Source organism: Muntiacus reevesi, chromosome 6 (assembly GCF_963930625.1).
Source record: "Muntiacus reevesi chromosome 6, mMunRee1.1, whole genome shotgun sequence".
NCBI classification, from domain to species: domain Eukaryota; kingdom Metazoa; phylum Chordata; class Mammalia; order Artiodactyla; family Cervidae; genus Muntiacus; species Muntiacus reevesi.
Genome location: NC_089254.1, coordinates 89,006,813 through 89,150,991, shown reverse-complemented (window position 1 = coordinate 89,150,991; position 144,179 = coordinate 89,006,813). Strand labels below are relative to the sequence as shown.

The 144,179-nt window shown below is 43.1% G+C and overlaps 3 protein-coding genes across 4 annotated transcripts; all 3 read right to left on the bottom strand.

Moving 5' to 3' along the window:
- Positions 1-6,269: 6,269 nt before the first annotated feature.
- On the bottom strand, positions 6,270-12,854 carry CPA1 (carboxypeptidase A1). The gene is made up of 10 exons (XM_065938907.1): positions 12,790-12,854; positions 12,265-12,346; positions 11,550-11,783; positions 11,204-11,305; positions 10,367-10,468; positions 10,052-10,162; positions 9,381-9,471; positions 8,657-8,856; positions 8,059-8,143; positions 6,270-6,457 (listed from the first exon to the last, which is right to left on the bottom strand). The coding sequence occupies exons 1-10, from the start codon at positions 12,852-12,854 to the stop codon at positions 6,270-6,272; spliced, it is 1,260 nt and encodes a 419-aa protein (XP_065794979.1).
- Positions 12,855-23,684: 10,830 nt separating this feature from the next.
- Positions 23,685-44,262, bottom strand: LOC136170481 (carboxypeptidase A5). Of its 2 annotated transcripts, XM_065938688.1 has the most exons (11): positions 44,114-44,262; positions 42,915-42,996; positions 41,792-41,926; positions 31,300-31,398; positions 30,623-30,724; positions 29,311-29,412; positions 28,855-28,965; positions 28,333-28,423; positions 24,869-25,068; positions 24,522-24,606; positions 23,818-24,005 (listed from the first exon to the last, which is right to left on the bottom strand). In XM_065938688.1, the coding sequence occupies exons 1-11, from the start codon at positions 44,227-44,229 to the stop codon at positions 23,818-23,820; spliced, it is 1,311 nt and encodes a 436-aa protein (XP_065794760.1). In that variant the 5' UTR covers positions 44,230-44,262. The 2 variants fall into 2 exon arrangements, with proteins under 2 accessions (XP_065794758.1, XP_065794760.1); XM_065938686.1 differs by lacking the exon at positions 24,522-24,606 and having other exon boundaries at positions 23,685-24,005.
- Positions 44,263-72,895: 28,633 nt separating this feature from the next.
- LOC136170340 (carboxypeptidase A4-like) lies at positions 72,896-120,097 on the bottom strand. The gene is made up of 11 exons (XM_065938492.1): positions 120,038-120,097; positions 118,058-118,111; positions 117,034-117,168; positions 87,783-87,881; positions 84,081-84,182; positions 82,161-82,265; positions 81,286-81,396; positions 80,052-80,142; positions 78,451-78,650; positions 77,259-77,343; positions 72,896-73,080 (listed from the first exon to the last, which is right to left on the bottom strand). Exons 1-11 carry the CDS (start codon positions 120,095-120,097, stop codon positions 72,896-72,898), a joined length of 1,227 nt encoding a protein of 408 aa, XP_065794564.1.
- Positions 120,098-144,179: the final 24,082 nt, after the last annotated feature.

The window sequence follows — 144,179 nt, the reverse complement described above, 5'->3', positions numbered from 1 at the left end:
CATTAGTTGCTGAGGGATTTTTCCTGTGGTGCTATTGAGATTATACAAAAATTCATAAGATTTTAGGCTACTCACCAAGAACACAGAGCAAAACAAAACCTTCTTTTCTCTAATTCCCTTGTGGAATATAAGTGAAATCAGAGTCCTGGGCTAGAAAGAAATATGTAGGCAATTTTTCTTGTGTTGGTTTTGGTTTCTGTCATGTTATATATTCGTTGTAGATTCTGTCTTTTATGTTCTCTGACTTTTTTAGGGGGGATAATTAATTTCTGTCCACCTGGATTTAAATCCATGACTCCCTTCCTGTTCTATCCGGAAGATAATCATTAAGAACCTTTCTTTCTCCAGTTTTAAAATACTCCCAGTATCTATAATGTGCTTTTATTTTTTCACAGTTCTTTCAAAGTTGTATCTCCCATGATATTCTCCTTTTTCTTTTTTTAAGAAACATCAGAAATGTGCATTTTACATCAGTTTATGTGAGCATGATGATATGCTTATCTTCTATTCAATTATTTTTTTTGATTAAAATTAATATGTTTTTCCTATAAAAACAATAAATAGGACACATTGTGCTTCCCAAGTGTTCAAAACACATTTGGGTAGTAGTACTTCCCTAAAATTGCAGTAATTATTGAAATTGCTGTTGCCGTGTCCTTAAATTGGCACGCAGGTCAGTTATAACATAAAATGTGTAATGGTGGCAATTTGTCAGCACTGAATTCTGACAAAACGGGATTCAGCGCATGATTTTATGTGTTTACAGAACTCTACTGCCTCTTTCCCCCTGCCACCCCGTCCCCTTACGGCCTCACTCTCTGATGCTGACCCTCTTTGTTCCGAATGCAGACTTAGATTCTCTTCACATGCGTAACATCCTGAGGCACTTGGTGAAATGTATGGCAACAGAGGTCACTTACTAGACACTATGGACTGATTGACTACGTTTTAAAAAATTATTTTGACTATAAGCTCCTAGAAGGTAAAACTCACCAACGATGTGACAGTGACCCTTAATAAGGGTACGTGAATAAATAAACTAAAGAAATCCATCAAGACTGAAGTCTGGGATGTAAAGCCTGCTGTGGCAGTCACTCAGCACTGGTCTGCCATTCCAGAGACCCAGAAAGTTTGTCATCCCTTGCCCCCTTGGACGTCCTACTTTCGTAAGCGAGGCATTCATAACTCTGAGAGTTTTAGATTACCCCCTGCAATTTTAGATTACCCGGGAAGCTGTAAGGACCTTTATTATTACTCTGGCTGTCTGCAGTCTGCCTGTTCCATGGTCCCCTCAGGCTCAGAGTGGCCTTCAGAATTAATCAGCTGCGGGTTATACACCATCTTCCCATCTGAGAGCAGGTTTTACTTTCTCTTTTGTTTCAAATCTTAAAGATTTCCAGTATTAATGCTAGTAAACATTTATGGGGCACTTGCTGTGTGTTAGGTAGTATTCTTAGAGTCTTCAGTTTATGTTTTGACTCATTTGACCATCCCAACATCCCTACAAGGTAGGCGCCCCCATTTTCAGGTGAAGAGACTGAGGGTCGAGAGGAAATTAAGCAACTCGCCCTTGAGTCACCGAGCTGGAAGGTTGAGAAAAGCACTCTGCTCTGGGCTTCCCACTCTGGGTGGGCCCAGCATGCTCTCCCTGGCCATGCCTCCAGTTCACCAACAAAAATGTGACTTTCCCTTGGCTGTTGGCCTCCCTTGCTTCCTCGTTACCCAAGATTCCACTGAAACCCTTCATCCTCTACCTACACGAAGGGCAGTGGGAGTTCATGGACAGAAGCATCTGCTCCTGGGACCATGAATTTCCCCATTCCACTGTTGTCTGTGTCTGGTGACCTATCTTGAAGACAGGGTTTCTGAGATCTGTTTTGGTTCTCTGCGTGTCCCTAATGAGGTATCACTTAGGGAATGGCAGTTACAAGCTTTTCAACAGATTATAGGGGGAAAGTAGGCTGTTTTTCTGATGGTTAACGCTCCAGTAAAACCATATTGATATGATTTGTGTCCGATCTTCTCTTTCCTTTGTGGCTATGTTTCTGACATAGGCTGAAACATAAATTGTGTGAATTGGCTCATGGTCACAGGCCTAGGCTTCATGGGAGGAAGCAGCAGCAAACCTCTGCACCTCAGTCCGTGTGTGAGCAGAGCTGTCATTCCACTGCACTCCTCTAAAAAATGTGGCTGAGCACACCACTGTGGTTAAACAGAAGACTTTTAACTTTCTTCTTTTGGCATGAAACATTTGGCCGTCTTTGTCTCTGGGGTTGGTAGATGATGCTCACAGTTTGAGTTGCCAAATGGATCCTGAAAGCTTTGGGGAGAACTCATTACCCTTTGACAGTTTTTTCAGATTTGACGGGTGTTCTGTGCTTCTTTCTCAGAGCTCTTCCTTCATCTGGCCAGTTTGAATGTTTTGGTTGGTCATATCAGTTTCCTGTAAGGAGCATCTGGGTCTTAGTGTGTTCACAGAATGATGTTTCTGACTTTAGAGTCCTTAGAGCAAGAATCCGTCTGCATCTTCAAATCCACCTAGTCCCACATGTCCTTGCAAAACAATCGCTGAGATGATGAACAGCCCTGCACTGGATGAGGGACTGGTGAGGTCATATCTGGATTGTATTCAGTGACATTTCAATTTTAATTTCAGGCCAAAGCTAGACATACATATCTTGGTGTTAATTCAAAAGACCACCCAAAGGATTCTCATGGACTACCAATGGCTTCACGGCCCACACTGAGAACCATGGATAAGGGTCTAAGAATGGAGTAAATGAGTTCATTTTAAAATAAAGACTTTTGAAAAGTCCTGGAGAATAGGCAGTAGCCTAATCAGTTCCCCAGATTGCTGCAGGAACTGAGTGTGGGCAGCAAGCACTCCTGGGATTTGTCACCCACGCTACCTCTGGCCTCAGCAAGATGTTGGTACCCTGCCCTTGGTAGGACACTTACTGCCAGCTCCATCTGGAATATAAACTTTTCCAAAAGTAAGACAATTACCTTGTTCAGGGAGACAGCAGAAGAAATGAGTTTCGACAAATTATGAAAAAGAATCTGGGCACAAATTAAGATGATCATTTAGATGTTTGATTTTGATATTAAGTTGATACTAGATAATGTTACCCACAGGTGATCTGATGTGTTTGTAGTAGCTTCTTTCATTGCAAGAAACTCAGAAAAGTGTAAAGAGGAAAAACCATCACCTAGGGTAACCACAATTATTACTATTGGAGAATATCTACTTCTAGGCATAGTGGGTATGTTTTTCAAACAAAAATGAGATTCATATTCCATATACTATTTTATAGCCTGCTTTTTAAAAAACTTCATGGAAATACAAATCATATGCCATAAAATTCGCCCATTTGAAGGATACAGTTCAGTGGATTTTAGTAAATTTACAGGGTTGAGCAAGCATTACCACAATCCTATTTTAGAATATTTCCATCATGTGACCAGCTTCTTTCACTCAGTATATTGTGACCATTTTTCCATATCAACCACAGACTACAACGGCTTCCCAATATTCCATTGTGTAAACATGTAATACCCATATTAATACTGGTATCTATCTAGGTTCTTTTCCATTTTATTTAAATTTTTATTATTGCAATGCTATACATGTGTTTATTTGAACTTCTCAGAGAATTTTTATAAAATAAATTCCTCCAAGTGGACTTACTGAGTCAAAGCAGCAATATGTTGAGATTTTTTATTTATATCACCAAATTCCCCTCTGGGAAGGTGGTATAAATTTATCCTCCCACCAGCAGTATATGACAGGTCTTATTTCTTCATACTCTTGATAATACTGAATTGTCAGTCTTTTTATTCTTTATCTGATGGGAAAAAAATAATATATTTTTCTTTAATGTACAAAAAAAAAATTGCCCAGAGAATCAGTATCTTTCATTTATCAACTTTTTGTATTTCTTCTTTGGGGAAAAAAATCTTCTATTTTTCTTTTGAAATGTTAAGTCTTTTTTTTTTAACCCCTTTTACTTATAAAGGCTCTTTTCCTCTCAGGGTTATTAATACTTTTTCATATATGCTGTATTGGTTTCTAAAATTATCATTTCTCTTTTAGTGTTGTTTTATTTAGAAAATAAAAACTTTTAATCCATAGATTTATGAAAATATGTATCTGCAAAGTATAAAGTTAAAAATATTTTAAAAATTAATTTCCATGTCTCCATTTGAGAAGCACTTATTAAGTGCAGGATGCGTGTCATGTACTTGGCCAACCATGAGAAACTGAGTGTTGAGCAGAACAGCCTGGCTCCTGCCCCCATGGCATTTTCATTCTGGTGCTACGCTTCTTGTCTTTTCAGCTTTCTTAATGCTTTGACTTGTTCAGAGCATTACTTTCTAAACTGCAGATCAGGGGAATTCAAAATAACTTGCAAGCTTACAAAATACAGACTATAAAAATGAAAAGTTTTCTAGTAAATGTGGAGAGCATTTGTTCAACAAATATTTATTGGGTATCTGTATGTCAAGTACTTCTGAGGGTTTTGCAGACTTGAATACCAAACCAAGTAGCCTCTGCTATCAGGGAATACAGTTTATTTTAGATTAAGCAAGTCTACCCTTGATCCCTAAGTAATCCAGTTTTAATAAGAGGATACACTATCTTGCTAACTTAATATTTTTTCATTTATTAGTCTGTATTAAGCAGTAAGATCAGTTTTTTTTTTCTTGTCCTTTTTTTTTTTTTTTGCTGAGCCATCACAGTGGGTTTCAGCTTATCTACATAAATTGAAGGGAAATGCTTCCCAAAAGATAACCTGAAGGAAGGGTTATAAAATCTTTAGATCATCTTTCTGTAAAGGCTGAAACACCATTTCACCTTGCCTTATAAACTTATATATGTGTAAGTTTATGTGTACTCTATGTATAGTCAGCCTCATCCATTTTATTTTTCAGAATGTTTGGTAGCAAAAACATATTAAAATAAAAAATTAATGGAGTATAATATATAAAAAATTTTAATCCCTATTTTGTATACCTGAAACTAATATATATATAGTAAATAAACTATACCTCAATTTTAGAATATCAAAGATTATTTTTAAAATTCCAAGATGAAAATTTCCTAATGGGCCCTTAAAAAAAAGCATTTGAACTTCAGGCTATTGTGTGTGAAAAAGACACAAATTTTTAAGTCACTGGAGTTGGAAGCATTGTGGTACTTTGGCTGATACAGGGAAAGGCTGCCATCCTTACCCCAGCTCCCCTATTTGGGGAGCTACCAAGCCATCACCCCACCCCAACTTCCCAGTAACTTCTTAGGACTGACTCCCTACTCAACAGTCACACCTTAAGAGATCTGGAAGAAACGAATATAGATTCTTGCTTTGAAAAAAAGTTGAGATATATGCTATGTGTTTTGTGGTGCTAGCCACTAGGGTGATATCACAGACACTAGAATCACCAAGCCAAAGGAGGGAAGCCAAATTCTATGAGCTGAGGAGGTGATGTATCAAGAGGAGAGTCTCAGGTTTGAGAAATTCTGCAAATGATAAGGCGCGGCAGTAGGTGGGAGAGGGGAGGGAGTGCAGACAGGCCAGTACCAGGAGACGCTAGAAAGCGTGTGGCAGTGAGAAGTAAACTACTTCTGTCTCTAAAGGCAAAGTCTCTGTGATAAACTTCAATTAATAAAAATGCCCTGGGATTGGTGTTTATTCTTTATCTTTAAATAATCCCATTTAATGCAATTGTTTTCTTCCAATTTAGTTCAGGAGTGGGAGACCATATTTTGCTGTAGAGAAAGCTTTGCCTGACTGTGACATCCATCTGGGAAAGCAGTGACCACCAGGATTATTCTATTTCATACTCAGGGTTATTGCTTTTGTAGATGAATGGATCCAACTAGCTAGACTATTGTACAAGCTGAATTCCTTACCACGGCGGGGTGCTGGGCATTTGGTTAGCAGCTGTGGCTGCTGCTTGCTCTTAAGGTATGAACAAATCACCCCACTGACGAGCTGAGCTCAGGGTGGTCTCATTATAACAGATGCCACTTGGATACAACTTCACAGGACCTTGGAATGCAGGGAAGTTTAAGGGTCATCTAGTCCAACCACCCACACGTTTCCACTGAGATCTGCAGGAACTAAATTACTTCTGCCCCAGCTTGAAAAGGCAGACATGCCACATGCATCCCCACACGAGAGTCCATTCTGTTCCATGTACTCTCAGACTTTATTTGGTTTCCTAGGTGGGGCTGAAGAGGAGGAGGAAGAGAGTGCTGGAAGGCTGGGTCAGTAAGCGTTATTCAACGTATGCTCCATGATGGTCAGAAGCCCCAGCCACGTCTCCTGGGCTGTGGGGATGATCTGGGAGGCTGGCAGCAGGAAACCATAGCGTCCTGTGTCCCGGAGTTCAAAGGTGAAGGAGTACTTGATGCCTTGGTTGTAGGCCCAGTCAATGCTGCTTCCACTGGCTTGGTCTGGGGCAGGAGTAGAACCAGCAGAACAAAGTCACTCACTTGAAAATATTTGCAAGGGCCAAGCTAATGGTCCCAAGCCAAGAGCTTCATACAGTGTTGATGGAGTCAGCCTCTGCTACCTTCCCGCTCTTGATCAAGCAGCCTGGCTTTCTCCCAAGAAGCTCCCCTGAAAGACTGCAGTCCAAGAGGCCCAGAGAGGCAGACCAGCAACGGTTCTCCCCTCACTAGGCATGCAAGGAAGCTCCCATGATTTGGAAAGCCGCCTCCGTCTAACAGCGGCTTGGGTCAAGCCCCCGCATATACCAGAGTTGCCCACTTGGGTAACCAGGATCGTCCCCCAGGGTCCTGCTCTGCAGGGGGAAAGTGCGAGGGGCCAGAGTCATAGCAGAAGCCCTCGGCTGTCTTTGGCAGACAGCTCTGCAGCAGATAGACAAAGCTCCCAAGGAACTGCTGGGGAGGAGGAGGAGGCTCCAGATCAGAATTGAACTCCACAACACTGAACAAAGCAAAAACCTTTTCATTCAGGGTTGAAACAGTCTCCAAACAAACTCCAAACAGTCCAAAAGCAAGGCCAGCCAGAGGTGAGATTGTGACCCCACTCGCCCCCCCAGAACTGGGCACTCAGGGCAGGAAGTCAGGAGTGGGTCCCTGTGTCCTGCTTCTTCGCGACTCTGCCCCGAAGAGTGAGCCCCACGCTTGCTGTATCCCCTCAGGGCCCTACAGAATCTCCTCCATCCCCCGCCACCTGTCTCTGCTGCAGCCAATGAGTCTCTGTGCTCTTCCGGCTGTTCCCAAAGCACACCAAGCCAGAGCACATGGGAGGGACTTTGTTCTAGAAGATTCCTCTGCCTAGAACCTCGTCCCCAAACAGCCTCTTGGCTCCACCCCTCAGTTCCTTCAACACTCGCCCACATTTTGCTCTCACTGAGGCTCATGCTTCAGTGCCACTTCCACCCCCATTACTCGAGTCCCCTCACCCTGTCCTGGGAGTTCTTTTTCTCCTTAGCATTGATCACTTAACACACCACATCATGTCCTTAATCATGTTTATTGTCTAGAATAAATTGTCTGTCCCCAGCTAGAATAGGAGTCTGCTTATTCTACTCCCAACTGTACCCAAGCACACAAAACAAGCCCTAGTATATCGTAGGTGTACAATAAACATTTGACTTAATTCCATTTGATGCACTGCATGGATAAGCATGCTGAGAAAAGATGGGATATATTCTATAATAGAAGGGCATTGGAGGAGGAGTATTTTTTAAGTTTAATTTCTTGGGGGATCTACAATACAAAGGCCAGCAGAACTCTCCATCTGCTCCATGCATGAAGCTGGATTTAACCCCAAGATGAGGGGACAAGAATTCTCAGAGGAACTGAAGTCTTTGTCTGAAGGTATCAAGGAAGGCAGACTTCACGTCAGGAAAGGGCCTGCTGCACACCAAGCCAATAGTAGTCAGTCATGGCCGGGGCCGTGCTCCTCGTCCATGCTCCCACACTGGGGTACCCCTGGCTACTTCCTCTGGGAAAGACACTCCCGTAGGCAGGAAAAATCAACTGAGCTTCCTCCCGGGACCACCCATGAGACCGTGCACACTTACAAATTGTTGTGATGATGCTGCCATACTTGTAGCTGGTCCCATACAGAGAACTCAGGGCTTCAACAGCAGACTTAGCCACCTGATTCTGGAGAAAACGCCAAGCAAGACGACTTATCATGGCCAGCAACCCCAGATCCCCCATAACCACTGGGCCGGGGTATCCTGGGGGCTGGCAGGGTGACTCAGGAGCACACGCCCTGCAGAAGCCCACCCCCAGCAGACAGAATGGAGCCCGCTGGGCCTTGCGGGGTCAGTCTCAGGAACCCAGAAGCCCTATGATTCTGAGCTTGTGGGCTGTCTGGCTGGTACTTCACAACCCTTTGGCCATTCTGCAGCTCCAAGTGTGAACTTGTGGTAATTGCTCAAAATCCAGCCCTGCCCCTTGTTCTATCGTGTGATGGGAGTGACTGAAGCACTCTGTGCCTCGGCTTCCCAGGCGGAGAGTCTAATCGGCCTTGCTGGTCTTCCCAAGCCATCAGGGGTCCATGGGAAAAAGGGGTGCTAGGCACAGTGCAGGCCCTCATGCCTTAAGCAGGTTTGATGGGCCCACCCAAAGCTGCCTTTGGGATGCGAGGGCAAGCAGGGATCAGGTACATACCAGCTCATTCTTGTCAGGGATTGATTGTGTTGTGTAGCCATAGGGATAGAGGAGGAGCTGGGAGTAGCTGTGGATGGAGAGGAAGGCCTTGAAGTTCCCATGGTCTTTCACAAAGTCCACGATGGACTTGACCTCCACTTCGGAATTGGCAGACTTGCCATGGTAAGTCTCCGAGCAGGGGTTGCTGCTGGCTCCTGACTCTGCAGGAGGGGAGAGAGGATAGCTGGCATTCCTTACACCCGAGTAGATGGTTTCCAGGGGCTTCTGGTCTTTGCATGAGGTGAGATGTACAAGGCCTCGCCCCCACCCCGGATAAGGAAAGGGCAGAGGCCTTTTATAACCTGGGGGTCCTGGGCCTCCCTCCCCAGCCAAACTTGGACAGAGCTGACGAACACACCCAGAGAGGTAAGAAGGGTCCTCATGTGAGACCGCTCCCTGCAGTGCAGTGACCACGGAGGGAAGGGGCTGAAGTTACGCTAGAAAACCCCTGGATGGGTTTCAGACCTCAGTTCCATGGGGAGGGACTTTCCTTTTACTGGCAAAGAACAAGTGGGTCTCAGAGGCCACCTTCCTCCCTGAGTACCTTGGAGGAGGGGCCAGCATTCCCCACGTGCCCCCATTGCAGGGGCAGGAGTGTGGTGGGGACACTAGGACAAAGGATGGTAAGAAACCATTCTGGGGCGGGGGGTCCCATCCCTGCTCCCCAAACCACACTGGGCCTTACTCCCAAAGCCGGCGTCCCAGTTGCGGTTGGCGTCCGCCCCAACACAGGAGGAGCCCGACGTGACAGATCGAGTCTTGCGCCACAATCGATTCTGAGAGGAAAATGATTAGCCACCCCACCAGGGGCCAAAATCAACACAGAGCCTGGGTGTGGACACAGTAGGGGATCAGAAACCATTTCAACTGGTTTTCAGGGAGGAAGATCTGCAAAGGAGGCTCTTGGCTGAAGGAAAATGGAGGAGATGATAGATGGCACTTGGCAGAGAGCTCGCTGGCGGAAAGTGAAGGCATGTGGCATTCCCCCAGCCCCATACATAGCTGATTGGTAGCAAGCTGTCCCACAGAAATAAAATAGAACCAGGAAATAATGTCTGGGGAGTATGTCTCCACTGGGGACAGTTCTGTCCCCCATAAGCTGGAGATGTTTTCAGTTGTCTCATCTGGGGGCTTTAGGAGGTCAGAATGCTGTTTACGCAGGACATCTCCTGATACACCAAGAATTATCTGCCCAAACTGTCAGGAATGCCAAGGTCAAGAACCCCTAGTCAAGGAGAAAAGGTCTGCTTGTCCCTCCCTCAACTTCTGGGGGCTGAGATGAGGGGAGAGCAGCATGTGGGGCTCAGAGGACAGAGGCTCGCCCCGCTTCCCCCAAGAACAGGAGAAGGCCTATACCTGGCTGTGGGTGAAGACAAAACCATCAGGGTTGGTGACAATCTCCAAGAATATGTCCATGCTGTCAAGAATGGCGGTGAAAGTCGGGTCCTGGCCATAGTCGTCTGTGAACTGGGGTCAGGGGAGGGCGGTGTTAGGGAGCAGTGGGGCAGAGCAGGCCAGGCCAGGCATCTGTTACGCTGGACCGATGGATGCCTGCCGTCAACCTCCCTCTGTGGTCATTGCTTCTGGATGGGAGGCAGGGGCCAGGGCTTCTGTTGGCCTTGGATACCAATGTACTACCAGGTGAGAGCACCCTCACCTCCCCAGGCTCACCTTCTTTGCAAACCAGACCCCAGTGGCCTGGGTGATCCACTCCCTGGAATGGATGCCTAAGTCGATCCAGATGGCTGGACGGTTGCTTCCCCCAGTGCTGAACTGGATGAGAAGAGCAGGAAATGGTTCAGCTGGGGCCCCTGGAAACGGAGTGCACCCTAAGCTGTCTGGTCTCTGTACCCCAGGTTGAAGCTCCGTCTGAGGGGCCTTCACTCAGGTGGGAGGCGGAGGTGGGTCTGGACAGGGATCCTGCAGAGCCTAGCTTCCTGCCCTCAGCTAAAGTGACAGTGAAGTCACTCAGTCATGTCCAACTCTTTGCAACCCCATGGACTGTAGCTCGCCAGGCTCCTCGGTCCATGGAATTCTCCAGGCCAGTATACTGGAGTGGGTGGCCATTTCTTTTCCCAGGGCATCATCCCGACCCAAGGATCAGACCCAGGTCTCCCACATTGCAGGTGGATTCTTTACCGTCTGAGCCACCAGGGAAGCCCAAGAATACTGGAGTGGGTAGCATGGGGCAGACATGACTCGGCCAGACTTCCGGGCCCCACTGTGTTCCCAGGTTCACACATAGTTCTGTCGAAGGTCACGTGCAAAACATTTTATCTGGACTACCCAACTCTGGGATACTTTGCACAATGTGACACTTGACTGGGAACAGGGGAGACACCTAAAAGTTTAAACTGTGTGTACAGGTATGTGTACACCTGTGCTACACATGGGGTCTGTGGAACAGTGTGTTTTCTGTCACCCTGAGCTCACCGCTGGGAGCCCTATGCACAGATGTGGGCATCCATTCTTGCAGAAGTGCCCCATGCGCTGGCAGGCACCCATTACCTTCAGCACATAGATGGGACGGCCTTCATAGCTGCTGCCAATCTGGAGCTTGCTGACAAGCTGTGGGTGCTCGGCCACCAGCAGGTCCATGAAGTCATAGATCTGAAGGAGCAGAGGAGGGAAGGCTGCCTTCGTGGCTTCCGAAGGGAACCTGGATGCCTCCCTTAGCAGCTCCTGAGCGAGCCTGCTGTGAGCCCTGAATGTGGAGGAGCTGCAATCCAGAGACTCCAGGCAGCGTGGAGACCGGGCAGAGGCCACACACGTCCAGGCTGGCCCTGGAACGATCTGCCAGTCTGGCCAAGAGCTTGGTGCTTGTGGGGAGCAGCGCCCTCCCGGGGTCCCTCACCTCGTCCAGGGTGTGGTAGGTGGCGTAGTTAAATGTGTTGGTGCTGCGGGCCCGGCTCTGGGAGGCGAACATCTGCTCCTGCTCCTCGTCTAGCAGCGACTGCACGTCCTCGATCATGATCCTGTATCTGATGCCATGGGCTTCCAGGAAGACTTTAACAGCCTGGAGGCTGGGGAAGGGCACTCGGACGTCGATGGGAGAGCCTGGCTGGGCAGGGCCCCTCCAGAAGTCCAACTAGGGAAGACAAGAGCCGCTGTCACTGCAGGCTGGGGAAGGGCACCCATGGGAGGGGTGCTGGCGCCAGAACTTCCCATATAACTGTGGATAGGGCATGAATATAAGGGGAAGAGGATGAAGGGAACCCCTGGGCACCGCACAAAGTCCAGTGTGGTCAGGCAAATGGCCCAGGAAGCAGAGTGGAGGGGCTTGGGGGCAGCAAGAGAGACAAAAACTTGGGGGAGAGACAAGAACTAGGTGTTGGGACAGGAGGAGGGTCGGGGAGGCCCTTTTGCTCAGATGCTCAAAGGCAGCTAGATTCTGGAATTGGGAGGTTTATATCACATCCTAACAGGGATCAGACCTATGGCTCATTCCTGGGTGGCTGGGGAGAGAGAGACCAGGTCCCGGGTGGGCCCAGGTGGGTGGAGGTCCGGGGCAAGCCCGTCTGCCCTCAGAGGTACTCTGGGGCCTCGGGGCTGCTCCCGCATCCTCTGACCTGCAGGTGCTCCAGGTCTTCCAACTCCTTCACCGTCTGCACCTCGGCCTCATCGGCGGCAGAGATTCGGAGCACCTGGTGCCTGGGCAGAGCGGGAGGGGAGGCTGAGGGCCTGAGCAGCTCCTACTGGCCATGCACGCTCCCCAGGCGGGAGGAGGGGGGCTGGGCTAAGCAGGGGATGCACAGGGGATCCTAGCAATGGGAGTCCTGGGCTCCCTGGAACCTTCAGACACTGCTGCCGTCACCGCCCCAGCTTAGACTCTTTCTCTCGCCAAAGACCCCCAGGCCTTCTCCTGCCTCCTCGTTTGAAAATTCCCCCTCAGGGCTCAGATTCTCCAGAGCTCACAAGGCTGTCCTAAGAGACTGGACCCTTTCTCAGTCCTGGTCCCCGGTCAGCCTGCCTTCAGGGATGTGCTAATTTGCTGCCCTCTGGGCATCTTCCCATGTATCTCCCCCAGGCGCTGGCTGGCAGATGAGTGCTCCCCCATCTCTCCTCTGAGCACCCCCTCCTCTCCATGTTCTTACCCCACAAAATCCTCTTTGCCGAGGGCAGCCCCCAGCAGCACAGTCAAAATCAGCAGCCCCTGCATGCTGCAGTCAGTTGGGAAGGTCAGCTGGCGCGGAGAAGGTCCTGGGGCCTTTTAAACTTTCCCAGGACAGAGGTCTGCTGGCTGAGCCCAAGAGTAGTCCTTCCGTTGCACCTGGGCCTTCTCCCACGGACAGTGGGGAGGGGAGTTCTGGGCTCTGACACCGGCCCACCCTTCATGATAAAGTGGCAGGGAACAGGGCAGCTGGAGAGATAAGCCAGGCCTCAACCTCTGCCATGAGGGCCCAGCCTGGGCCTGAGGGTCAGCTAGGGCTTGCGGCTTCCCAGCTGGAAGCCTGCTTGCCCACAGACCCTCCAGTCCTATGTACTGATCCGGCCATGGAGAAGAAGCCAGGACCCTGGAGCCTGGCTGCACCAGCTGGGGCCTCGTGCAGGGTGTCCCCTTCTCCCACGTTCCTGAACGCCAGCTCGTTTGTTCCCACGAGAGAGCAAGCTGGGAGCCAGACTTGCTGGCTCCTCAACCACCCTGGTTTCGTCTAGGGTCACCTGACCTGCAGGGCCCAGCCCTGGGAAGGAAGCTTCCCAGCCCCACTCCCACCAGTCTCGGCGGCCTTGTGGGAATCGGGCCACGGCACGGGAGCAGAAGTTCCCCTCCCTCCCTGCTGCTCTAGGGCTTTGGGAATCAAGGCTTGCCCTCGGTGGGAGCCGTAATCAGATGTCCTCTGAGCAGAAAGTGTGATGGTGGGAACCAGAACCAGACCCCTGTGGGGACTGCACAGCGTACAGGATGCTGACCTCACTGAAGAGACATCTATCACAAATCCACCCTAATCCACAGGGGTCAAGCGGTTCCCTCGCGGTATCTGGGGGCCCTGCTCTGTGTCAGGGCCTCAGGCTCGGGCGCTGATGAAACGGCCAAGGCGGCCCTTTCTGGTTTCCATCTGTTCCTTCTGCCTCTCCAGCCTACCCTCTACCTGGCCAGATGTCCTAGGCCAAGGCAGAGTGACCCATTATGTTTACTGACATCTTTCCCGAGCATAACTCCAGGAAGGTGATAAAACGCTGAATCCATCCTCAACAGATGTTGAGCCTCCATGAAGACTGTTCCTTTCTATACTCTGGCAGCCTTGCCTGCCCTCCACACCCCAGGCAAATCTTGCCTCCTTCCTGAAGCTTCCTCTGGCTTCTCTCTCACCTCTCTGTCCCACCTCTGAATGAATGCTCATCTCTTTGCTCATTCATCCTCTGGGCCTGGTCCTCCACTCCACCCTGACATAATGCCCGAGATAGATGGGCCCCTGATCTCATGGAACTTGGTCTGATGGGGCACATGAAAGTAACCAACTCACTTGTGTTCTCTCAAGTTTTCCAAGATGCTGTCGGTCACCGAGACAGAATTAAACATGCATGACATTCATGGGGAGACACACCCATGAGAGATAAAGGGGAAGGGGAGAAGAGGCTTCAGTTCGCTGCAGGACTGACACCTGGGAGGGGAGCAGGGAGAAGGCAGATTGGGGGCGGGGGGAATTCAGGCAGCAGCACAGTTCTGAGGACACTTCAGCCAGGTCGATGCAGAACCTTGGAGCCAACACGGCAGCTCAGGGAATCCTACCTCCAACAGGAACGCTGGTACTAGTGCCGTGCTGTGCTCCGTCACCAGCTAACAGCCCAGGAGATGAGCAGCCTTGTCACACCATAGCAATGGGACCATCGGGCCACTAGGCTCCCCAGTGACTTGTTAGGATGCTGACAGACTTCTAGTGAGAAAGACAGAAATAGCCAGCCAACGTGTTGGTTCTCCAATAGGTCTCCAAGAAGCTGTCATCAAGATAAGATGAAACATGCAAGACACTCCTTGGGCCACTCCCCTTGCTGTAGGAGACCTGAGCATCGCATTTTCCATAATGAAAGGCACCAGTAGGGCTGTGGACTCAGAACTATGGACCCAGCCAAGAGTGTCCAGCAAAGACTTCACCAAGAGAGTAAAATCTGACCTGGGTCCTAATGACTGGATCTTGCCAGGTAGGGCAGGGAAGTGATGTTTATCACACTGTTTGGTGCTTGAACACAAACACACATTTATTTCTCCTTAATCATTCCCAAAGTGTTATTTATGTCTCCCAGTGAGACTATACACTTCCTGAGACCAGGAACCATGTCTCACCCATCCCTCATAGTCCCCCTCATCTCTTAAGTGTCCTACGGGGCTCTCGAGGTGTTCTAATCTGGCCCCCACCCCCAGAAAAGGTTTTGTAGAGCCTTTCTTGAGTTTGCATTATGAAAACAGTATTTCTCTTTCTAAGTCAAAAGCAGCCCTATAGTTTTTAATGTTTCATGCACACTACCCATGTTGAAGAGGGTGCTGGCTAATTCTTGGTCTTTTGTGAATTCCTTTCAGAAAAGACAAGCCTGTTGGAAAAGGGGGAGCAGTAAGGGAGGGTGCCATAAGTTGAAATTAGGGTCAGCACTGAGCAGCAAGCTGAGAGCACAGTGGCAGAGGAATGTGGGTCTCAGGTAGAAGTTAAGCCTAATTTCTGGGGTCCCTCCAAATGCTGAACATTGCCTTTTGGTAAAGACCAATTTGCTAGACTGGAACCTGGGGCAGAGGGTCATGGCTCTGCCTTTCTACCCATGGGCATGTTTCACATCAGTCCAGAGTAAAGGCAAGGATGAGGGCCATTGGGCTGAAAGCTGGGGGAACAGGCAGAGCACCAAGAGCCGGTAGCATGAGAAAGAAAACAGGCTGGCATCCAGATTCAAGGACAAGTCACTGGGTAAGTGCCTGAGGGTAAACAGCCGGGGAGCTGCTGCCACCACATCAACCAGCATTCAGTGCCCTCCCTCCTTCCTGCTGGCTGAGTTGACCGAGCAAACCCAGGTTGTACACGGGTGTCACCCCTCAGGAAAGTCACCCCATTCCCAGCTTAGGGGTAAATTCTAAAACTGAAAGTGAGATGAAAGTGAAAGTCGCTCAGTTGTGTCCGACTCTTTGCAACCCCATGGACTGTGTCCATGGAATTCTCCAGGCCAGAATACTGGAGTGGGCAGCCTTTCCCTTCTCCAGGGAATCTTCCCAACCCAGGGATCAAACCCAGGTCTCCTACATTGCAGGCAGATTCTTTACCAGCTGAGCCCAAATTCTAAGGAAGGGAAGCCCAAATTCTAAGGTTGGTCTAAGACAGTCTTCAAAGAATCTCATTCTATTTTGCAAGTGATTGGTTAGAGGTAGGCATGTGACCCAGTTTTGTCAATGAGATGTGAGGGGAGACCAACAAGGAAACTTCTAGAAAATATTTCCCCACTCTTGAGAAGGAGATGCCTTTCTCTGGACGTTGTCCAGTCTGTTGCCCCACCTTTAGATTGTATAATATGAAAGAATATACATTTTCTTTTTATTAATTGGGATTTCTGTTGTTGTAAAAAGCATTCTTTTTTTTTAAAGCAGTAAAGAATTACAAACGTTAATGACATCAACTGAAGAATTTCAAACCATGTTGAGAATCTATATTTTAAAGTTTAAATCTAGTTAATATAGTGTAACTCTAACATAATCCTCTAAAGATTGGAGTATTTGTGATGTCAGATGGGCAGAACAATCACTTAGGAAGCATCTAGTAATATTGCTACAATTACTTTACATAAATGTAAAAAGCATTCTAACTGATGCACTTACTGAGGTAAGCATACAGGTATTTTTAAAGTACCTGTATTGTCAGAAGAGAGCCTTTATGTGAAATGGAGAAAGACACCCCTCCCTCTCGGACAGACATCATCCCTTGTCCTAAGCAGAATACCTTTGTGCAGTGCACAAGCTGGACAACTATCCATGGCAGCCATGTTGCCAGAAAATGCCCAAGCATGATCAACAGGAGCTCTAAGACAATGCTTAGAGATCCCCACAGCAAAACCTAGAAAATGGGTTGCTAAAGCAGCATAAGGATGCGCAGTCCCCCATATCTACATTAGAATCCAAGGGGGACAGTGGCAAGGGAGATCTTGGAAGGGAAGTTAAATGGGTGCAGTCAGAGTGGCTAGATGCAGTAAGTGAATGAGATGTCAGTTGTCCCCCTTTGGCAGGTGTGTTTAAGGCTGTACGTGCTACATACAGTGTGCGCGTGGGAAGAAACATCTATGGGAATATGGGGCAGCCACGTGGTGGACTGTAAAGGTCAGCACTCTTATTTGCCCCACCCAGTATCCTCCTCCTTCTGAAAACAGCACCTCCATTTTCCCTTAAGGTCCACCCTTCCCAACTCTGAGGTCATGTGACTCGGTGGACGGAGCCACCCTGCCCCCACCCCAGCTTTAGGGATGAGACAACAAATTCTACTTTTTTCCCACAAGCTTTTTCAGGTTGGTTTTCTGTCACATGTGATGGAAAAATGTATCTAGCTATAAAATAAATAATTAATAAAAACCCACTGTATAGCACAGGGAACTTTACCAATACTCTGCAATGGTCTGTACTGGAAAAGAGTCTAAAAAGAGTGGATATATATATATATATATATATATATATATATATATATATATATAAGCTGATTTTATATACATATATATATATATATATATATATATATATATATATATATATATGAACTGATTCACTTTCTGTGCACCTGAAACTAACACAACATTGTAAATCAACTATAGTCCAATAAATTTTGGTTTTAAAAAAGAACCCACCTAACACAGACACTAACTTCAGAAGAGAGAAAAATGGAACAGCAACGCCTTGTACAGTGATTGCCACAAACCCAGCATATGATCTAGGGCAGGTCCCTGCACATCCCTGGACCTCAGTTTCTTCATCTATGAAATGAGGGAGTTGGTCAAAATGATTTCCACAGTCCCTTACAGCTGTGACGCTTTTTGATTCTAGAACATTTATAGTTTTACCCTGGGCAGGGTGGAGAGAGGTTTGCCAGGTCTGTGGGAGGTCAGAATAGAGACAGAGAGGCCCTGGAGTTCTCAGTGGTAAGTGCTCCCAGGGCAGGGTAGGCTGAAAGGGACCACATCCTGCTACGGTTGTATGAGGGAGGGCGGTCTTGGTGGGGGCATGGAAGACAAGGGAGAGGTCCATCAGCAGCCCTCCTTGAGTTCTGTTTTCATAACTGAGTGCCCAGTAGAGACTACTTGTTTGCTTTCAAATTGTGGAGCTGTCACTTTAACGGAGCTAGCAGTGTTCATCCTCAGAATGGAGGCAGAAATTTTCTTTGGAAGAAGAGTCACCTGCAGAAAGAAGCACTCCAGTGGGTCTTTAGGAAAAATCAGGAAAAAAAAGTCAAAATCAGAGCCCAAATCTCAGAACAGAGATACAGAAGAGACACTGAGGAAGGGTATCCCATGTACACAAGGAAAAATGTTTCTGATTGAGCCTGGGAGAGGAGCTGGGGAGCACTTGGGGGTGCATTCCTATCCTTGGGGGGCTGCCCTAACAAAATAGGAACAGGCAGAGGAAACCACCTCTGAACCACCAACTCCAGTGGCAGCAATCTCCAGCATCCAGTTTATGTATTTTATTTTCTACATTGCATTTCCCTTCTGTGTTCCCAAGAAAATTTTGTGAGATGTTATCCCTGGTCTTAACTCTGTTTTGGGGAATTGAGGGAGGTGGGCTGATGGGTAAGGAGGTGAGGTGCAGATGGAGAATCACAGAACTTGGTGAAGCTAGTTAGGACAGAGCAAGAGGCCGAGTGCAGACCCTGGGGAGAGGTTAGTAACGGACAAACCAAATGAACAGATTTGCAACCGTGTCATCATTCCCAAGGATGGCCCCGAATCCTGGAGGATGGACCCTCCAAAGGCAAACAGGCTGGAGTTGTTATTCAGGACACACTCCCCACCAGCAAGAGGAACATGGCCTCGCCAGTTTGTCAAGCACTGACAGGTCCCACGTCAACTGGTTTCTCCCTCAGTTTGTATTAAGTGGCTGCCTGGGCCTTTTTATTTTTCTAAGGAAGCTTTTTAAATTTTTACTTTATCTTTCAGTAAAGTCATTTTCTCTCTGACCCTGTCGGGGGCAAGCAGAGGTGAGAGGGAGGAGAATGGGGGAAGTGGACAGCACCTCACTGGACTCCCAGGACCCCAGCCATTAGCCCATCACCCTCGGCCCCTGCTGCCTGCCCTGCCCTCACACAGGACTCTTTCACATTCCAAACTGCCTGCCTAGTTTGTTTTTCTAAGAAAGCAATAACCACAGCACATTCACTGTGGTTCTTTATAGCTTTCCATATGTATAATCGCTCTTTCTCCCTTCAGTTTTTCCAATGTTTTTTTTCTTTCAAATAAATGCTCATAAATTTTTCTGGTGAAAAGGATGAAAAAACATACCAAAAAAGGAAAGTCTGTTGGGAGAAAAAAACAAGCAGAATGCAGGGGAGAAAAAAGTCTTGTTTAGTATTATATACCTAAGAAATGGAGCGGGGGGGGAGTTCAAGTTTTATGAAAAAGAGATTATTCTGTAATAGCTCCCAAACTTGCATGTCTAAGTTTTGAGCTTTTACTTGATAAACCTAAACTGCCCCCCCACCCTGCCATCACACCCCTGGGCTTGCTAGAAGAGACCCCTCAGTCCCAGGGGGACAATCCCTGGCTTCTCTCAGCCACTAAGTTTATGTGGGGCCTTGCGTAAGTCGGATGATCCAAAGGCCTCCAATCTTTATAACTGCAAAGTGTTGGATTAGAAACTTTCAAAGGACTCCTTAAGCTGGAAAGTTCTATGGCTTTATGATTAAGTCAGAAACTTGATGAGCTAGAGCAAAGGAATGGATTCAGAGGCCCTTGAAAATCCTCTGCCCTCTCAGAGAAGCTGCAGCAGAGTCTGCAGCTGCCTTTCCAATATCTATACTCCCCTTCCTCCTTGCCAGCAGAACTCCAAATTTGCGGGGAGGGTCAGCAATGTGACCAGCTAGAAAGCAACTTTCCAGCCTCTCTTGCAGGTGGGTATGGCCACCTGACTGTCCCAGCCAATAAGACGTACATTTAAGTCCATGGATGGTCAGCTCAGCCCCTTACCCTTCCTGTCTGGAATTCAGTCCTACGATGGCGACAGACTAGCGGTCAAGAGGATAGCAGAGTGGCAAAACAGAACAGGCCACAGGGGTCTGGGTCCCCAGTGCATCAAGGAGTCACTGAACTAGCGCTGGACTGCCTACCTCAGATGACTTGTTGAGAGAAACAAGACTTTCATCTGGTTAAGCCACAGTAAGACGGGTTTGGAGAAGGAAATGGCAACCCACTCCAGTACTCTTGCCTAGAGAATTCTGTGGACAGAAGAGCCTGGTGGGCTGCTGTCCATGGGATCACACAGGGTTGGACATGACTGAAGCAACTTAGCATGCATGCATGCATTGAAGAAGGAAATGGCAGCCCACTCCAGTATTCTTGCCTGGAGAATCCCAGGGACAGAGGAGCCTGGTGGGCTGCCATCTATGGGGTCGCACAGAGTCAGACACGACTGGAGCAACTTAGCAGCAGCAGCAGCAAGATGGGTTTCTGTCACCTATGCTAAACCTACGCTAGGCTGAAGAAAAGAAACACCCCTTCAATACTGAGTACCTACTGTGTGCCTGACAGGAGCCGAGCCAGAGGGAATAACCCAGACATGGTCAGTCCCTTCATAGGCTCTCAAATAGCAGTAGACAGAACCACAGATAAAGAAGTCAATTAGTATCACTGCTGTCAAAGAAACGAATCAGTTCGGTTCAGTCCCTCAGTCGTGTCCGACTCTTTGCAACCCCATGAACTGCAGCACGCCAGGCCTCCCTGTCCATCACCAACTCCCAGAGTTTACACAAAGAAATAAATATGGCTTGAGAAAAGGAAATAATAGATCTACATCCAGTGGGTGCTCTGAGAAGGACTAGTGAGGAAATTATACCGAAGGGGAAATCTTAAGGAGTGGGACACATGAAGGAAGCAGAGGAGGAAACAATATTCCAGACAAGGAGGAGCAACACGTGCAAGGCTTCTAGCTGGGAAGGAGCTGAAGGAACTGAGAGAAAACTGGTGAGGCTGGGGCTGATGAACGAGGCATTAAAACAAAGCTGAGGCATGGCTGGCCACCTCATAGGGCCTGGCAGGGCCAGCCATGCAATACCTTGGGTGGGTTTTAAGTCACTGAAGGATTTTTAAGGGAAAAGTTACCTTGTAAGAAGACCCCCCTCTGGAAAGCAGTTTCAGCTTCAACTTCAGAGGGCCTGTTGGCTGCACAGAGATCTTGCCAACGTGGCTGTGAGAATGAGTTCCTGGCCCTGGTCCTGAAGAGCTTTGAGCATCACTAGGGTCACTTGCAGGCCTGTCCCAGCCTGTCACTCAGTAGCTGTGTGCCTTTTAAAAGCCAATGTCCAGTCTGAGTCTGAGCTTCCTCCTCTGGAAAATGAAAGACAGTAATAGTCCTACCTCTTGGAGCCGTGAGGAGGCAATGGGTTGAATCCTTGGAAACATGCCTGGTGTGTAGTGTGTGCCAGAGAGAGTTGATTATTTTCACTGTTACTGGGAAGCCCATCAAAGTCCAGATCCTGCTGCCTCTAGGACAGTGCTTCTCTGACTAGGCTTTAGCATCACCTGGGTCCTCTCCTCAGAGATCCTCATTCAGGAGGGCTGGGGTGGCCGGAGAATCTACCGTTCCAACAAGCTCCCAGGTGATGCTGATGCTTGTGTTCTGCAGAATACACTGCACTAGGCTAGGGTCAAGGCAGCCCCTGGGAAATATTCTGGAGAAGGGTGACTGGCTCCCCAGTGTTGTAGCCACCTCTGGCCCTAAAAGCAGTACAGGGTAGGAGGCCCAAAGCCCCAGGTGTCCCTGGGAGACTTGAACATGTTCCTTCAAGTCAGGGGAGTAAGGGGAGCAGGGATCAGAGGTCCTCAGCCTTTAAGAAACCTCGGACCTTCTGGACAAGATGGTAAAAAGGTGGATTTGGGGGCTCACCCCAGAGAGTCTGTTTCAGTCTTGGGGTGGAACCTAACCACCTTTATGTTAAATGACTCCCTACAGATTCTGCCCCAGGCCACACTAAGACAAATGGTGACTTGGTGGGTTTGGAGTTAGACAAACCCAAGTTCAAATCTCCAACTTTCAATCTGTGTGGCCTTTTATGACCTTTAAAACCTCTCTAAATCACGCTCTCCTTATCTGAGCTTATTAATGAGTCTATATACCAGGAATATCCTCCCCTCAAGGCTGAAATAAAAATATTTGTGCAAAGGGCATAAAAGTTATAATCACAGACTCCAGTGTGCAAAAGTATGACTTGCTTTATTTATCTATAGCTTATATTAACTTAGCCAACAGCCTCGGGTTTCTGTTAATAGCAGAAAAATTCAGCTTGGAAATTCTAGGCTGCTTCCAGCTTTAAAAAAAAATAAAACACAAAAACTCAAGTCTCTTTTGGGAAACTCTAGCCCGGGTCAGGATTCTTTCCTCCTCTGTCGCTGGCCCTTTTCCTGGAGATGATCAAGGTACAGCTGGCCCTGGACACAGGCATGCCCACCGTGCCATCACGGCCACTGGCTGCATGGCCTGTCAGTTCAGCCTTCTTGCCTCTATCCTAGGCCTTCTCAACTGCCAACCTCATTTCTTTGCTCAGAGCTCTCAACAGCTGCATTACTGATGTGTACCCAGCCATATGGCTGCCTCTAATCACCTGTCCAGACCCCCTGCTCAGCCACTGTTAATCTTTGACTCAGGCACCATTTGGACATGGCCCATACCTAGAGCTGTGATTACCACTGATGGTCTCTTTCCACTAACTGATCCAGCTTCTGGCTTCTTCTACAGGTTGGGTGGGAAGTAGAACTTGCTCTTATTCCCATCATCCCCCCATTTCTACCCTGTCTGTAAAACCCTGCACTCTGTGTCCTGCAGGGACTGATTCGTGGGTACCCACAGCTCTGGTTTTTTTTTTAACTTTTTATTTTATATTGGAGTTGTGAAAGTTTCAGCTGCATAGCAGAGTGACTCAGACATACACATACATATATCCATTCTCTGGTACCCATAGTTCTTTAGCAACAACAAAAGTCTGGCCCTTGCAAATGAAGGTCTTGCTTTCTGCCTCAGACTTACACAAGCCCACTCAGCTCTCTAGCTGACCTGCTGTTCTTGGGGGTGCCTGCTTGTCCCTGAAGGCAGGGCAAACAGACCCACTATCCCTGCTCCCCAGTGATGGGGTAACGCAAAAGGTACAAGGCAGCCTGAGGATGGGAGAAGGCAGCTCATTTGTGTCTCAGAATCTCTCCTTGAGATAAAGTGCTTTCTCAGTAAATGGCCTTGCCTGGACTAACTTCTCAGTGCATGACAACCATGACGACTATGGTGAGGAGAAAGAGGACCTCTCTCTCTGGATCTGCAGGGCTTTGCTATACTGGCTCTGACTGGCTACAACTCCGCTCCCAAGACCAAGGGAGCCTATGAGGGTACCCAGGAAGAGTAGGTCACAAACCAGTGACTTGTTCACTTTTGTTATCTGGGTGACGAAATGGGGGACTCTGAACAGGTCACTCCAAAATGAACAACTCCTCCCTACCCAGGATGGGAAATGCGGCAGGAAGAGGAGGTTGCATGTCTGTACCCACCTCTCACTCAGGGTGCCAGAAATGCCACCCCTGGAGATCCACTCCTTCAGATCACACACTGCCCCTTCCAGGGTCCTCTTAACACTTAAGTGCCAAAGGGATAATGTGGATATTAGTAGCTCCAAGGAGTGTGTTATCTGTTTTGGGCCCCGAGCCCACTGTAAGAGGAAGAAAGGAAATGCCTGCTAGTCTCGCCTTCCTCCTGGGTACCTAGGAGGCCAAGAGGCATTTTCAAGGCCCCTGTCCCTTCCTGAGCCCAAAAGGGTGGCAGCCAGCACCAGAAGCCATCGAGCCTCATCAAATTTGTTTTTATTTCCTAAGGAGTCAGGGCAGGGATGGGGAAGGGATCCATAACTTGGGTTTCAGGAGGAGCCCAGGCCTTGGAAAAGAAAACTACCCCTCTGGCTCTCCCCTCAGCAGTGCTGTCAGTAGGGATGATGCAGTGTGTGCGCCATGATGGTCCGAATGGCCATCCACGTCTCCTGGGCCGTGGGGATGATCTGCGCGGCGGGCAGCAGGAAGCCATAGCGCCCTGTGTCCCGGAGCTCGAAGCTGAAGGAGTACTTGATGCCACTGTCATAGGCCCAGTCAACTGTGATCCCGCTGGCCACATCTGGGGACAAAAGGGCAAAGAAGTGAAGTGAAGTGAAGTCGCAAAGAAATGCCCCCCAAAAGGAAGAACAGGGTGTGGTCACAAGGTACAGAGGCTTCCTACAAAGACAGTGGGCCTTGGAAGCCAAACCCCCCCCCATCCCAGACCACACCAAGCTTCCTGGCCCAAGCTTCAACCTGGGCCACACCCTGCTCACCCAATGCATGCTCTGCTCTATCAAAATGAAAGCTCCTGGAGGCCACCAGACTTAGGATATTTGTGCCCTAAGGGGCATCACAGTGAGCCAGCCATCAGGGGCTGTGCACTAATTAATGCTGCAGAGAAGTGGGTGCTGGGTCTAGGTACCACCATTCACCCTTGTATTCAGATGTGGAAATCAGCTCTGTCCCAGCCCTGCTGCATCTGTGGCACAGTCCTGTGGCCAAGCAGGCCTGCCAGCCAGCAGAGCCTACACCTGCCTGAGCCCAGGTGGATGTGGCGCCGGCAGGAGCAGCAGCCAGGGGACGGCTCACTCACAGAGGGTGGTACTGATGCTGCCATAAATGTACTCGATCCCATGAACCTCATACAGGGCCTGCACTGCATCCTTGGCAAGATGGTACTGCAAGATTCAATCCAGAGAGTGAGAGGCAGTGGGTCCCCACCCCATCACACACACCCTCACCAGCTGCTGAGAACCAGGGACTTAGGCGTCTTGAAAATTGAATGTGTAGATGACTCTTGCGGGAAGGAAGCACAGCATCTCCAGTTGTGAACTTGATCACACGTGAGAACAAGCCCCTCACCCCCACCCTGCTCCCTACCAGGGGGCCAGCTGAGAGTCTGCTGGGTGCCTCCCCCAAGCCCTAAGCAGCCAATCTCACCAACTCCTCCTGGTTTGAAACAGGCTCCAGAGAGTGGCCGTAGGGGTACATGAGCATCTGAGAGTAGCTGTGGATGGAGATCAGAGCCTTGACGCTCCCATGGGACATGATAAAGTCCACGACGGCAGCCACTTCTGGCTCTGACTGAGGGGAGGGCCCATGATAAGTCTCTGAGCAGGGGTTGTTATTAGAACCATTTCCTGGAAGTAGAATAAAGGCACCCACAGGGTTCAAATTCCCAGCCATGGGAAAGACTCTCACAAAATATTCTGTATTCCTCTCTAATCCTAGCCTTCTTTGCAGTTTGGTTGAGGTTATGTGGCTACTTTTGACCAATGAGAACGTGAGCAGTAATGATGTGTTACCGCTAGTTTGAGGCTAAGACCAAGTATGACTTCTCGACACTCTCTTCTGTGTGGTTAAAGCAAAAAAAAAAAAAAAAAAAAAAACACCTCTAAATGGAGAAGTGTCCTGGATCTCTCTGTCATCAATGGAAGACAGCCATCAAGGAGGGTCACCTACCCACAGTGGACTTTATGGACATGAAAAATAAATTTTTTACTGTGTTAGGCCACTGAGACTTGGAGGGATGCTTGTTACTGCTGCATACCCTGGTCTAAAACATCAGAGTGTTGCCACACAACTCAGCAACTCTGTGGCCCTGCAGGGTGCTCCCTTAGCTTGTTTTTCGGTTAAGTCCTGACTGTGGTTCCATTCGAAAGTCAGGCCTGCCTCAGCAGTTGCCACTAGGTCTCCAACCTGGCTTCCCCTATGAGCAGTGACCTCTGTGAGCTGACCCTTCTCCGCCGACCCTCCACTTCCATGGGGAAGGCTTGGGTCAGTTGAGTGCTCAGATATAGTGTCTGCACAAGCTGTGCCAACCCAAGGGCAGCATGGGCTTGGACCTGGGAGAAGAGAGAATAGATCACCATAGTTGCCTAAGACTGCTCTGGGAAGCACAGATGCAAAAAAATTCTTGAAAATTTTTCTGAATGGGGACCTCCTAAGTTGAAAGGAGGGCAAAGAGCAACTGTGCCTCTATTTTGCTCACAAATTTCATTTGTTCCCATCTCCTACTAGATTCTTTGCTCCCCATCTCTTTTCTTCCTCTTCTGTTTTCCTCTCTTCCCCAGTGGCCAGTTGGTGGAGGGCTAGGCTGGGCTGATCAAGATTTGGGGGTTAGGAACCCATGAAAGGAGCATCGCAGGCCCTGCTCTCACTTCTCCTCCCTGAAATGACTCCACAGAAGCCTGGCCAGAAGCCAGGGGCTGCCCAACTTCTGAAACCTCCTGAGGATGCCAGAGCACCCCGCTGGCCCCCAGGGCAATGAGTTGGCTGCAGACCTGGGGGGCTGGTCCATGGACCGGTTCAGATGCTGTTCTAAGGCCGCAGCAAACAGGTGCTCCCCAAGGGTGCAGGTGAGGGTGGTATAGGTGGGAAGGATGATCTACAGATTACTTATTATGCAGAAATCAAATTAAGGCAATAATAAAGTCATAAACAAAATCTTCCCGCTTGAGTCACTAACCAGATACTCGCTATTTCTGGCCACAGGCAGGCCCAGAGGCAATTCTGTCACCTGGAAGCGCATCCCCTCTTGGTCTGCAGGACCTCGCTGGGGGTGAGGACTGACCCTGGTTGGAAGGGGGTGTGCCTGCAGGGAACGAAGGGGTAGGAGCAGCCTGGTGGGCTGGAGCTGGCCCAGCTAACAGCGGCCCTGTTTGTTGTGTCTGCTGGGAGCTTCTGCACCTGCTACACTTGATGAATGACAAATAGCAACAGATGAGCAGAGCGGGGGAGGCTGCAAGCTTTGTCTGCGTTTGCAGCCCACGCATGGAAAGCGGTTCCCCTGCCAACGACCAGGTGGCTTTGCCCAAATATGGAGAAACACTTCAGGCCATTAGTTCTGGTTTGAGCTAAGCAGAATAAACTAATCTTCCCCTGACCAAATGGGAATTAGCTGCCTGCCTCTCTCTGACGTTCACAGTCAAAGTCCTCCGAGCCTGCCTGTTTCACAAGTACCTGTTAATGGATTCATTAGCTATTTATTTTTCCTTCTCAAAAATGTAATTTGTAGCAAGAGGAACTGGCTGGAAGGACACGGTAAATTATTAAAAGCAGTAATCTTTGGGCAGTGGGATTATGGGAGCTTTTTGTCCCCTCTGGGCTTTTTTTTTTCCCCACTTTTTTTCCCCCACATTGTGTATATACTGATTTTTTCCCCCCTGCGGTGAAACCCACAAAAGATATTTTCTTTAAGAGGTAATTTGTCTTTCTTCTAGCCAGTCTGTCTCAGGGTAGATAGGCACTCACTTCAGCCAGTTCTAAGGGGCCCATGTGGATGCTTTCTTGGGACAAATGTCTGGTTATTTGGAGATGGAAATGCCTAATTTTACACAGCTGTGTTTCCTTACACGAGCAGTTACAAGCACAACCCCGATTCTCAGGCAACCCCTACACTATGGGCTGATGGCTTTGCTCTGTAGACTTCAGAGCTATCCTTATTTTCACAGAATGGATTCAAAGAAGCCAGATTTTCGAAACAATGGGCATCTGGATCTAGAACGTTCTGCCTTGTTGGGTTAGCCAACAAACAGGTCTGCAGATCTGTTTTTCAATAGCACTGTCTCCTGTGGAGCTAAACTCTGATTCCTGGTATAGTGTGGCAGCCACATCTGGAGGCCAAGGGCTATACCTATTCAATCCTCCGCTTTGGAGACTGTCCTGGTTAGACCCAGCATCCCACCCATCAAGCTGCTACATTCCCAGGGTTCTCATACTAGTCTCTGTTTCAGTTTCCCCATGTGGTCCTTATGCCCCTGGCATGGCAAGGGAGATAATGAGAACACCAAGGGAACTCAGGAGGAAGCTGCCCACTCCTCCCTAGGATCACATGGCCCTGTGGATACACAACAGCCCAGGGTCACAAAGTAATTGGACAAAAATAAAAGCCAGGCTTAAGTCAGTGTTGATGATAAGAAACTAGCTTATTCTATATTTAAACCTTGGTCCCGGCCTCCCCAGAGGGCAAAATTCAGGTCATAGTTCTCAGGGAATGAGTTTTGAGACATTTTCTTGTGGCATACTCCCTTCAAGGAAGGGCTAGAGATATTCAGGGGGCACCATAAATCCTGGGTTTTGAACAACAAGCAAGACTACTTTGGACCTCCTTAAGCCTTTCTCTGCCATATTTAGGATCTGATCCTTGTAGTTAGTCCCCATTCAAGGAGCTGTTTCCCATGAAGGCTTAACATATGTATACATTTAACAGACATATGCAACCTCTCCCCATATATCACAGCCAATCCTAGGCATGCGCCCGCCTGTCCCTGGCCATGACTCACTCGCATTAGCTAAGTGTTCTGCCTCCCCGTTTATGCGTCAACATAATCTGACTGTGTGGGAGACATGCCAAGGACCAAGTTCTCTCAGCCCTGCCCCCGGGGTGCAGCAGACTGAGGTACCTCCAAAGCCTGACTTCCAGTTCCTGTTAAGATCCACACCAATGCAGAAGATTCCCGGTCTGCTGGACTTGTTCTTCCGCCACAAGCGGTTCTGAAAAAGTATAGGACACATGACTCATTCACTGAGCCCTTTCTGGGTGGGAGCCTCTGACATCCTCGTCTAGGAAGCGGGTCTGGTGGGACAGGAAGGGACGAAAGGAAGGAATCTCTAGGGCAGGATGGGGCTGGCATACTGAGCCACGGCTGCAGATCAAATGCTTTGTGGTTAAAGCTGGGGTATGGCAAGAAGCTTGAGCACAGCCAAATAACAGTGGACTTCCCCGGGCAGTCGGAGGGCAACAGTTGCAGCCACAGCACCTGAGCAGCCCGCCTGCCTCACTGAGACCCTGCAAGGAGCCCCCAAAGGGTCTGTCCCCAGGGAACCTCAGCAGAGCATCCCAAAGCCACCGTGACCTTTCTTTCCCCCATCCCCCTCAGAGCTGACCCCTGATCCCTAAGCCCCTCCCTCTCAGGTGCTCTCACCATGCTGTGGGTATAAGCAAACCCATCGGGATTAGAGACGATCTCCAGGAAGACGTCCATGGCATTCAGTACATCTGTTACAACGCGGTCTTTGCCGTATTCACTGACAATCTGCAAGAAAGGGCCGAGTGGGTATAGACTGAGGGACGGGGGCCCTGGTGGGCTCTCCTCCAGAGGAGAGCAGGACAGCAGTACAGCCACCAGCTACAGGCAGGGATGGCATCAGGTCATCAGGTTCATCCTTGTGAAGAACCACAGGCTTGGATTTTCAACAACTAGAAGGTGGGGGCTCTGGGCTGCAAATGGCCAGAACACACGGCAGCTATTCCACAGGGCAGGTGTGCAGAAAGCACCCCAAGTCAGATGAACCAAGTAAGTTTTCAACTGGAGGTGACCTTAAATAATTGAGCCGCTCTCACCCTCCACCCCATCCCAGCTCCCATGGTCCATACTGACCTTCCTGGCAATCCAGATGCCGGTGGCATGGGTGATCCACTCCCGGGAATGGATTCCAGAATCAATCCAGATGGCCGGGCGCCGAGAACCTCCAGTGCTGAACTGGGGAAAAGCACCAGGCCCCACACAAGTTTGAACCACAACAGCTACAGGGCTGTCCCCAGACTGCCTGGAAGGAGGCCCCAGATTTATCTTCAGTGCCTGGGGTGGCTCACTGTTCCTGAGAGCGGGGTCATATGAGCAGGTACATGGGTAGGAGTCCATGGAAAGTGCACACATGTGGGGACCTTGGCAACATAGTGATGCTCTTGCGGGGCAAACTGATCTAGTCAGAAGCACAGAATTGCCCAGGTCTGCAAGTGTTTTAGACTAGTGCTTCTCAAACTTTCAAGGGCATGTGAATCCTCCAGGGATGTTACTAAAATGCAGATTCTGATGTAGTAGATCTGGAAGGTGAGGTTGGTAATTTCTAACAAACTCAGAAACTCTGCTCCTGCGGGTCCAGGGGCTGCCCTGAGTAGCAAGAGCTTAGACAACATTAAAGAGAGAACACAACCAGCCCTTATGAGAAATCATAGCAGGCACAGGTGAAGTCAAGTCCCGCGTTAGCCAAGACCAAATGACCCTTCAGAAGGGTCCCCCAGGGCACTTCTGAGGAAGGCAGTGTCTGTCTTCTCTGACAGCTGTGTGTCAAATGACCTGAGTGGTCCACGCTCCCGAGTGCCCTTCAGGGCACATACGAAGAATTGTTTTCCGGTATGCTTCACGCTTCCACCTATCCTGCCGCCTTCATGGCCAAGGGCACTGCTGTCGCCAAGTTTACTGGAACCCTGTTTCCAATGGGCTCTGTGAAGGGCTAGAAGGTCTCCTCATAGACTCAGGCCTATCCATGGGGCTGCCTAAGCCAGAGGGCCTCAGTCATTTGTAAATGAGGCCTCTGTGTACCTCTCTTCCCATTGACTAGATGAAGCAGCTGAGTTAACAGGAAGAATGCTGATTCACTCACACTCACATCCCAAGTTCAAGGTGATGACTGCCATTCCGCAGTTCCATCTCCTTAACAAACCTCTGCCCAGATTCCTGACCCAGGACATGCCCAGGTCACTGCACTGCCAACTATCCACACCTACAAGGGGTGGGTCCCTGAACACTACCATCCCAAAGCTTGTGCATCACCTCAGGACAGGAGGGTACACATCTCTCTCCCTAAACAGACTGGCTGACTCCCACCCAGTCACAACCCCACATGAGCTCAGTCTTATGCCAGAGGCACTCACTGTACAGTCTAGTGGTCAACACTGCCAGCTTTTACCTTCAGAACAATGATGGACCGATTTTCAAAGCTGTGGCCAATCTGAAGTTTTGAGACAATATCTGAATGCTCAGTTACAAAGTTGTCAATCCAGGTATAGATCTGAAAGGAATGAAGTTTCTCAGATAGGCAGTTAAGCAGGGAGGGAGCAAACCCCAGGGTCTCTCTGAATATTCTCCTTCCCTGATCCTACCACCCTCTTTAATGCTTTCCCACCTCCCTTGAGGACCTAAAAGAACTGCAAAAATCAAAGACTACCTCCAGTAGTCTAAGGCAGGAGCCGTGGTCAGCCTGGATTCCCAGACTTTTCGCCTCCGTGCAGTGCTATGCCTTTGCCTGGAAGAGCATCACGTGCTGAGCCTACTCAGTCCCCTAGGGTTAGCCTGCAAGGCTCTCTCTGGTTGGAAGTTTCTCTTACTTCCATCTTATTGGCCCCTTCAATCCACTACAGATCTCATAGTCCTTGCAGTGTTGTTTTTTGTCATCCTGCCCCTTTTAGATTCTAAGCATCTTGAAGGCAGGATTATTTATTCAGACATCAATAACTTTCTCCCAGTGTCTGCTCTACACTCTCCAGGCATCAGCTCACAGTCTCCTATAGCCCCAGAGCCCTGAGTCTGGACAACCCGAGGGTCCAAGAGGACAACAGAGTCTAGAGCCTGACGGGGCAGACCCACCTCCTCCAGGGTGTGGTAAGAGGAGTAACTGAAGCTACTGGTGCTTCGCTCCAACCGGCGGGATTTCGCCATGGCTTCTCTCTCCTCGTCCAGCAGCACCTGGGAGGCAGAAGCATATACTGGAAGGGAACGGGAGGCTGGGCCAGGCAAGCCACTTCTGGGCCCTGCCTCAGCTGGCTGCACAAAGACAGCGTCGACATAGCAGAATGAGCCACCATGAGTGTGAGCTGTGCAACAGGAGATGCCAGGTTGCGGGTGATTCTTCTGCTTGGCAAGCTGGCATTCATCCTGCCTTTTCCCAAATGAGCAAAGGACAAGGAGTCTGGAGAATGTGGTCCTAAGTCTACCACTGCCACTAACTTGCTGTGGAAACTTAACCTCGATTTCCTCAGCTTGAAAATCGGGACTTGCCTTGCCCATTTCAATATGATAAAATGTAATAACAGATACCAAAGTGCTTTGGAAAAGATGCTCACGGGCTGCTGCCAACATTGTTTTTGCCCTCTGTGAACGCTCTGTTGAGCGAAAGCCCAAACTGAACTATGTACACTGACCCCTGGGAGAGCGGAGGGCTCACCTGACCTACATCATGCACTCTACTCCAGGAAGTAGCCCTGACAGTTGACATCCAAGCCATTTGAAAAGCCTGTCCAAATAATTTTACCTAACGTGCCAATAGTCTTTCACTCACCATTTTAACAGCTTCTTAAACACAAATACAGATGAGCCAAAGGAGCATCCTTACTTGAGTGGCAATTGGGAGCTGGCACTCAGTCCTGTGGTACTTCCCTCAAAGAGGGCAGTACAGTGCCTGAGTTGAATTGACCTCCCACATCATCCTGGTGCATTTCCCCCACTTTTGGAATCAGTGAAACGGGCAGGTGCCCTTCATCCTAAACTCATACCCTTACATTGTCACCCAGGGACGAAGACACCCCAGGACTCAGCAATGACTACAGTATGGGAGGGGTCTGGGCCCCTTGGCCACAGAAGGGAAAGCAAAGGCCCTCAACTCAAAGTCACCCTGGTTTGCCCCTCTGAGGCTGTTGTTTAGTCACTCAGTCGTGTCCAACTCTTTGTGACCCCATGGACTGTAGCTCACCAGGCTCCTTTGTCCACAGGATTTCCCAGGCAAGAACAGTGAAGTGGGTTGCCATTTTCTTCTCCAGGGGAACTTCTCCACCCAGGGATTGAACCTGTGTCTCCTGCAATGGCAGGCAGATTCTTCACCACTGAGCCACTGGGAAAATCTGTGCGCCTCTGGGTCACAAGTAAATCCTAACGATGCCTTGCTTCAGGCCAGGGCCTTTTAGTTTACCAAGCATCTTAATACTCATCATCTCAGTTGATCTTATGACCTGATGACAGGGCAAGAATTAACTATTCATGTTTTAGAGATAAGCAAATTAGAGAGATAAACAGACTTAACAGCAAAGCTAACAAGGGACAGAGATGAGATAAAAATCCAGATATCCTAGTTTCTAGCACTATGTCCCTTAAGGCCATCTGGCTAGCAAAATTAAAAGCAAATAAGAATCACACATACACACATACACATCTGTGTGTGTGTGTGTGTGTTTGTACAGAGAGGGAGAAAGAGAAAGCACATGTATAAAATATTAACAACAGGTGAGAAGTCCATCATACTATTTGTATAATTTAAAAGTGCTTTAAAATAATGAAAAGGCAATACCCCAAGCATAGGAAAACAAGACAGTAAAATGCCAGAAAAAATTTACCCAAATGCTAACATGATTGTTAGGATAGAAAGCTTATGATTTTAAGCAATTTTTCCTTTTCTCTATTTTTACATTTTTGGCAACGTGCTCATATTACTTCAGTAAGTAAAATCTTCTAAATGAATAAATACTAAAATAAAGGCAAAAATGCCCCAATGTCTAAAAATGAAGGAGCAGCCATCCATGGAGTCTCCAGTTCGAGGGCTAGAAGATAGCCCCTCTCCATCCCCACCTGCTGAGGCCGAGGTCATTACTGGGTGACACTCTCACCCCACTCCCCCTGTTGGCTTACTCACATGCCTCAAATTCACAAATTTTAAAATGGGAGTGGAAATCAAAGCTTGGGGGCTCATTTCTTTTTGAGCACCAACTACACATGTAGCATTTATAGTTGTGATGTTTTCTAGCTAAACTGGCTGGGCTGGGGACATTCCCACTTGGGCAAAGCAGGGATTGCTGGTTTAGAGAGAGACGGCTGGAGGAGCCCCAATCCTCACTGGCACAAGCACCATCCTGGGAAGTCCTAACAAAGGAAATTTGTCTTCTTCCCAGAAAATCGACAGAAATCTCAGCAGCCCCCATGACCGATGTGTGCCCGTCACCATAGGCCAGGCACGACCAGCTGCAGTGAGCAGCTGCAGAAAGAGCAGGTCGGGCCGACGTACCCAGAGTCAAGGCCGGTTCTGTCTCCTGCTGGTCCCACCGCCATGAAGTTAAAGGACTAGCTTCCTAGGGGTGGAGGTGGTGGGTGAAGATGGAGGAGAGAGAAGACAGAACTGGAGGACCCAGTTTTTTCTACACAGCCCAGGGGTACCCACAGGAAGAGAGTTCCCACAAGGTTGTCCTTTGTTCTACACAGCAGCTTGGAGGCAAATGGGAACTCGGCACCCAACTGCAAATAACTTTCCTAACACCCTCACAGCCTTGTGAATAGACGTGACACCCGCTTACAAATTGGAAATGCTCAGCCCTCACAGCTGGGCCCTGGATTCCAGGAACATGAATCTGTCCTGGCCTGAAAAATACACAGATGTTTGCTCCCTTCACAGGGCTGAGGGGAGGGAAGGGAAGGAAGGGGACGGGAGATCGAAGAACGCAGTCTTGTCTCACCACAGCCCTATCAGGCTTCTTGGAGAAAAAAAAAAGAGACTCAGAAGTAAGCCATTTGCCTCCCTGGAAGCCATAACCTGACAGAAAAAGTAATACCTTGGTGTAAATTAATTTATGACAGGAGTAAGGAAGGATGGGTACATTAAGAACTGCACCTCCAAGATGGGGGGGAGGGGGTGGGGAGCAGACTGAGGGTCCCAAAGGTGAAGATGACACCTGAAAGGAATCTGCACTCACAGCTCTCTCCAACCACAGACGTGAAATGGAAGCAGCTCCCGGAAGCGGTGGGTGGGGGTCAGGAGACGCCTCTAACACGGCTCTGTGAGGACAGCAGTCACTGCTCCTCACCCACCCCTGACCTCTTCTGCAGGCCTAACATCTGTAGAGGGAGCTGCATGGCTGGTGGCAACCACAGTCCATGCCTATGCTGGAATGTGGGGCTGGGAGGGTACAGATCTGGGGTTGTTAGAATGAACCCTTCGGAAGCCGAGACTGAACTGGGGCTTCACTGTCCTAAAGGCAAAGTTAAAACACCTTATGAACAATAGTGACACCACTGAGGAGGCAGACGGTATAAGAGTAAAGAGTCCAGGGCCTGGAGTCAGGCTATCTCAGGTTAAATCCTTTGTTGTCACTGACTTGGGCAAATGACTAAGTTCTCTGTGACTTGGTCTCCAAATTACGAATTTTTCTGAGCTTTCATAAAATGGAGGTCATGTTATCATGTACTTTCACACATACTTGAAGTGTTCTTGTGAGGATTAGAAGGGTGAATACATGTAAAATGCTTAGAACATTGCCTAGCACGCAGTAAATGCCAACTATGATGACGAGGGGCAACAACGGGACAACAGTAACACTCGAGGTGACTCCAGGACTCTGTGGTGGAATAGTCATTACAGGGCATGACCAGGAAACCTGGTTCCTCAGAAACCTGGCGTCTGCAGGACTTGGACAGCAGTTTGCTCCCATTAGTGGTCATGTGGGTGAGTCAGACAGTCCCTGCCCCTCCCCTCCACAGGACCAACAGAGAGGCTGGCCCTTCTGTCCCTGTCTCCCCACCCCCTGGACCCGCCTCAACCCTCACCCCCCAGACAGTCAGCCTCTGCCTCTCCCTTAGGGGCTTGCCCATGATTCCTTCCTTTCCTCACCTATTCCTGTCCTCCTCTCCTCTTTAGAGCTGCGACCCATCCCGACCCCAGCCAATACAATTCCCACATTTTAATCTCTTCTACTCAGCAGACTGGGCTCCCCGGGTGGTGCTAGTGGTAAAGAATCCAGCTGCCAGTGCAGGAGATATAAGAGACTTGGGTTTGATCCCTGGGTTGGGAAGATTGCCTGGAGGAGGGCACAGCAACCTACTCCACTACTCTTGCCTGGAGAATCCCATAGACAGAGGCGGGCTACAGTCCATGAGGTCACCATGAGTCAGACATGACTGAAGCGACTTAGCATGCACACACATTCAGCAGAGGGACGTCTGTGATGCACACGCTGGGCACTAAAGACACAGCAGTCAACAAAACAAAACTGCCTGCCCTCAGGGAGCCCTGCAATCTGGTAGGGGAAGCAGACTATAAACAAGACAAAGAAGTGAACCATATAGGATATTAGAAGGCCACGGGTGCCAAGAAGAAAAGTGAGGGAGGGAACTGGGGGAATGTGGGAGAAAGGTACAACTTAACATAAGGTGAAAAGTTGACATGTGAGTCAAGTTTTGAAAGCAGTGCAGGAGTGAGCCACATGCTGATATTTGCAGAATCAGCATTGCAGCAATATAGGGCCAGCAAGTGCAAAGGCCCTGAGGTATGATCCTAGCCAAAGATACTGAAGTAAGGATAGCTCAGGCAAGCTGGAGGAATGTCAAGAAGGTGCTGGAGCCTGGAGCAGAGTGAGCAAGAGTCAGCAGTGCAGGGCAGCACATGGATCATGTAAAACCTTATCGCAGTTTTAAGGACTTTGGCTTTTACTGTGAATGAGGTGGGGAGACATGGAGGGTTTTAAGCAGAGGACTGATATAACAGGACTTGCATACTTTTAAAGAGCACCTCTGACTGTTGTGTTGAGACTAGGTAATAAGGAGGCAAGGGTGGAATCATGGAGAACAGTTAGGAAACTACTAGAATAATCCAGGTGAGGGCTGATGGGGTGTTGATCCATGGTGCTAGCATAGGGTCTGCAAGATACATCTCTCTACATCTCACTATCAGAAGGGAGAACTGATAGGATTTGCTAATGGACTGTCTGTGGGACAGATTACCTGACCTGCCTCTTGAGAAATCTGTAGGCAGGTCAGGAAGCAACAGTTAGAACTGGACATGGAAAAACGGACTGGTTCCAAATAGGAAAAGGAGTACGTCAAGGCTGTATATTGTCACTCTGCTTATTTAACTTATATGCAGAGTACATCATGAGAAACGCTGGGCTGGATGAAACACAAGCTGGAATCAAGATTGCTGGGAGAAATACCAAAAATCTCAGATATGCAGATGACACCACCCTTATGGCAGAAAGTGAAGAGGAACTTAAAAGCCTCTTGATGAAAGTGAAAGAGCAGAGTGAAAAACTTGGCTTAAAGCTCAGCATTCAGAAAACAAAGATCATGGCATCCGGTCCCATCACTTCATGGCAAATAGATGGAGAAACAGTGGAAACAGTGGCAGACTTCATTTTGGGGGGCTCCAAAATCACTGCAGATGGTAACTGCAGCCATGAAATTAAAAGATGCTTACTCCTTGGAAGGAAAGTTATATGACCAACCTAGACAGCATATTAAAAAGCAGAGACATTACCTTGCCAACAGAGATCCGTCTAGTCAAGGCTATGGTTTCTCCAGTAGTCATGTATGGATGTGAGAGTTGGACTATAAAGAAAACTGAGCGCAGAAGAATTGATGCTTTTGAACTGTGGTGTTGGAGAAGACTCTTGAGAGTCCCTTGGACTGCAAGGAGACCCAACCAGTCCATCCTAAAGGAGATCAGTCCTGAATGTTCATTGGAAGGACTGATGTTGAAGCTGAAACTCCAACAGTTTGGCCACCTGATGCGAAGAACTGACTCATTTGACAAGACCCTGATGCTGTGAGGGATTGAGGACAGGAGGAAAAGGGGACGACAGAGGATGAGATGGTTGGATGGCATCACCGACTCAATGGACATGAGTTTGAGTAAACTCCGGGAGTTGGTGATGGACAGGGAGGCCTGGTGTGCTGCAGTCCATGGGGTCGCAAAGAGTCGGACACGACTGAGTGACTGAACTGAACTGAACTGAACTGAAGAACTGTCTGTGGGATGTGAGAAAAAGAGTCAAGGATGACTCCAGGTTTCTTGTCTGAGGGACGAGAGGACGCCATTGCCATTTGCTGCACTGGGGTAGGCTGTGGAGGAGCAGGCCAGGAGAGCTGGGTTTGTACCTGTGAAGTCTGAGATGCCAATTAGACACCCAGGTAGAAATGCCAAGTAGATGGTCAGAGATGTGAGCCTGGAGTTCAGATAAGATATGAGAGGCTGGCTGGAGCTACCAACAGGGGAGTGCTCAGGAGGTGGAAGGTATTCAATTCCATGATCCTGGATGAGGGGACAGAGAAGAGGTCGAAGGACAGAGGTGGGAAACAGGAGAACAACAGACAGAGAAGCAGCCAGTAAGATGGGACGACCCAGGAGAATGCAATGTCCCGGAACTCCAGAGAGGAGAGAGTGATGGGTCAGGCTAAAAGCTGGAAGAATGATGCACACTCAGAGTTGACTGCTGAGGGAACCTGGGAGCTGTGTGTGATACTGTGTGTGACAATTGAGGTTAAGGTAGGGGTGGACAGTTTACCCAAGAAGAGGGATGAAGATGGCTTGTAGAGTCAACATTTCCCGGAGTTCTGCTCTTGGAATAAGAGAAGTGGGGTGATAGCTGGAGGTTGGGGGAAGGGATCAAGAGAGGACCTTTTTAAGATGAGAGAAATAACTCTATATTTGTATGCTAATGGGAATGATCCAGGAGAGAGGGGAAAATTGGCCAAGCAGTATTTACACTAAATTGTGCTTTACTCTAGAGTGTGCTCGGAGCATGGGTGATTTTTGTTTTCAACTTTGTGCTTTCCCCTATTTTCCGAATTATCTACCATGAATATTTATTAATTTTGTAATCAGAAAAAAAGCCATTAAAATCCACAGAGCTGATTGCTCAAGTGAAGCCTTTCCATGGTGACTCATCCCAGGGAAAAAAAAAAAAAAGAGAAAAAACCAAAGGGCTAAAAAGAATGAGGAGGTGAAGAAAAATTAAATGCAAATAGAGCTCACTCAGAATCAGATAATTTCTTTCCTGGCCCACTGCAATTTCCTCACCACCCTCCTGCCTGTCAGTCTCTCCCTGCTCCTGTCCCCAACTCAACACTGTCAACATTGTCACTGTCAGAAGGATTTTTCTTAAATGCAAATCTGATCGTGTCAGAGCCCTCCGAAGGCTCCCCCACGGTTTTCGGGATTTTCTCTCGACCTTTTCACCTGGTGGAGGGTGCCCTTTGTGCTCTGGTCTGGCCTCATTGCCAATCATGGGCCCCTTCCCCTCCCCGGCCCTCCCTTCTCCCGCTCTTCAGCCACACCGTAATTGCCGCCTTCTCAGAGCCTCAGAGCGACCATGCAGTGCCTCTTGTACTCGCTCCCATAGCAACCTGCTCCACTCCATCAGCGCATCATCCACTCCATTGTAATCACTGATTTACTCCCCTCCGCTTCCCCACCCCCACAGCACTCCAGCTCCCCTGGATACAGGGACTGGATTTCTTTATCTTTGTTTGTCCAGTACCTTGCTTAATACCCAGCACACAGTTGGCATCTCTGTATCTGTGGGTGGAATGAATGAGTCCACCTAGTCTACCTCAAGCATCTTTCTGATCACAAGACAGGAGGGAATAGGGGGCACTTCCCTTCCTCAAAAATCTCCAGTATCTCCGGCCAAGGTGAAAGCTGGGATCAAGGTTTTTCACACTTTCTCTCAGCCTGGTACTAACCAGCAAACATACCCTCTTTCCTTTCCTTCTCACAACCATTAAGTGAAGTAACATTTACTAGCGCTGTGCTGTGCTTGGTCACTCAGTCATGTCCGACTCTTTGCAACCCCATGGATTGTAGCCCACCAGGTTCCTCTATCCATGGGATTCTCCAGGCAAAGATACTGTAGTGGGTTATCATGCACTCCTCCAGGGGATCTTCCCAACCCAAGGGTGGAACCCAGGTCTCCCACATTGCAGGCAGATTCTTTACTGTCTGAGCCACCTGGGAAGCCCAAGAATACTGGAGTGGGTAGTCTATCCCTTCTCCAGGGGATCTTCCCGACCCAAGAATCGAACCGGGGTCTCCTGCATTGCAGGCGGATTCTTTTAGCTGAGCTACCAGGGAAGCCATTTTCTAAGTCCTACCTAAATGGCAGGCCCTATGGTAGATGCTGGGGTATAAAGATAGATAAGGCAAATGATTCTATACCTTGAGGGGTTTGGGGAGGGGACTCTTGAGACAAAGACCAATGTATTAATCAGGTCTCTCTGGGAACGTTTTTTCCTGAACCTGCCAATAGAGCAATTCATTCAGCACACAGTTACTGAGGGTCCCATACAGGAGACACTATGCCAAACACTGGGGTGAGAAGATCCAGAAGACAGAAAGCAATCGGGCCTGTGCATCAATAACTAAACCATGAGACTGGAGACCAGCAACCTAAGTGGTGCAAAGCCCTTCCCTCCTGTTAACGCCTCTGAGTTTTCCTCCTCATGGACACCTTCCCCCATCATCACCACAAAACAACTCAAAAGAGCAGCCTCCCCCCAGTCCCAGCTTCCTGGAAGCCAAAATGTGATCTCAAGTACGACAGTCAGAGCTTGATGCATTGCAGACAGAGCAAGTTGCTGGTGAAAATCCTGCCTGACTGGGTTAGCACCCAGAGTCCAGGGCACTCTACCAAGAGGCAGTGAAAAGCTCCTCTTTCACTATCCTTAAAGGGAATCCAGGACTGGGGGTGACAGGAGAGGACAGCCCCGGAGGAGCCAGTGATGCAGGGAGACTCCCAGGTGCCTCTGGGGCCACTCCTGATACACAGAAATCAACAGAAAAATTTTAGAGACCTCTTCATATCTGTTTGCCAAATAATGCAGAGTCTCCAGGGCAGGGAAATGCAAACTCTGAAATGCAGGCACGGGCGAAAAATGAGAATTGAGCACTGAATTTTTTGATGTGGTAGCCTCTCTTGTTTACGAGAGTTTCCCCATTTATGTTTGTGGGGGATTTAATAGGGGAAAGAGCCTACTCCCATATGTTGAGCAGGAAACAGATGTGCCTGAGGAGGAGGAAAGGTCTTTGAATGGACCAGAGTGCCCCAGCCCTGTGCTTGCATGAAAAGGAATGCACGTAATGTGTTTATCCCCTGGCAGGCGGTGAGTGTGTGCACTCCGGGGAATGCGTGTTCCCACACTCAGAGCCCGAGAGGAGACTAGCGACAGCACAACATGGCTGGCAGGAACCTGTGTGCATGCAAATCTGCAGGTTCACAGCAGCATCTGCAGAGGGGTGCAGCCAGAGAGGTCCAATCCAGTGATGCCCCACAAGAGTCATTTTAGGAAAGAGGCTCCTTGCGGGTATTCTGGAAGACAGATCAAGTAAAACAGAATTTCATGATGTTCAGAAAAGATGCTGTTAAGATGCAGCAACGAGTGAGGGTGGGGAGAGAATGGGGTGCCTGGAATGAAGTCTCCCTTCACCCTCACCAAGGGCAGGTCTGTAGTCACTCTCTCCCAGAACTGCTCTTCTGGGAGAGTCCTGCCCGGGAGAGACGCCCGGTACTGAGAGCTGGCGTTAGAGGTGGCAGGAAGGGAACCACAGCAGGGTTCACAGGAGCATCTTGGCTCAGCTCTTCCTGCTTCTCTGGAGTGAAGGAATTCCCGGCTATCAAATGAGTGAGACACACCAGGACAGGAAGGCGCAGTCAGAAAAGCAGAGGGAGCCGTCCAGAAGAGCCCTTCCCGCCCTCAGCGCCTGGGAGAGACCTGAGCGCCTCCCTCCTGCCTCCCTTCTTCCTGTCTTCTCCTTTGCCAGGCACTACAGATGCCTCCATAAGAGAACTCTTAAAAACACAACAAACTAGTGAATATAACAAAGGAGAAGCAGATTCACAGATCTAGAGATCAAACTGGTGGTTAGCTAGTGGACTGCAAGGAAACAAGACAGAGGCAGAGGAGTGGGGAGCAGTGTGAGTGCGAGTGTAAGATAGGCCTTGCGGCGTAGTGTACAAGGCATACAGCCAATAAGTTTTGTAGTTACTATAAGTGGAAAGCAACCTTTAAAACTGTATAAAGTTAAAAAAAATTTTTTTTTCGTTGAAGAGGACTCCACAAGCTACCCTGACATTACCACACTGTGAATTATGAACTCTTTCTTAGATTTTTCTTACATTTAAATTTTTTAGAAAGATCTTTTTTAGATTTAAATTTTCTTTGACTAGTGTGAGGTTTCATTCCTTTCCTGGAAGGTTCACAAAAATGCAGATGGAACTCCAGAAAGAAAACATCCATTTTAGCCTTGGGTGTTTTTTCTCCAGGTTGGGCCCCAACCTGTAAGGGAGGTGAACGTGAGACCCTCAGCCTCAGTGTTGGGGCAGGACCTCACCTGGATGTCCTTTATCATGATGTTGTAAGCAAGGCCGTGAGACTCCAGGTAAGCTTTGATGTCTTTCAATTCAGAGAAGGGAACCCTCATGTCCACAGGGAGGCTGGGCCTGGCTGGACCGCGCCAAAAGTCCACCTTGGTCACAAAGGAGAAAAAACAATAGGCACGTGTATCACACATCCTGCAGGCACCCAGAGAACCGATGATCTTCTCTTATATGGTTGAAAGGGCCCTGGTTCCAAAATGAAACCCCTAAGGCAGAACAGAAAGACAGAGACAAACAAAACCCCCAGGTCATGGAGTTTCCTTCCCTGATGCTAAGTAAGCACCTCTGTCTCCCAGCCTCACTCACTCCCTGTAACTTCACCCAGATCCAAAGAGCCCACAATAGTTTTCTAAAGGTGAGATGGCTTATCAGCTGGGACATTCACATGGTCAAGAACACTGGGGAGAAGAGGGAGACATCACTGCCCCCGAGCCCCAAAGGGGTAGGAGAGGCCCGATCCGGAGCCCCATGCTGTCTGATTTGCAGCTTGTAAAATGAGAGAATTATTGTGAAGTGTGCTGACTCCTGGTTGATAGGGGCACTCACACAAATAGGATGGTGGGCTTTGGGGCACATCCAGAAATATCTGGTTGTTTCAACAGTCCTCAGACCAAACCCTTCTGTATTGAAGAAAACGTCTTGCCTAGTGGAATACTTGCGGAGGACACACATTCTCAGAAATCAGGGCTCAGGCTGAGGGACGAGCCCAAATAAAACAGGTTTGCCAAGCTAAGCCATTTCAGGCGGGAAGCAGATGTGTCCCGTGCGTGCGGCATGGCATCCCACCCAGAGACTCATGTACCTCTCGTGTGGCTTTAGGACCTTCCAGCCGTTTTCAGAGCAGCCCTCCCTTACAGGGCAGAGGGGAAAGCCAAGCAGGGCTGCCCCACCTTCTGGGCCAGTGTTCCCAGCCTCTCCTGAATAGAAGCCACACTTGATTCTCCCCCAGCGCTGTCATCTCAGGCAGGCACACCCAGAGGGCCAGGTTTGGGGTGGAGGGAATGGAACAGGGAACTGAGGGTACAGGCCGCTGTGAGGGAGAAGAGGACTTGGCCCCAAGCCCCGTGGATTCCTCACCTTCTGTGGCTTCAGGCCCTCCAGATCCCTGAGAAGTGAAAGCTGCTTCTCATTTTTAGCCAGGATTCGAAGAACCTGGTCACTGGAAAGACACAGAGGGGACCGAGGGAGCTTCTCAGAGGGGTTCCTGAAAGGCTGTGCTGCCTGGAGGACGCAGAGTGGAAAAGAGAACCTGGCAGGAGAGCTGGAAGGTGAGAGGACCCCTGAGCAGAAGGACCTGTAGCTCTGGGAAGCTCCAAAAGCCTGAGGCGACGGGGTCTCTCCAGACCCAAAGATAGGCCACCTGGGGACTCAATAAAGCCTGTCATTGCTACTGATGAACCCAGTGCCAAGACAGGGGAAACAGGATGGATGAGGAATGTGGTGGTAGAGAAGGGAGGAAGAAAAAAAAGGAATGAAGGAGAGAAAAGAAAAGATACAAGGAGCTGAGGTACCGATGGCGGCCCCATGTACTCTTTGTACAAGGGTCCAGGCCATGTCTGCCCCAACCTTGTGCCCTCCTGCCTTCTCCCAAGAGCTGGAGGACATGGAAGAGATGAATCTCACCCTACCTCACAGGTGGAAGCTGAGCCCCTTCCCATCCCCCTGGAGGTAACTGAGCAGCCTGCAGTGTGACTTCTGGGGTCTGAGCCGGCGATGGCCACGGCGATGGCCACGGCTCCCTCCCTGACCGGCTCTGATACCCTGGATGATGAACCCCCCTCTAAGCTTGCGTCTCCTCTTCTCCACTATGGAAATACTATGGAGTGCTCACTTTGCGGGACCTTTGGAAGGCTGATAAATCATGTCTGTAGAGGGCCTGATATGTAATATTCACACTTAATTTTACTCAAAGGAGGACAATACCACACCCACACACTAGGAACACATAGTCTTTGGGGGGTTATGACTTTTTAAAGAATCAGAGGAAAGTTATGAACACTGGAGAAAAGTAGATACACACAAAACTTTACACATGGTTTCAGGGGATTCTTGGATTCTTGGGATTCATCCAGACTAAGAACTCTAGATTTGGGGAGGAATAATAAGACAGCTGCACGTCCTGCCCTCACACATGAAATTGGGAGGGGAAGGAGTAAGAAGTGGGTTCAGGATGGGAAATGAAATCCTGAATCCCTCTGCCCTGATCAGGTCCTGCTGGGCCACCAAGTCACCTGGCTCCCGGCAATCCTCTCTCCCACTAAGGAGCAGTCACTCACCCTGTGAAATTCATCTGGCCCAAAGCTGCTGCAAGGATAAAGCTGCAGGCCAGGAGTGTCCGCCTGCCCACAGGGGACAACCTGGGAACCACGCCTCCTCCAAGGGAACTCTGCATGCTTCTTCCTCCAGGCGAACTTCAGGGGTTTTCCTTGCACACAGGCATGGCCAGGCCTCAGGACAGCAGAGCACCTAAAAGCCGGCAGGCCCAGCAGAGAACATGCGTTAGGCTCTCTCTGGGGAGACCCTGCGTGGGACTCCCACATGTCAGGCCTTCCAGAGGTGGGGCGTCCCTCCCCACTACCAGGCGAGTCCTCTCCTGGGAGGGTGCGGCGGGGCAGGGGTAGGGAAAGAGGAAGTCAAGGCCTTTAGCTGTTTTCCTTCCCAGAGGTTTACTGGGCCAGCCTCTCATGAATACCGAATCCTCCATCTCCAGAGAAAGACTGAGAGAAGTCATAGGCCCAAGGAAATCGCTCCTTTCCAGTCTCCTGCTAATCTCTTCTTTGTGCTCCTTCTCCCTCCCCATCCACTCACACATATGATCCTTGAACATAAAGGTGTGGATGCCATGGAAACAATACCGGCTTTAGACAGAGCTGGGCACTCACTTCCTGTCTAAAAGATCTGGGGCAACTGACCTAGTCTCTCTAAGTCTCAATTTACTCATCAGTCAAATAGGGTTAATAATATCTCCCCTCCCTACCTCACAGGGTTTTCTGGGGGATATGAGATGAGACAACTTGGGGGAACTGGCTTGGCAAAGCCTGCAAAATAGAAGGTCTTATTATCTCAAAGCATTAGCTCTTAGTCACAGCTGCATCTCAGGTCAGGACTCTAGCTGCAGTGGAGAGAAGAGGAGAGAAGAAAATGGAGTGAGGAACAAAGGAAAAGTCTATTCTATGAGAAGGAATTCAGTGAAGGGTCCCTTTTCGCTGTCTTCAGGTGGTCACCATTATGCCAGGATAGGTAGTGCATTTTCTGCTAGACATGAAGGTCACTGCAGTCATTATTATAGTTCTCAACAGAGAGCAGAGTCAATTTCTCAGTCTGCTGAAGCCCCACACAGCCCCCTTTATGGTCTGGGAACAGTATGAATAAAGCAGAGTCCAGCATACAAAGCAATCATATTAGAAGGAGAAAGTGAAAGATGATGCCTGAATGGTAAATGATGAATCTAACAGAAAATCCACAGGAGGTGGAGGAAAGGCAGAGACTAAATCCAACAAAGTTGTTCAGCAGAGGACGTCAACAAAAGGCCACTTAACTGTCACCGGCGATTCTCAGAAGCCCCCCTCCCCATCCATGCTTTCCCAGAATGGCCAATTAACCGGCCATGTGTGCAGAGAGGAGAGCTCTTTTATTGAGAGAATGCCCTGCTCCCACACCCCGCTGGACCTACTCCATTATCTCGCAGTTCAGCTGTTCAGACATGCCAAACTCTCCTAGAACCCTGGCTTTGAGAACTCTCAGACTGAAACATTAGCAAAGAGTTTAAGGACCTAGAAAAGAAAGCAATTAGACTTTCTACTCAAGTAACATTCAGCGTCAGTAGAAATTTGGAATAAAAGAATATACTAGTAAACAATAGCTCAGGAATTTAAAAGAAAAACAGTGGGATGGTACTAGTCACCCAAAGTACCCAGCATCTTCTTGTTCAAAAGCATCATTATAAGTCACTAATAATAAGACAAGCCCTGCACTTGCTTTAGGGGTGGGGAAAGAGACAGAGATAGATCGAGAGCAAGAGCAAAAGAGAGACAGAGGCACAGTTAAGAATTCTTGAGAATTCTACGGCAGCACATGCAATAGAACTTTCTGTGATAATGGAAATGTTCTACGTCTGCAGTATCCAATAGGATAACCACCAGTGGCTAGCATGACTGAGGAATTCCAATTTTTAATTAGCTTTAGTTGATTTAAATAATTTAAATGGCCACATGTGGCTAATGAGTGCCGTATTATAAGACAGCACAGTTCTGTGGGAATTCACCAGCCCTAAGTACTGCCTCCATGGCTGGATCTGAAGCAGACACACACAGCTGTGTTTAATACCTAACACTGGCTTCTCACTCAAAATTAATTACTCATTAATTAATTTCTATGTGGAGACATTAATTAGACATTAGACAATGTCTAATTAAGTAGACACTATTTACTCAATAGATGCTTACTGAATACCTACTATGGGCCAAGCACTTGCTAAGGTGTGGAAATAACATAGAGTGATACAGATCTGGCCCTTAGGTTTCTACTGGGGTAAGTAGACAATTGAACAGCGTACAAATAAATGTGAAAATATAGCTGATTTATGTGTTACAAGGGGAAGGTACAATGTGCCAGAAGGACAGGTAGCATAGATTCCATATAGACTGAAGATGCAGGGAGAGTTACTCTAAAGAAGTTGTTAGAAGGACTTTCACCTCCTGCCATATATCTGACCAACCCTGCCCAAATGAAATAAGTAAAATGCTAGATAAAATATTTTTAATACAACTTTTCTTAATGCCTCACTGGGTTGGCATGAAAGGAAGAATGCCAAAAGATGTAAAAGCAAGACCCATGAAAGGTAAGCAAACTTTTCCCATGAAGAATAGAGATCTTTCAACTCTAAAGAGTTCTTGATCTTCCTCCTTAGAAGAATATTCCTTGTATCTAGGGTCATTTTCCTCCTACTTGATATTTAAATGTTTCCTTTAGTGAAAAAAAAAAGCTCTCTTTTTATTTGTTTTAAAATTCTTTATTTGCTTTGATTCTTGAATAAATTCTAGGTTGATTATTGTTTTTCTCGCAACATACTGAAAACATTATCCCACAGTCTTCTAACTTCCACTTTTGCAGTTAAAAGGTAATCAATTAGTCTATTTACTATTCTTTAGTATATGATCTTACCTTTGGTTGCTTTCAAGACCTCTTTGTCTTTGATGTTCTGCAGTTTTATCTTCATGTATTCTTCAGATACACAATAATGTGTCTAGGTACAAATTTCTTTTGGTTTATCCTGCTTGAGATTGGATTCCTGTACCTGGGGATAGCTATCTTTCCACTATTCTCATAAATTTTTCAGTCATTATACTTTTTAACATTGGCTTTTACCCAATCTCTTTATTACCTTCTGGAATTTTATTAGGTATATGTTTTGTGCTCTCATTCTATCCTCTAAGATGTAATCTTTCTATCATATTCCTATTTCATTGTCTCTCTGGGCTACAATCTGGATAATTTACTTATACTGAACACTGTTTCTTTAGTCCAGTTAACTGATTCTCTCATCAGCTGAGCTTAATCTGTAATTTAATCAATCTGCTAGATTTTTAACTTTCAATTTATATAGTTCATCAATTCTGAAACAACTTTTCTCTCAGATTTAAACACCCCTGCAATCCAGGAGCATCTTATAATCAGTGGCATCTTGAATGATAATTGGCAGTGTTTTCGATGGCCCATAAAATTATGCTGCATCTTACAATCTTATTTTATAATCAGCACAATATGTTATTCCTTTTTCATTTTTTAGAAGTTCTATTTGATTCTTTTTGAGCCCCAAAGACTTGAAATTCTTATCTATTTTAGAACCTCTTGTTTGTTTTTTTAAACTTATAAGACTTAGTAATTTTAGAATCTGTGTCAGATATGTAGTATCTGAAGATTGCCGGTCTATGTCTACTGCATGTTATTTCTGCTGGTTCTTATTCAAAGTGCATTGTTTTCTTGTGCCATCTATCTGTGAGTCAACCATTTTCTTTGGACCTTTATCTGTGGAATATCTTTGAGGCCTAGATTGAAGTTGAGTTCCTCCAGAGAGGATTTGTGTTTACTTTTATGAGTTGCCGGTGGGAGGGGGCACTACCAACCTGAGAGCACTCTAAATTATTTGCTTGAGTTACTTTGGACATCATAATTAGCATAAATGTAGACCACAGACTCATGTAGAGGCTTACTTATTGTTATGAATTCTAGGAAAATACTTTTCTCTGGATTGCTTAACATCAATACTTTAAATCCTACACAATAAAGCAAGTTACTTCCAAGTGGATAATCAGAATTAGTGTTTAAGTGTTTTAACCTAGAACTGTTGGAAGAAAGGGTAGATAGTGATAATTTTCTAGACGTCGATTAAGTATGTATGTTCAATTTGCTAAAGCAGTAACTTCCAAACAGGTAGAAAGGGTAAAGATGAAATAAAATACAGGGGGAAAAATAAATCAAAAGATGAGAAAGGAAGGTTAAGAAGGCAGGGGGTAAAAGTAGGACAAAGAGAGCATAAAAAGAAGAAACTTACCTAAATATATATTTCAGTTTAAATGTAAATGATTTTAACTCTCTAGTACAAGACAAAAATTATCAGAATAGATTTTTTTAACCTAGCTATATATGTTCACATGAGCTATGCTTAAAGCATAAGAACTAAAGCAACTAAAAAGTCAAAAGGGGGGGGAAGATATGTCAGGTAAATGTTAACTAAAAGAAAATATCTGTAGCTTTATTAATATAAGATAAAAATAAACATCAAGGCAAAAGGCGTTATCAGAAACAAGAGGGTCACTACTACTTTCAATTTGCCAAGAATTTTAACATATAAAAATATTTAGGAATTATTCTAACAAAAAATGTGCAATCCTTCCTGAAGATAATTATAAAGCTTTACTGAAAAATGCTAAAATTTGAAATAAATCTGAAGATATACTTTATCATAGGATAAGAAAATTCAATGTCATAAAATTACATTCTTCCCAAATAGATTTAGAGATTCAATATAATTCCAATCAAAAACCCAACAGCCCACACAACTTCAAACGCTGATGTAAATGTATATGAAAAAATAAAGGCCGTAAGAAGAGTCAGGCCAATCCTGGAGAACTAATTAGGAGAACTTTCTATATCAGACACTAGTACATATTATTAAACTATATAAGCCTGTGCTCTAGAGCCTGAGAACCGCAACTACTGAAGCCCATATTCCAAGAGCCTGTGCTCTGAAACGAGAAGCCACTGCAATGAGAAGCCACAGCACCGCAGCTAGAGAGTGGCCCCCGCTCGCCACAACCAGAGAAAGGCCCACACAGCAATGGAGCCCCAGCGCAGCCAAAAATAAATAAATAAATACAAATTTAAAAATAAAACAAAACTATAGTAATTGAGAAGTATTGGCACAGATAAACAGAACATAACAGAAACAAACTCAAGCATATTTGGAAACTTTTGTTTTTCTGCAGACGGGGCACTGCACGTCATTGTGGAACAGAAAGACTACTCAGTAAATGTTGCTGAGGCAACCATAGATCTATATGAGGAAAATGGCATTAAATCTCAATCCTACCACATACAAAAATCAGTTCCAGGTAGATTAAAATACTTAAATGTAAAAGACAAACTATAACACTCTCAGAAGACAACATAAACAATATTTTATGACATTGGAATAGGTAATAATTTTTCTAAATAAGAAGTGAAAGGCAAAAAACATAAAACAAAACTATAAAGTTTCCCATAAAGGGAAAAAAATGAGTAAAATCAACTACATTATAATTAAGAACTTTGCAACAGAGAATAGAAAATAAGTCTCAACCTGAGAGGATTTTTTGGTAATACACAAAACTGGAAAACAATATCCATGATATAAAAAGAACATCTGTGAATCATTTTTTAATGGGCAAAGAACACAAAAATCCATTTCTCAAAAGAAGACTCACAAATGATCTATAAACATATGAAAATTATACTTAGTAATCAGGGAAAAGAAAATTAAAACCACAATGAAATTATCATATCATACAACCAAATTGTCAAGAGTTAAACGTCAGTCAATACCAAGAGTTGAGGGCAAGAGCACCTCTCATCACTCCTGGTAGAGCTTTAAAGTGGTGAAATCACTTCAGAACAGAGTTGCTACCTAGTAAAGCCGCATACCCTACACCCGAACAATACCACACCCAGCTATACGCCCCGAAGAAACTCTTGTGCCTGTGCAGTAAGATTTACACCCAAGATTGTATTTCTAAATGGAGACGTAGCTGTAATACAACAGAGGAGAGAAAATGAACCAGTTACAGCTACATGTATCCAGCAGACAAACCTCCAACAGCGATGCTGAGTGAAAGACGCCAAACTGGAACATGCACTGTATGTTTCCATTGTATATGTTCAGACGGGTAAGAAAGAACAATATATTGTCCAGGAATAAGTGCACAGCTGATATTACAAGGAAAAGGAAGGAAATTATCATCATGGATTTGTGGTTTCATCTGGGGGAAGGCACGGGAGTGCAAAGAGGCTTCTAAGTTGTGTTTGTTCTTGTTAATGCTGAATGGTGGGTAAAAGAGTTAATTTTAACAGGCAGTGAAAGTTTTACACAGGCTCTTGTACATATACTTCATTTTTACTCTGATATGGGAAAGCTAAATTCTTATTTTTCATAGTGAGAAATCAATAGAAAGTGCCTAAAACTTAAAAAAGCAAGAAGTAGCAATATAAACACCACATCGAGGTTTATGGATGTGAATGTCAAGGCTAAAAGAATTCAATTTGGTTTTGCTGGAGAGCAAGACATGGGAAGAAGGAACGGGGAGCAGGACTCAGCTGCTTTTTACAAGTGTTGTAGAACTACTTGACTCTTTAAACCATGTGCTGTAAAGTTGATTTAAGTAAAAATGAAGTTTTAGAAGTGGCATTTGATACTAGAATAGTCAAATGCATAGAGATAGTAGAATGGTGGTTACTGAGGGCTAGTGGGATAAAGGGTCGTAGGGGTTAGTGGTTAACGGATTCAGAGTTTCAGCTGGGGAAGATGACAAGTTCTGGAAATGGATGGTGCTGATGGTTGTACAACATGTGAATGTTCTAAATGCAACTAAACCATAAACTTAAAAATGATTAAAGTGGTAAATTTTATGTTATGTATATTTTACCACACACAAAAAAATTTAAGCTCAAAACAAAAAAGAGAGACTGGAATTTGAGCTAAGTTAGGCAGGGTATGAAGGAGTTAATCATCCAAGGCAGGGTGAAGAAATTGTAGGAAATCTGATTCTTGCCCCGGATCTTTTCTTCATTAAAAGTATTAATTCCCACTTCTGGTTAGAGACCTCCCTAAGGATCTCCAGAGATCACATGAGGTGCTCCAACATTTCCAAATAAAACTCACAAACTAAATTATGTTTAATTTCCAAAATTCCTCCTTGGGTGCTTAATGGAAATAAATACATCAAATGTAATCTTAAAAAACAGAAAAACTCAAGTATCATTATTCACAGTACAAAAGGATTCTTTGACTAACAAGAGGATTTACTACATTCGCTTAACATAACTCCCCCAGGACACTCAAAATGTGATTTAATTAACACAAAACAGGCTTATCCCACCTTTCAGAAATATGCCAAACAGGTGCTTTCAAAGGAAATTGAGAACTGAAAATCCAAGAAAACAATGACCCATCATACAGTGGGTTAAGGCTGCTCTAGCCTAGAGTTTCTAAATCAACTTTATTATTGAAAAATCCCACACTGGGATCATCCCCGCAAGGGAAGCTGTAGCTGACCAACCGTATCTCCAATCACACCTCATGCCTCCCTCTATCATTACACACCATATAAATTCTAATTCTTCACAAGAATTCGTCTAATACAAAACAAGCTCATCATGGGCTGGGGCTGTGTCATCCATCTGTATGACCCCAGGACATCTGCATACAGCCCAGGCACTGCCCAGGACCTACTTATTGATTGATTATGTTGATCCACTCATTCTACCAACTGCCCAAAGCCTAGGAAAACAAACCCTTCTTTCTTGGCCTTTGTCCTTGCCTGCGTCTACCAGCTCTGCAACCACAAGCTCAGAACCTAAATCTTTGCTCTGTTCTGCTCCCCACTTTTAGTTACTGGACTCCTTTCTTATCACGCACAGTCAGAGACCTCACATGGTACCATACTTGAGTATAATCCTTGGATATCAGAGTCTTGCCTTCCCCTCCCCCAGAACTGGTGTCCATCCCCAAACCTAGGTCCAGAAGTTGATGACAGGCTCTTGGGTCATCCTCTGCCACATGGCTGCCTCCACTTAGGCACCCAGCTGGCCTCCTCTCTATAGCAGTACACCCTCCCTCTGCCTTACCAGTTCAGCCACCTAATGGGGAGACCCTAGCTCTATTCCATCTCCACTCAGTCCCTGAAGGGGAGAGGGTTTGCCCAGTGACATTCCCCGGCCCTCAGTCCACAGATCTCACCACACTGTGGCTGAGGGTCTGGCCACACCAGGACCACCCAGCAAATGAAGATGAGGTGTCCCAGATCACAGGACAAGAGCTTGCTCCCCAGTGAGGCAGAGGGTTGGCAGCCACCACCCAAGAACCCACTTCCTACCCTTTGGAGGAAAGGTATCTGCAACCAGGAATGTAGCTGCAGCTAGGGACCACCCCTACAGCTGGGGAGCACCCTACACAGCCCTGGGAGGAGCGGGTGAAGACCCTACTGTGTGGAAGAAAGGCAAAGGTGACCAGATACCTTCCCTATCTGTGGGCCAGCAGGACCAAGTAGTAAACACTTTATAGTCTTTGGTAGGGTGGGGAGGGGTGGGGGAGGGCATGAAGGAAGACAGAGTAAGTATTCTCACTGAATAGTCTTTCTTATATCTAAAACTATAAAAAAGTTTTATACAAAAGTTTTTGTACAAAACTAAGTGGAACTAGATTTGGCCTGCAGGCTGTAGTCTGCCCACCCCCTGGTGTGGCTGAAGAGGCAAGAATTCATTTACAAGACTATTAGAAGCTATTAGAAAGCTCAAGGGAAATCAGAGATGTGCGTTAGAACACTTCTTCAATCAAAACCAATGATTTCCAAAGCTATAGAAGCCTTCTTCAATCAAAGCCAATGATTTCCAAAGCTATAGAAGCCTTCTTCAATCAAAGCCAATGATTTCCAAAGCTGGGCATTCAACTCCTACTGGGGAGAAAGGAAGAAATTAATGACTTCTAGTGTATATTTTTATCTCAAACTTTTTATTTCAATTTTTATGTTTTGTAAAATACATGATAATACAATGGCATGTATACAGAATTTATAGATACATAATTACATATATTGGGTGTGATGTACTAAAAACTTTTTAATTGTAGGAGTGCAGGGTAAAAAAAAATCTGCAGAATGCTGGCCTAATGATCTGGCACTAATTGATTTTGAAAAATCTCACACTTTCATGCCTTTATTTTATGAGTACCTCTTTTCTAACATACTGTTGAGTTTTTTTTTTTAATTAAAATTTTTATTTAAATCAATGTTGACAAATACTAGAGGATTTTCCTGATTTTGAAATCAACGTACTATGAGGAGGGTAAAGCTATTTGAGCACTGCTATGAGCAAGGTTCAGGATTCCCAGGTGGCACTAGTGGTAAAGAACTCGCCTGCCAAAGCTGGACGTAAGAGACGAGTTTAAACCCTGAGTTGGGAAGATTCCTTGGAGAAGGGCATGGCAACCCACTCCAATATTCTTGCCTGGAAAATTCCATGGACAGAGGAACGTGGTGGACTACAGTCCACGGGGTCACAAAGAGTCAGACGTGACTGAAGTGACTTAGCATAGCACAGCATACATCAACAAGGTTCTGCCTTTGGAATCCAACGTGTGGTCAAGATATTGAATGTTCACTGCTCCTTTTGTTGTGTAGCTTTAGAACCATCTTCCCCTATGGCAGGCCTTGGGATGAAGACTTTTTAAGATTACTTCTGGGTCCATGTTTAGTTCATGAACCTTGAAGGACTGTGGTCAAGGATCATGCTCTCCTTGACTTACACCAATTGCATAGTAACACTTCCTGTATGTGCTGAATTCAGCCTCTTTCGCAACAGAAGGAATTGCTGGGGGTGGGGGGGGTGCCTGCAATTTAGCTCCTCACCTTACCTGATTTCATCCAAATGGCTTTATTTGTACATTTTGCCCACATTTTGCAAAAATGGAAAATAACAAACTGAAAATTGTAGTGCCAGTGATTAAACAGTGGAGATAAACTTGATGCAACTGAGATAAACATGAACGGAAATAAACATTTTGGAAACAGATAGCCTCACTTGGACACTCATTGCATAAACCAGATAGCTAGGTATTGATTTGGAAAGGAAAAGATTAAAACTATAAAAGATGTTATCAAGGGCACTGAAAGGTCAAATTTTTACCCCAACTTCAAATTAAGTTGGCTTGCCATTGTTTCATGGATGCCAGCAAAAGACACAAAACCCTGGGTCACAAAGGATTTTATTACTCAGGGTAATACCAGCACTAGTGCCAATTCTCTGAGCCCTGTTTTCTACAAAGAGAGTCAAGTGACATCTGCCCAGGCAATACGTCAAATTATAGGAGAGAAATTCTGAGTGTAGGGAAACTGAAATCTTCAATGATTTCTAGTTTTTTTAATTTGTTAAGTTTTTAAAAAATTTTCTGGTCATACCATGGTTTGCAGGATCTTAGTTCCCTGATCCAGGATTGAACTTCTGTCTTTGGCAGTGAGAACATGCAGTCCTAACCACAGGACCACCAGCTAATTCACGAGATTTTTGTGTGTATATGACCCAGAATGTGGCTTATCTTCATGAAAGTTCATGAGCGCTTGGGAAGAATGTGTATCCCATTGTTGTTGGATGACGCATTCCATAAATGTCAATTAGATCAAGTCAATTGATGGTGCTGTTTAGGTCAACCATATTCTTTTTGATTCTCTGCCTGGTTAACCTAAAAATTACTGAAAGAAGAGTTTTGAAATTCCCAACCAGATAGCAGATTTGTCTATTTCTTCTTGCAGTTTTATAGTTTTTGTCTCATTAATTATAACACTGTTAAGTGCAAACATGCTAAGAACTATTATATATTCTTGGAAAGTTAACTTCTTTGTTGTTATATAATGCCCCTCTTTAATCCTTATAAGTTTCCTTTTTCTGAAGTCCACTTTGTCTGTAATTAAGACAGCTACTACAACTTTCTTTTAACTAGTGTTAACATGGAATAGCTTTCTCCATCAATACACTTTTAACATATCTGAACCTTTATATTTAAAGTGGGTTTCTTGCAGGTAACTTAAAAGTTGGATCTTCTTTATCCAGTTGACAATTTTGGTCTTTCAACTGATGTATTAGACTATTCACATTTAAATTTATTATTGCCATAGCTGGAGTCAATATTACTTGAACTATCATTGGAGTGAACTATTACTGATATAGCTGGATGAATCACAAACTGGAATCAAGATTGCCAGCATAAATATCAATAACCTCAGATATGCAGATGACAACCACCCTTATGGCAGAAAGTGAAGAGGAACTAAAGAGCCTCTTGATGAAGGTGAAAAAGGGGAGTGAAAAAGCTGGCTTAAAACTCAACATTCAAAAAACTAAGGTTATGGCATCCGGTCCCATCACTTCATGGCAAAGAGATGGGGAAACAATGGAAACAGTGACAGACTTTGTCTTCTTGGGCTCCAAAATCACTGCAGCCATTGCAGCCTTGAAATTAAAAGATGCTCATCCCCTGGAAGAAAAGCTATCACAAACCCAGACAACATATTAAAAAGCAGACACATCACTTTGCCAACAAAGGTCCATATAGTCAAAGCTATGATTTTTCCTGTAGTTACGTATGGATGTGAGAGTTGGACCAAAAGGAAGGCTGAGTGCCAAAGAATTGATGCTTGGAACTGATGTTGGAGAAGGCTCTTGAGAGTCCCTTGGACTGCAAGGAGAGCAAACCATCCGACCCTAAAGGAAATCAACCCTGAATATTCCTTGGAAAGACTGATGCTGAAGCTGAAGCTCCAATACTTTGGCCACCTGATGGGAAGAGCTGACTCAATGGAAAAGACCCTGATGCTGGGAAAGATTGAGGGCAGGAAGAGAAAGGGGTGACAGAGGATAAGTGAGATGGTTGGATAGCATCATTGACTCAATGGACCTGAGTTTGAGCAAACTCGGGGAGATAGTGAAGGACAAGGAAGCCTGGCTTGCTGCAGTCCATGGGGTCACAGAGAGTAGGACACTACTGAGCAACTGAACAACAACAACATAGTTGTAGTGATATCTACCACGATTGTAACCATTTTCTATTTGTTATACTTGTTTTTGTTTCTTTTGTTCCCCTCTTTACCTACCTTCTCTGTTTTTAAAAATATATATTTATTTGTTTATTTGGCTGTGCTGGGTCTTAGTTGCATCCTGCAAGATCTTTAGTTGTGGCATGTAAACTCTTCATTGTGGCACGTGGGATCTAGCTCCCTGACCAGGGATCATAAAGGACCTCCCGTATTGGGATCACCCACTACTGGACCACCAGAGAAGTCTCACCTTCTCTTCTTTTAATTGAGCCTTTCAAAGAACTACCCTGGTGGCTCAGACGGTAAAGTGTCTGCCCACAATGCAGGAGTTCAGTTCAGTCGCTCAGTCGTGTCCGACTCTTTGCGACCCCATGAACCACAGCACACCAGGCCTCCATGTCCATCACCAACTCCCGGAGTCCACCCAAACCCATGTCCATTGAGTCAGTGATGCCATCCAACCATCTCATCCTCTGTCGTCCCCTTCTCCTCCTGCCCTCAATCTTTCCCAGCATCAGGGTCTTTACAAATGAGTCAGCTCTTCGCATCAGATGGCCAAACTATTGGAGTTTCAGCTTCAACATCAGTCCTTCCAATGAACACCCAGGACTGATCTCCTTTAGGATGGACTGGTTGGATCTCCTTGCAGTCCAAGGGACTCTCAAGAGTCTTCTCCAACACCACAGTTCAAAAGCATCAATTCTTCGGCACTCAGCTTTCTTTATAGTCCAACTCTCACCTGGGTTCAATCCCTGGTTTGGGAAGATCTCCGGGAGAAGGAAATGGCAACCCACTCCAGTATTCTTGCCTGGAAAATCCCATGGACGGAGAAGCCAGGTAAGCTACAGTCCATGGGGTCACAAAGAGTCAAATATAACTGAGTGACTTTCTTTCTTCAAAGAATTCCACCTTATCCTCTTACTTGGCATATCAAGAATACTTCTTTTAAAAATCATTTTAGTAATTGCCCTAGAATTTGCAATGTATACTTTTAACTATTCTATGTTTGCCTTCAAACAACATGACTTCACATGTGGTGTGGGTACTTTAGAACATTTTCAGTTTATTCCTCTTGCCCCTTATAACATTGCTGAAATAGAGTATGTTTCACATATCCATATCCATAAAATGTAATCTAATTGTTACTATTTTTAAAGTTATCTTTTAGATCAATTAAGAGTAAGAAAAATAAAATATTTTATTTTACCTTCTTTTATTCCTCCCACTTTCTTTATATAGATACTAAGTTTTGACCTATGTCATTTTCCTACTCCCTGAAAAACTTTAAAAAATATTTCTCGCAGAGCCGGAGAAATGAATTGCCTCAGATTTTGTTTGTTTGAAAAAGTATTTCTTCTTCACTTTTTTTTTAAAAAGAAACTTTCATCTTTATTTATTTATGTAATGTCTTAGGCCAGGCTGTGCTCGGCATGCGGGATCTTAGTTCTCCAACCAGGGACTGAACCAGTCCCCCCTGCACTGAGAGCCCAGAGTCTTAACCACTTGACCTAAAGGGAAGACCCCTTCCTCTTTTTTTTTTTTTTTTTTTTTTGCCTCTCTGCTTACCACCCCTTCACTCTTTTTTTTTAATGTTGATATTTAATTATTATCCTGAAGAATGAAATGGCAACCCACTCCAGTATTCTTGCCTAGAGAATCCCATGGAGAAAGGAGCCTAGCAGGCTACAGTCCACAGGTAAGCAAGAGTTGGACAAGACTTAGTGACTAAACCATTTAATTATTATATAAGCTTCAGGTGTACAACATTATAATTCAACAGCTGTATATACCATAAAACAAGTATCACAAATCTAGTTATCATTCATCACCATACAGTTGACTCCATTCCCTCTATTTTACCCACCTCTCAACTCCCTTCCCCTCTGGCAGCCCCTAATCTGATCTGTTTCTATGAATTTATTTTTGTTTTATTTGTTCATTTGTTTTATTTTTTCAGATACAATATATGAGTGAAATCATATGGTATCTATCTTTCTCTGACTTAGTTCACTTATTTCATAATACCTTTAAGATCTATCTATGTTGTTGCAAATGGCAAGATTTCTCTTTTTTATGTCTGAGTGTATTCCATTTTGTATACACACATCTTCTTTATCCATGCATCCATCAATGGACACAGGTTGTTTCCTTATCTCAGCTATTGTAAATAATGCTGTAATGAATATAGAGGTGCATGTATTTTTTTGAGTTAATGTTTTCATGTTCTCTGAAGAAATACACAGAAGTGAAATATATGGGTCAAATGTTCATTCCAGTCTTAATTTTTTTGAGAAACCTCCATATTGCTTTTCATGGTGGCTGTACCAATTTATAGTCCCACCAACAGTGTATGAGGATTCCCTTTTCTCCACACCTTCTGCAACATCTGTTATCCTGTCTTTTCAATCATAGCCATTCTAATAGTTGGGAGATGATCTCTCCCATTGTGGTTTTGATTTGCATTTCCCTAATAATTAGTGATGTTGAACATCTACTCATGCATGTTGCCCATCTGTGTGCCTTCTTTGAAAAAATGTCTATTCAGGTCCTGTGCCAATTTTTTTTTTATCAAAGTTGCTTGTTTTTTGTTTAATTATATGAGTTCTTTATATATATATATTGGGTTGGCCTAAAAGTTCATTCAGGTTTTCCTTTAAGATGGTACAGGAAACTTGAAAGAACTTTTAGGCCAACCCAATATTTTGGATATTAGCCCCTTATCAGATACATGATTTGCACATACCTTCTCCATTCAATATGTTGCCTTTTCAATGTAAGACAGTTTCCTTCACTATACAGAAGCTTTTTAGTTTGATGTGGTTCCATTTGTCTATTTTTGCTTTTGTTTCCCTTGCCTTTGGAGTCAGATCCATGAGCTATCACTACATGTCTTTGAGGTTGAGTGTTAAGTGTTACTCACTCAGTCGCTTCTGACTCTCTGTGACCCCAAGAACTGTAGCCAGGTTCCTCTGTCCATGGGATTCTACTGGCAAGAATACTGGAGTGGGTTGCCATTCCCTTCTTCAGGAGACCTTCTGGACTCAGGAATCGAAATCACATCTTCAGCATTGCAGGCAGATTCCTTACCATCTGAGCCACCAGAGACTGCCTATGCTTTCTTCTAGCAATTTTGTGGTTTTAGGTCTTACATTCAAGTCTTTAATCCATTTTGAGTTAACTTTTGTGTACAGTGTAAGACAGTGGTCTAGTTTCATTCTTTTTCATGTGACTATCTAGCTTTCCCAACACTACTTATTGAAGAGACTATCCTTTTTCCATTGTATGTTCTTTGTTTCTTTGTCCTAAATTGTCCTTAAACATATAGGTTTATTTCTGAGCTCTCACTTCTGTTCCATTGGTCTGTGTGTCTGTGTTTGCCAGTACCATATTGTTTTATTATTAGATCTTTGTAGTATAGTTCGACATCAGGGAGCAGGATATCTCCAGCTGTGTTCTTTTCTCAAGACTGAATAGCCTTTTTGAGTCTCTTTCAGTCCTGAAGGATAATCTAACTGGGTAGGAATTCTAAGTTTGTCTTATTTTGTTTAAAATTTTAAATATTTCACTCCATACTCTTTTTGCTTTCACAGCTTCTGACAATTTCACTGTAATTCTTATGCTTGTTGTTCTGTAAGTAGTAAGGTAATTTTCCCCTTTCTTGTTTTCAAGATTTTTTGTCTTTATTTTTATGCAGTTTGAATATGATGATTATTCTACTATACTGAACAGTAAACAACTGTTTCCTTCACTCCAGAGGGAACATTATCTCCATCCTCCAAAGCTATTTACTGTTCTAACATCCTTGAAAAGATCATCTGGATGTGCAGAAAGACAAGAGATCTATGAAGAATTTATCCACGTATAAAACACTGTGCAAATTGCACTGGAAGTTGTGTTCAAAACAGTGTCCTCAGGGAGAATTCCCTGGTGGCCCAATGGCTAGGACTTGGTGCTTTCACTACTGTGGTTCCGGGTTCAATCTCTGGTCAGGGAACTAAGATTCCTGCAAGTTGCATGGTGCAGCTGAAATTTTAAAGTGCTCTCAGTCTTGGTTGTCCATTAGTATCAGCTGAGATCTTTATAAGCCAATGCTCACAGATTCTGTTTCAATTGGTCTGGGGTTGAACCCAAGCCATCAGTGGTTTGCAAAACCCCTGGGTGATTCTAATGTAGAACCATGGTGGAGAACACCTGTCTAAAAGACGCTGAGGTGAGGTATAATTAGTAAATATATTTTTAGCTCAGTGCTTCTCAAAAGTTTACTGGGCATGTGAATTACTTGAATGTGAATTACTTCAATGCAGACTCTGATTCAGTAGGTCTGGAGTGGAGCCAGGGATTCTGTTTCTGACAAGCTCCTGAATATAGCCTAATGCTATCATTTGACTCTGAGCAGAAAGGTTACTGGGATTCCCTGGTGGCTCAGATAGTAAATCATCTGCCTGCAATGCGGGAGACCCAGGTTCAATCCCTGGGCCGGAAAGGTTATCTCTCATTGAGAATATGCTAATTATAATGTGTGTCTACTGTAAACTTTCATATATATACATGTTCAGAAACTTACCATATATGAAAGGAGAAGGCAGCTTGACTCTGGAAGATGGTTTTGCAGTAAGAGTGAGACCTTTTGCTTCCCAAGACCACAGAAAACACCTTGGGTGTTGAGATCTTGAAAAATTTGACAGTTCAGGGTGTTAACAAAAACACAGAGATTTAGAATACATGGCCAGTAAATCCTAAACAACAACTTTACTCTGAATCTCACATTGCTCAAATATGGATGGTGGTAATAGCTGAGGAATGGTCCACAAATTTGGATTCAAGTGCCAGAGAAATCCTGATACTACTAGAGCAGAGAGTCCATCAGGTTTGAGCAACCCAGGGAAACACTGATTAATGTGTTATTATTTCTCCATCTACGGGAATATGAAAAATTATCTCTGAACTGCCTCCTCTCAATCTTTCAGTTTAATTTCCAAAGGTTATGATACCATTGACCTCTGAGCCCTCAGAGCTGGCACTTGTATCTTTCCCCCACCCTGCAGCCCTGGCAAAGAGTACAAGGGGAAATCCCTCTTCCAGGGCCGGTGCTATTGATTAGCAGGCCTTCCCCAGCCTCAGCAGTAAACAATCTGCCTATAATGCAGGAGTCTCAGGAGACATGGGTTTGATCCCTGGGTCAGGAATATCCCCTGGAGAAGGGAATGCAACCCACTCCAGTTTTCTTGCCTGGAGAAACCCCATAGACAGAGGAGTCAGGCAGGTTACAGTCCATGAGGTCGCATATAGTCGAACACAACTGAAATGACTTAGCATGCACGCATCCCAGCCTAGCAATTTGTCCACCTTCAGCCTAAACAAATCTTTCTGGCTACAGGAGCCCCTTATTTGTATTCCTGAGTAAACAGAAGGCTCCTAGACTTCCTGCCAGGCATCAAGGAACCTGGAGGACATAAAGAAGCATGCCTGTAAGATACTTATCCTATTGATGGCCCTGGGGCAAGAGGGAGAGAGGAAGATCTGGGGCCTTCTTTGACATGCCTCCTTAGCAAGTTAATGCCTGTTTACCACCAACTGCTGCTAGAAGTATCTAGAAATACCACTTCAGGGACTTCCCTAGTGGGCCAGTGGTTAGGAATCAGCCTGCCAACACAGGGCATGTGGGTATGATCCCTCACCTAGGAACGAAGATCTCACATGATGCAGGGCAACTAAACCCATGAACCACCACTCCAGAGCCCACATACTTCAACTAAGACCCGACACAGCCAAAAACAAATAATAAAATATTAAAATACATATGTTTTTTTTTTAATTTTAAATAAAGAAATAATACCACTTCACAACAATGAGATAGGTCATCCTTCCTTTCCCACCGAGCCTTACTTCTCTGAGTTTTCTCATACAGATATGCTGAAATGAGAGCAGGAGGTCTTGGCTTTCCCTGACCTCTGGGCTTCTTACATCCATCAGCAAAGAAAAATACCATGGCAAGATACTCAGAGCCAAGGAAGGGAGACTGCCTCAGCCCATTAGGCAAGTGAATCAGATGTGAAATGACACTGCTGTAGGGGTCACCAGTTTTTGCTCATGTACTATGGACCCAAAATAAATAAAACCTTGGCTCTGCCCTTGAGAGTTCAAAATCTGAGTTAATGGTTTTCTAAGGTTAGGTCAAGTTGTTTAAATACTCAAACAGAATATATCTATCTGTTTGTTGAGAGCAGTAGACATTTTGTCGTTCAAGGTTTCAAGAGGCTAATAATTAAAGATGGGAGTAGTTGGTTCCATAGGCTGTCTAATCTCTAAGAAAGTGCACGAAGTCCCTAATGGATGGAAATAGTGTCTTTGGTCCATTCCAGATGTTTCATAATAATTAAAATATTGTCCCTTGATGACAATGTTAGGTGCAGGAACAGGGGGCAGACCCACGGGAACCACACAATGCCCCTCAATTGTGGGTGTCATCAGCCAGCAATGGTAGCCAGAGAGGGAGAATACGGCTCCTGTTTCTTCCCTAAACTTCCTCTTATCGCAGCAAACCTAGAAACTCAAAGCTTTCAGAGGTCAGGAAGGTAGTACAGGGTTGTGAGACCAAAAAAGCTGGAGGAACTCTGTGCATTTTAAAAGCATTCAAATTACTTTCTCAGCAACAATTTCTAGAGCTGGCCTAGAAAATCTGCTTCACCATTTCCATCTGTTTTGGTTTGGACATGTTACTTCACCTCTTTAATTCTTCGACTCCTCATCAGTAAATAGGGACAGGAATACGCAGCCTGCATGTATCCCCAGGTGGTTGTGATAATTTAATTATCCAGTATAAATAAAAGCATTTTTAAAATATAAATCATTACAAAAATGCAAGCAATTTAATATCAAGTCTTCTTTATCTCTGAAGCTTTAATTTATGTTCTGTTTCTCTTAGAACTGAGGGATATACATTCCTATCTATTTTCCAGAATTCCACTGATAATATTTGTTGGAAAAAATACTCTTTTTCTGCTGCCCTAACTTGTTGAGAGTACGGCTTATGCAATTGTTAACTTGCTGCTCTACAGCAAATCAAATCGACAAATATTTACTAGCTGCTGAGCTCAGCTTTGTAAGAAATACAAAAACTATGAGATTCACTTTCTGCTTTAAAGGAGCAAATTGCCCAGCTGCACATGGTACCCATATATACCTTTTTTTTTTCCATTTATTTTTATTAGTTGGTGGCTAATTACTTTACAATATTGTAGCAGTTTTTGTCATACATTGACATGAATCAGTCATGGATTTACATGTATTCCCCATCCCGATCCCCCCTCCCACCTCCCTCTCTACCCAATCCCTCTGGGTCTTCCCAGTGCACCAGGACCAAGTACTTGTCTCATGCATCCAACCTGGGCTGGTGATCTATTTCACACTTGATAATATACATGTTTCAATGCTGTTCTCTCGAAACATCCCACCCTCGCCTTCTCCCACAGAGTCCAAAAGTCTGTTCTGTACATCTGTGTATCTTTTTCTGATTTGCATATAGGGTTATCGTTACCATCTTTCTAAATTCCATATATATGCATTAGTATACTGTATTGGTGTTTATCTTTCTGGCTTACTTCACTCTGTATAATGGGCTCCAGTTTCATCCATCTCATTAGAACTGATTCAAATGAATTCTTTTTAATGACTGAGTAATATTCCATGGTGTATATGTACCACAGCTTCCTTATCCATTTGTCTGCTGATGGGCATCTAGGTTGCTTCCATGTCCTGGCTATTATAAACAGTGCTGCAGTGAACATTGGGGTGCATGTGTCTCTTTCACATCTGGTTTCCTCAATGTGTATGCCCAGAAGTGGGATTGCTGGGTCATATGGCAGTTCTATTTCCAGTTTTTTAAGAAATCTCCACACTGTTCTCCATAGTGGCTGTACTAGTTTGCATTCCCACCAACAGTGTAAGAGGGTTACCTTTTCTCCACAACCTCTCCAGCATTTATTGCTTGTAGACTTTTGGATAGCAGCCATCCTGACTGGCGTGTAATGATATCTCATTGTGGTTTTGATTTGCATTTCTCTGATAATGAGTGATGTTGAGCATTTTTTCATGTGTTTGTTAGCCATCTGTATGTCTTCTTTGGAGAAATGTCTGTTTAGTTCTTTGGCCCATGTTTTGATTGGGTCATTTATTTTTCTGGAATTGAGCTGCAGGAGTTGCTTGTATATTTTTGAGATTAATCCTTTGTTGCTTCATTTGCTATTATTTTCTCCCAATCTGAGGGCTGTCTTTTCACCTTCCTTATAGTTTCCTTTGTTGTGCAAAAGCTTTTAAGTTTCATTAGGTCCCATTTGTTTATTTTTGCTTTTATTTCCAATATTCTGGGAGGTGGGTCATAGAGGATCTTGCTGTGATTTATGTCAGGGAGTGCTTTGCCTATGTTCTCCTCTAGGAGTTTTATAGTTTCTGGTCTTACATTTAGATCTTTAATCCGTTTTGAGTTTATTTTTGTGTATGGTGTTAGAAAGTGTTCTAGTTTCATTCTTTTACAAGTGGTTGACCAGTTTTCCCAGCACCACTTGTTAAAGAGGTTGTCTTTTTTCCATTGTATATCCTTGCCTCCTTTGTCAAAGGTAAGGTGTCCATAGGTCCGTGGATTTATCTCTGGGCTTTCTATTCTGTTCCATTGATCTATATTTCTGTCTTTGTGCCAGTACCATACTGTCTTGATGACTGTGGCTTTGTAGTAGAGCCTGAAGTCAGGCAGGTTGATTCCTCCAGTTCCATTCTTCTTTCTCAAGATTGCTTTGGCTATTCAAGGTTTTTTGTATTTCCATACAAATTGTGAAATTATTTGTTCTAGTTCTGTGAAAAATACCGTTGGTAGCTTGATAGGGATTGCATTGAATCTATAGATTGCTTTGGGTAGTATAGCCATTTTTGACAATATTGATTCTTCCAATCCATGAACACAGTATATTTCTCCATCTGTTTGTGTCCTCTTTGATTTCTTTCATCAGTGTTTTATAGTTTTCTATGTATAGGTCTTTTGTTTCTTTAGGTAGATATACTCCTAAGTATTTTATTCTTTTTGTTGCAATGGTGAATGGTATTGTTTCCTTAATTTCTCTTTCTGTTTTCTCATTGTTAGTGTATAGGAATGCAAGGGATTTCTGTGTGTTAATTTTATATCCTGCAACTTTACTATATTCGTTGATTAGCTCTAGTAATTTTCTGGTAGAGTCTTTAGGGTTTTCTATGTAGAGGATCATGTCATCTGCAAACAGCGAGAGTTTCACTTCTTCTTTTCCTATCTGGATTCCTTTTACTTCTTTTTCTGCTCTGATTGCTGTGGCCAAAACTTCCAAAACTATGTTGAATAGTAGTGGTGAGAGTGGGCAACTTTGTCTTGTTCCTGATTTTAGGGGAAATGCTTTCAATTTTTCACCATTGAGGGTAATGCTTGCTGTGGGTTTGTCATATATAGTTTTTATTATGTTGAGGTATGTTCCTTCTATTCCTGCTTTCTGGAGAGTTTTTATCATAAATGGATGTTGAATTTTTTCAAAGGCTTTTTCTGCATCTATTGAGCCCATATATTCTAAGGAGGGAAAAACTGCCTATGCTCTCTGGATGCTACCAATACACCTGGAGCTTTACTTCAAATACAAGAAACAGCTGGTGTTCATGATTTAAGGCTCAATACAAACAGCAGAGAGAATTTATTTAACAAGCTGTCTGGTTTGGAAAAATTCCAGAATTTATCAACTAGAAAGATAAGGATGATGATGATAATGATAAAAATGATTCTTCATAGTTGGTCTGAAGATAGTGACATAAAAAAAGTACAATCTACATAAGACATTCCAAAACTGGAACAAATCCTCAACTTCACCCAAAATAGACTTATTGCAGGCAGCACCTGTAAAAACCAATGGTAACCCTACACACTTGACATGGCTGTGCATGGAAGCTGGACCTATGGAAGTTTCAGGCCATGGTCCTTTGATTAATCCTTTTACTGAAAAGGGCATCAATATCTGTTTAACATAGAAAAGCTCCCAGAGAAAGAACCCCGAAATTTCAAAACCCAAATAATACTCAAAATGGAAACATCCAACCAGTGCTTTTCTGTGAATTATTGAGATCTTTAAGTCTTAAGAAAAATCTAAAAAAAATACATTGCTTCTGTGGGACTTTCCTGGCAGTCCAGTGGCTAAGACTCTGTGCTTCCACTGCAGGGCATGCTGGTTTGATCCCTGGTTAGGGAACTAAGATCTCACATGCCACAAGGTGTGGCCAATAAATAAATAAGGGTTCTAATAAGGGAAAATGCCAATGCCTCATTCAGAAATGAATTTTTAACATTTGGTGAGAATAAAAATTCAAGCTAACACATATGGAGTACTTCCACCTGTAGGTAAAGTGCTTAAGACTTTCATGCATTAGCTTACTGAATCCTCTTCATAAGTTACTATAAATACAGTCACTATCCTCATCTTAAAGTAAAGGAAACTAGGGCTCCCAGAGGTTATAGCACGGCTCAAGGTCACATGACCGAGTGAAGGAGTTGGGCTATTTGGCTGCTCCTTGCCATATTTAACACAGACAAGTGGATATGGTCTGCCTTGAAGTCCCCAGATGGTTGCAGTTCAATAAGCAGCTCTGGTTTCAAGTACCTAATCCCATCCACAGCCATGTACTATGCCCCTACCCCATCCTATTATTTACTTCACAGAAGGTCTTCTTTTGGTCCCCAACAGGATTGGGTATAAGACTTGAAAATGGCTCAGCGAGCCCCCTCCCAATAGTACAAAAAAGAGAATTTAAAATACTTTTTTTCCATTATCAATAGATTATCTCTTTTCTACCCTCTTCGATGTCCTTAATAGTGAAAAATTCCATGGAAACTGGTTTGATGAGGTATGAGAGCCTTTTTAACTGAAATGTGATTCAGAAATTCAAGTTGTATCCATGAAAGTTTATGATTTAGATCTTCTCTTTTTCAGTGGGGTCTTCACTTAGGGAACAGAAGATATTGTTTGTTTTGGGCAAGAACCTTATTGCTCTTCAGATTTTCCACCTGTAAAATGTGGATAACATTAGCCCCCATTTTCCATGTGGTTTTGGGGAGTATAAAAGAATACAAGGAAGAGAGGTAAGAACAATTTTATAATATTATACAAGCCAGATGCCATCTTCTCTAACATTTCCAATCTAGAGGCCCCACCACCACCCATCACTCTGCTGACAGCAGCTGGTTTTATTTATAGCATCTCTCATTATCCAAATTAAAATTTATTTTATTTGGCTGTGACAGGTCTTAGTCTCAGCACTTGGGATCTAGTTCACCAATCCAGGCCCCCAGCATTGGAAGCAAGGAGCCATAGCCACTGGACCATCAGGGAAGTTTCCCAAATTAAAATTTTAATTTAACAGTTCTCTTGAGAACTTCCTGTCTCTCCAACTACAGTGAAATTCCATGCAAGAAGGGATTTTTGTTTTTTTGTTTAACATTGCATTGCCAGCATCTAAAACTGTCCCTGGTACACATTAGATTCTCAATAAATGCATGTTGCATGTATGTTGCATAGGAAAACCTTTTTTAAAAAACTATATCTTTGTAAACACTTTTAAAAATGGGATTTCAGGTCCATATGTGCATGCTCAGTTGTGTCTGACCCTTTCCAATCCTATAGACTGTAGCCCACCAGGCTCTTCTGTCCATGGGATTCTCCAGGCAAGAATACTGGAATGGGTTGCCATTCCGTCCTCCAGGGGATCTTCCCAACCCAGGGATCAAACCCATGTCTCCTGTGTCTCCAGCATTTCAGGCAAATTCTTTACCCACTGAGCCACCTGGGAAGTCCTAGAAATAGATTGTCAGTTCAGTTCAGTTCAGTCGCTCGGTCATGTCTGACTCTTTGCACCCCATGGACTGCAGCATGCCAGGCTTCCCTGTGCATCATCAACTCCCAGAGTTTACTAAAACTCAAGTCCATTGAGTCAGTGATGCCATCCAACCATCTCATCCTCTGTCGTCCCCTTCTCCTCCTGCCTTCAGTCTCTCCCAGCATCAGGGTCTTTTCTAGTGAGTCAGTTCTTCACATCAGGTGGCCAAAGTAATTAACTGTAATTAATCCAAATTAATTGCAATTGTAATTACAAATTAATTGCAATTAAGGATTAATTGTAATCCTTGGTTAATGGCATGCCCTCTTTTGTTATTTAGGTGTTAAGTTAGGTTTTTTACCTGGAAAAAAAAAAAAAGGTAATCTAAAACAAAAGCTCAGGTCCTTCATCTCACCAAAGGGCTTTGACCCTTATCTCATGTCCCAACCTCTCCCCATTTAAGGTAATCATCATTCAGAATCCCAGGTTCTCCATTTCCCTACAAGTAGATCCTGAGATGGGATTCTTGTTTAGATGATTTACTGAGGGAGTTCTCAGGAGAAGGGGAATTTGGGAAGCAGGGATGGAGAGGGAAAAAGAGCTCAGCAAGGATGTGGAATCTGCTGGGGCCTGGATTCAGAGCTCTCAGGCATACAGTGAACCACAGCATTGACTCTACCTTGAAGCAAAGACTACCTGTTTGTACCCGGAGTCAGTCAGTGAAGGACTGACATTTGGGGAGGTGATAAACAGAAAGCAGGTACATGGTTTCCTGGGTAAGGCAACTTCCATTTGGCTAATGGCAATACTCCAGAGAAGGATGGGGCCTGATATGTTTGACAGCCAACATTCATAGTAGCTAGGGATAAGTGCACTTGACCAGGAAAAGGGGGCTGTGTGTGTCTACTGTATCTTGCTTCCCTCCTATCCTTTTTATTGAGTTATAGCTGATTTACAATATTGCATGTTTTAGGTGTACAACAAAGTGATTCATAATATTTAAAGATTATATTACATTCATATTTATTATAAAATATTTGCTATATTCCCTGTGCTGGACAATATATATCCTTATAGCTCATTTATTTTATACATAGTAGTTTGTACCTCTTAATCCCCTACCCCTATCTAGCCCCCTCCCTTTCCCCATTACACACCACTTTGTTCTCTATATCTGTGAGTCTGTTCATTTTTTTTATATTCACTCATTTGTTTTATTTTTCAGATTCTACATATAACTGATAACACAGTATCTGTCTTTCTGTCTGACTTGTTTTACTATTGCTTACTTTTTTACATAGTCTTATCAAATTTTGTATGTCTTCCTTATAAGTGTGTGTGTATATGTGTATATATAAATTATATATATATATATTTACCTTCCAACTATTTGGAACTTTCTAGAAAGGAAATCACACTAAATTTTGTTCTGACTGTAGTATAATATTTCGGTATGTGAAAATACCATATTTATTCATCCACTGTCCCACTGGTGGACTTTTAAGTTGTCTTTAGGTTTTTGCTGTTATGAACAGTGTTGCTGTGAAGATTCTCATATATGTCTCCAGTGACATACTGCAAGAATTTCTTGGGTTTATAACTCTGGGAGACAGTGAAGGGCAGGGGAGCCTGGCATGGTGCAGTCCATGAGGTCACAAAGAGTCGGATACAACTTAGCGACTGAACAGCAATGCTTGAGATGGAAGGGATGGATCAAAGTGTGAAATTTAGAAGATAATGCCAAACTATTCTCCAAAGTTAATTTGCTAATTCACACACCCACCAACAAGGTTAGAGATCCTGTTATCTACCTCCTCTCCAACTTTTCTCTTTTTTTTTTTTTGGCTGTACTGTGTCTTCATTGCTGCTTGTGGGCTTTCTCTAAGAGTTTGAGCTGATGGGGGATGCTCTTCGGTGCAGTGTGTAGGCTTCTCATTACTGTGGCTTCTCTTGTTGCAAAGCACAGGCTGTAGGCATACCGACTGCAGTAGTTGCACCACACTGGCTCAGAAGTTGGAGTGCAAAGGTTCTAGAGACAAGCTCAGTGATGTGGTACACAGGCTTGGTTGCTCCACGCCGTATGGAATCTTCCCAGGCCAGGGATCAAATCAGTATCCTCTGCTTTGGCAGGCAGATTCCTATCTACTGCCCACCAAGGTCCTCCAAATTTCTGACTTATATAAACTGAATGAGTATAAAATGGCTTTTCATTTTGGTTTTGATTTGTATGTCTTCCATCAGTAATCATCTCTTCCTGAAAGCGTCAGTCACTCAGCTGTGTCCAACTCTTTGTGATCCCAGGACTGTAGCCCACTAGGCTCCTCTGTCCATGGGATTCTCCAGGCAAGAATACTGGAGTGGGCAGCCATTTCCTTCTCCAGGGGATCTTCCTGACGCAGGAATTGAACCCATGTCTCCCACATTGCAGGCAGATTCTTTACCACTGAGCCACCAGGGAAGTTCACCCTCTGGACTATAGCCCGCCAAGTTCCTCTGTCCATGAGATTCTCCAGGCCCGAATACTGGGGTGGGTTGCCATGGCCTCTTCCAGGGGATCTTCCTGACCCAGGGATCGAACCTGCTTCTCCTGCAGCTTCTGCATTGCAGGCAGTTTCTTTACTGCTGAGCCATGGGGGAAGCTTCAATCATCTCTTCCTATGTTATCAGAATACCTGTTACTTCTTCTTAAGTGAAGTGCTTGCTCATATCTTTTATCCAGTTTTCTATTGGATTATTTATCCTTTTCTTACTAATCTGTAGGAGTTCTTTGTATGTCTTTTATCTTTTGAGTGTATTATGAATATTATGGCTATCTTCTAATTTCCAACTTGTTTTCTCATTTTATAGAGTCTTTTAATGATATCTCTTAATTTTATTATAGTCACAGGTATTCTTTTATGGTTTTTATGCCTTGTTTAATAAACCTTTCTCTTAAGGAATCTAAAGGACCATTTCAATCTTGGGGGTGGGCAAGGGGTTTCACAAACAGAGGTTACAGGCAAGTCACAGAGGCAAGCATGTTATATCTACGGAGGCATTGTCTAGTCTGAAGCAGCCCTGACTAGCCAGCACAAGCGACCAGCTGGCTGGCAGGTGTGCTTTGGTTATAGAATTGGATGTATCAATGCTATTAGAGCTGGATACCATTAAAAATTCTAATCATAGACTGTAATTAACTTTCCTTGCTCTGACGCCCCGCTCACTAAACAACCTTCTGATTATAATTTGGCTTCCCATGTATCTTTGCCTACAGGGAGAGAATGTACTGTTCAGGCCGACGTGAGGATCCAATCCACTAAACAGTTACATGCCATGATGTAAATTAATAAATTTGTATTCTGATTTTATCATGTGCCTCATCTAAGCTCTGAAGGCGTGAGTCAGCATCCCCAAGTCTAATCAATACAGACAGAAAATATCAAGCCTCTGAGCTGAAAAACCAAGAACTAGACCCTGGACCAGAGCGCAATCACCAAGGTAACATTACCCTGGAGGCCCTTCAGCCTGATGGAGAAGGGTATGTCATGTGATATGGACAGGGATTAAAATTGACTTTTGACATTACAAAGAGCTGCATATTCAAAACCAACCATGGCTTGGTTCCATTCAGGTGAAGGCAAAGAATAGAAGATGATCAGGAGACTCATATTGAATATTTATTGGCTTATGAGCACATACCAGATGCTGCACAAATCCTAGGCAGAAGGGTAAGATTTACAGACATGTTTGAAAAGAGCAAATTAAAAGAGAGAGAGAGAGAGAGAGAGAAAATAAAACAGGCAGATGGTACATGCTAAGGAAAAATGTAACAAGAGGAGCCTGACTGATGAATCTCTGCTCCACCTTGCTACTCAAGGTCCAAGATACAAAACAGAAAAAGCAACTTTAAAGATCAAAACCAAAAAATGAAAACCAGGAGAAGGAAACAACACAAGGTACACCAGCGAACAAATAGGGATGTGCAAGGGTGGCAAGATTACCCAAGCCAGAGGAGTGATTTAGGACCAACAGGGTGAGAGAAAGATCTCTGGAGTAAGTTTAAAAGGCAAAGTAGAGGTGAGCCCATCAGGACACACGGGGATAATTTACCTATCCTGCTATTATATGAGATTAGCACTTAATCCAGGCTTTCTGAGTGAGCAGTACCTATGAGGACACAGATCACTTTCTGGATCCCAGTTACACTGAATAATAAAGGGGAGAATGTGATCAGAATTGTAATATCTGGGAATTTTTGACCCAGTGATGACATGTGAGTCTATATTTTATATTCAGACTAACAGCGAACAAAAACAAAACAAGGGGATGACCTGTACTGAGGAACCTATGGGATCTATTTTTCAAAGAAAAATATGTTCAAGAAGGAGTGAGATCAGTTAAAGGAAGTTCTGTGACATCTGTGAGACCAGTCTGAAAGACAAGCATTACCTCCCACAGCGCTTCCCTTGGGGCTCCCACCAGAGCAAAGCCATGGGTGTGGTTAGATCAGATGAAACTAGAAAACCATTTCACACGCCTTTTGATCTAAAAATGAGGTAGAGACACGCCACTCAGTAAAGGTTGATCCTAAGTGTGGCTTGCCCACCCAGCTATGTGGAAGGAAAGGCATACAGAGAGCTCGGTGAAACAGCAGAACCAAAACACAGCAGGCTAGCAGAAGTGCTTCTCTTAGCACACGGCCAGAATGCACAAAATACACGGAAGGGGGCTGGCAGGTGGCTGACCTGTGTTCTCTACAAAGCCAGAAGACTCTGACTCATGTATGAAGGAATAAGCTCTCTTTAATAAGGGCCTCTGTGTGTGTGCACAAGGGGATATAAAATGTAGACAGGACGAGGCTCTCTTCTAGATGTTGTCCCGCACATGCTCCATGATGGTCTTCAGCCCCAGCCAGGTCTCCTGTGCAGTGGGGATGATCTGGCTGGCAGGCAGAGCGAAGCCATAGTCCCCAGTATCTCTCAACTCAAAAGAGAACGCATACTTGATGCCATTATCATATGCCCAGTCAATAGTACTCCCACTAGATGCATCTGTTGAGTCAAAAAGAGAAAACACTTTGAAGCCTAGTTCCTTTCAGGGTTAGATGGGACGGGGCTAGGAGCTCTGCCAACCTGTGGTTCCTTAGTGATCTATAGTTCTTTCTGAAAGTCATCAGGCGTACACAGAAATGTTGACCTGATCCCTATGTCTCAGACTGTCCTGTACCATGAAGGTCTTCACTGGTCTCAATCCAAGAGATTTTAAATCCTCATTTCCATTTTGTCACCACTTCACTGTTAGGACTCCTTCAGGTCACTGGAAGCCAATATCTGCCAAGTGTGGGAGGCAGCCTCCAACACAGCCACAATGATCCTCATCTCCTAGTATTCACATCCTTGTGTAACGCCCTCCTACACTGGACAGGGCCAACATCACCTGTCTGACTGCAGAAATGAAAGTGTGCACCCTTCAAAACTAGGTCACAAATAAAAATGGCTTCTGCCCTTGCTCTCTCTTGAATTACTGGCTCTGATAGAGCCGGCTGTTATGTTGTAAGAACACTCAAGCAGACCTTTATAAAGAGGTCTATGTGGTGAAGAACTCACTGGCAACAATTAGCAATCACTTGTCAGGCACCAGAGTGAGTCTGAGAAGCAGATCCCTCAGCCCCATTAAGCCTCTAGATGACTGTAACCCTGGAAGACATCTTGACTGCAACCCCCTGAGAGCGCCTGAGCCAGAGCCATCCAGCTAGGCAGCTCTGGAGTTCCAGACCCACAGAAACTGTATAAGAAAATTTATGTTTATTGTTTTAAGCTGCTAAATTTTAGGATAACTTTTTGCATCTCAAGAGGTAACTAACAACACAGAGAGAAGGAAACACTTGGGACTTCCCTTTGTCAAAAGGCTGAGAAAAGGCAAAAGGCCTGTTTTCCTGCTTCTTCCAGTCAAACTCAACTACAGCAGAAGCTGGATAAAGACGTAGTGTAGATGATAGTGAATAATAAAATACCAATGTCAATAGCAGCTATCATTTGTTGAACATCTACCATGAGCCAGTCATCATACTGGTAAGTTTACATTTACGATTTCATTTAATCTTTAATAAATCAGTGAGGTGGGTATTACTGTCCTTGTTTTCAGATGAGAAAAAAATCCAGGCTCAGAATAGAATACTTTGTCTACGAAAACATAGATGGAAAATGGCAGGGCTGAAATTCAGATCCATCTGATGACAAAGCCCATACTTTCTTCAACCTACTTGGGGTTCAATTAGAATGTTTATATATATGTATATGTATGTATATGTATATATGTATGTATGTATAATATGTATATGTTATATATATATATAATGTGTATATATGTAAAATATGTATATAAAACATATGGTGGTGGTGGTTTAGTTGCTCAGTTGTGTCCAATTCTTGTGGCCCCATGGACTGTAGCCCATCAGGCTCCTCTGTCCATGGGATTTCTCAGGTAACAATACTGGAGTGGGCTGCCATTTCCTTCTCCAAGGGACCTTCCTGACCCAGGGATTGAACTTGTGTCTCTTGTGTTGCGGCAGTCTCCCGCGTTGCAGGCGAATTCTTTACCAACTAAGCTACCAGGGAAGCCCATAATATACACATGTCTGTTAAATGAAAATATGGGTCCCTTCATTTTTCTATTGTTCCTGAAGGTTGTTTCTTATGATACCATTTGTGATTTTCTAGAGATGCTGCTTCAGCTGCAATTACATGTTCCCTAAGGTTACGGAATAGGCTCTCCTAACCTCTGAAATTCCTGTGTAACTCCTACAGCTTTTCTCTACCTTGATAAAAATGCTGAATAAAAAACAGACTATGGCACCAGCAAGTTACATAGGAAGCTCAAGTATTTCAGAACAGGTTTTAAATTCAGGAAGAGGGCAAGAGGACCTCTGCTGAACAAAGTGATCAGATTCAAGAACTTCACTTTACTTGGGTCCTTGCTAAGTCTACACACCTACTCTTTTTTAACAACTGGGAACATACTAATAACACTGGTGTGCACACTCTATTTTTCAATTAACAATTGAAGATTATTTCCTATTAGCACATACAGATCCACCTCATTCACTTAAGGGCTGCATAGTGTTTCACTGTAAATGAGGTAAAGTTGCTTAATCATGTCTGACTCTTTCTGACCCCATGGACTGTAGCCTGCCAGGCTCCTCTGTCCATGGGATTTCCCAAGCAAGAATACTGGAGTGGATTGCCATTTCCTTTTCCGTTTCACTGTAGGAATGCACTAAATATATTTTTATCCAGTACTCTACTGATAAACATTTAGGTGCTTCCCAGTCTTCTGTGACTAAACAATGTTGTCTTGAACATCCTTAAAACTCACAATCTACCCATGAGCCAAACAAGCTCAAAGAATTTGTTTCTAAGCCCTTAGTAGATCAGAATCTGTGAAGAGGAGAGGAAAGGGTTGCTAGAGGAAGGTGGCCCAAGGAAGGAGGCATGAAAACTCTAGAAAGCAGACACAAGAATTAAAGAAGCAAAACAAGCTGGGCTGTTCAGCAAAAGGATTGAACAGTCCAATACAGCACAGAAGGTTTTCAAGATACCACAACTGACATTCAGAAGGCCACTCAGTCATGAAGAAAGGAGCTTAAATCTCTTCTACATGCTCAACGAAGGCAGGAGAGTGTGAAAATCCATTTTAGAATTATTTATATTTACACAAATACAAACAATTTGTATAACTGAATAATATATACAAATTTTATAATTCATCTAAAATGTATATTGTAATTCATCTGAAAGGATTAATCTAAGGAAAGGGTCAGCACTTGAAGGGACAAATGTCAACTACTTACATCCCACACACCCTCACCCAGAGAGTTAGAGTGTTTTCATACAAAAATTGATTTCATTTTGGGGAAGAAAGGAGGGCAGGCAAAGCCTATAAAAAATACAGAAGATGGGCTCTTGAAAGAAGTAGAAAATATTATGTCTCTTGATAACACTCAGGAGAGCCTTTCTCCTATTCTGTCGGAGCAATCTGATGAGTATCTCTTACTTTGGGCACAGCTTATGTTGGGAAGAAGACTGTTTTTGATATGGGAAGAAAAGGCCATTCTTTACACTGGCATTTAGACCCAAAGACCAGGACTCTGGTAACCTGCAGAGATCTTTGGAGAGGACCTCCTCAGAAGGCTCCTGCCAAGTTCCTTTAGCTCTCTTTGGCATAGGGCTCAGTTCTAACTAATTAAATAGAGGGTGGTGAACCTCTCCTGATGTGTTTGTTCTCAGAGGTGTTCCCATTCAACAAGTAATGATAAACCATGAGTAATTACTAGCTTGTTGATGCAATTAGCAACACAAACATCAACATCCTGCTAAGTGCTTTATGCAGCTTAGTGGCATGTGAAATATAGACAAGAGTGCTGAGGTCACAGTACAGATGAGGACCTAGGAGGTGGGATGGAGAATCTTCACAGAAGAGGAAGACAGAGGAGAACAGCAGTTGAGGGCAAAGTAAGTAGGATGGGAGAGGGAGTTACAGTATGGAAAAGGAAAGAAATATCAGCAAGTTTGCAGGGGCTTTGAGGGCAGACCAACTGTTGGAAAACTATTTACAGAGGAGGCACCAGAGGGGGAAAAGAAGGGCACTTGTTTGAAAGGAGCTTAGCTCCCCATGTTTTGTGTTTCTATTTCCCATTTATAGCTAGGGCCTTGGAGAATAATCATATCTTTCAATCTGATCTAAAAATTTAAAGATCAGATCACAGAATAATGGAACTAGAAGGATCTCAGCAGGAATAGAGTGAAATGCTCAGGTGAAACACTTCAGGGAGAAACCAAAACAAGAGTATTTCCTGAAACTGAGACTGAGTTGTGGATGATGGGTCTCAAGACCCTCGTCAGGTCTGGAGTCTTCATAGAGGTTTTTTTGTTTTTTCAGCTCAATGCTAATGACTGTCCAGAGGACCTCCTAAACCAAGCCTGCTATGCATGTGTTCATTTCAGACAGGAAGGTGAGGGGGTCCCCTCCATGCCCTGGTACCACCACCCCAGTTTGATGAAGACGGTTGCCTGCAACAACTACCACCACACAAACTTGACATAAATTCAGCCTATCACTAGCAACGAAAACAGGTTACAATATAAAAAAAGGCTGTCTTGTGGTTCTTCTCCAGCTTCAAGTATCCTCTCCAAGTGTTCCCTAGTAACCAGTAAACTCAGGGAGTACTTACAGATAACGGAGAAGATAGAACCCACTCGGTACTGAGTGCCCGACAAGGTAGCCAGAGCTTTGGCTGTATTCTTCGCCACCATATCCTAGGAACGGGGAGATCATTAGAGTGAGAAAGAACGGACTCTGAAGCCAGATGTTCCTCAGCTGTTCTGTACTGCAGTGGATTGGAAGATTCCCGAACCCCCTCCCACCCTTCCCCCACACCCAATGTTCCCTTCCAGTCTCCTTCTTTCCCATCCGACCAGAGCCAAGGCCTAACTATAAAGTGAGAGAAATGTAATGGTTCCTCCAACTCCTTCTATCACATCCTCAGTTCTTTACTTCCAGTTTGGGACCAGGGTAAGCAGAGAGGTGGAGGAAGGCCAGATAAGTGCTCTGAAAGCAGGTGTATTATAAACTCAAGTTGGGGTGCTGTATTGCAGCTCTTTGCAGATCTAGAGGGCTGCTCACCAGCCCATTAGAAATCTAGTAAAGGTATCACCATATTCACCTAACCTGAGGGAAGGGAATGTCATGTTCATGAAGACAAGGGAAAGGCAAGTATTTCAAGAGAAAACCTTTTAAGAGTTTGGGTGTTCTCAGAATGGAGGTGGAGACAGGGCCCCCATATATGGATGTGCCCTACACAGAGAACCTGCTGGAAACCAGAATCTAGGCCACACCAAGTCATAAGCCCTTAGCTGTGGCCCCCGGCAGAGGGGCACACTCAAGCAAACGAGCAGAGAGAGAGGCCTGCAGTCACTCTGCAGGAGTCAGACCCACTCCAATCAGTCCGCTCTAAGTGTCTCTCACATCCTGGGGTGAATCACTGCATGCCGTGCGGAGCAGCCCCAGGCCGTGGCCTACATCCTACTTAAATTCTACCATATCCCGAGGGAGGAGCACCTCGCCCTTGCCCACCACAAAGCAGGCCACAGTTCCTGACAGGCAGTGAATCTGCAATACATTTTGGTCAGAAAGACAGGTGAGAAGGAAAAACAGCATCCAGTGTGGATCTTGGAACTCACAGCAAACACAGAAGTAAGGAGGATCATCTTCTTCCTGTTCCCAGTAGGCCTGATGGCACATTGCAGAGAACAGAGAGAGAACCCTGGGCCCTTCTGGAAACAAGCCCAGGTCCTGGACTTTCTCTAGAAAGCTCGAGAACCACCACCGTAGCAGCACCCAGAGGAAACACACACACCACTTACCAGCTCATCCGCATCCTGGGCCCTCGTAGCTGTGTAGCCATATGGATACAGCACCATCTGTGAGTAGCTGTGCAGGTCGATGAAGCATTTGAAGTTCCCATGTTTTTTAATGAAATCTGCCACTGATTTCACCTCCACTTCTGAATGGGGATGAGGTCCATGATACACCTCAGAGCAAGGGTCGGCAACGGATCCCACTCCTGTGGGGAGTGACCCAAGCAGAAACGTTAACCCAACGGCTATGGAAATAGAAATGCAGGATTCTCCATCCAGAGGAGAGGCAGAAGGCATGCACAGGCCACTGCTGGCTGCCCTGAGAATCTATTCCACAATGTATATATATTGTGGGGAGGGTGTGGAAGTGGGGTGCTGAATATGCCAGTGTTGAGCAGGAAAATTGATAAGACTCCTTTAAATGGATAGAGATGACCTTGTACTGTATCACCAACAATTAATGTCATATTTTACAATGAGTAATTACTATGTATTCTTGATAATTAATATGAATACTAATTAATAATGAAAATGACTCCATTTATTCTGGTGTCAACTAATTCTCTTGGTTCAGATCTTAATGGCCAAGTGCTGCCAAAAATAATCTACTGTTGTGGCTAAAATCTCTTGATTATTTGACAGATATTTAAAATTATTGCCTTCTGTATTACTTCACAATACAGCCCCCTAAGGTATCTGACACGTTTGTGAAAGCATCCCTGTTGTGACTTAGCTTTGATGCCCTCAATTGCCACATTTTTTTTTAATTGCCACATTTTTATCAGCTCCTTTCCCACAGTCACATTATTTTTCCCCCAATGGTTTGTGTGGTATTTCTATGCAAGTAAGAAATTAAAACCATTACATTAAAACATCACATCAAAAGCAAAACATCAGTACAGCTGTGGAACAGTGAAAGAGAACCACCAGAATCTGGAATTGAAAAGTGAGTTTGGATCCTAAATCTCATCAACCGTATGTTCTTGAGACTGTCGCTGAGCTTCCACTGTCCCATTTCCAGTATGAAAACTCACTCTCTAGGTCAGAAGAATAAATAATACACGGGAAGTTATATACCATATAGTTGGCACTACTGTGGGGGTGATTTTTAAATAGCTGGAACTCAGAACCCACATCTCCTAATTCTCATTCTCTTTCCATAACATCACAGAGCAGAGGTTCATATTTATACATCTAAGGGTAAATTGCTCTGGTTTAATCTTCACAATGTCATCTAGACTGTTGGGGTAATAGTGCTAATTGCTCTCTTCTGTGTTACCACCAGGAGCCCTTCCACCATTCAGTAACTTACCCAGGAACCGGGACGGCCAGGTAGAAAGTCAGCCCGTGGATTTGTATAAGATAGAATAGTTTTAAAGATAATAGTGTTCTCTCACGAGGACAGAAACTGCTCAGTCATTCCCTTTCAAAATTACAGTGAACAATAATATAGAGTGATACATAGAGAGAATAAGGAATTTGCCCAGTTTCTCAATGAACCAGCAATGGAGACAGCCTACAAACCAGTTCCCTCACTGCCAGCTCAGAGGCCTGAGGACCAGACTACCCAGAGGTATCAGGATTTAATAACTGTCTCCCCCACCTACCTCCAAAACTAGAATTCCAATTTCTATTTGGATCAGTACCAATGCAGGTGCTTCCAGGATTTACAGACCGTGTCTTCCTCCATAATCGGTTCTGAAAAATTCGCCAAGGAAGAAACGGCATTCAGAGATGGGTCAGGGCACAGAAGAGGTGAAGGTTTTCTTTGGGGGCCTATGATGGAGATGGCACCATGGATGGGGCCAGCTGCCTGAAGTTCTGGAGGCAACTTCAGAGATCTGGCAGATCATCGGGGTTTCAGCCCTCACTAACTGCAGTCTCCTCTCCTTCCCCAGAAGGGAGAATTAGCCTCCTGACTGGGAGAAAAGGACTTCCTCCAAATGACCTGATACCACCTGAATCCACTGAATAATTCAGGGCTTCAGTCAGAGTGGAACAAATGGACATTATGGGCCTCAGTGATAACTGACGTGACAGCAAGTGCACAGGAACTATTTAACCCTTGCCTAAAAAATTAACCTGACTCCAATCAAGCATCTAGATCTGACCACAAGTGAATAGGAAACATGGGGAATGAGGGAATAAATTAAATGGTACAGAACAAAGAAGTCATCAGGCAAATTCAGAATGTGACACATTCTACGTGACAACTTACTTGGGTTTCTCCAACAAATGAATGACATTCTAAAAGACATGTGGGGGTAGGGTGGGGTTGGGGAAAACATTGTGCAATAAAAAACTCTGCATAGTTGTAACAACCAAACACAGGTACAGACCTTATTTGGATCCTAATTTCAACAAATTGACTCAAAAGATATTTTAAAGATAATTAGGGATATCAGATGATATTGAAAAACTTGCATCAAATTTTTTTTACTGTTGACAGTGGTGTTGTTTTAATTATCATCAGCTAGAGATGAATACTAAAGAAGTTCTGAATGAAGTAACCTGATGTCTGGGATTTGCTTTAAAATATGTCAGAAAAAAAAAATGTGTGGGAGGGAAAGAAATGAAAAGAAGATTAGTAAAGTGTTGATAATTGTTCAAGATCCATAATAGGGAGTTCACTAGACGATTCTCTATGGAAAAAAAAAAAAAATTCCCTGGTAACCCTCAGCCCAGAGAATGACTGGAAAATGAGACCCCCCCAAGGAAGCTCCTAAAGTGCACATTTTGGGGAATTTTTATCTAAGGTCATAGATCTATGCAGTCACAAAGCAAGGAAATTGACAAACAGGTCTTAACTCCAAGCCCAGCCCATCTGTCAGTATTACTCACGTGAGTATGAGTGTATACATATCCATCAGGATTGGCCACCGGCAACACGAAAATATCCATTTTCTTCAAGATGGAGGTGATGACTGAATCTTTCCCATAATCACAGGCAATCTAAGCAGAGACAACATGCTTGTCAGCTATGTCTTTGCAGGCTGGGTTGCTAAGTCTAAGTCAGAGCATCTTCCCCAGATGCCCAGCTCCTAGAACAGCATCTACCCTCTGGCAGTCTCCCTGCCACCTTTGTAGGTGCAGCCCTCTGCAAAGCCCAGTGCACTTCAAAATCTGAGGGAACATGGCTACCTGATGACATCAACTTCAGTGAGTCCTGGGCTGCCTGGTTCATTCTTCCTTCCAGGGGGTAGGAACAGGGGAAGGGAGAACCACACATCATAACAGTTATTAGGAATATGAGCCCCTGTGCTAGGGTTGGGGAAGATGGATCCTCCACTCGCACCACCCCTCCTCCCCTGGAAGTGGCTTAAACTAGACTTTCCAGACGGACAGAGCATGGAGACAGCATGAGGTCCCTGAGGGCCAGGGGAGCCTGAAAGGGACTGAAGGTAAAAATTATCTGAGCCTCGCTGCTGAGAAGGCCCTGCTCCCTTCCTGTAGGACTGACTATGTGTCAGTGTTTCGGGGCCACCTCTACAGCTCCTTAGTATGCTCACTGCTATGAGCGGACTTTGCCATTTAGCTAAACTATGAGGCTGACTGTGGGGCTCTGATCTTTTGTTTCTCCAATTTGAATAGACTCCCTCAGCCTATTGTTCCTGTGAGAGTGCCCTCCTAACCTACCCCCCCAGGTACAGCTGCATAGTACAGTACAGGGCACCCCCGGCCCTACAGAATTCTGGGCTAATACTAGGTGACATGACCTTTCTCGCGGTCCAGATTGCCGTGGCCGGTGAGATCCACTCCCGGGCATGGATGCCTGCATTCAGCCAAATGGCTGGCCGCCATCTCCCTTTTCCAGTGCTGAACTGGAAGGAAAAAGAGGCCAGAAAATTACCCTCCTGTCTGGCGTGTCTCTACTCACCTCTCCTCTCCTCTTCCCAGCTCACCCCTATTCATTTAAACCATTTAAGATCATTCAGAGACCAAATGTTCCTGAGGGTACCATCCATTTATCAGGTTTCTCCAGGTCGGGGAGCTTAATTAGCTGACTGGCAGGGCCCAATTGCAGTACCACAGCTCCAGGCAGCTTGAACCACTCCAAGGTTGGAAGCAAATGGGAAGGGGAAACAATTGCTATTGTGAATTATAATGCCAGTGTGATTAGAGATAATATTTTGTCTCTTAAATGGACTTCCCTGGTGGCTCAGATGGTAAAGCGTGCCTACAATTCGGGAGACCCAGGTTCAGTCCCTGGGTTGGAAAGACCTGGAGAAGGAAATGGCAACCCACTCCAGTATTCTTGCCTGGAAAATCCCATGGATAGAGGAACCTGGTAGGCTACAGTCCATGGGGCCGCAACAAGTTGGACATGACTGAGTGACTTCACTTTCACTTTATGTCTCTTGAATGACCTCAAATGGTATCTCAACAGAGAGAGACACAAAAGTGCATGAATCAGCCTGTTCTAGCTGATACCATAAATGAAATAAGTTTTAAAATGAGGAAGGGAGGGTTCACTATTGCTCACTGCATGAAATGAATTCTGACTGCTAACTTTTAGTGTTGGGCCCCCTTGGGTCAGAGGTTGGTGCTAATGAAGCAAAGGTCTCCATCAGTTGGCAAATCATCTAAATTTATGTAGATTATTTGACAGCAACCAGCTCAAAGGCAGGTCTTCTCCCACTGATAATTCCACCATTGCTGTAAGCCTGGATCCCTCAGGACCTGTATGGATATAAGGGTTTGACAAATTCTAGGCACCATCACTTGTTCCATGGTTTATATCTCCAAATTCCTTTTTATTCATTTGGCTGGATTATTTATGTAATTTATGTCACTGCCATAAATTCTTTGCCTCTTTTGCCAATATAGACCTAAAATCTGTTAGAAATATCTGGAAATGAGTCTTGATGCAGCCAAGGATCATAGACTGGGCTTAAAACTACATCAACCCCAAAATTACCCTCCTAGATTGCTTTTCCAATAAGTACCCCTAAAAAGCAGAATGGAATTTTTAGACCCATCCCAATTTGTCTTCATATTTACAGAAGATGGGAATGGAGGTAAAAGACTGTGGCCAATCTGAAAGCTTTCTGAAATAGTAACCACCTCCCACTTCTTTCATTTTTTAAGTTTTATTAATTTTCTTGACTGCCCTGGGTCTTCATTGCTGTGCATGGGCTTTCTCTAGTTGTGGTGACTTCTCTTGTTGCAGAGCAAGGCTCTAGGGCTCACAGGTTTCAGCAGCTGCAGGCTCAGTAGTTGTGGCACACAGGCTCCAGCACGTCGGCTCAGTAGTTGTGGGGCACGGGCTTAGCTGCTCCTCAGTTTGTGGAATCTTCTCGGATCAGGGATTGAACCCAGGTCCCCTGCATTGGCAGGTGGATTCCTAACCACTGGACCACCAGGGAAGTCCACTCACCTCTCCTTGATCCTGCCTTTCGGCCAAAACTTGGAAAGGGATGTACTCCTTCTAACTCCATTCACAATAAGCAGAAGCAGGGGACCCTGTGTCAGAACAACTCCCAGCCTGAGCAGAGGTGTCCCCACCTCACCCTCCTCCCTGAAGCCAAGGAGGTCCTGACAAGCTGCCCTTTTTAAAAGAGTGAGGGCTGAGTCCTAGACACAAGGAACCAGGAGCCTGAGTCCAGTCGGGCCCTTCAAGGTGCACGGAACCTCACCTTCAGTACATACATTGATCGGTTCTCAAATGAGTGCCCAATCGTCACTGTGCTCGCCAAGCGAGGATAGTATTTGACAATGTTGTCCATCTCTTTGTGAATCTGAAGTGTGAAAAAGTAAACACAGGGGCATTTAAAAAATTTGTTCAGCTCTAGACAGGTATCTGCGAACTTTATTTTATTGATCTTAACGATTTTTTTATAGTCCCCTAACCTTGGGGTTGACAATATGAAACGCTTATTATTAAGCAACTGCCTAAGAATCCATCTCTATGATTTTCTAGAGAAAAACACATTTTATTTGTCCACAAAATTATAGTCCATTAAATCAGAGTAGAAACACTTATACAGATACTGCTCCGAAAGTGTGGCCCTTTGCACTATACTAGTCTAGGCCGTATATTATCACCCTGCTTACTTAAGTTATATGCAGAGTACATCATGTGAAATGCTGGGCTGGATGAAGCACAAGCCGGAATCAAGATTGCTGGGAGAAATATCAATAACCTCAGATATGCAGGTGACACCACCCTTATGGCAGAAAGCAAAGAGGAACCAAAGAGCCTCTTAATGAAAGTGAAAGAGGAGAGTGAAAAAGCTGGCTTAAAATTCAACGTTCAAAAAAACTTAAGATCAAGGCATCCGGTCTCAACACTTCATGGCAAACAGATAGGGAAACAATGCAAACAGTGACAGACTTTATTTTCTTGGGCTCCAAAATCACTGCAGATGGTGACTGCAGCCATGAAATTAACATACTCTTGCTCCATGGAAGAAAAGCTGTGACCAACCTAGACAGCATATTAAAAAGCAGAGACATTACTTTGCTAACAAAGGCCCATTTTGTCAAAGCTATGATTTTTCCAGTAGCCATGTATGGATTGAGAGTTGGACCACAAAGAAAGCTGAGTGACAAAGAATTGATGCTTTTGAACTATGGTATTGCAGAAGACTCTTGAGAGTCCCTTGGATTGCAAGGAGATCAAACCAGTCAATCCTAAAGGAAATCAGTCCTGAATATTCATTGGAAGGACTGATGCTAAAGCTGAAGCCCTAATACTCTGGCCACCTGACGAGAACTGACTCATGTGAAAAGACCCTGATGCTGGGAAAGACTGAAGGCGGGAGGAGAAGAGGACAACAGAGGACAAGATGGTTGGATGGCATCAAGGACTCAATGGACATGAATTTGAGCAAGCTCCGGAAGTTGGTGAAGGACAGGAAAGCCTGGTGTGCTACAGTCCATGGGGTCGCAAAGAATCAGACAGGATTTAGCAACTGAACTGAACTGAGTCTAGATAATCAGCAAAGGCCCCATTTAGCCAAGGTTCTTGAAAGAACTTTTTTTTCATCTTTTATTTCCATCACTTTTTTATCACTCTTCCCATCAGTTAGAAAGAAAATTCATCATGTATTATGAATACATATAATACCACACAAGTATATTATGTACATTATAAAATAAAAAATAGAAACAAAAGTTGTTACATTAATAAAATTCAAATATATATAGAAATATAAATAGAAATTGCAACAGTTTATTCCTCCAACCCAATGGACTATCTTGCTTACACCCCACTGTACAAGCACTCCACTTTGGGAGTGATTCTTCTAAAGACTTTGATCTCTCAGTTGAAGAGCTATAATAAAGCAAGGTTATAAATGCTTCCATTTGCTTTCAGAAAAAAAAAAGGGAGGGGGTTGCTTTAAGAATGGAATTCATCCACCTTAGTTGTTCAAACTTTCTGAGGGCTGAAATAAGGAAATAAATGAATTTATATTTAGACCTTAAATTTGAAAGAAGGAGTTTTACAGAGAAAGAAAGTGTGCCATCAATACAGAATAAAATCAAGCTTAAAGGGTTTATCAGACTTGCAGTCACTATGGCAGATTGAGCAAGAAACTCGCTCTCAAATATATAGGCAAGTCAGATAAAATACTATGAAAATGAGTCCCAGGCAAATTTTAAAAAGCCAAAAAAAAAAAAAAAAAAAGGAAAAATTGTGCCAGAAATGAAGAGAGAGCAAGCTAACAGAGTACAAGACAAAAGATGAAGCCCCAGGGCTAGATGTCCGTCTTAGGTTCTGAGGGTTTACAGCAAAAAGGAGGAAGGCTTCCTACAGGAAGAGGAGTAGAGGGCAAAGGACGCTGCCTGGAGCAAGGAGCAAGTTCCAACTTGTGAGCTGGAAAGTAGTAATTATGGCCTTGAAAAGGGCCTGGAAACTCTACCCACAGACCCTAGAAAGTGGAGCAGAAGCCAGATGCCTGCCCGGAGTCATGAGAGGAAAGACAGTTACTCAGGAAAAGTTAGAACAACAAGCTGTGTCCAGACAGGGGTTGCAAATTCACAGTGCCAACACGAGGGGAAAGCTTACCGACAACAATAACAAAAGTAACTGCCACCACAACAATATGCACAAAGGGTCTGAAATTAGAAACCCTGGCAGAGACAAACATGAAATTCCCTTTAGAGACCTAAGAAGGCTCAAGTGATTGTGAGATATGTGCTTCTAAAAGCTGTTTTTAGAAAGAACTGAATACAAGCAGCCTTATGCTGCAAGCCAGATGACAATGATACCTCAAGTCAGAACAAAATTGAGTGGATAGGAATGTGAGGCTCCTGCAGCAGGCAGGTGAGGGGATGGTGTTTCCAGAATCTTGGGTGACATTTGCAACCTGTTAGCTCAACTCGGGAGTGCCCCATGTTAATGAGGCTATCATCGGGGGTTGGATCCCTGTGTGGGCCTCAGCTCCATTTTTGTCCATGGCCCTGGACTGAACTTCTAACTTTATCCAGCTGTTTTGCAGATGTATGTCACTCGTCACAAGAGGGATCAAGGGGCAGTGTGGCCAAGTGTACACAATAAACAAAGCTACTGACAATCCTGGGAAAGAAGTGGAAAAAAAAAGCTTGGGAAAAAAAAAAACCTCATCTGAAAGAAAAATAATTCAAAGTATATGCCTCATGAAAAGCATGCCAGGAACTCTATCTTTGGATATATATTCAGCTATAGGAAACAGAATACCAGTTTAAATTGGGGGTTTGTTCCTGAGTTAGTAGAGAGTTTCCAGACTAAGGAAAAAAACATTGAGGGGCCTAAGAAAACCATAGGCTACGTGATCCAGTTCTATGCCAGTCTTTCTTGGTTCTTCAAATTCCAATATTACATTAAATTATTCTGCTCCAAATTTCTTATTTGAAGGGTTGGCTTACCTTGAAAGTCATTTATATAAGTGATTTCTAACTAAACACAGCACCAACATGTATTATGGAACAAATATACATTATAAGTAGTCATGATAAACGAGTGGAAATATTTGGTTAACCTTGGAAATAATCACTTGTCTATTTGCCTGGGATAAGTAACATTTTAATCTGGGTGAATAAAGTACAGGGATTCTGGTGGAATATAACAAGGTTGAATTACGAGGACTGAAAATGGTTGCAATTACTTCATGGTTTTCTTTGAGGGGTTGCTTAAGAAAAGAAGGATGCATGTGGGAGTAAATGTTCAGTTTGCATTTCACTCTGCTCTTAGGAGATAAACAACCCAAGAATTAGAAAGAAATTGAAGTGTACACATTTTAACCCCTCATTGTAGGCATACTGTACTAGGGACTAAAACCTCCTGAAAGTAAGGAGAAGGGTTACAAAACCCAAAAGGTCAATGATCTGATCTTCGCCTGCTCTGAAATACTTACAGCTTCCAGGGTGTGATAGGCCCCATAGTTAAAGCAATTACTGCTCAGTTCTTGATGTACATTGTGTTGCATTTGTTGCTCTTCAGTATCTAAAACAGTCTAAAACAGAGGTAGCAACATTACAAAGTGATTCTCTGGGGACAGAGGTTCATGTTGTTTCCACTCTATCTTGGGATATTTGGCTGTCCAAGATGGCAGCATCCTCAGCACACATAACAAGAAGCACAAATGTCAAGGTGTAAAAGGGGGTCAGATTTCTTCCCCATATCTATAAAGTCTTACTTCTTGGAGCTCAACATACATCACCTCATTCAAAACTCACTTTCTCCCTGGAAGCAACATATGTGCCATTTGGTTATTCTATACTATGAATTCTCTAGATGTCAGCCTGCATCTGGTATCCAGTGCCTCTGAAATACCCAGCTTGGGAAACCATTCAGAAACAAAGAAATTCTTATAACCACTCCTACTTTGAAGGCTCCTGGCAGATGTCTGTGACATGTGAGGATGATTAATAAGCTCACAGCTGCTCACACCATCAGGAAACTCCCAGGCCAAATCACCAATTAGTCCACAACCCACCTCGGTGAAGGAGAGAACGTGAGTCAGACACTGTCCTGCTGTTCAAATACAGCTCGTGAGGCTGCTGTCTGACTTGGGCAGTGACACCAACTCTGCTAGGGGCTGCTGCTAACATTCTCCCTTTTGCCAGTGGTGCTTATTTATTATTTATTTGTCTTGCCCATGCCACATGGCATGTGGGATCTTAGTTCCCTGACCAGGGATTGAACTTCTCCCCCTTGCAATGAAAGTGTGAAGCCACTGGACCAGCAAAGAATCCTCAAAGGATATTTTTTATGACTGGCCTTCAGTACCTCCCCACCAGCACACACTCTATTCTTCCCTCTTGACTTCAAATAAGAAAAAAGAGACTTAATACTTGTGGGATAGCTATGACATACCAGGCACTGTTAGACATTTTATGTACATTTAAGCACTTAATCTCAATTACTCATATGAAGTAGGTATAACTATTACCATTTTACTGATGAAGGAACAGAGTCTCAAGAGGGTAACAGTTTGTCCAAAATCACACAGCTAGTAGTTAGCAAAAGCAGGATGTGAATCCAGATCTGATTGGTTTGCCATGTAAGCCCTTTCTAGCACAACATGTTCCTCTAACAAATCACTGCACTTTACTTCCATATACCTCAATGTCTTCCTCTGTTCAATGGAGAAGAATGAGGCCAGAACTTGAAAATTTTCCAAGTCTACTCTGGCTGTTTGGTCCTATGCAAGATCAGTGGAGGGACCTTGGCCTACCCACCTGCAGGTCTTCAACAGCCACTGAGTACTCTAAGCCATGGTCCTCCAGGAAGGATTTGACTTCCTGCAGACTGACAGAAGGGACCAGGACATCTGCAGGATGACCGAGAGCAGGGGAAGATTTCCACAAGTTGAGCTGAAGAGAAAAGAAGTAAAACCAGGTTAAAGGATAGTTCAGGTAAAAAGCACAATGAACTCATTCTTCTAGAACAACTGCCAAAAGCCTGGGTGGTCCCTGAGAAGCTGAGTTCTGCACAAGGGCAAACTTCTGCCGTTTCACAGTTTTATCTGGTCAGGCCTGCCCAGCAGGCAACACATGGCAAAGCTCAAGAAGTAACAAGTCAATGGCAGAGAGAAAGATGAAGCCCTCTGCAGAGGACCCCATCTCCCTGGAGAGCACTTCCCCACCAACTCTCTCCATTGTATAAAGACATGTTGATTAATATAGGATTATACACAGAAACTCTTCAGGAATAACAATGCCAGTGCTGCAAGAGTCTTCTCTCACCATGGTTAATTGATACTCAAGAGAAAGAGAACTAAGTACCTTAAGGTTGTCTGAATTCACTAGCCGATTGAGTTTGCTGATCTCATCTCCATTTCTGACGTTAATTCTGAAAACTTGGTGCCTGGAGAAAGCGGAGGGAAAAAAAGAAAAAGATAATGGTAAGCTTTCAGCTGGCAAATAAACCCCAGGCCTACTATCCCAGACATAATGAAAGGAAATGGTCTAGTCTTTGGTTATAATATATAGCCACTAAAAATAAGGCTACGTGGCAAATATGAAAAAGTGCTTATGGTATATAACTTTAAGGGAAATATTAAGTGAAAGAGCAGGACACAAAATTGTATGTATGCCATGACTGCAAGTATGGAAAAAGCAGATGCATTGGAAGAAAAACAGACAACGGAAATATAGCAAATGCTGACAGTGCTTATGTTCGGGTCATGGGATTATGGATGACTTACTTTTTTCCCCTCGTATCTGTTTTCTGTAATGTGGTCATATTACTTTATAATGAAAAACATATATATTTTGCAGAAAGGAATGTTCCTGAGCTACACGCAAAGCTAACTCAAGACATAAAGAGGCACTTCTTCACTGTCAAGGTCTAGGACTGAAACTGGCTGAATGTCCACGCTGGAAAGAGCAAAAAAGAGAACAGACCTTCCATCCTGAGAGGGTTAGTTATTTTTCCTCTTAGCAAAGAGGGGAGAGGCTGGGTGCTCTCCAGGCCCTTCCAGCTCCGGAATCCTACACAAATGCATGGTGCTGGGGCTGAACTTGGGATTCATCCTCCCAATGGGGCTCTGACAGGGCCCAGAAGGAAGCTGGCCAGTCCCAAGTCCCCCTTTGTTGTTCGTCCTGCACTTGTTCCCTATACATCATTTAGCTCCCGCAGCAGCAGCAGGGGTAGAGGCCCCTGAAGTCCTGTGTGTGGGTGGGAGAAGGCCAAGCCTGAAAAGCTGCCTTTGTGCTCTCAGCCGGCTCAGAGAGCCAGGGGAGCCATTAGGCCGTTGCTAGGTGACGGCCCGAATGAATCGGCACTCAACACTGTCACATGCGTCATCCCTTTGACACAAATGAATGCGGGAAGAGCTGCTGGAGACGGCTGTGGGCTGAAGGACCTGTTGACAGAGAAAATGGTTCTGTCACAGGGAGCTAAACGTGCAGCCTCACGTGGCAGATCAGCATCTCCTCATCAGAAAACCGGTCTAATCCGGATGAACTCTCAGAGCTTAACTTTGTTCTGGGAGCTTCTGGGGGGTCTCCAGGGGGTCTGGTCTAGCCTCTAAGGAGGTAAGGTCTGCTGCAGAGTTGCTTCTGTTGCAGGCAGCAGATCTGAAGGGAATGCCATTGCTGAAGCCTCACTTTCCCCCTGCTCATCTGGTCTCCACAGGGTCCTGGGAGGTGGACAGCCAAGTGCATCCCATGGGAGTCTCTGAGGCCACAGTGCAGAAGCCACAGTGCAGAAGTATCAGCCTGAACCTGATAGACTTGCTAAATGTTGGACTGCAGCCCTGGGAAGATGGGGAATCAAACCACCAGTTCCCTGAAACAGGCAAGCAGCCTTGCAAAAGTAACAGGTTTAAAACAGAAAGGAAACCCTTCCTCCTAGCTGAGTACCAGGACCCATCTGTAGAACTCATGCTCTGTCACAACCTGTCCTCAAAACTCCAGAAAAAGGGGCATCTTAAAAATGGGTGCTCTGCCTATTTGCAGGGCAGCAATGGAGACGCAGACATAGAACAGACTTGTGGACACAGTGGGAGAAGGCGAGGGTAGGATGAATGGAGAGAGCAGCATGGAAACATATACATTATGTAAAACAGATAGGCAGTGGGAATTTGTTGTTTGACACAACCGGGACTGTGTGATAACCTAGAGGGGTGGGATGGGGAGGCGGGGGGTGGAATGTGAGAGAGGTTCAGAGGGAGGGGACATATTATACCTATGGCTGATTCATGTTGAATGTATGGCAGAAACCAATACAATATTGTAAAGTAGTTATCCTCCGATCAAAAATAAATAAATTTTTAAAAATGGGTGTTCTGAAAAGTGCCTGTGCATTGGCATCTCTGTTAGCAAAATGAGGTATCAGTAAAATACAGCACTGACTAGAGTATCACAAAGAGAACAAGGAGGAAGAAGGAATAGGAAGAGAAAAAAAGAGGAACATAAGAATAATGGGCTCTTAAGAATATTAAAACCATGTTACACATTCATCCACAGCATGTGCTTTAATTCTTCCAAAGTGGTAACTTCACAGCAGAACTTTCATACTCCTGGGCACAGTCCACAAGGGAGTACAGGGAATCTAATTGGCCCTGATGATGATTAAACTCACAGCTCATTTCATTATGTCCTAATTAGCCCAGCTCAAAAGGATAAAGACACATCTGTAACATGCAGACAGGCAGGGCGGAAGAGCTGGTACAGAATAGAGTCTTCCCCACATGTCTCTCCTCCTCCTCTCCCTCCTACACATTCTTGGCTCCAGTCTCACTCAAATCCCAAATTCACCATAGATTTTGCCCTTCTATGCCTTTGCACATGCTGTTTCCTCTGTCTGGATGTCCAGCGCTTTTCTTTATCTGCCTAGCTAATCTCTCACTCACCCAGGCTTTAGGACCAACCTTCATCACCCATAAGGTTTTCCTCAACCAGAAAAGACAATGTTAGCGACAGTCTTCAGATGGCATTAAAAACCGGCAGGAGGCAGGGAGGATCTAACATTATTCTCATGAACATAAGTTCATCCATACCTAGAAGCAGAAAAAACACAAGTGGGTGCCAGTTGAAGGGCAGCCTTTCTCTTGCCCTCACTATCTCTGTCTCTATTTGGAAAATGCACCCTGAGAGTGTGGGTGGTGGAACATAACCTATCTCCACCATCTGGAAATCTTTTCAAAGATTTAAGCTCTTTCTGAAGATGGAAAATTGGCCTGGGAAGGGGGACATGCTGGAGTTTGCAGGTTGCCATGTTTACCCTTTCTACTCCACAAAGGTAGGTGTTCCTACAGTTCTTCTTAACTCTGGTGCTCTCCAATACCTGGTCTGGCAGCTGCTGCCAACACAATGGTTAGAGATCCACTCTCAGTCACTCTCACACTCAGCCCATGTTCTGGACAGTCAGTAGTCACCTTGGTTCCGAGCTTCTCTCCCTCCCCACTTTCACCATATGGGTGGCCAAGCAGCACATTCCTTGTGCCTTTCTTACTTGCATCCCCAGCCAGTCTTAGAAGCCACCACATCTGAGATGATTTCATGGAACTCTTAAATGCCTACCAGTTACTGCCGATGCTACAAGTTCTGCAACTATTTCCTGTTCTCTGCTTGCTGTACATCTTGAGGCATCCTGGCCACCATCCTACCCTTAAGATGAGTGGCGCCCAGAACAGAAGACACCAGCAGAGTGAGAGAGACTGGGGAGGTAGGTGAGTTAGGTGGAAGGAGCAGAGACTGGGGGTGTGAGGGGATGAAATCATCACCTCCATCTCCATTAGCACTGTTGCCCCTACAACCCAACCTGCTTCCTGGCTATCCAACCACTTGAATGCTCAGAGACCAACTTCCCCTTGCTCTAAATGTTCACCAAGTTGGGTGTCTAGGCTATGTCTATGGACCTCAGAAAGTATTCCTCCACCTTTGCTGGGTTCCCTACTATAAGGGGAGAAAGATTTGGGGGTAAGGATGACACTATTGATTAAAACTCTCTGTGTAAGCTCCTATGGTGAGCACTCTAGAGCCCAGCCAAGCAGTCTCAGCCCAGGTGTCCACTGCATTATATGAGAAGTCTGTATCTTGAGAAAAAAAGATTTTTTTCAGCCATGTGACTAGGTGCAGCGGGAGCCTGAGAGCTCTATGCGTCAGCCCACATAGCAGCAAATGTAGTTATTACACACTTACTGCTGAGCTGCCTGTGGAAAAATCTCCTTCCCTTACCACCTGTTATGCCTAAGCACTCTGAGCTATTTGGCAGTAGAGACCAGGTGTGAACGGAAGTCATCACCATAAAAATTACTCAATCACATATAAGTAATTACTTCAATAAACAATCTCAAAGTCCCTTTAGCCAGATAGTATAATGGAGAGTAAAATAACAGATAAAGACAAATCAGTTAGATATAGGATTCTTTCTGGAGATTATTGTTCAGTCGCTCAGTCATGTCCGACTTTTCGTGACCTCATGGACTGCACTTGGGTTTTGCATTCAGAGTTCCAACTCCTCTGCTTACCAGCTAAGTAGCCTTGGGCAGGTTTCTTAATCTTTCTAAGGCTGAATTTTTTTCATGTTTAAATTGAGGAAAATAACACCCCTGCCTGGCAGAACTGTGTGATCCAAAAGATAATGTATGTGACAGCTCTTTGCAAATGGCCAAGCATTATGCAGTAATGAGTTATTAGAATTCAATCTTCCAGTAGGGTACCATGGCATCCTTTCATCTCTCCTACCTCCCAAATGTCCTCTCTTTTGTAAACCAAAAAGCACACACAGAATGTACAGGTGTAGTGTTGCTTTTCATAGCTAAGGCTAAGCAAGACCCATCAAATCTCCATATGCTAGATGCTACCAAGAAGGGTCTGCCAAGCCTTAAGCACTAACAGGAAGGTGAAGCCAAGAAGCTTGTAACCCAGGTTTTCCCCTAAACATGGCAGAAACTGGGTTTCCCTGGTGGTTCAGCGGTAAAGAATCCACCTGCCAATGTAGGAGCCACGTGTTCAATCCCTAGGTCAGAAAGATCCCTGGAGAAGGAAACAGCAACCCACTCCAGTAGTCTTGCCTGGGTAATCCCACAGAGGAGCCTGGTGAGCTACAGTCCATAGGGCCGTAAAAGTTAGACACAACTCAGCGAATAAACAACAAAACATAGCAGAAATTAGAAACAATTAGTAATTCTTAGTAGTTCATAGCACAGGAGTAAGAAAGTAGGAGATGCCTGAAACTGACCTTAGGAATAAGAACCAGGAAGAAAGAACTGGAAGGAATTAGGGGGCTAAGGAGGAACTGAAGACCACCTAGTTTTGACACCACAGCCAAAACTGAGCCTGAGAAAGAAGTAATTGGTCCAAGATGATACAGGGGCAGAGCTGGGACAGGAATCCAGGTCTTCCCTCCCAGCACCATACCACCTGAGGTACAATCAGCCATTCATGTCCAAATCTATTTGGTTCTTGTATTTCTGAACTAAGTAATAAGTCCAAAAGGAACTTACCCAGAAAATGTTTCTCGGTCACAGATGCCAGAGCCAATAAGGGCCCCAAAGAAGAGTATCCACTTCATGTTCCAAGGATGCCAGTCATACAGTGGTTGAGTCAAGCGGTATTTATAAGGAGTCTGAGGCAGACTCATGTCCTCAAAAATGCTAATATGATTCCCAAGGACCCTTGCAACTCTGACAGTACGTCAGGTGGGTCTTTGATGCCTCTTCAATTCCTTTTGAGTGATACAGGCCAAGCCTCTTGACCTACAAAGTCAGAAATTTGCTCCTCAGGTTGGAAAAGTCTGTGACAAGGGTTTTGTATTGCTCAACGCTTGGTTTTAAGTATTGTTTTTTGAGTAAATAGGGAAGTCCCACAGGCCTGGATAGAACTTACACTGACAGAAGAGGCCAGATTATAAACCTGAGATTGTGTTAGCTCTAGAATAAAAGTAAAGACTACCAAAGAAACCCCAAGTCAACTCCAAAACCACACACTTCACACACCTGACAAGCCCTTCTCTGGCGAGAGTAGATCATGATGGAAAGTTTATGGCTTCTGTTTTGAATCTGACACCTAATTTTTCTGACTCTACTAACAAGGCAAAAACATATGAGATACACGGTATAGGAGAAATGTGTTAGTCTTTAATAAATTATCAGTTTTCCTTGGAATCTAAAAAGATAAGGCTTAATGGTATTATTAATAAAAAAAACTTTCTTACATTTACTAGATTCCGAGTCTGGTGTCCTTTCTACCAAGTCACAGCAGAATAAGTGCAAGACACTCATGATCTCCACCATTTCAGGACTCTGGAGCCTTTCAGTCTGTCCAAGGTGCCCCAGATCATACAAGCCTCCCCCATCCTACTGTCCCCCCATCTACATTCTTTCTGTACTTTCTCAAGGGGAATAGATTCAACCAAGGGTTGGGAGTGTTAAAGAAATGTTATTCTGACATTTGTTACAACTATAAAGGAGACTTTATTCAAGGTTACTGCAACAAGACTTCCCTGGTGGTCCAGTGGTTAAGACTCCATGCTTCCAGTACAAGGCGCACAGGTTAGAGCCAGTTGGGAACTAAGATCCCAGGTGTTGTGCAGTGTGGTCAAAAAGAAAAAAAAAAATGGTTATTGCAATAGAGGTCATGCAACAGGAGAGATTAATTGTGTTCAACTTCAAATCTATTAAACACAGCAGAGCAAGGAGGTCAGTGGATGGAAAACTGCTAAGAGGAGACACAAAGTATAGGGAGAATTTTTGCTTAACTGACCTAACAGGATTTGTGCAAAAGGCAGGCTACAGATTTAGACATCAATGGTGGAGAATAAGGAACCTAATCAGATATCAAGGACTGAGGGATGACTTGTCAGTATTCTTTGCTAAGACTGACTTAGGGTACAAGGATCAAGCTAGTAGAAAAGAGGGCTCAAGGAAGCCTGTCTAAGGTTTGGTCAAGAAGAGTTGGTCAGGAGTTGTGGAGCTGGGGGGCCTCTATCGGGGCTCTTCTGCCCTTCCAACACTAAAAATGAACTTCTAGGCCCACCTTGATCTGTCAAAAAAGCTGGGCTCTACTTCACCAAGAGAGAGTTCAGCCTGAGAAGCTGAGACCTAAATCTGCAAGAAATCTGAACTAAGTAATCAAGCACTCAGAATTCCAGGCAAGCTGAAACTCACTTCCCACCCATATTTCGCAAGGAAAGCCATTAACATGAAGAAAATCCAAATCTCTAATGGAAGTCAATGTCTAAATAGAAATGATATGGAATCTGAGACTCAGACTGATGGAGCAGCCTGGAGGGAGGAATGTCATTGGTTTGCCATCACTAGCTTTTATCATGCAGTGTATCAGAAACAGAAAAGCAAAAGTCAACAATGGATCCAGAGTATGTAGCACCTAGCATGATACTTAGCACAATCTAGTTGCTTAACTAGTATTTACTGAATTAATAAACTCAAAAGTCCCTTCCTAGCTCTAAAATGTTACTCTATTAAGATGAAGGAGCTGACACATACCACAACATGGGTGAATCTCAAAAACATTATGCTAAGTGAAATAAGCCAGTCATGAGAGGACAAGTACTACATGATTCCATTTATATGTGGTACCTAGAGTAGGTAAATTAACAGAGACAAAAATAGAATAGAATCACCACAGGCTGGAGAGAAGAAAAAACAGGAAGTTGTTGCTTAATGGGTACAGTTTCAGTTTGGGACGATGGAAAATTTCTGGAGATCGATGATGGGTGATGATTGTACAACACTGTGAAGGCACCTAATGCCACTGAACTGCACACTCAAAATGGTTAAAATCATTTTATGATATGTATATTTCACCATAATTTCTTTTATTTTTAAAGGATGTTGGTAGCATTTGCTTTAAATGGGATTTTAAAAGATAAAGATTTTTAAAATAGTGGTTTGCTGTGTTTCAGGGCAACATAAATCAAAGGTATAATGTTCCTATATCAGGATTAGAAGAAGGAATAATCATAACCCAACTTTGCTTCCAATCAAAGAGCTTTTAATAGCATTTAGTCCCCAGAGTCCTAATGGGGGCAGTCTCACACATGCTCCATGACTGTCTTCAAGTCAAGTCAGGTCTCTTTTGCTTGTGGCTAAGATCTGACTGTGGAAAACTCTGAAAGAGATGGGAATACCAGACCTCCTGATATGCCTCTTGAGAAACTTATATGCAGGTCAGGAAGCAACTGTTAGAACTGGACATGGAACAATAGACTGGCTCCAAATAGGAAAAGGAGTACGTCAAGGCTGTATATTGTCACCCTGCTTATTTAACTTATATGCAGAGTACATCATGAGAAATGCTGGGCTGGAAGAAGCACAAGCCGGAATCAAGATTGCTGGGAGAAATATCAATAACCTCACATACACAGATGACACCACCCTTATGGCAGAAAGTGAAGAGGAACTAGAAACGGCTAGACGAAAGTGAAAGAGAGTGAAAAAGTTGGCTTAAAGCTCAACATTCAGAAAACTAAGATCATGGCATCTGGTCCCATCACCTCATGGAAAATAGATGGGGAAACAGTGGAAACAGTGTCAGACTTTATTTTGGGGGGCTCCAAAATCACTGCAGATGGTGATTGCAGCCATGAAATTAAAAGATGCTTACTCTCTGGAAGGAAAGTTATGTCCAACCTAGATAGCATATTAAAAACAGAGACCTTACTTTGCCCACAAAGGTCCATCTAGTCAAGGCTATGGTTTTTCCAGTGGTCATATATGGATGTGAGAGTTGGAATGTGAAGAAAGCTGAGCGCTGAAAAATTGATGGTTTTGAACTGTGGTGTTGGAGAAGACTCTTGAGAGGCCCTTGGACTGCAAGGAGATCCAACCAGTCTAACCTAAAGGAGATCAGTCCTGGGTGTTCCTTGGAAGGACTGATGTTGAAGCTGAAACTCCAATACTCTGGCCACCTCGTGCGAAGAGTTGACTCATTGGAAAAGACTCTGATGCTGGGAGGGATCGGGGGCAGGAGGAGAAGGGGACGACAGAGGATGAGATGGTTGGATGGCATCACCAACTCGATGAACATGAGTTTGAGTAAACTCCAGGAGTTGGTGATGGACAGGGAGGCCTGGTGTGCTGCGATTCATGGGGTTGCAAAGAGTCGGACACGACTGAGTGACTGAACTGAACTGAACTGAAGATCTGATTGGGCTTCCCAGCTGGAACTAGTGGTAAAGAACCTGCCTGCCATTGTAGGAGATAAGACATGCGGGTTTGATCCCTGGGTTGGGAAGATCCCCTGGAAAACAGCATGGCAATCCACTCCAGTATTCTTGCCTAGAGAATCCCATGGACAGAGGAGCCATACTTTGACCACCTGATGCAAAGAACTGACTCACTGGAAAAGATCCTGATGCTGGGGAAGATTGATGGCAGGAGGAGAAGGGGATGACAGAGGGTGAGATGCTTGGATGGCATCACTGACTCAATGGACATGAGTTTGAGCAAGCTCCAGGAGTTGGTGATGGACAGGGAAGCCTGGCATGCTGCAGTCCATAGGTTGCAAAGATTTGGACACAACTGAGTGACTGAATTGATTAACTGAACTGAAGATCTGATTGGCTGGCAAGAGGAAGCCATATCAACCTGCTTGTCTTTCAGTTCAAAGGCAAATGAGTATTTGATGCCAGAGTCATAGAACCAGTCAGTACTTCCTCCACTGGCTTGGTCTGAAGAGTAAATGAGAATAAATTCTGGTTATACTACTCCCACTGGCCTCTCACAGCTATGCAACCTGTATATGAAATTCCTTCACTATCAAAAATAAGTCCAGCCCCTATGTGCATGAACCTTGAGAACAGGGATAACTTAGTAGAGGGCCATGCTTATGAAAAAAAAAGATTAATTTGAAAAGAAAAAAAGGTGTTATTCAAGTAGAGACTATACTTAGCCTTCCTCTGGTGTTCTTACGAGCCTCTGGTTTCACCCACACATTTGAAATCCTGCCTGCTCTCCTCATTGGCATCTTCTACATCTTAGGAAGGCTACACCACTTCCTTCTTTAGTTGGGTGCTAGGTACAAATATTTTTTCCTCTTGTGGGAGAGGAGGAATCCCAAACAAAGGAAGAGAGGGAATTCCCTGGCAGTTCAGTGGTAAGGACTCTATGTTTTCACTGCCTAGAGTGCAGGTTCAATCCCTGGTCAGGAAACTAAAATCTCATAAGCTACATGGTATTACAAAAAATAAAATGAAACATTAAAAAAAAATAAAGGAAGACATTTGGCCCCTACCCTTAGGGAACTTTCAGCATAAGGACTGAAGAGGCTTTGTTCTGATATCAAATAATGTGCCCAGAACCTATATGCGTGGGTAAAATCAAGAATGTGCACCTGTGTAATATGTGGACACTGATATGTGACATATGATAAAGGAAGGAAGCATTAGCCTACAAAGACGTCTGGCAATCATGACTCAGAAGAGCTGAGCAATGGGCCAACTCTGAGGCCCCTTCCATGGAGGGCTGGTAGAGATCAAACAGGAGATGGCTGGGCAAAGAAATGGAGGAAGTCACCTAGTCCCTAAGAATGAGGCTGGGCAAAGGTGAAGACCAGGCAGGTTATACCAGGGGAAAGTAGGACTAGTGGTTAATACTGGGAATTAACACTACGAACTCTTGTTTCTCGAGTCTTTGCCTTCACCCACAGAAGGTGTAGTAGCACCTGGTTATTCAGTTCAGTTCAGTTCACTTCAGTCACTCAGTCGTGTCCAACTCTTTGCGACCCCATGAATCGCAGCACGCCAGGCCTCCCTACCCATCACCAACTCCTGGAGTTTACTCAAACTCATGTTCATCGAGTTGGTGATGCCATCCAGCCATCTCATCCTCTGTTGTCCCCTTCTCCTCCTGCCCCCGATCCCTCCCAGCATCAGGGTCTTTTCCAATGAGTCAACTCTTCATATCAGGTGGCCAAAGTATAGCAGTTTCAGCCTCAGCATCAGTCCTTCCAAGGAACACCCAGTACTGATCTCCTTTAGGTTGGACTGGTTGGATCTCCTCGCAGTTCAAGGGACTCTCAAGAATCTTCTCCAATACCACAGTTCAAAAGCATCAAACCTGGTTATTAACAACTACCAAATAGCTGCTTACTTGAACTATCTTCCTGGGTACCAAAATTACTTACTTACCCCTTTTGTGTGGCCACATGACACAGATAATCCCACTAAGAGCTCCACAGTGCACCAAGTCCTGGCTTTAGATTCAATCCTGATTCTGCATGATCAGCTGGTCATCATAAGAGATCTAAGGCAATCACTTATCTGAGTTCCAAATGCTTCTTCTGTCAAAAAAGTATAGTAATATAACTTATTTCACAGGGCAATGAGAATTAAATAGGATAATATAATGGTTATGAGTCTATCACTTGTTGAGTGCTTATTAAATGTGTTAAACATTATGCTAAATTGGTTTGTTTAATCCTTACCATGTCACAAAGTAGATATTAGTATTATCCCCATTTTACAGACAAGGAAAACTGATTTCCTCTCTCCGAGAAAATCTCAGAAAGATTAAGGGAAGGAGCTGAGATCATGTACATAGAATAGGCATTCAATAAATGTCAGCTGTGATTATAATCATCAACAAATGACTAAGATTCTACCAAGGGACCATATTACGGATCAGAGGCATCTAGATTAGCTCCATCAGGAAGCTAATTCACTTCAATTCAGTCACTCAGTCATGTCTGACTCTTTGCGACCCCATGGAATGTAGCACACCAGGCCTCCCTGTCCATCACCAACTTCCGGACCTTGCTCAAACTCATGTCCATCGAGTTGATGATGCCATCCAACCATCTCATCTCTGCGTCCCCTTCTCCTCCTGCCCTCAACCTTTCCCAGAATCAGGGTCTTTCCCAATGAGTCAGTTCTTGGCATCAGCTGGCCAAAGTTTTGGAGTTTCAGCTTCAGCATCAGTCCTTCCAATGAATATTCAGGATTGATTTCCTTTAGGATTGACTGGTTTGATCTCCTTGCAATCCAAGGGACTCTCAAGAGTCTTCTCCAACACCACAGTTCAAAACCATCAATTCTTCGCCACTCAGCTTTCTTTCTAGTCCAACTCTCACATCCATACATGACTACAGGAAAAACAATAGCTTAGACTAGATGAACCTTTGTTGGCAAAGTAGTGTCTCTACTTTTTAATATGCTTTCTAGGTTGGTCATAGCTTTTCTTCTAAGGAGCAGGCAACTTTTAATTTCATGGCTGCAGTCACCATCTGCAGTGATTTTGGAGCCAAAGAAAATAAAGTCTGTCACTGTTTCCATTGTTTCCCTATCTATTTGCCATGAAGTGATGGGACCAGATGCCATGATCTTAGTTTTTTGAATGCTGAGTTTTAAGCCAGCTTTTTCGGTACTGGGCTGGGTTGCCATTTCTTTCTCCAGGGGATCTTCCAACCCAGGAATTGAACCCGGGTCCCCTGCATCGCAGGCAGATTCTTTACCTACCGAACTATCAGGGAAGCCCCCTGTTGCCCTCCCTCATTGCAAACCCCTTCCACTGCCTAACATCTCCCTCCCATCCTCTGCCCAGGGTTTTTCCTACTTCAAATGGTCTCCTTGTTTTCCTGTTCTAACTACCCTATCTATGTCAACTACCCCTTAGTCTCTCTGCAGAGTCCCAGAGCCACATAGCCCAACGCTTATAGGATGTCACCACCTGAAAAACACCACCACTATCTCAACCTCAATAATCCAAAGCTGAACTCATTATCTTTCCAACCTCATCCCTCCTCCACCTTCCTGGGTATCTCGCTCAGTTAAGGGCATCATTCAGTGACCATCAGTGAGAAACTCTCCACTTCTAATAAATGACAAAAGCCTTTTGATTTTACCCTCTAAATGTCTCCCTTCCATCCTCACTGGCCTCAGAAAGTCTAACAGCAGGCTCCCAAGCTCTACTCCTGCCACTGCTATTATTCCTGACTTGTCCTCCTCTTTGTTTCCCCTAACTCTTCATGGACAAATGGCTGCAACAGAGTCTTTCCACTGAAACCCCTGTGTGCTCCTAAACAGTCGCATCCATTCTGTCCCTACACAGTCCATGGGTTTATTTAGGGTGTGAGCCTCTTTTAGCCAAGCCATGCATAATTAATAAAAAGTGATCATTTAGGACCAAGTCTCGATAAATGCCCATTTTCAGGCAATGAGATCCCACATAATGAGAGTGAGCCATAAGAATCACGACAAATAGAGCAGGAAACACAGAACTTTGCTCTAAATACAGAGTAACTAGCAGGAAACCCAGAACTTTGCTCTAAATACAGGGTAACTGGCAGGAAACCCAGAACTTTGCTCTAAATACAGGGTAACTAGCAGGAAACCCAGAACTTTGCTCTAAATACAGGGTAACTAGCAGGAAACCCAGAACTTTGCTCTAAATACAGGGTCAGTTCAGTTTAGTTCAGTCGCTCAGTCATATCTGACTCTTTGCGACCCCATGAACCACAGCACGCCAGGCCTCCCTGTCCATCACCAACTCCCGGAGTCCACCCAAACCCATGTCCATTGAGTCGGTGATGCCATCCCGTCATCTCATCCTCTCATCCCTTCCCCTTCTGCCCTCAATCTTTCCCAGCATCAGTGTGTTTTCCAAAGAGTCAGCTCTTTGCATCAGGTGGCCAAAGTATTGGAGTTTCAGCTTCAACATCAGTCCTTCCAAAGAACACCCAGGACTTATATCCTTTAGGATGGACTGGTTGGATTCCAGCTTGATTCCAGCTTGTACTTCCTCCAGCCCAGAGTTTCTCATGATGTACTCTGCATATAAGTTAAATAAGTAGGGTGACAATATACAGCCTTGACGTACTCCTTTTCCTATTTGGAACCAGTCTGTTGTTCCATGTCCAGTTCTAACTGTTGCTTCCTGATCTGTGTACAGATTTCTCAAGAGGCAGGTCAGGTGGTCTGGTATTCCCATCTCTCTCAGAATTTTCCACAGTTTATTGTGATCAACACAGTCAAAGGCTTTGGCATAGTCAATAAAGCAGAAATAGATGTTTTTCTGGAAATGTCTTGCTTTTTCTATGATCCAACGGATGTTGGCAATTTGATCTCTGGTTCCTCTGCCTTTTCTAAAACCAGCTTGAACATCTGGAAGTTCTCAGTTCACGTATTGCTGAAGCCTGGCTTGGAGAATTTTAAGCATTACTTTTTTAGCGTGTGAGATGAGTGCAATTGTGCAGTAGTTTGAGCATTCTTTGGCACTGCCTGTCTTTGGGATTAGAATGAAAACTGACCTTTTCCAGTCCCATGGCCGCTGCTGAGTTTTCCAAATTTGCTGGCATATTGAGTGCAGCACTTTCACAGCACCATCTTCCAGGATTTGAAATAGCTCAACTGGAATTCCATCACCTCCACTAGCTTTGTTTGTAGTGATGCTTCCTAAGGCCCACTTGACTTCACATTCCAGGATGTCTGGCTCTAGGTGAGTGATCACACCATTGTGATTATCTGGGTCGTGAAGATCTTTTTTATACAGGTCTTCTGTGTATTCTTGCCACCTCTTCTTAATATCTTCTGCTTCTGCTAGGTCCATACCATTTCTGTCCTTTATCGAACCCATCTTTGCATAAAATGTTCCCTTGGTATCTCTAATTTGCTTGAAGAGATCTCTAGTATTTCCCATTCTATTGTCTTCCTCTATTTCTTTGCATCGATCAGGGTAGTTAACTAGCAGGAAACCCAGAACTTTGCTCTAAATACAGGGTAACTAGCAGGAAACACAGAACTTTGCTCTCAACACAGGGTAACTAGCAGGAAACACAGAACTGTGCTCTAAATACAGAGTAACTATCTCTGGAAGAGATCTAACCTCACTGAAGAATGTTGGGTAAGGCTGGGTTTCGTGCATTTTTAAGGTCTAATCCATTTCATATCAGTGCATTTAATGGCTTTTATCCTAAATTACATGGTGCCTGCTAACTTAGTAGGCAAAGACACATTAGATATCTACATTTGACTGAGAACATAGATCCCACTTTGTATTTGGAGCTGTGCAGACTTGCCAGGGATTGAGCTGCCTTTGGGGCACGTCATTCTAGAGTGAGGGAACCAAGGAAAAGGTGGATGAATAGGGTTTGTCTCTTGGAAAAACAGAAGCCCAATAGCAAAATGTAAAAGGGACAGTCTGATGAACTGGACTCTGGATAATTAAGCATAACATTGTTTTTGTTTCAGTCATTTTCACTGGGAAGTGAGCACAAGTTCACTTCTGTTGGCTCTGAAAGTGCAATAGACTCTCATTGTTTATTTGAACATCCAGGTGTTTGCAATAAATACACCAGGGTCATCATTTTGCCACCAGTTTTCCTCATTCAGGAGTATGGGAGGAAACAGAGTGGGAGTAAGGAGCTAAAGAGAATGTGTACTGACCCAAGAATGTACCCAGGAAGTTGGGGTTTTTTTCTTTTTAACTCAATCCCTGTTGTTGATGTTCGGTTGCCAAGTCTTGTCTGACTCTCTGCAACCCCATGAACTGCAGCACGCCAGGCTTCCCTGTCCCTCACCATACTCAGAGTTAGCCCAAGTTTATGTCCATTAAATTGGTGATCCTTACATTGGCTTTTTTCCCTATGATTGTCTCTTTTTCCAAGAAGTAAAGCTCAACAAAGTATTTTCCATTATTTGAGGGTTCCAATTTTGACTGATGGAGGCTTTACTGTCCTTTCTAGGGATAAATTCAAGGTCTTGAACTTGGATTCAGGAACACAACTGTACAATTACCAGATGGGGGAAACCTGGCTGGGTGGAATCCTCAGAGAGCCTGGGGGTTTCAGCTGTCAATGAGCCCAGCATGAGTCAATGGCATGACACCACTGCCAAAAAACAAATATGACCCTCAACTGCATAAGCTGGATGAGGGCAGTTATGGTCATGCTCTGCTCTGTGCTTGTTAACATACACAAGTTCTACATTCACTTCTGGGAGCTGCCGTTGAAGAACACAGACAAAGCAAAGTACATTCGTGAGATAGCAACCAGAAGGGTGAGGGGAGTTAGAACCATATTCTGAGAGGTTGAAGGGACTGGGGTACTTAGTTAGAATAAAGAAAAACCTAGGAGAAGCAGTTTACTAATCTTTAAGTAATTAATGAATTTGTCTCTCAGAGGGAAATAAGCTTGCTCTCTGCAGCAAGACGGTAAACCAAGGCTGGTATGTGAAAAACATAAGCAGAGAGTTTGAGCTCACTATGAGAAAGAATTCAAACAATCTAATCTTCCCAACATGGAATAGGCTGCCTTAGACACAAGGAGTGATCCAATTATGGGCTGGAGAACTATTTGGTAGAGATGAATACACCAGGTTTGGATAATTTAAGGTTATCTAGAGTTACTATCTGGAGAAGGCAATGGCAACCCACTCCAGTACTCTTGCCTGGAAAATCCCATGAACGGAGGAGCCTCGTGGGCTGCAGTCCATGGGGTCGCTAAGAGTTGGACACGACTAAGCGACTTCACTTTCACTTTTCACTTTCATGCATTGGAGAAGGAAATGGAAGCCCACTCCAGTGTTCTTGCCTGCAGAATCCCAGGGATGGGGGAGCCTAGTGGGCTGCCGTCTATGGGGTCGTACAGAGTCGGACACGACTGAAGCGACTTAGCAGCAGCAGCAGAGTTACTAGAGGGCTTCCCACGTGACTCTAGTTGTAAAGAATCTACCTGCCAAGGCAGAAGACATAAAAAACTCGGGTTCTATCCCTGAGTTGAGTCAGGAAGATCCCCTGAAGGAGGGCACGGCAACCTACTCCAGTATTCTTGCCTGGAGAATCCCATGGACAGAGGAGCCTGGCTGGTTACAGTCCAAGGGGTCACAAAGAGATGGACATGACTGAAGCGACTTAGCACATGCACAGAGCTACTAAAAGTACCTTTGACTTTCAACCCTGACATTCTTTTTTCCCTGATTTAATGTTGAGTGGTAACATTCACCATCAAACCCTGAAAATTGCGTAACAGAACTGAAATACAACTATGAGATAAAAGATACACCTGAATTGGAATAATCTATTCCATTTCTGCTAGCTGCTGACAACAATCTACTTGAAATGGACCAAAAGGTCCCATCTCGGGGCTTCTCTCTAATACATTGGCTTCAAAAACCAAGCTTAAAAGCCAAATAGGAAATATTTGCACATTCTCTTCTGCTAGGGATAGAACTTTCTCAATTATAAACAGCCCCCTGAGACATCACCAACTGACTTAAGGCTGCCACCAGTTTGCTCATTTCTAAAACAGGAAAGATGTTGGAGGGTATCAAGTGATACCTTAGAGAAGTGTTCTATGCCCAGCATACACCAGTGCAGCATGATGATGGGTGACAGAACCTAAGACACCAGCAAGGTATGAGGCAAAGTTGGGAGCAGCACTGCTTAGCATAGGAAACTGACTATAGATCCAAGACTCTCAGGTCCAAATCCAAGTGGTTATCTCCTAAGCAACAGAAAATGTATCCTGGGAATTTATAGTCAAATCAGGCTCCTGCTCATCTACATTAAGGCAATAATAATTTCATGAATCCTATTTCCCAAGGAAACTTCACTCAGGAAGTCCATAACCAGTGTTTTAAAATCTTTGCCTGAGTCACAGTCTTCTCAGAGGTTGGATATATTATGTCTCATTCATCTCTGTAACCTGTCACTAGTCCACCCAGATCCCAATACCTATCTTTATGACTGAAACTTAACCTGTCCACACCATGGATGTTTGTTTCCAAGCTGAAATGGAGTTTCAGAAACTTAACAGCTTCTCAAAGTTATGTGACTTGGCACATGTATACTCAAATGGGAACATCAGCAGCTGCAAATAGCTGTGGAAGGTAATGAAGCCCTTGACTTTTCCATGACTCTTGATGAAGTCCACTGTGGATTTCACTTCAACTTCAGAGTTGGCACTGGGTCCATGGTATGAGTCGGAGCCAAGAGTTGTTGCTGATCCCAGGTTCTTATAGGATGTGGAAGAAACCAAGTGAGAACAGTGAGCTTTACGAGGACAGTGCATGGAGGACAGTGCATCACTCAGTTCCTCCTCGGGAAATCAGAGCAAGATTGTCATTGTATTAAATTGAGATACTACGTAAAGACACAGTCAGAAAACCTAACTTAAGAGAGTCTGGACACATCTCTCTTCTTTAAAAACATGGTTCCTCTATATGGCAGAAAGAGCAAGTTAAATCATCTCCCCTCTGTGGGAGTTGTTGGAAGAAAAGCCAGATTTAACATTATAGATGGAATTCCTGCATCGGGTGGGGGTTGAGCAAGCTCATTTTCTGGGATTTCTTCCAATTCTTAGAGCCCAAGAGTAGAAGATTCTATGCATCTGTACTTCTAAGTCACAAACCCACAAATGCAAAGAACCTCTGAAACCCTTTCTGTGGTACGGAAATCACAGCCACCATCGACAAAGCTACCTTTGGCCTCATTTTCTCAGCCACGGGAGTTACTTATGACCACTTAAGTGGGCCCACTGTGGCCTGGCCAGGGCTAGAGAAACTCTGAGGGGACAGGTAGAGGTTGGGACTCCCCCGGGATCTCTAAACAATATGGACAAAGTATATATTCAACCTATCATCTCATTTTGAGAATATTTAATAAGAAAAACATCCTAGGAAAAAGTCTGACTTTGAATTGCTAGACATTGTTCAATATTTTGAATCTGATGCTTTGATACTTTTCTTTCCTACACTAAAAAAAATATATATTGGTAAAAGTAATGAAAGAAGTTGCCACTTGTCCGTATCCTGTCACAGCTCCTTAGGGTATCCTTTCTTGGTTCAATGATTTTCATTAATTCATGTATCTTACAAGTATTTATTGATTACTTTCTATGTGCCAGACACTGTGTCAGGTGTTAGGAACACTATTTCTAACTGCACTATTACATCTAACGAGCAAAAATCAAACTCAGCTTAACTGTGATTAGAGAAACACAAGGGGTTTTAACTGGTGCCTGAAAGCAAAAAGAAGCTCCCCTTCAACCAGCCTTTCGGCATTAGACCCTCAAAAATCAGAGCTACAAGTCAACAAAGGCAGAGCAGGAAGTATTTTCTCTTTGAATCTATTTTGATTTGTACTTCATTTTAGTTTTCCTTCTCGAAGCATCCATAGATGATGTAGTGCTTCTCCTCTTTTAGATCCCAACCCCCTCTAGTGGTTGGTTCAGCGCTGCCTGAGCCTTCCTGCCAGCACACAAAGTCTTTGCTCTGGAAACTCAGAAGCTGAGCTGGGATACAGCTTATGTGAAAACCAAGATGTGAGACAAAACTATATTAAATGCTCCTCAAACTCAGTGACAGCACTGTGAGCCTGTGAACGGAACTTAGTGAAGTGGGTTTTTTTTTTTTTGTTTTTTTTTTCAGATAGATTTTTAAATAGCTTCAATCCTGAATGGGCTAAGCAGGCTGACAGCAATGCAGAGCCATGCAGATAGCTAGCTGGCCAGACAACATCTAACCATCCCTGGGGGCAAGCTCCTGTGCTCAACCTCCAAACCCGAGTCTCAGTCCTGGTTTGAATCAGCAGCAACACTGAGGTTTCCAGATACCTTCAACCGGGTCTTTCCCCACATACAATTCTTTAAAATCCAATGGAAAGAGGATACAGGAAAAAAAAAAAAAAAAAAAAAAGATGGCTGTTCAGTCTGACGAGAAGGTTCCTTTAGAATTCTGTCCATTGCTCGTTTCCTCCCTGGAAGGCCCCTTTGGAACTGCACTCATGTCCTCCTTTGCCCACAGAGTGACCAGCAGTCCTCACACAGGGTTCTGCTTGGAGCTTCTCAGCCATGGCTGTCTCACCGATGCAAGAAGTAAATAATCTCTCCATCTCCTCAAATGAATACCTGCCTCTAACCATGTTCCGTAGAACTACAGTCCAGCCAGATGTTAACAATACAGTAACAAAAAACAAGAGCAACAGAAAACAAAAATTTAAAAAAGAGAAAAAGAAAAAATAAATAAAAAATAAAAAGGCAGGGGTAGAGAACAAGGGTTTTGTGATAGAACATTTTGGGAAAATATAGGGTTAAATTTGCTAATTTACTTCAGAACTCCTAAAGGTTTTTTTTTTTTTTTTTAATGCTTTAAAGTTTTTAATGAAGCTCCAAAAGAGGGATACCGTGGACTGTATTTCTCAAACTTGACTGTGGAACCCTTTATTCTCATGAGATGAGTACTAGTATTTGTACAAGTTCCTTTTGAACACGCATCGAAAAACACTATGGTAGTTGACTCTCTCCAAAAATAAACCTGAAGCTCTGATTCACTTTTAATATACGTGGGTCACAGTTGCCATAATGGTGTTCTGTAATGAGATTTTAAAAGAAAAACTACAAAACTCCTTTTTGTGATATTACAGAGGATTTCTACAGATTTTAAGTAAAATGCCAGATGCATTGTACTGCTTACGTAAATCCTTACAGCAATCTAATAGTCAGCAGGTAACATCCGCCTCCTCTTTTCTATCAATCCTACCACAAAAAAGCAGAGACAATTGGAACAAATCTCCTAGGTGACTCGCGGTGAACACTGAACTCTAATAGCTCAGCCTAACAGCTGAAATGGGCTCTGATTCAGGCAATACGGAAAGATATCGTGTTCTGGGAAAAGAAATGATTATAAATATCACTATATGCCTCAATTCTGGGCCACAACTAAGAGATTAGGCATTCTGTTTAGGATAAATTAGAAACAGAAAGATCACTTTTATTTTGTTTTGAAGTTCCTACATACCTCCTTAGATTCTTGTTGAAGAGAAAAAGTCAAGCTTACTCTGAGAACACATAGCCATTGGGGTTGGTGACCCGAAACAGGAAGATATCCATCATATCCAATCAAAGTGATGAATGGATCATTTCCCTAATCAGAGGCAATCTGAGCAGAGACAACAACATATATGTCAGTCTCCTACTCCCCTTTCACCAGGGAACAGAGAAGAGACTATTAAAGCAATGTGTTTTTTCCAAACACGAACTATCACTAAAGGTCAACGAGAGTCTTCCAGGACTACAGCCCAATCTCCAGTTAACATATTTAATGTGCCAAAGTCAATACTTCTACTTCCAGTCAGAATAATTTACTTACACTAAATAAAAATCAGATATCACTTATCTGTTCTCTCTTAAAAGCAGAATTCTTCCAATTAATTTTGGTGAGGCATTTTGCAATGCTGGGGAATGGTGTATGCAGCTTATAGGGATCTGTGAACCAAAGAAATTTTTTCAGTTTCCTAGTTTCCTTAATCACCACACAGGCTATAGCTTTCCCAGAGTACTCACAACCAACATCAGATTACTAAACTATGCAGACTTTTCTAAAGATCCAGAGAACCGGTTAAATTCCATTTGGGGAATTACATTTCTACTTGTGATCAATTGCAGTAGAGTTGAAGTTTCTGCTGGATTAAAATTTATTCATTTCCTGTGCTCAGCCATCCTAAGGCATTATTATTCAACTGTTAAATATCCATTTCATAATACCCTAAAGGTAACTGAATTTTAATTGAAGGGGAAAATGTATCAGCCGGTGTGCACGTGGTTGCACATGCTTGAATGATCTGATGTGGATTGATTTCTTTTGCTCATGAATTAACATTCTGATTTATAGCATGTCATTTTTGAATTACTTAAGAAATACCAGAGTAGGTCACACCCAGCACGGTGTCCTGACTCCAATGTCAATGAACATGTGGAAGAGAGGGATCACTACACCCTAACTTTAAATCAGATTTGGAAAATTTTCAGAACAACCCAAAAACCCTTAACAAGTTCCCCTTCGGATCTGCAGGTCAAAGTAAACTCTTCTAGCTCCTATTTACATTTTCTATCTGAGCTCCTTTTGTGATTATATACATTTCTAGTACATTGTGCCATAGCCCTCCGAACTCCAGGCAGCAAAGCAATTTTCTCTAGTCTGTTCTTAGGCTGAAATCTGACTCCTGGGGTCCTTACTTGCCACCCTCTTAACCTCTTCTAGCTTGATCTTTTAACAGAGCACATGGTGGCCAGCAGGCCGGAGGAAGACTGGGGTGCATGCTAGGGTGCTGGGTGAGGCAATACCAAATTAGGTTTGAATAGGTCTATTTCCTGCCTTGTGACAAGAGAAAAGGTTGGGATGACAGTGTTAGCTGTTAGGACCACAGATATTGCTTTGAGGTTAGACAGGGCCTGACCCCAGAAAGACATAATAATCAGGGGATTTGGGGCAAATTACCTTATTTGCAGTCCACAGCACAGTAGCTTGTGTAACTCACTGGCGGGCTTGGATCCAGGCTTGGATCCCGGCGTATGTCCTCCCTCCCGTGCTGAACTGCAAAAGAAGCATGGAAATGGAATATGGCTTCACTGCTGCAGAACCCTTGTCTGTTCCTCTTCCTGTCCTTGATGTGGTTGTGGAGGAGGAGGTGTAGACGGTGGTGCTGTCGATTAACTTTTCATTTAACGTGGGTTTTTTTTTTTTTTTTTTCTTTTTTTGGTCCCCTTCCTTTAATGTAAACTTCAATTCTGGCTAACAAGAGGAGCATCCTTTGATGTTTGTAAAAAATCATTGTGGGAAACGTGACGACATGAAAATATGTTCATCATATGTTTTAAATTTTTAAAAATATAGACTATCAAATAGTGCCATTTTTAAAAGGCTAGCTCATATATATATACCTACAACATACAAATACAGGAGCAAAAGGGGGTCTGGAGAAGAGAGGAAGAAATAGATATACAACAAAATGTTAATGATTAACAATCCCATAATTGTAGAATTAGTAAAATAGGGATGTTTTTCATTTTTTCTCTATTCTACATTTTTTGCAATGATTGTATTATTTTTGTAATAAAAATGCTTTCAAGTCCTTCATAAAATCAGGATAGTAAGCTCCGGAGGTGCTTTCCAGAGTTTAAATTTTATGATCTAAGTGGCTCAGTTTTATTTGGAACAGTGGCTTTGCCAATTCGATCAGTAAATGGGGAGGAAAAGATTATTTTTGCACCAGCAACTTCTGTCTTCGTGCAGCGTTCTAAACATCACAGATAAGGTAAATGAGAAATGCAAATCCTTGCTAAAAAAAAAACTTTTCACACGCTTTGGGAGTTTTAGTTTAAAATGTTTTGCGCTTTTTCCTCTAAAGGGCTCAAATGTAAAAAAAAAAAAAAAAAGGGAAACTTCGGGAAACAAATAATATTTTCAAACATGAACCAAGGAACCATCCGGGAGAAGAAAAGGCCAGGAAAGTTCAAGCGAGGAAGAGAATCTGGGGTTTCCTGAACCTGTTGTAGGAGAAACCGAGAAAAGGAAACAGAAAGAAAAGAAGGTAGTAAATATGAACAAATGTGTCACGGTGTCATAGAGTAGGCAAAGCAATCCTCCGAGGCCTGCTTTGTGAGAACCGCTCTGGAGATACCCATCTGTCCCTGTGAGTCCGCTGGTTCTCAGCCATAATGTTTCCAAATTTAGCAAGGAGTTGTGACATTCTTTTTTTTTTTTTTTCTTAACGAACTCTTTCTAGGAAATAATTTTCACTCTTTTTAAAGGCAAGGTGAAAAAGCTTGAAATTATCAGCACCGAGACTTGCCAGCGCTTACAGGTTGGAGTAAAACCATAACCTTTTCCGGCTCGCACCTTAAAAATGCCTCGGTTTTGGGGCAGTTGTCTTTGCCTTTAGTTGCCCGTCATCCCGCATCACGGGAAGAACTCTTTTGGTTTTAAATGCGGCTCGGGCAAGTACTTGAGCTTTTCTTTCTTCTTTCTTAAACTCCTGGTTGAAAGGGAAAAAAGGAACCAAGGAAAAAAAAAAACACACAAAACACCCCAAGGTACAGAACTGCTGCCTTGATTAATTACAGAATTCCTCCCCCCATCCTCCCTAACCCTGGAGCTCGGCACTACCTCGTGCATCCCCCGCTCACACGGGGGCCCACACCACCTTCCCAGCCCTCCTCACCCTGGGGCCCACGCCACCTCCCCCTTCCTCTTTTCCTATTGGTGCATACGCCCCTGTTTCCCTGAGAGCAAATCTATCAAGAGGAGAGCATTAATTCACTCCTGCAGACCTGCGTCAGCTTGCGCAGTTAAGAGAAAAGAAAAGCGATGGGGGCGGGGGTAGTAAGGAGGTGAATACTCAAAACCAGCAAAGACCGGTTGGGGGGGGGGGGGGCGGGGGGAAGAACAGCTCTGCAGGCGAAGCTGGGACTGACAGCTCGCCTGGGAGGAGCAGGATTCTAGAAGCATCGGGAGGAAAACAATCAGCGCTGCACCTGTGTACCTTGAAGCATGTTCATGGGCCGGTTTTTTAAAAGAATAGCCAGTGTTCCGTTTGCTCCCTAGACTAGGGTGCTTAGCAACCGAGGTTATCCACTTCTTGGGAAATCTGAAATGTTTTAAGATGCAGAAATAGATATTTGCGAATGAATAATTATTAAGTGACTTTTCTCTCTCCTCCATTTCCAGTCCCTGCCTGCGGGAATGGAGAGGGCAGCACGGAAGATGCTGTGGGGCTGGGGGCGCTGGAATCTTAGCCGAGCGACGATGAGTCACCGGGCATCCGCAGGGGATGGGAAACGGGAAGCCATTTTGCCGCAGCAGAGCCGGCTATTTCCAGTTTCTTGTTTCAAGCAAGATGGTACTGCTCGGCCTGTAGTTTGCCTCAGCCCAGCTCCAGGTGAACTTAGCCAGCCAGAAAGCCTTTTGCCCTCACTAGCAGAAGAGCACATAATGGGAATGGTACACACACATTCCGCCCCCCAACCCCGCGCTCCACACACACACCACCACCAAAAAAAAAAAAAAAAAGGATTTAGAGGTATGCGCTGGCAACCCACCGCAGTATTCTTGCCTGGAGAATTCCATGGACAGAGGAGCCTGGCAGGCTACAGTCCATGGGGTCTCAAGAGTCCCACACGACGTAGCGACTAAACCAAACCACCACTACAAAACGCAGCAAGGCTGGGTCAAGCCAGGGCGGCGGGGTGCCTGCCTCGGAGGCACGTCTGCCACCAGCTACTCAGCTCCTGTTTGCAGGGCTGATTGCAAATGTGTGCAGCTGGGGCACCCAAGCTGTGTCCATTGCTGGGACTGAGACATGTCTGGGCCTGTCTGAATAGGGATCAGCATGAAGCGGCCACTGCAGCTGTTGCCTACATTTGCTCTCCGCAGGACAGACACCAGTTTGTGAGGCCGGCCGAGAAGAGAGCACATCGTGTTTCCATCGCTCCGTTCTTTTTCTCCTTCACTCTCTGTACTGGTCCACAGTTCCTACTCTGAAAACCCTTAGGTTTCAAATTAAGAATTTGGGGACGGGGGTGCAATTTTAGAAAAGGAGGAAGGTGTATTTTACACATGTGCAGTGCTTCATACTCAAACACGTTAATATTTCTGGCAGTGAAACAAATGAGTGGCAAGTCAGTTCAGGTCAGGTTTTTGCCCCTAAATGAGTTTAGGTCAGGTCAGGGTTTGCACCAAATAAATTTGGGGGGAAAAAAGGTTTTCAGAATTCTTTGTATTTTAGAATTGCAGATTTGGGAAATCATGTCCTACCACATATCTCCCCCCTGGCTCTTTCCTGCTCCCCCAGCACTCCCCTTAACGCCCCAACCCCCCCATCTCTTCATCCCCTCCCCCAACCTACATCGCAAATCAGTGCAGATCCCCTGCCGCCCCCGCCCCCCGTTTAAAGTTCTGTGTCACAGAGGCAAGTGAAGCACTGTCCAGGTGATCCAGATGAAGGGGGGCTTTCTTCATACCAACGAAACAGGAGAGATGGCACAAGACTTGGCTGCTATCAGGTCTAGGAGCATTTGGCAGGTTGGGAGACTCCACGGTGGCTGTAAGAGTATCCAGGTGTCCCTGGGTTTTATCATCAGTGGCAGCCTGAAGCACAGCTCTCCAATGGGTTGTGGGTAGCAAGGTCAGAGTTCAGCAACAGAGCCTTGAGGGGAGAGGATAAGCATGAGAGGCTGTTTTGTGCTAACTTAAGCTGCTCCTGGATGCTTCTAAATAAGGCAGTGGCTGCTGGGATGGGCAGGGGGCTTCAGGGCCTGATTAAGGCACTGACACTGATACTGGCTGTCAAATCTTAGACAAGCTTGGAGAAGTCAGAGTGTAATTTCCAGTAAATCACGAAGTGGAAGTACAGGGCTTGTTATCAGAGGAGAGCATGGCCCATTTCTCTGATGTTCATGCACCTACCTTTTCCAATGTATGATGTTTCAAAGTTGAAGTTACCATTCCATTTTCTCTAAGTAACATTTCTTCATTTTGCTTGTCAAATAGAACCTAAGATAAGATCACAGTCACACATATGAGTGGTTTATAGCAATGCATTTGAATCTACAATTGTGAAGTAAATGGTGACACCCAGTCCAAAGCATTATTTCTGTCCTCTAGGCATTGGGGTCACGTCTTTCCCATATTCTGGCAGCGCCCTAAAATGGGATGGGACATTAATGGGTCTTGTGGCCAGACAGATGCTGTAAATATAGGATGACAGTCAGTCCTGTGATTGTCTTATGGCTTATTCTCCCTTTCTGGGAATCCAGAGTCTGAGATAATCTCAAATTAAAAACTAAATGGGGGGGCTTCCCTGGTGGCTCAGTAGTAAAGAATCCACCTGCCAACGCAAGAGACACAGGTTCCATCCCTGAGCTGGGAAGATTTCATATCCTGTGGAGCAGCTAAGCCCAGTGTGACGCAACTGTTGAGCCTGTGCTCTAGAGCCCAGGAAACACAATTGCTGAGCCCACCTGCCACAACTACTGAAGCCAGAATGCCCTAGAGCTCCTGTCTACAACGAGAGAAGCCACAGCAATGAGAAGCCCGAGTACTACAACTAGAAAATAACCCCTCTCCCCCGCTCACCACAACTAGAGAAAGCCCGTGTGCACCAACGAAGACCCAGCACAGCCAAAAATAAATTAATTAAATTATTTAAAAAAAAAAAAAAAAAACTAAATGAGGACCTCCCTGATGGTCCACTGGTTAAGAATCTGCTTGCCAGTGCAGGGGACACTGTTTTGATCCCTGTGTGCCACAATTATTGAAACCCACTCGCCATAGAGCTAATCCTCTGCAACTAGAGAAGCCACTGCAATGAGAAGCCCGCACATCGCAACTAAAATTGCTGCACCCCACTTGCTGCAACTAGAGAAATCCCATGTGCAGCAATAAAGACCTAGCACAGCCAAAAATAAATAAAACTAAATGAATAACATCTTACTTTTACCTACTTTGAGTCACACTCTTCCAATTGCACTGTTTTCCATGTCAGAGGCTCTTTTTCGCTCTTTTCATTACACTTTTTATGACAATATCCCACTTGCACTGTGTGCTTAGTTGCTCAGTCGTGTCTGACTCTGCGACCACGTGGACTGTAGCCCACCAAGCTCCTCTGTCCATGAGGATTCTCCAGACAGAAATACTGGAGTGGGTTGCCATGTTCCCCTCCAGGAACCAGATCTCTTCCCAACCCAGGGATTGAACGCAGGTCTCTGGCACTGCAGGTGGATTCGTCACCACTTGTATCAAATGTGAAAAAGAGAGGGACAGAAACTTCCTACCACTTTGCAGGGGTGGCTCAGAGTTCAGAAGGCCCCAGTGGCACCCACACATCCCTTCCGTGGAAAAGGATACCCAGAGGTTAAAAAGGATGGACCTTCAGTTCATATGGATCAGCAAGCCTCTGGAAGAGTGGGCTGTGGGATAATTACTTGAACATCCTCAGTCGTGATGGAATAAGCAGTTCCCTGGGACTCTAAAATAACTTTGACTACCTGGATGCTGACAAAGGGAATTTGGACATAAGTTGTCTTTCCTAAGATGGTGGGTGATTTCCAGAAAACAAGCTGAAATGGCTAAAAGGTTCAGGCAATGACTGGGTCATTCCAGGGAAATGGACAGTTCGGCATGGATAGATTTCAGGAAATTAATTCATATCTATCTTAACTCAAGCCTTCAAGACCAGAATCATGGTGAAATCACTGTTAGGTTGCAAGAAGGGTTTTTAAATATCCAAGCATCAGCATATGTATTATATTCCCCCCATATGGTTAGATATTAAAATTGGCAGAAGGTAGAGATTATTTTAAACTATGGCAGTTTTTTTTCGCAGTTGACATTCAAGTGATCCAATTAATTTCATAACAGAATATTAACACTATAAATTATTCAGAGAAGAAATAATGCATTGAAGGTGGCAATAATTTTTCAAAATAACTTTCACATTTGATTTCTCTTTTTATTCTTATAAAACACCTGTGAGACACAAGAATGGTGTATTTATCCTTATTATATCAAACGAGATCTGTAACACAGGGTCTGCAGCTCAGTTGGTAAAGAATCTGCCTGCAGTGCAGGAGACCCAGGTTCAATCCCAAGGTCAGGAAGATCCCTGGGAGAAGGAAATGACAACCCAGTCCAGTATTCTTGCCTGGAAAATCCTAGGGACAGAGAAACCTGGGGGGGCTACAGTCCATGGGGTCACAAGAGTTAGACACGACTTGACAACTAAACCACCACTACATACTGAATGGGAAAATGCAGAGAAGGTAGATGACTCAATGTCATATAGTTGGGACAAGAGCCCAGCTATTCTGGGCCCCAGCTCCATAGGTTAGCACTCCACAATTCTCATCAGGGAAAACAAGATACAAATCCAAAATAAGAGATCTCTATCATCATGTCTAATTGTGAACTATTCACTCTGGGAAGCAGAAGTCCCCTCAGGACAGAGACCTGAAAATGTTCTTCATTCTCCAGTTCCACCAGATTTTTTATTTTTTCTTCATTCTAGTTATGATCTCAAGAACTTGGTCTCCAAAAAATATTAACCACAGTCATGACCTTAAAAACAAAACCTGGACACTGTTTCCTGTTGCTTTCTGCTCCTATTAAGTCTCTACATATAAGAGGTTAATGCAGTAGTCAATAATCTCTTTGACAATCAAGAAACTAATAAATAGTATACTGACCCACAACCCTAGAATGAGGAGTTGATAGAGTGACTTTTACTTCCCCTAAGGAAATAGTATTTAAATGGTAATTAAGAGCTATACCCACACCTAGCAGGAAGTTTGCCAATAAAATTATCCTTTCTTTAGCTAATGATTATTTACCAACTAACATCTGCTGCTCATAAGGCATTGGTTTGTACATCTTGTCTGTTCCTGTTTTTTCAGAAATTAGCTTCAAAAAGGTAGAATGATTAATTTGGTGCTTATAAGTGCTCAAAAAAGGAATCAAATTTACGTTTGAGTAGACCTAAGGTGTTTTTGTTGTTAACTGAAATGTATCAGAATTCCATCTCCAAACCCCATTCATGCAGCCCAGACTTAGGGTATTGCTAGGGACAGTTGAGACCTGGATAAAACATGGTATGTGTCTCTTTCTCTCTCTCTCTACACACACATATAATGAGGAATGAAGGATATCAAGGACATCCTGGCAGGAAAGAGAAGTTGCAAAACAAGCAAATATATACCCTCTAAAAAAAAGTTCAGTAGTAGAGCTAGATTCTTATAGCCCTTCCTTGGTGACAGAGGTGTTTCCTTTCTCCCTTTCTCTGAATAGGCTGACTTCCCTACTCTTTCTGTAGTTACTGCCCTGCCCATTTGTGCAGAGGGGAAGGGATAGGTACAAAGAGCCATGATAAGGTACCAGAACCTAGACTCTCTAAAACCAAATACCACCCAATTTCCAATTAACTCCAGGGGAATACTTAAGTGATAGAATGTGAGCTCTTCAAAGCTCTCCTGCCTCCTGGCTACAGATGGTCTGAAAATTCTTCCATTTGAGTCTCATTCCTTCTAGCTAATCTGTAGACTGCTGGGTGTCCTTTAAAATGAAAAGGCACTGGGAAAATAATATGCTGGACCAGTATTTCCTGGTGCATGTCCTAAGGAATAATAGCCCTTTGAGTTGTTCAACATAAAAAAATAACAATAAAGGTGGGGAAGAGTTTGATGATCAAAGAGAAATGGATAACTGCAGCAACCTAGACTCCCCTCTTATAGATTTACAATGTGCACTAATTTAATTAAAGTTCCTAGAAATTCTATCATTTGTTTAAGCCTCTGATTCCCAAATTTACTTGACCACCTGTGTTTTGGGGTCAAATTTATTTGGTTATTTCGTTAATTCTCTGAAACACTCTTCAAGAAATGCTGCCTAAAGCTCTTCATAGAATCTTGAAAGTGACGTACTTTGGAGCAAAAATGGATACAAAGCCATGAGAGTTGGATTTGGACTGAAGTCTGAAGCCCTGGTCTTCCCACTTCATGAGCTCCCACTGCCTAGAAACTAAATCTGAAGATGAGGAGGACTTGAGCTGACTTGAAAGATAAAATTCAGAGAGGTAGAAAGGAGGACAAGAGTAACCCACCACTTACCCAGATGACACTGAGATAAATGACCAAACAGCTTTATTTTCACTGATGTCTGTCATCACTACTTTACATTCATCAGAGGGGAAAATGATTAAGAACAAAGAGAAATAGGGTACCTGTGTTCTGTTTTCACTTTTTTTCTCTTAAATTCATTTATCTCTGTCTTTTTAATCACTCATTCTTATTATCTCCATTACTCCCTCTCCAAATCTAAAAGAACTCTAAAAATGCCAAACACTTACATTCATTATTCTACAACAGTTTAATGTGATACTCTGTGAATCAGGTAAATAAAATTCAAATAGGCACCAGAAAGCATGACTTACCCTACACATGTTTCTCGACAGTAGATATGCCCTAAAAGGGCACCAGAAAACAGGATCGATCTCATAGTTAAAGATCTTCCAAGAGTCCAGAATTAAGTGTCACTCCTGAACTTTATTTATAGAGACCACAGCTAAGGCTGATCTGTTGGCAGTCTAAGAACTAAAGTGAAGTTCCCAAATGGTAAAATTCCTATCTGCAGGTCAGATTCTCAAGGTTGCAGTCACCCACCTGTGTGATATCACCAATCCATACATTTTACATTCCTACAATGAGATAACAAATTTTGAGGGAAAACAAAATTGCTAGAGCATATCAAGGACAAATCACGCATTCATGATTTAGAACATAAAGTGCCACTAACTATGACCAGTAATAGAAGCCAGATTAATAGACCTAGAGGATAAAGTCCTTTCTGGGTCTCTGACAAAAAAAGGGCACAGCATTTATAGTAATTATTCAGGCATCCCTTCTATCACATTCCATTAATTGGCTCATTTGTTTATTTTTATAATGTTTACCCTAAAACACTGCAATCACTTAGTCCACATCTGCTGAATCTCCCTGTAGATATGGCCCACTCCAGTCCTCACTCTATATTAAAACAAAACAGAAGGCCATTTAATATTCAATTCTGAACTGTTTCTAAAGTGATCCATCTGCATTTGTACCAAATTGATGTCCGTGTTTCTGTGCTTTTACCTAAAATGAAAATGTCTTTCTAATTATGACAGTGAAATTGCTTGTTACAGAAAGTTTGGATTAAAAGAAAGTGTTTTACTTAGTCACCAGTAATTCCTCCACCCTTGACTTCCTACTTTGCTGGAGCTGAAGCTCCAATACTTTGGCCACCTGACTCAGCCAACTCATTCGAAAAGACCCTGATGCTGGGAAAGATTGAGGGCAAGAGAAAAAGGGAACGACAGAGGATAAGATGGTTGGATGGCATCACTGACTCAATGGACATGAGTTTGAGCAAACTCAAGGAGATAGTAAAGGACAGGGGAGCCTGGTGTGCTGCAGTTCCTGGGGTCACAAAGACTTAGGGGTCACAGATTTAGTGACTGAACAACAATAAAAATTCCTCCACCCAAAGAAAACCATTTGGTGTGTATCTCTCCAAACTTCTTTCCATGTTTTAGAGCTTTTTCTAACAAAGATTATACCATCACATGTATTCTGATTTTTTTTTTTTTCTTTTTTGACTGTGTTGAGTCTTAGCTGCATTGTGTCATGCAGTATCTTCCTTGCGTCGTGCAGGATCTTTCGTTGCAGGGCAAGGACTTGCTAGTTGTGGTGGGAGTCTGCTTAGTTGTTCCAGGGCATGTAAGATCTTGGTTCCCCAACCAGGGATTGAACCCATGTCCCCTGCATTGCAAGGCAGATTCTTAATCACTGGACCACCAGGAAGTCCCATATATTCTGATTTTTAAACAAAGGCTTTTTTAAACAAAGGTTATCTTTCCTTGTCTATAAACATACATCTACATTAATCTGACTTTGCTCTTCATTGCAAACAGAGAAAATACACCTTTCTATTTTTAGGAATCATATTTTATTATGTTTTAGTCATTCATATACATTATATTAGCCTAGCAAGTGTCAACCAACAGACACAAGGAAATTTTCATCTGTCCTCCATGTGATGAATTCTTTATCTGCACACATTCTAAATCCCTGGGTTTGTCAAGGCTATGGTTTTTCCAGTGGTCATGTATGGATGTGAGAGTTGGACTATAAAGAAAGCTGAGTGCAGAAGAATTGATGGTTTTGAACTGTGGTGTTAGAGAAGACTCTTGAGAGTCCCTTGGACTGCAAGGAGATCCAACCAGTCCAACCTAAAGGAGATCAGTCCTGGGTGTTCCTTGGAAGGACTGATGTTGAAGCTGAAATTCCAATACTTTGGCCACCTGATGTGAAGAGCTGACTCATTGGAAAGGACCCTGATGCTGGGAAAGACTGAGGGCAGGAAGAGAAGGGGACGAAAGAGGATGATATGGTTGGATGGCATCATCAACTAGATGGACATGGATTTGGGTGGACTCTGGGAGTTGGTGATGGACAGGGAGGCCTGGCGTGCTGTGGTTCATGGGGTCGCAAAGAGTTGGACATGACTGAGTGACTGAACTGAACTGAACTTGAATTCTCAAGTACCCTGTATATGTCAGGGGATGTACAACTTTAAGGAATCCAATATGTTGCACTTTTCTTCCTTTGTGTGCCATTTCTCAAGGATTCTCTGTTCCTTATCAGTTCCTATTCTGTGAATAAGTAGAGCTGCAAGCAGTTCTCAGGACTGAGATCATGGGAAAGGGTATCTGCTTGGATTCCTTTCAGTAACTCCCTTCAGTGACTCTTTTCAGCACCAACAACCTTGTATATATTAGACTATCCATTTTGTTGCAACTGATGGAATTTCCTTCTTTGTAATAGCTGAGTAATCATTTTATTAAAGATATATAAACCCGCATTTCTGCTAATAAAAAACCCTTGCTCCACTAGAGACCTGGGTCCCCTGCGTCCTTCTTTCTGTCTTCATTCTCGTCGGAACATGGAAACCTACTGAGCTCACTTTCTCGCCCAGGCTTTCAAGACCTCCTTGAGAGGACTCCCTGTGCCTTCGTGAGCGGTACAAATCTGTGTATGGGCTTTATTGGTTTTCCACGTAACCCGAGATATACTGCTCTCTCTCTCTCTTTTTCTCTCTTTCTTTTCGTTGACTCTGGTCCACCGGGTCCTGGTCTGTAAAGACCAACAAGTGGCGCCTGAACAGGGACTTGGAATTCACGATATTCAGGATGGAGTGACGGGGACCTACTGAGGTCAGGTAAGTGTGGGGTTATGGGACAAACGGCTGGAAAGCCCCACCATTTTTCTACTTTACTTCATCATTTATTTAAAGTTCAAAGACTTTTGGTTTCATGTCAGCAAATAGAGGCCTATCTCCAAATGGTGAAAAACTATTTTGATTGTAATAATTGTAGTCATCTTATTCTTGCTGTTTGCTTTTTATATCTGTAACTATATAATGGATTTTATATCTAAAAGGTTTGAGGCATTTAAGTTACAAATGATTATTCAAGCTCCTATGATTGCCACAGGCTCTTCCAACTATTACTTGGGGCCCCTGGATCAAAGATCCTCAGTATGAGGATAAAGAAAATATATTGCCTCAACAATTTAGGGTCTACACCCCTTTCCAACAGGAAAAAGTTATGGAATGATTTCTCCACCCCTTTCCCTGACAACCCTATTCTCCTAAAAGCAGGAGGAAATGAAAGAGTTAAGGCTTAAACAGACAGCCCAAGGCCCTATAAAGAGGAAGCAAACATTCTCACTCATGTTTTCCTTAAGACTTGTGCAACAATGTATCTGGCCAGAGAACCTACCTTTCTTTAGGTCCAAAACTAATGATTACACAGCACAATGTCTTACTCATGAAAATGCTTTTCTTAGGCTCTATGTTAATGGTTATAATTGTAACAAATCTTGCCCAGAGATGTTATCTGGAACCTGTTCTCCCTGGCTAATCTTGTGCCAAAGTTATCTCCGGATATATGTCTTGGGAAAGGGCAAGAACTGTAATAAGAGTTCTAACTCTTACAACATTGAGGTATTCCTTTTACCTATTCTCAACAACTAGTTGAGAAATATATAAGGTCCCACTTAAACTACTGAGACAAATACTCTTTCTACCCCCTTCTGATATCTGTATCAGAAGCTTTCTCTGATTTGTCACTTTACACAAAGCTCTCAATGACTGAAACCTATCTTTGGTCCCAAAATTAACTCTCCTTCAGAGACCACTAATCTGACAAAATCATTCACAGTAAGCTATCATCTTGGGAGCTCATCAAACAATTAAAAGAAGTTGCCCTTGAAGCTTGGGATCAAATTACTCCTCAAGGAGAACCTAAAGATAGCTACACTAAGATATTAGGAGGGCCTGATAAAGCCTATGCTGATTTTCTAGCTAGACTAGAAACTGCTATTTCCCATAGTGTATTTGGAGAAGAAACCAGAATACAATTAGGAAAACTGCTTGCATATGAGAATGCAAATCAAAAATGTCAAAGGGCTATCACTCCAATATGTGAGACCAAGACTATTATTGATTATTTGAAAATCTAGGGTCTAAGACATAAAAAATACAAATGTTAGCTAAAGCAATGGCTGCTATGTTTAGAAAAGGAAAATGAAGGATACTTTACATATGGGAATAAGATCCATTTAAAAAAAGATTTGCCCTAAAAAACATGCAAAAAAAAATTAAAATTAATAAAAATTAAAACTAATAAAAAAAATTTCCAAAAATCTACCCTTGCTGCCATAAGGAGATACATTGGGCCAAAGATTGTAAATCTAAATATGATATTGAGGAAAAACTTATTCTGAAAAACTTCAAACAGGGGACTCCCCAGGTCCCCTTCAACAAAAAACAGGGACAAACTCCATCTTTTCCCTCAAACAATCCCTTCTAGAATACCTACTAGACTTTTTTGAGCCCTACCTCCACAAACCTTCGGCCTTTTACTTGGCCAATCTAGCTTGACTTCTAAGAAAATTACTGTTCATCCTGAAATAATTGATTCAGATTATAAGGGATAAATTCAAATTATCATATCATCTCAGATACTATGACAATTCAAGAAAAGAGACAAAATTGTCCAATTACTTCTTTTACCTTATATTTCTATTAACTCCTCTCATGATATACAGACAGATGGATCAAAAAATACAGATCAAAAATAATCCTTGTGGACATCATTGGTATCTATATATGCCTGACCAAATATAAATATCAAAATTAATGGTAAATAATTTTCTGGTCTCCTTGATACTGGATCTGACATCACTATTATTTCCAAAAACTTATAGCCCAAATCTTGGCCTATACAAAAAATTTCCTGTCAAATTACAGGAGTTTCTCAAACCAAAATACAAAAAGTTTATCAAAGTATTCAAATTTATCATTTATCAAAGTATTCAAATTTATCGTTGTGAAAGACCAGAAGGCCTGCCTACAACATTACAACCTTATATGATAGATACACCCCTTAATCTAATAAAAAGATATTTACTTACACTATGACAAACTCAAATATACATTCCACATTTTTCCTAGGGGCCACTGCTCATTTAACAAACAAAACAATTATTAAAATAACTTAAAATTATGATGAACCTATTTGGACAGAACAATGGCCCCTTACAAAAGAAATATTACAGGCTACTAAAAAACTTATAGATACACAATTAAAATTAAAACATATTAAAAAATCTTATTCCCCTTAAAACTCTCCCATTTTTGTTATAAAAAAATCTAACAATTAATGTCTCTTAACAGATCTTAAAAAAATTAATGCATCTATAAAACCTATGGATGCATTACAACCAGAAATCCCATCACCTACTACTATTCCTCAAAACTGACATATTATTATTATAGATTTACATGATCGCTTTTTTACTATACCTTTACACCCTCTAGACCGAGAGAAATTTGCTTTCTCTCTTCCTTATCCTATTACACCAGGCCCCATAAATGATACCAATAGACTATATTACCTCATAAAATGATGAATTCTCCTACCATATGTCAATATTATGTAACCAAAGCCCTGAAACCTATAAAAAAACAATTTCCTAACTTTCTTGTTATTCATTATATAGATAATATATTATTTTCAGCTCCATCTGTTTTAGAAACTCAACACATGTTTAATATAATTCAACAATGCTTGAAAAACTCTGGATTAATTATTGCCCCTAAAGAAATCTAAACCTCTATACCTTACCATTACTTAAGATTTGTTATTAATAGACAACACATTACTCCTCAACTAACACAGATTCATACTGATAAATTATCAACCTTAAATATTTTCAAACACTTTTAGATAATATAAATTAGATTAGATCTTCTTTAGACATTGCTAATTATCAACTGACTAATTTATTTAATACTTTAAAAAGAAATCCCAATTTAAACAACCCTCGTTCACTTTCATGAGAGACACAAGAAAAACTCTATTTAATACAAAATAAATTGCAAAAACAATTTCTTACACGTATTAGACTTGATTTACCTCTAAAATCATTTATACTCCCCTCTCTTCATTCCCCCACAGGACTTCTTGCCCAACTAAAACACCCAATAAAATGGATCTATACCCATTTTAGAAGGACAAAATCACTTACACTCTATCTTTATTTAATCGCTTTAATTGTTATCAATGAAAAAAATAAAACTAAGACATTAATTGGCTCCAATCCTCATAAAATTGTTATACCTATTAATAAATCTCAATTCAAAAACACATTACAAACATCTACTGATTTCCAAATAGCCTTTCTAAAATATTTTGGAAAAATTTCATTTCATTATCCTTCTAACAAGCTCTAAAATTTCTTCAAAAATACTAAATTTATTATCTCCCACATCGTCAGCTCACAACCTATGCCTCAAGTTGATGTTTTCTACATAGATGGGACCAAAAATGCCAAAGCCTCATTCTGGTCTCTTAAAAAATATAAAATTTTTTATACTAAATTTCATTCTACTCAACAAAACAAATTATATGCTCTCATTCAAGTTATTTACTTACTTCCTTACCACATTAATATAGTCTCTGATTCCTTATATTCAGTTTTTATATTAAAAAATATAAAAACCTCTGCTATAAACTCCAATCAACCTGTTACTCAACAATTTTTTTTCTAACTACAATCTATTATTAAAAAACACACTTCTCCCATTTATATTACTCGTATTCAAACACATTCCTGCCTTCCCAGCCCTATGACTCATGGTAATGAACAGCTAATAAATTTGTTTCTTTTGCTACTCCCAAAAAACAACATGCTTTACTACACAATATTGCTGGCTCCTTACACCAAATATAAAAAATTCCATACCACCAAACTAAAAAATTCATTAATAATTGCTCTACTTGTAAACCCTTACATCTTCGACCCATTACACAAGACATCAATCTTCGAAGATTACAACCCAATAAATTATGACAAATGAATGTGACTCTTTGCCCTGAATTCTCTCCATCTTCTTTCTTACATGTCTGTATCAACACAAACTCTTCTTTTATCTGCGCCATACCTCTTCAAGGTAAAGCTACACAACACTTTATAACTCATCTATTAACTTGCTTTGCTATAATGAAAACTCCTAGTTCTATAAAAACAGACAATGGCCCTGCCTATATTTCTAAACACTTCAAACAATTTTTATGATCATTTTCTATTAAACATGTTACAGGCATTCCTTAATTTTTTTTCAGGTATTCCTTATAATCCACAAACACAAGATATAGTCAAATGAACACATCACACACTGAAACTACAAATAAAAAAATTAGAAAAGGGAAAATACACAGGAACACTACTATCTTCCTTATCTAAAACAGACTTTACTAGATTCCAACATAAGCTATTCTCTAAACCTGTAACTATTGTTAATACAGCTTTATTTGTTTTAAATTTTTTTAACTTACCTCAAGGAGATATTTTGACAAAAGCAGAAAAACATTTCGAGGCATTGAAGGATACCTCCCTTCCTCTGCCCATTTGGTATCAAGACGGGTTAACTAAACAATGAAAATCTGGAAAATTAATATTACAGAGAAAGAGGTATGCTTATATTTCTCCAGATGGATCCAACGAAGTCAGTTGGCGCCTTCTTCGGAAGATCCACCGCCGGGGAACCACTGACATTCAAGATGGAGAGGAAAAGGCGAAATCCCTGGGAAGAGGAGGTCCCAGTACAAGCCATGGCGGCTTTAGAGATTTCCAAAAAATGCCGCACTCTGTGTCATCTACCTCATGATCTCCCTACTTAGGGACACATAAAAACCCTTACTAATCAAGCTGAAAATCTGGTTTCTCAACAGGGAATGCCTCGGAATCCAGAAAACATTTTTGTCGCTATGCTTTCTTTGCTTGCTTTTGCTTCCCCCCTACTCAGGCTGACTTGATTAATTACACTTATTAGGCTTATATTCCTAACCCCCCTTTTATTGCAGGTTATAATATGGACAGACGTAAGACCAATCATATCCACTAGTGACTCAGTACATATGCCTCCTCCTTAGAGCCTGGAGGGGCCCACATACCCTGAAGAAGGAGAGAGGGAAGAAGGGAGACTAATTAGTATTTCTCTAGGTTATGAAATCCTTCCTTTATGCATGGGCCCAACAGAATTATGCATAAACGTTAGTTGACAAACTTGGACTTTCGTCCTGCCTCCAAAAAAGGACTATCAGACATTGTTTGGTTTATTTACTGCCCTTTCTTTTTATGAAAACCATGTCAACACTACTGAAACTCTAGGAAAAGGACAAAAAACATTATATAAAGGGTTTACTTATAAAAACTTTAAATATACTCCTGTTCATTAAGACAGATGTCAAACCAAATCAGGAAAATTAATGTTTCTGGCCAATTACACCATTGTCGATGGGAACCTCACGGTATATGGTTATCTGACGGTTCAGATGATATTAACCATACTGTATATGATTATACTACTCAAGTAACATGAAAGACTACCAATACTACAATGAAACATTACCATGACAAAGGACTTCTTAGTGGCAGCAAAGGGATAGTACCTTCTCACCCTCGAATCGTCCTCAATAAACGGATTGGACCTGAACAATGGGACATTTGGAAATTTGCCACGAACACCAAAGAACTCCTAACTTGGACTGGATATTTCACAGGCACTAGTCATGGTTCTAGTCATTATTCCTTTCATTATAATCATTCATATTTCACACAAGCTGGTGCTCCCCTTCCTTTTGTTGTAGCTATAGGAAACTTGCAATTTAATAAGACTTTACGTTCTGTAACTTATATAAATTGAAAACTATATACTTGTCTTAACTCCTCCATGTCTATAAAAAATGAATCCCCTCTGATTCTTCGATCTCGACGTAACCTATGGTTGCCAGTAGATCTCCAATGGCACTGGAAGGAAGGTCCCATGACTGGACTTGCTTCCCGGTTACTTACTAAATTATTCCAATGACCTAAACAATTCATTGGATGGCTAATTCTTGACATTTTGGGATTAACAGCCATTTGCACTACTGCTGCTATTGCCAGCATCGCTTTACAAACCTCAATTCAAACACACAATTTTACCCAAAATTGGACTAAATATGCTCATACTATGTGGACCACTCAGGATCAGATAAATGAAGAAGTTCAAGATGAAATACAGAAAATAAAAATAACCCTCCAATGGGTCGGAGATCAATTAATAGATTTACAAAAACAAGCTATACTAAAACGTGATTGAAATTCTACTCAATTTTATATTACCCCTGTTCTGTTCAACTATAGTGCCTACAATTGGAAACAAATCAAGTTTCATTTACAAGATTTACATGATAATGCTTCCTTAAATGTACAATTATTACAAAAAGAAATCTTTGAAGCCTTCTCTAAGAGTCTACCCCCTTCCAACAATCTGGAAACTTTAGCTGAACAGCTAGCTGATCAATTATCTAGGCTAGCCCCTCGAAGATGGTTGCAAAACATTATACATAGTATTGGATCTAAAATTGTAATGCTAATAATTGTCCTAATGGTTTTATGCATATTATACCGATGCCTTTCAACTAAAATTGTTCAAACTAAACAAACTCATTTGGTCAGGACCTTTTCCACTAATGTATCTACAGTCACCCCCAATTATGAAAAAATAAAAAGGGGGGAATTGTCAGGGGATGTTCAACTTTAAGGAATCCAGTATGTTGCACTTTTCTTCCTTTGTGTGCCATTTCTCAAGGATTCTCTGTTCCTTATCAGTTCCTATTCTGGGAATGAGTAGAGCTGCAAGCAGTTCTCAGGACTGAGATCATGGGAAAGGGTGCTTGCTTGGATTCCTTTCAGTAACTCCCTTCAGTGACTCTTTTCAGCATCAACAACCTTGTATATATTAGACTATCCATTTTGTTGCAACTGATGGAATTTCTTTCTTTGTAATAGCTGAGTAATCATTTTACTAAAGATATATAAACCTGCATTTCTGCTAATAAAATACCCTTGCTCCACTAGAGACCTGGGTCCCCTGCGTCCTTCTTTCTGTCTTCATTCTCGTCGGAACATGGAAACCTACCGAGTTCACTTTCTCACCTGGGCTCAAGACCTCCTCGAGAGGACTCCCTGTGCCTTCGTGAGCGGTACAAATCCTGTGTATGGGCTTTATTGGTTTTTCACGTAACCTGAGAGATACTGCTCTCTCTCTCTTTTTCTCTCTTTCTTTTCATCAACTCTGGTTCACCAGGTCCCAGTCTGTAAAGAAGACCAACAGGTATATATACAGTGTTTCTGTTTTTTCATTCTTTTGAGTATTGGGGAGAAGGAAGAAACCAAGAGGTAAAAGCCATAATTCATCCTCACGTCCGCAGAACCTATCAAGTAAACAGTAATCATATGAATTGAAATTAATGTACTTGCAGAACCAGTAAAAGCTTCTTGGAAAAGATGGGGCCTTCGCTGAATCTTTGGGCAGGCAGATTTCTGGTGGTTGGGAAACATGTAAAAGGTAGAGAACTGGGAGAAAATGGTATACAATAGAATTGAGAGGAAATTTGACCCACTCAGGCAGATTTGACCCTGGGCATGGTGGTGAAGATAGAATATGAGAAGACAAGGGCTAGGTGGTAGAGGGTCTCACAGGGCAAGCAGAAGAGTTTATACGTGATGAAAGGGGCAGATGGAGAGCCTTGGAAGGTTTTTGAGCTGACTGCAGTCTTGAGAATGATGAATCAAGCAGGGAGTCAAGAAAGGAGCTTCCTGGAGAAATCTAGATTTTTAAATGATGCATATGGACTGGGTGGTGCCAGAGGGAATGCAGAAGATGGGCTCAAAGAGGTATTTCGGTGGAAGGATCGTGAGTCCTGGTGAGTGATTTGTGCCTGACTGAGCATAGAAGAAGTCAAGAAAAGAATACTTAGCAGTGAGTGGGAAAGGAGGGGCAGAGCCCACCTCCACAACAGCCTCTGAGTATTTCCTCACCCAGCTGTCAGAGTATGAAGTTCCACTGTAAGAATATATTTTGTCTCCCTTAAAATGTACTTTCAAAGAGGAATTTTTGCTGAGAGGTACTACCCAATGAATTGAGTTCACTATAAGAGTTAGGGACATGATAGCTCTCTTCTTTTCCTGAAAAAGATTGTGGGGATGAGCCTAGAGACACAGTAAAGTCCAACTGAAGCTTGGATCCCCTTGCTCCTAAACCTCAGGCATTCCAAAAAAGAGCAAGGACTCAAGGATGATGCCTGAGATGAAGAAAATGAACATTTCCTGGAACAGATGAAAATAGTAATTTTAAAAAATATGAGCTGGAGGAGGAGAAATCACAAGCCATAGTTGAAAGCTGTAGGGAAAACTCCAGAAATCACTGCTGTTTCTCTCTGTCACTAACATCAAAAACAGAAGTTTATCAGAATAGAGTATTATCTTTTCTATTGCCTCACCATTCTAAAAGTTGGATAAAATTTTTTTAGATAGCTGTATTGACATATATGTGATATACATTAAACTGTATGTATTTAAAAATATGCCATTTGAAAAGCTTTAGCATATGAAACCTTCACCACAATCCACGTCATGAACCTATCCATCGGTTGCAATAAATCTGTTTTCGAGAATCACTGAGAAAATCTCCAGATGGAAAAAGATCACTGAAGTCCCATTGCTTTACAGATGAGGAAATTAGGCCCCAAGTGGGGAAATGACTTACACAAAGACCCAGGAGTGACCAGGGTGGAGCAGGCATCCTTGGACTCTGAGTCATTGCTCCAACACTCTGGGCTGTCCAGTCATCCAAGGTATTTCCACTCAATTCTAGGAAAACACCACTTTAGACCAAACACCTCTTCATCAACCTATCCCTGGGGAAGCTGTAATTGAGAAAGAGTAAGATGATAGCTGTCTTTAGAAAAGTGCCCTCATGGCATGTTACTTCTTATTAAGAATGATGTTAGGCACACTTTTCACTTTTGCCCTTTAACCCTAGAAAGTAAGTAGCCTGATAGTAGGGAGAGTAAGACACTAAATGAAACCATAGAAGACAGGACTGCAAATTAAATCCTTCAGTAGAGTTACCAGACTCCAAAGCACTTCAAAATCAAAACTCTGAGTGCCTTTGCACATAGAAACATTATGATTCATAGTAAAAAAAAAAAAAAAAAAAAGTTCTACAGCTCTATTAGTAAACTATCAATGATATATTTCAGTACATTATAGATTACATAGACTTGCATGGAAAATGCACAAATGTCTGAAAAAAAGGGTGCTCCAATTTTTAATCAACCAAACTTTAAACTTTGTTTTGACAAATATTCTATGGTTATATACAGTAGCTCCCCCTTATCTGCAGTATTGCTTTTCAAGGTTTCAGTTAGGCCCAAAATATTAAATGGAAATTTATAGAAATAAACAATTCATAATTTTAAATTGTGCACTGTTCTAAGCAGTCAGATGAAACCTCTTGCCATTTTGCTCCATCCTACCCAAGCCATGAAGTATTCCTTGGTCCAGTGTGTCAGGACCACTAGTCACCTAATAGCTACTTCGGCTATCAGATTCACTGTCGAAGTATCACAGTGCTTATGCTCAAGGAACCCTCATATTACTAATAATGGCCCCAAAGCACAAGAGTAGTGATGCTGGCAATTTGAATATGCCAAGGGTAAGCCACAGAGTCTTCCTTTGGGTGAAAAAGTGAAAGTTCTTGACCTAATAAGGAAAGGAAAAAAAGTATATGCTGAGGTCTTCAGTAAGAACAAATCCTCTAGTCATGAAATTGTGAAGAAGGAAAAAGAAATAAATGCAAATTTTGCTGCCACACTTCACACTGCAAAAGTTAGGCCACAGCACACAAGTGCTTGGTTGAAATGGAAAAGGCACTAATTTATACAGGATATTTTGAGAAAGACTACATTCACATAACTTTCATTACAATATGTTGTTATAATTGCTCCATTTCATTGATTATTGTTGTTAACCTCTTACTGTGCCTAATTCATAAATTAAACTTTATCATAGGTATGTATGTGTAAGAAAACACATACTATATAAAGGGATTGGTACTATTCATGATTTTAGCCATCCGTCCCCTAGTAAGGGGGGTACTACTGTAAGCTGTTAACATTAGGGCAAGTGGGGTGAGAGGTATGCAGGAGCTCTCTGTGCTATCTTGGCAACTTTTCTGTAAAGTTAAATTATTCTAAAAATTACTCAAAAATTAAAAGTTTATTAAAAAAAAAAAACCTGTGAAGCCACATATAAAAACAATGAAAAGGCAAACACTGTACAAGTGGGAAGTATATGTAGCATATATTTTAAGGTTTAATATCCTTACTATGTAGACAACACTTACAAAACTCTCCAAGTAAGTATCTTGTAGAAAATGGACAGTCACAAAAATAGGCAGGTCAATCTCACACACATACAAATATATGACCAGTTTTTTTTTTTTTAAGTCCAACATCTGTAGTAACCAAAGAAATGCTATTTTAAAAACTGAGGTGCCATCTTTTTTTTCCACCAGTCAAGTTAGCAAAGTTCGGTTTTGGGCTATAGTGGATGCTGCTTGTTTGTTTTTAATGTTACCCAGAATTGATGAGGGTTTGGGGAAATAGGCACTAGTGGGAGAGTGTACATTGTTACAGCCTTCAAGAGAGGGATTTAGCAATTTAAATCCAAAAACTTATAGATATTAACGTCTCACCTAACCATTCTACTTTTAGGAATTTATTCTAAAGAGATCACCATAAATATTCACAAAGATTTACCTAGTATTTATATTGTTTCAAATGGTGAAAAATCTTAGTGTCTTCTAATTGACAGTTGGTTAAATCAAACGGAACAAATCCACACCAATGAAAAATTAGGGGCCCATTAAAAATGGTGTATAAGAATACTAAGAATAGAACTTTTCTGGTGGTCCAGTGATCGAATCTGCCTGGCAACACAGGGGACACGGGTTCGATTCCTGGTTCAGGAAGATTCCACACGCCACGGAACAACTAAGCCCATAAGCCACAACTACTGAAGCCCACATTCTACAGCCCACTGCCTAAAACTGTGCACCATAGGAGAGGTGACTGCAATGAAAAGCCCTCACATGGCAACTAGAGAGTAGCCCCCTTCCCTGCTCACTACAACTAGAGAAAGCCCGCAGGCAGCAATGAAGACCCAGCAAAGCCAAAAAATAAAATAAATGATTAAAAAAAAAAGAATACTAAGAATATGTAAAGACATGGAAAGATGTTTACAGAATATTAAGGTGTTTTTAAAAATCCATTTATAAAATAAAACATCCATTCAAAATAATGATTATATAGGAAGGAAATACACTCAAAATTTAAACCAGTGATTTGTTTATACACTTCTATGAGGTTAACAGTAACTTTAATTCTCAATTTGCTTATAATTTACATTAAAAAAAAAAGAAAGAAAGAAAGACCAAACCTCCCTCTAAGTTGGGATGGGAAGAAACAGATCTTAGCATCTTTCCTTATACCTTGGTCCCAACTGAGTTTGCCATCCTTCCTGATGCCGTGCTTTATAGACTTGGCTTCCCTTTTGGTCTGCAAGTTCTTGATTTGGGTTCACCTTAATACTCCCCCCCAATTTCCCATCTACCCACACTTTGGAACTCCTCAGATCTCACCACCCTGGCAACTCTATGCTGCCCTCACTTGCCACCAACAGACAACCAGTGCATCAACTCAGTAGGACCCAGTTTACACTGAGCCCTGGCCTTCCAAACACAACCTCTGCACTTGCTTAGGTCTAAAAGTCCATTCCACAAATTCTTGTTTATATTAAGTCAGGAAAAACAAATAGAAATTCGTAGATCATTTGCTCTTTGCAAACACCGGGCTCAAAAAACCTCTGATGTAGTAACTATTTGTCTTTCCTCAGCCGGAAGATAACCACCCAACTCCAATACTGTGAAGGTCTTCTTATCCTTCTCTGTCTGCACCAGGTTCCCGTTTATGGTCCAACTCAGGTTTATGAATGGATCCCTCATTTATGAAATACCTACTATGTGACAGGCACAGTTATGTTGTAGGACTCTGAAGATGAGCTGATTTTTATCAGTCAAGAGCTCAGTGTCTAGACTAGCACTGTCCAGCAGAACTTTCTGCAGTAGTGGAAATGTTCTATATTTGCACTGTTTTAAGTATGTTGCCACCAGCCACATGTAGCTGTTGACCACTTGAAATATGACTAGTATGACTAGGGAACTGAATTTTTTATTTTTAATTAATTTTAACTCAAGTTTAAAGACTGAAGCAGTGTAAAATATTCTTCCTTTAAAAAAAATGTAATGTTTTGGTATGATATTTTAACTGTTGAAAATTTAGCATCCAAGTTAAGATATGCTGCAAGTATAAAGTACACACCAGATTTCAAAGACTTAGTATGAAAATTAAAATGTAAAATATGTTGTTAATAATTTTTATATTCATTACATGTCAAAACGATAGTATTTTACATATATTGGATTAATAAATTATATTATTAAAATTAATCACATGTTCCCTTTTACAAAAAAAGTTTAAAAAAAACTACATTAAAAAATGTAATTACTAGATAATTTAAAATGACATAGGTGGTTTGCATTAAATTTCTATCGAATAGCACTGATTTAGAGAAAAAAGGAAAGTGATATCTAAACAGTCTCTAACTAAAATACATTAAATGTTCTTGGAAATGTATACAAAAGTCTAACACATAAAAGTTAAGCAATAGACTTATCTGCTATAACATGGTGGGGTAGTTAATTCTCAAGACCTAAAAAATATTATAAAATCCATAATTTCAATATGCATTGAATAATAACCCTTTATTCCAATTGCAAAAGTAATTCATGCTGCTCATTAAGAATTGAAACATTACAGAAATAACTCAGAAAGTTGAGATATTTAACTAGATATAATTAACAATTTGAGCTATACAGAAACACATCATTATTATTGGTTCTTTGTATAAGTGTGCTGCTGCCGCTGCTAAGTTGCATCAGCCATGTTCGACTCTGTGTGACCCCATAGACAGCGGCCCACCAGGCTCCCCCGTCCCTGGAATTCTCCAGGCAAGAACACTGGAGTGGTTGCCATTTCCTTCCCCAATGCATGAAAGTGAAAAGTGAAAGTGAAGTTGCTCAGTTGTGTCGACTCTCAGCAACCCCATGGACTTCGGCCTACCAGGCTCCTCCGTCCACGGGATTTTCCAGGCAAGAGTACTGGAGTGGGTTGCCGTTGCCTTCTCCAGTATAAGTGTGAGATGATACTATATTTGGGGGAGAGCTAAACTGTATTCCATAGTATGGACATAATTTATTTAACCAATCCCATATTTATGACATCCAATTTTTTACTATTTCAAAGCATAGGGAACACTCTTATATTTGTATACTTTTTATATATTTTTCTGCTTCTAAAATAATATTCTTATAATAAAAATGTCCATATATTGCTGAAAATTATAACAAAAAAGTGACTACCTCTTATGTTGTCACCTACCTTGTCCCAATCTTCCTCTGATGATTATTGTTGTTGTTGTTTAGTTGCTAAGTCATCCAACTCTTTGCAACCCCATGGACTACAGCCCACCAGGCTCCTCTGTCCATGGGATTTCCCAGGCAAGAATATTGGAGTGGGTTGCCATTTCTAATTCAAGGGATCTTACCAGTTGGTTAAATACATTTTATCAGAATTATTTTCTGTGTATATATTAGCCAGGTTATTTTTTTCTAACATTTTAGACAGACTATACATACTGTCCAACTTTTTAACTTAAAAATAAATTAAGTAAGCAATGAAGATATACTATATAACATAGGGAATTATGCCCATTATGTTGTAATAATTTATAAGGGAGTATAATTTGCAAAAATACTGAATCACTATGCTGTACATATGAAATAAACATAATATTGTAAATCAACTATACTTCAATTAAAAATGATAGAAAAAAAAAAACCAACATTTGCACACACACAGGTGAAATCATTATTTTTCTCAACTCATAGGGAATACCAAGGGTTGAAACCTCAGAGGGCAGGCTTGGCCTTTATAAATCCCTGGGCTTAGTGTCCAATCCAGGCTCAGACATGGGTTCTGAAGGTTTCACTAAAACAAATACTTGTTACATTTACTTTTCCACACTTCTTCCCGTCATATGTGGAGAAGATCAGGCTCAGGGGAGAGCCTGAAACATGCTCAAACAGAAGATGCAGTGTTGTAGGCTATTTCCCCTGAGAAAATCCAAATAAAAAAAGATGTGTTTTTAACTTTCAGGCTAAGCTCTCATCTATACTCTCTTGATGAAATTGTCAAACAATGGTAATAGATATGTAATTTTTACACTGTGGAATTTAGCAGTTGCTTTATTTGTACATAACATTTACAGAATTAAAATTTTTAAAAAGATGGCAGTGACATTATTTCAACTAGTAATTTTCTTTCAAGATCTTCATCAAGATTATATTTTAAATGCCAAGAAACTTTTTTTGAAGAATAAAAAAACCTCCTGATTTGCTCAAAAAATATATTATTTGGGCAAAGGGGGTCAAAAGGTAAAAAAAAAAAAAAAAACTACAGTTGATGTAAAAGAGACATAGAATTTTGAATCAATTTCAAAATTTAAATTTAAATAAGTAAAAGAGTGGATTGCTGGATCCGAGGGTAACTCTATGTTTAACTCTTTTAGGATCTGCCAAACTGTTTTCCAAAGTGAGTGCTGAACATTTTTATAGGCATTTTGGAAAACACAGAAGTGAAGACAAGTCCTGCAATTTCAAAGGGCTTAAAGTTTACTGTAGATGGAGAGATACAACTCACATGGCCCCATTAAAAGTATAATTATAATATAGCTTATAATTAAGAACCAAACAACGCGACTCTAAAATGTATACATTCTTGAACTTCCCAGGTGGTACCAACGGTAAAGAACCTGCCTGCCAATGCAGGAGACATAAGAGATGAGGGTTCGATCCATGGGTCAGGAAGATCTCTTGGAAGAAGGCACAGCAACCACTCCAGTAGTCTTGCCTGGAGAATCCCACAGACAGAAGGGCCTAGTGGGTTACTGCCTATAGGGTTGCAGAATCTGACACTACTGAAGCAACTTGGCACACACACATGTTTAAGAGAAACAGGACCTGATTGAAATTTTAAAACAAACCAAAATTAAAAACCCAATACACATAGTTATGCATTCTTAGAGCTGGAAGGGAAGACAAAAGAAATACATATACATTCTACATACACATGTATAACTCACTTGGACACTTTTCAATGTCAGTACATAAACCAAGGTTACCAAAAAATGCTCATCAATAAGAAACTCATTCAGCTATGCAATAGAATGCTTCCCCTGTGGCTTAGTGATAAACAATCCGCCTGTAATGCAGGAGACACAGGTTTGATCCCTGAGTGGGGAAGATTCCCTGGAGAAGGAAATGGCAACCCACTCCAGTATTCTAGCTTGGAGAATCCCGTGGACAGAGGAGACTGGTGGGGTACAGTCCACAGGGTCACAAAAGAGTCAGACACGACTGAGTGACTAAACAATGGACTGCTATGTGACCATTAAAAAGATATGAGATAGGTCTTTATGAACTTAGATGGAATGATGTCAAAAATATATTTATAAGCAAAAAAAAAAAACCAAAAAAGCAAGTTGTCGAATAGTGTATATTAAAATTCAACTTTTGTGGGGAAAAAAATCATACTTATCCCTGGCTATCCAAATTTATTTATTTCTGAATTCAGACAGCAAGAATTAAAGTTTGGTTAGTAAATTCAGATAGTGAAGGATATTAAGCTTTCTGAATGTATTCAGCCTGTAAGTTTGAGATAGCTCCTAAGAGCTGGGACTAGGAGAAATATATCTCAAAATATTTACCTGAATCCAAACTGTTTCTAAGTTTAGGGAAAGCAAGGGTTCAACTTATTACATATGTTTATGTTCAAAAATGGCCTGGAAATAATATGTATGGAACTGCTAGCAGTTATCATCTTTAGGGTAGAATTTTCTTTCCATTTTAACAAAATTGCATTATTTGAATTTCATACAATGCACATGAGTACTTCTAATCAGAAAGCACATAATAAAAATGTCATTTCTAAAAAGTAGATTTTGGGAATCTGGCAACCTAAGCAGGTATATACTACTTCAGTGAATATTCTTAAGTATGTATCTACATTTTTTTTTTTTGCACATCTGAAAGGATGTTACCAATTATTAATCATGGAACTGCTAGGTCACAGAGTATGATCACTTTTTATATTCCTAGGTTGTCCTCCAAACAAATTATACCAATTTTCTTTCCCACCAACATTGCTTTGAAAGGGCCTGCTTTCCACAGCTTCCCAATATTGGTATCATTACACATTAGACCTATGCAAATCTGAAATAAAAATATCTGTTTTAGTTTTTATTTCTTTAGTTATTTGTGAGGTTGAACAACTTTTTGTGTACTTTTTTTTGTCATTTGGCATTCCTCATCTATGAACTTTCTATTCATATACTTTGACCATTTTCCTACTAACTTGTTTGACTTTATCTTACTTTTAAAACTCTTTATATATTTGGGATATTAAGATCTGCCCTAATTTTCTTACAAAAATTTTCCCAGTTTGTCTTTTCATTTTATTTATTGAGTTGTTTTTTTTTTTCAATTCTATCTCTCTCTATGAAAGTTTAAATTGTTTTATTCAGTCCAAGTATTCATCTTCTGCCTTAAGGCTTCTAGACTTTGTATTTTGCTTGGAAAAGTCTTCCCTACTTGAGATTAGGAAACTTTTTATTAGTGTGTTTTCCTAGTACTTTTATAGTGTCCTTGTTTTATCTTTCAATTTTGTTCCATCTGGAGTCAATTCTTATATAAGGAATTAGATCACATCACCTTTCAGATATATTCTTCAGGAATATATTTTCCAGCACTTTATATGTGTTCTTTAATTTTGATCTTTTTTTCCCACAAATGAGCAAAGTCAACAGGCTTGAGTCCAGGACCCCTGGACTGGACTAACTGATGCTAAAATGTACTCCTTCAAGTGTGTCTAGTGATTTCCAGCTTTGTCTCATGAACTAAATTTATAAGATATACTCTTCTTATCACTAACATCAACACATTCATTTTTTTCATGTATAAATGTCAAGGAGTAACTATTCAAATAGGTGTACAAATTACCAGTGCACCAAGATATTGAAATCATTGAACCTAAACAATGCATTTGAAATGTTCATTCATGAGCTCAAGTACAAAAATCCAAGTTCTGGGGTTTAGGAGTATCAATGCATATTGTCCAAAAATTCCAGTTTTTGAACATCAAAGCTATGAGACGAAAGATTGGGGGTTCATGACAGCAAGATGGGCTATACATACATACATAGGGGTCTCAACTATTGGAACCCAACTTTCCTGGGAGATTCACAGGAAATGTTAGAGGAGTGAGCTTTGAGATTGGTCTTAAAATTGAGGAGCAGTTCAACATTTGAAGAGTCCAATATTTGAAGACTTGGTGACTGGTGTTTCAGGCAAAGTAATCAAGTGTGGGAAGGTGGTTAGGCTTGGAAGAATCTTCTTAAAAGTCCTGATACCATCTTTCTCCATCCCTCCCAACTTTCTGTCTTCAAAAGAAGGGAAAGATCCGATGCCAGACTTATTGATTATTTGACCTTATTCACAATAAAGTCATTACTCCAACCTTACATATACATTTTACACCTTATCTTTAATTGTATAACAAAAGGCTTTTTCCTCTTTAAAGGAACTTCAGACAAAAGCAAAACAGGTCAGAAGATTTTACAGATTGTCAAATGACCTAATTTAGTCTTTTGTTGGAGTGGTGGTCGGGGGTACCAGGTAGCCTTGACTTTTCACCCCTAGGAGCCCTGTCCTCACTTGCAGAGGTGATTTTTCTCCTTTTTGTCAAGGCCTGGACTCTGCCCTTACCCAGGTCCCCTCTTCCACATCTTCCCAGCCTCTTCCCCTTCCTCAGTCCAAGCTCCCTACCTCCCACCTAGTCCCAACACACTCAAATCATTACAATACTTTAAAAAGTATTTTTTTCAATATTTAAAGACTTAACCCTACTTCCTCTACTCCCTGAGTCCCAAGACTCTGCATATTTAAAATTAATGAAAAGATTTTAATACCAGAATTCCCAGCTTAGCAGCCTTTAGTATATACCCCTGAACCTCCTGTTTAACATGGATTCTCTGAAAAGTGTGCCCTGTGATGTATTCGGTAGGCAGTGGCATACTAGAGCCTTCTCAAATCGGCTCACCAGAGCCAAGGTGCTCATCTCTTCCCAACTCCACATTCAGTGATGTCTCTTTGGTAATTTGAAATAAGCAACAGTGGGAGTATTTATATAACAGAAATCAGCAAGTGCTACAAAATCGGGGCTTTTAACAAAGACACTTGTTAAACACTTACCAGCACACCACCGTTTTAAGGATTCTTTTAGTTTCTAGTAAAAGAAATTCACTCGAGTTAACATAAGCAAAAAGGGGAACTTATAAGATTCAGCTAGTGAAGTGTCATGATACCCATAAGTGGGCAAACAGACAAACCCTGGGAATTAACTGGAACCAGAGACTTGAAAACCATCAGAACTTTCCATTGCATCTCTCTGCCCTTCTCTGTGTCATTCTTTGTCCCTGTTGCCACCTGCTTTCCCTGGTATCCAATCTACATAAAGGGAAATGTGGAAACTTGCTCTAAATCCTAAAGAGACCGATCTCTTTCCTGGTCCCAATTCCAAATTCTCAGGAAGGAATCTCAATTGGAAGAAAGTTCTACTGAAATCAATGCCTGGATAAGATGAAGGGGTGGAAACAGGCAGGATCACACTGTAACAACATGCATGAGAATCAGGGGGGAAAAACTGATGGAAAAGACCCACTACATTCATAAAGACCTTTTTCTAGTAACAGCTCTCACCAGCACCACCACAGGCTCCATCAAATGAATACATGTCTTATTTAGCATTTATTTAATGTCTGAGCACTTTATAATAGGCAAAAGGAGTTGTTCTAAAAGTTATAGAGGAAAAAGATGACTAAGACTCCATAACAGCTGCAAGAAAAGCCAACTTAAAATGTTTAAGGGAAAATTTCTTGCCCAACAAGAAGTCCAAAAGTAGGATGGTTCCAGAATGTAACTCAGCAGCTCAGGATCTAGGTTTTCCATAGTCTCACTCCAATATGTTTAGACTAATGTCCTTATGAACACAGGTAGATGTCACAGTTGAAGTCATCAATATCATCTGCTAAACAGAAAGGGACCATCTTGCCTTTTCTTTTTTAAGACCAAAGAAGCTTTTCCCAGAATGCCCCCACTAGCAACATCCCTTTCCAGAATTAGATCACATGCCACTCGCTGACAAGGGGAATGGCACCACCTTGATTGACTTAGACCAGCTGGGACCTAAGTCCTATGAGGGAAGAGGAATAAAGGGACAAAATGGGAAGCTGCTAACAGAAGGAGAAGAACAGGAGAACAATCAGTGGAGGCTACCACAGACTCTTGCTGCATCTGAAGGGGTGCAATCAAAGAAAAGAGACAAAAGACTCTGGCCCTAAGTCGCATTTCTCTAAGCCCTTTTGTCTCATTCAACTCTCTGACCTGCCACGTCGGTCTTAACTAACCCTGGCTGCAGCCGCTTCCACGGGGACCTGGTTTTTATCTCCCTGCTTCCCCCTTTTGATTTACACTAATTAGTAGCAGAGTTGGCTCCCTGCCTGATATTCTCACTGCTAAATCAAGATTTTGAACACACGAAAACTTCGTGGTGACAGAGGGCCCTAATAAACAAAGACAATTACAGACAACAGGCCCCTGTAATCAGGCAGACCGAGGATCTGCCTGTGAAAGAGGCCAAGCTCAGAAGATAAAAGATAAGAAAACCGGATTGTTTAGGATTATAACATTTTTAAGTATTTCATGCATTTCCTTTTGTACACTAAGTGGAAATCTGCAGTGAGGAATAAGTTATACAAAAAAAGACAAGCATAATTTTTTTGTAATATGTGTTTTCTCTGCCAACTTCTCTTGAACCCCCTCTAATAACTGCCGGAATGCACACAAAAAGGTTTAGTTTTTTATTTCCATCTGTAGCTTTGTTAAATTTAGATATAAATTGCAACTCTTCTTTACACTATAAAGTGCCTACAAATGAACACTTCAGTTGGTATGTATTAGATACTTAAAAAAAAAAATACAGAGAGAGAGAAGGGGCCTTTTCTCCCTTTTGTCTCCTTTACTACCCCTGCATGTTTGTGCCTGATTTGTATTTCCTCTTACCCTCCAATGCACCTCTGTGACCACATGTTCCTGACAGATAGAGAATATCCAGGTGGCCTGGTACTTGGAAACTTGTCAGATGTTATTCAAAGCAATAAAGAACACATCATACAAGTCTTTGGTATATTGTTACAGGGAAAACCCTGTTTAGAATTCACTAATTGGGAATTTGTGATAATTTGAGGAAGGGCTGGCTGAAGTTAACCTTTGTACTATCTATGGAAAAAAAAAAAAAGAGTTCACTGCAATTCTGAATAGTATAAACAAGATTGGAAAGGGAATAATTATCTACTTAAAAGAACCAGTTGTTTTGAAAAGCTTTAGAAGTATCCTTTTACATACAAACAGGGTAATTATGATTTAAACAAAGGCTGGCCTGTTTCTAAGGCTTCTTTGAAATGTCAATTACAAATTACTCGTGTTTATTCACCAAGGCAAAACCCACCCCAGTGTACCAAGCAACAGTTGGTTAGCTTGCTTTCACTTACTCTATTTGAAAATAATAAATCTCAAGTTCTTTCAAAGTTGTATAATTTAATTCAAGCTTTTCACTAATCTAGACAGTTGGTCCATCCTATAGGGTAAGTGAAGATTTACTAATTACTAGCATACAACAACCACGAATGCGTAGAGTGACACCTGCCTTCACTAACTTAGTGGAATAGCTGGCAGATACAGAAAATTGACAAAGAAAACTATTTCAAAAAAAAAAGGAAAACTATTCCAGAGCAGTGGCTTTTATTTTCTATCCTCCCAGAGTAAGAAGCACATTTTATGGTGATTGCAA

What these genes read in the sequence shown, in the direction of transcription:
- CPA1 (XM_065938907.1), bottom strand. Translation starts at nt 12,854, where the DNA reads ATGCAGGGGCTGCTGATTTTGACTGTGCTGCTGGGGGCTGCCCTCGGC. An exon ending in AAGACCTGGAGCACCTGCAG is followed by an intron (nt 11,784 to 12,264) that starts GTCAGAGGATGC and finishes TGTCTTCCCTAG; the next exon opens with TTGGACTTCTGGAGGGGCCC. An exon ending in TTGTCTTCACCCACAGCCAG is followed by an intron (nt 9,472 to 10,051) that starts GTATAGGCCTTC and finishes TTTTCCTCTCAG; the next exon opens with AATCGATTGTGGCGCAAGAC.
- LOC136170481 (XM_065938686.1), bottom strand. Translation starts at nt 44,229, where the DNA reads ATGCAGAGTTCCCTTGGAGGAGGCGTGGTTCCCAGGTTGTCCCCTGTG. An exon ending in GCATCTGGATTGCCAGGAAG is followed by an intron (nt 28,966 to 29,310) that starts GTCAGTATGGAC and finishes CCTTTCTTGCAG; the next exon opens with ATTGTCAGTGAATACGGCAA. An exon ending in CTGGAAGTCAGGCTTTGGAG is followed by an intron (nt 25,069 to 28,332) that starts GTACCTCAGTCT and finishes TTCTACTTCCAG; the next exon opens with GAAATGGTTCTAATAACAAC.
- LOC136170340 (XM_065938492.1), bottom strand. Translation starts at nt 120,097, where the DNA reads ATGAGATCGATCCTGTTTTCTGGTGCCCTTTTAGGGCATATCTACTGT. An exon ending in TCTACTGTCGAGAAACATGT is followed by an intron (nt 118,112 to 120,037) that starts GTAGGGTAAGTC and finishes GATCATAACTAG; the next exon opens with AATGAAGAAAAAATAAAAAA. An exon ending in TTGGAATTCTAGTTTTGGAG is followed by an intron (nt 78,651 to 80,051) that starts GTAGGTGGGGGA and finishes CACTCCCCACAG; the next exon opens with GAGTGGGATCCGTTGCCGAC.